Genomic DNA, 121,896 nt, shown 5'->3' with positions numbered 1-121,896 from the left:
TATCTGTGTTCCAGTGGTTAGAGATGGAGGGCAGAGATGGTCCAGTTGCTCATGGGGGTAGTTTTGGTTGTATAGATTTGACCAGATTGGTCCTGTACTTTCTGAACCCAAGGTAATACAGGAGAGAGACCTAGTGCAGAGTGAAGGAGATAGAAAATGGAGGTCAGGCTTATATCCTGTTTTAAGTTAACTCAGGGCCTTAAGTAAGGAGTCAGTGCTTTTCAACAAAATCTGCTTTTTAGTACCTGTTAAAGCTATATAATGACATTTCTAAACAAGATAAAATAGATAAAGAACAGAGTTACTCAATTCTACTGTTAAGGTTTTCATGTCTTGTCTCCCCAGTCCTTTTCTTCAGTGTTTTAACATATATACTGTTGAATCATTTTAAAATACAAATTTCCGTGCTGGTTAAGCCAACACCTTTCCCAATCTAGGGTCTGAGAGAATAAGGCTTCTAGGCTGTGCCAGGTAAAATGTAAAACTCAGTAGATACTTACTTACTAGTGCTTGGATTGATGTTCTGGACCTTTAAGATTTAACAGAAAGTAATGTTTTCTTATTTCATCATTTTAGTGTCTTCACATTGTAAAACATTTTTTTTAATACTTTACTGAGAAGAAACAACAGAGCAACAGATTATTATTATCTGTTGTGCCAGTCCTGGGGTTTTTCACTCAAGGCTGGTGCCCTACTACTTGAACTTTGGCTCAACTTCTGGCATTTTGGTGGTTAACTGGATTGATGAGAGCTTCACATTTCTGCCCAGGCTGGTTTCCTACTGTTATCCCAGCCTCCTGAGTAGCTAGGATTGCAGGTATGAGCCACCTGAATCCGACTAAGTAACTTCTGTACTCCAAGTTCCTCTTGAGGTCCATACATCTGAAGGTTAACCGCGAATGGGCAGCATCTGCGCACGCGCAACAGGACTGTCTGCAGCTGCCCCGCCCCCTAGGCGCAGCCCCGCCCCCAGCCTCTTTCCGCCCGGCCCACCGGAAGGGGACCTGTGTTCCTGTGACACTTGTCCGGCTGGTTTCCTTCCGCCCTTCAGTGCGTCTTTCCCTGCTATGGCGTCCTCCCTGGTGAGGTTACTCGGGCAGGGGCCTCGTTGCCTCGTGGCTCCGGCCGCCCCCACGTTCCTTCCGCTGGTCCGGGGAGTGAAGGACTTCCGCATCGCCTTCCGCTTCCAGAAGGAGTTGGAGCGGCGGCGCCTCCTGCGCAGCCCGCCGCCGCCGGTGCGCCGGTAGGAGCCCCGCCGTGGGGTCCGGGCGGTGCGGGGTCCGGGCTGCGCTGGGGCCTGGGGTCCGGGCGGTGCGGGCCCCGGGCTGCGCTGGGGCCTGGGGTCCGGGCGGTGCGGGGTCCGGGCTGCGCTGGGGCCTGGGGTCCGGGCGGTGCGGGCCCCGGGCTGCGCTGGGGCCTGGGGTCCGGGCGGTGCGGGCCCCGGGCTGCGCTGGGGCCTGGGGTCCGGGCGGTGCGGGCCCCGGGCTGCGCTGGGGCCTGGGGTCCGGGCGGTGCGGGCCCCGGGCTGCGCTGGGGCCTGGGGTCCGGGCGGTGCGGGCCCCGGGCTGCGCTGGGGCCTGGGGTCCGGGCGGTGCGGGCCCCGGGCTGCGCTGGGGCCTGGGGTCCGGGCGGTGCGGGCCCCGGGCTGCGCTGGGGCCTGGCCCGGGCGGTGCGGGCCCCGGGCTGCGCTGGGGCCTGGCCCGGGCGGTGCGGGCCCCGGGCTGCGCTGGGGCCTGGCCCGGGCGGCCGCGCGCCTCCGAGGGAGAGCGCCACGCGGGCCCCGCAGCCTGCCCACTCCGCAGAGTCTTTCTAGAGGCGAATGGAGAGCTGGTGCAGGCTAGAGGGTGGCCTTTCGTGGGCTGAGTGTTGTGGCCCCGTCGCGTAATGCCCGGGATTCCTTGGGTACTGACCAGAGGGCGCAGCATGGAAGAATAGGGGCCGAGTGCACTACTTGGGTACAACCGGCAAGCCCACTGGCCAAGTTAAGAAGAGGAACGCTTAGCTTTCGGCTTCTGCCCTCATTGATCTTGCTGTAGTCTGACCAGAAGAAACGAGTTAACTTAATAAGGCTTGCGTTCTTGCTGCTTTCACTTCAATGTATGTCATGGCATAGACAGTACACATACAGATGCGCTTTACTTCGTACTGGTTCTGGGGCTTGAATTTAGACCCTGGGCGCAGCCAAAGCTAACACTCGACCAACTTGAGCCACAGCTCCACTTCTGGCTTTTTAGTGGTTAGCTGAATATAAACTCATGGATTTTCCCTGGACTGTCTTCAAATTGCGATCCTCAGAACTCATCCTTCTGAGTATCCAGGATTACAAGTGTGAGCCTGGCATTACTTTTTTGTTTTTTTTTTCCTTAATGGTTTTATTTACAAACGTTTGAGTGTTACATTATTGCTTGCAACCAATGAAACAACGAGTATTCTTGAATTTGCCTCCTCGTTGGGAATTTGTTAGTAATGTGAAATTTTGATAACTGCTTTCATACTGACATTCCAGAAAAATATTGATCCAGTTTGGACCCCTGATGGTAGGAATTATCTTCTACCGCAGACTATGTCCTTTTCCTAATAGGCAAAAATTAGAATCATGTAACTCATGTTTTCTTGTTTATTAGAAAGCTTAATATTTTAAGCCTTTGAAATTGGAAGAACTATGGATTATACATTATGTCAATATATCTACATAGATTCAATGATTTTTCAACCCAGAATTTTGCTGCCTTTTTTTTTTCTACTTAAAGGGTTTTTATTGGGGGTTTATCAGCTTCAGTATATTCTTGTAATTAATTAGTTAATTTCTGTTGGGGATCCAACCTAGGGACTTCTATAAGTTAGGCAGATATTCTACCACTATATTCCCAGTCCATGTTAGGAGTTTTTTTTTTTTTTCCCCTCGTTCGGTCGTGGGGCTTGAACTCTGGGCCTGGGTGCTGTCCCTCAGCTCTTCAGCTCAAGGCGAGTTCTCTACTGTTTGAGCTACAGCACCATTTCCAGTTTTCTAGTGATTGATTGGAGATAAGAGTCTCACAGACTTTCCTGCCCAGGCTGGCTTTGAACCTCGATCCTCAGATCTCAGCCTCTTATGTAACTAGGATTACAGGCATGAGCCACCTGGCGCCTGGCTGTTAGGAGCTTTTTAACATATTCATAATACTTGTACTAGATTACTTAATTGCCAATTAAAGTAGATAATTCCAAAACTTAAGTCCTATGTAATATAAAATAAACATAGTGTGCTTACTGCTTAGTACTTATGGCCTGAATCTTTGAGATTATAATTGATCTCCACATCTAGGTGGAAATCATCATTCCATGGTAGGTCAGAAATAAGGAAGACATAATCGGTTAGTGGATGTTGAACCATCGCTGCAAGACAGAGGTTGGGTCAAAGGGAACTTAAATCCTACTGTGATATAGAATGTAAGAGGATTGTGGGCATTCATCCGAGTTAAGGTTTTATGTTTAGACTGTCAGTGCCTGGCACTGGGAAAAGTCCTTTTCTCATTTCCTATATGTAATTTAAGAAAATGACAAAACAGTCAGAAAGTTTTACATGATAATAAATAACATGTGCTCATTACCATCTCTTTTTTTTGTTTACATCTTCAGTTCAGAGAAACCCAACTGGGATTACCATGCTGAAATCCAAGCTTTTGGACACCGCTTACAGGAAACCTTTTCCATAGATCTCCTCAAAACTGCATTTGTGAACAGCTGCTATATCGAAAGTGAAGAGGCAAGACGGCAGAAACTTGGGCTTGAGAGAGAAGCTGTTCTCCTGAATCTTAAAGATAACCAAGAACTATGTGAACAAGGCCTATCATTTTCACAAACCTGCCTCACACAATTTCTTGAAAACGAATTCCCAGACTTGCCTGCTGAAGGCATCAAGAGTCTAGTTGACTTTCTTACTGGGGAGGAAGTTGTGTGTCATGTGGCAAGGAACCTGGCTGTGGAGCAGTTAACCCTGAGTGCAGATTTTCCAGTCCCTCCACTCGTATTGCAACGGACTTTCTTTGCAGTAATTGGAGCCCTGCTCCAGAGCAGTGGACCTGAGAGGACTGCACTTTTCCTCAGGGTGAGTGATTATTAATTGCATCTGCCTAGACATGGGTGGACAGAAAGAAACATTTCTGATTCATCTGGCATATCACCTTGATAATGAATTTTTTTTCTCAACAAAAATTTGAAGTTTTTTTTTTTTTTTGTGGTACAGCCTTAGTTATACCACTTGTCTTACTGAGTCCATGATCAGAAGTGAATAATAATTCTAGGATATGACTGCTAAAGGACTACAAGTCATGTCATCTTTAGCTGTGCATCCCTAGTATGAAGGATAATACCTGTGTTGTATTTAGTAGATGCTTGGTGAAAGTCAGAAATGAGGTCAACACTGCAAGGTTCTAGGCTCTAACAAGTGTTATTCCTGTAACTGGGTGGGTAGAGGGAGGTTAAGAGGGAAATATAAAATGTATATTAGAAGTATATATTCTTAGTACACTAAATAAAACAACGGCTTCAAGCTGGGCATGGTGGTGCACATCTATAGTCCTGGCACTTGAGGGACTGATATAGGAGGTAGATTTTCAGGCTAGTGATGTTTATATTTGTCTTAAATTTTCCACTATATTTTTTTCTGTGAAAAAATGTATTTTGAGCCTGGTACCAGTAACTCACACCTGTAAGAGCTCTCACGAGACTGAGATCTGAGAATCATGGATTGAAGCCATTCTGGGCAGGAAACCCCATGAGATTCTTATCTCAAATTAAGCACCAGAAAAACCAAAGTGGAGCTATGGCCCAAGTGGTGAGCCCTAACCTTGAGCAAAAAAAAAAAAATCTCAGGGACAGCACCTGGGCTCTGACTTCAAGGCCCAGGACCGGCACCAAAGAGAAAAAGTACTTTTGAATTCTGGCTTTAAGGTTCTTTGTACTTTTATACAAATTATTATTTTGTTTACAGGACTTCCTAATTACTCAGATGACTGGAAAGGAGCTCTTCGAAATGTGGAGGATAATAAATCCCATGGGACTGCTGGTGGAAGAGCTGAAGAAGAGAAAAATGTCTGCTCCAGAGTCTAGACTCACCCGGCAGTCAGGAAGCACCACAGCTTTGCCGTTGTATTTTGTTGGCTTGTTCTGGTAAGTAAAAAGTCAGTCTTCATTTCAGAACTTTGATTGGAAGCCTTAAAAATAGATTTCATGATTCTTGAAGAAGACCCTAATTAGTAATAGCAAAATATTTTTTTTTAATTTCCTTCTCCATGATGATCTGTTTTCTGCCTTTCCTCTCTGCCACTTGTAGGAGAGGGTAAGTTATTTGTTTTGCCATTAATAGTAATCTTCATTAACTCAGATTTTTTTGTGTGTAAGAATAAAAGTTCTACTCTTGGCAGGTTCACCTGAGCCTCATAGTAGAGAAGAATGGATTTAATTGTCTGTCAGAATGTGCAGATCTCATATGGAGAGCTTTTAAGTTTTGTTGGGAAGAACTTGAGCTGCTTCAAATTTAGGTGTGGGGCCACAGCTATAACTTGGTGAGTCCTGGGTTCCATTCACAGCACTGCAGAAAGAAGCACTGAAGCCAGGTGCCAGTGGCTCATGCCTGTAATCCTAGCTACTTAGGAGGCTGAGATCTGAGGATCATGGTTCAAACCAGCCCAGGCAGGAAAGTCCATGAGACTCTTAGCTCCATTTAACCACCAGAAAACTGGAAGTAGTGCTGTGGCTTAAGGGGTAGAGCACTAGCCTTGAGCTGAAGAGCTCGGGAAGTGGCCAGGCCCAGAGTTCAAGCCCCACAGCTGACACAGAGATGCTAAATGATAACTAGATTTGAGGTCTAGGTAAATACTTTTGTTTGTGTCACCAAGGACTTAGGGATATGAAAGCAATGGGAAACATGGTAATAGAGAAAGTAGAGAGTGCTGGCGAAGGGTCACCTTCAGTCTTGAGTGAAGTGCAAAGCAAAAACAGTGACTTGCTCGTTTTTTTTCAGTTGTACTGAGGTTTGAACTCAGGGCCTTGTGCTTGCTAGGTAGATACTTTACCACTTGAGCCATGCCTCCAACCATAGGTGTTCTATTTTGCTTAGCTGATTCTTTTTTTTTTTTTTTAGAAAATACTTTATTTGTTTCTGTAATCAAACCCACGTAGATAAGATCTTACATATTTAATACAGTGCGTTTACCCCTGTACAAATGGAAAAAAATTAAGTTTAACATTTCTAGACCAATATGGCTATTAATTTCTGTACAATGCCAACTCAACACGGGCTTAGCTGATTCTTAAGCCTTAAAGCAGCCTCATATACTACGAGTAGAAGAAAAAAATTAGAAATTTTGACAGAATACCAAGAATATTTAAACATTTTATATCCTTTGGTTTGATATTTTTACTTCTGATTATCTTAAGATTATAAACACAAATTTATGAATAAAAATATTCATTTTACCTCTTTGTCTTATTCCTAGAACAGTCCCTACCCTATTGGTAGGTAAATATTTTTGAACTAATAAAAAGTTACAAGTAAAGTTGGTGTCTAGAGGGGGAAAGGCTGCATGCACAAGGTAAAATTCACTAGTGCACTACAGGTTGCGACAGACCAGCTCGGCCGGAGCACTGGGACCTACGGGACAGGGATCTCGGGATAGGTGGGCAAAGGAGTCGGCGAAGTGACAAACAGACACAGACTCAAAAGAGTTGTATCTGAGTGTATCTTTATTGAGGAGAATTAACATTTTTATACAGTGTGTGATTGTGACATAGATTCTTTGTTTATTTAAACACGTAATCAATTTTTTTTTAAAGGCAAAGCATTGATGAATTACATGAAAATTAATGACTATCCCACCAACTGTTTAAGCTAAGTGGTGTGAAACAAGTCTAGCATATTGTTTAATAGAATACGTCATCTATTCAGCCTTTTTATGTTTAATAATTAACAAACCTAGGACAGGGCTGTACTTACATTATACTCTTTTTAATTTTATTTTTATCCAACTAATTTTATCTTTATAAGCTCCTGTATAAGGAAATGGTTCTTGGTTGGTTCAGAAAATATGTTACTATATATTTTGTGTGAAAACACCATCTATTCCCTATAACGTAAGTTGGACTAAACTTAATCATAACTGTTGGGAGAATCTTTCTTTTTCTTATATAATCAGAAGTCTCTTCTTTTTTAGAACTCTCTAAACTACTAGGATAACTTTTTCTAACTTAGTTTAATTTATTGATTTTTGTCTGTTGGACATATCTAGAAATTTTAAGTCTATATTTACTATGCGTGAGCTGCAAAACCGCTTGTGAAGTTGTAGGAGTTTCTGGAGGCAACGTCACATCAGATGATAGATTGATTGGGGCATTGCCCACATTTAATCTTTGGCCTTAGTCTTTATTACTTAGAGAAGCCATCTCTATTGGACTGGAAAAATACAGCATGCTCTCTTTGCGGATAAATAGAAAAATAGCCAAAATGAGAATAAAGGCAACGAATGTACAGCCAAGAAGAATATAGTAAGAATAAAGGTAGAGGCTATAAAGGTGCAGCCAAGTGTAAGGGAAGCCTTGAACCAACACCCCCTTCCTGGGGTCATGCTTCCTTGAAGCTCTTTGTCCAACACAATCTCTCACGCAGACTCCGCAGAAGGTGGCGTGGCACCCACTGGTCACAGAAAGATGTCCACTCAGCTGGAAATACCAGGAACCACTGGAAGTGCAGAAACTTAAGCGTTTGACCTTGTTTCTCTGGCCAGAGACTATTCATTGAACTTGCAGTCCCTTATTCTGTTGTCGATGTCAAATCAGAAGCCATCTATCCACCACAGGCAGCTTTATGGAAGTGCTCCACCCACCTGCACCGCCCTCTCTTTGCTGAACCCAGCTAAGGACTCCTTGCAGACACATCTTTATGGCTGCTTTGCCTGCTGTGATCTCTGCTCCTTTCCAAACGCTTGCTTTGGCAGCTTCCTCTCCATTGTGCCTCTCGGACTGGGTTCCCATGGTGGTTGGATACTGAGCTGCTTGTTAGAGGAGGAAACAAGAGTTGTTGTATACAATGGCAGGCCTGAACTGGCCTGGAGGCAGGACAGACGCTCTCCCAGGTGGGACTTGTCAGGGCACTGCCACTGGGCCCTGGGTCACTGTGGTGAGCTGCAGTCACACTGGAACTACTGTTTCTCAGAGAACAACGGGTTAAGTCTGACCAGATTGTCTTTTTTAGGGAATCCAGTTCTCCACCAACTCCTGGGGGATGCCTGGGGCTTGAGTCTATGCCAGGCTCCACTCCTGTCCAGAACCTTTCATTCCAAAAGTTTCAACCAAGTGTATGTGGCATGGCAACAGGTGACTTTTTTAAAGGAACGCAATGATATTCAGAAATTTGAAAGCATTTTTCACCTAAAAAAATAATAATAAGGCTGAGCACCAGTGGTGCACACTTGTAATCCTAATTACTCAAGAAGTGGACATAGGAAAGGCATGGCTTGAGGATAGCCTGGACAAAAAGTACGGGAGACTCCCATCTCATCTCAATCAGTAGCTGAATAGCTGGGCATGATGGTGACCACTGCTACTCCCAGAGAAGTGAGAGGCATAAGTTGGAGAATCATAGTCGAGTCCAGTATTAGCAGAAATATGAGACCTTCTTTGAAAATAAGGGAAGCAAAATGGGCTGGTGGTGAGGTTTGAATAGTAGTGTGACTGCTTAGCAAGTGTGAGGCCCCAAGTTCAAATCCCAGAACCATCAACAAAAAAAAAGAATGAAGTATTTTGGGCTGAGGACATGACTCCAGTGATAGAGCCCCTGCTTGGCAAGTGCAGAGTTCCACTTCCTGAGGACATGAGTCCAGTGATAGGGCCCCTGCGTGGCAAGTACAGAAGTCCATTCCCTGTTTTAATTAGAAATCCAGCAACAACAGCAATTCTCCGTATGCCATATTGTTAATACTGATGGCCATTTAATAGCTTTTTTCCCTAGATTTTTACATAATGATTGAAAAATGATCTGATACAATATCAGCAACATTGGACTAAAGTTGCTAAGTCTTCTGGACTTGAGATTCACTTGTAGGTGATTGCCTCCATTCTTGTATGTGTATAATTTTTGTAAAATTTAACATTTGGGGAACCAGATTTGTTTCATTGAATATAATCGTTAGTTGGATGCTGGTGGCTCTTGCCTGAAGTCCTAGCTACTCAGGAGGCTAAGATTAAAAGGGTCATGGTTTATCCAGTCTGGGCAGAAAAGTCCATATCTAGTTAACTATCAAAAGGCTGGGCTGGAGGTGTGGCTTTAGTGGTGGAACACCAGCCTAACCAACCAAGCTGAGTGACTTCAAGGATCTGAGTTGAAATCCCAGTTCTGGCAAAATATGCCCAAATGAACATACTTAACGTCACAGCATTCGTCACTGAGGAAATTCCTTGCGTGTGGAGTTCTTTTACCCATTTGGCTTCACTTTTTTTTTTTTTTTGAGATTTTTTTTTTTTTTAATTGTGAAAACACTGTACAGAGGGGTTACAATTAAATGGGCAAGATAATGAGTACATTTCTTATCAAGCATTGTAGCCTCCTCCTTTGTTTCCCCTTCCCTTCTTTTCGTTAGTGGTGCTGATCCTTTTAGTTTTCAGGAAACCTTATATTAAATCCGTGTGACAGATGGAGCTGCTGTGCATGAATGCTCTAGAGAGATGCTTCTTTGAGTTGCATGTGGGAAATTTTCAGTCAGGAAGTTTCCAAAACTAGTTAAATGTAATGAAGAAGTAGCAAAACAGGATTATAGCTACTTAATGTGCACATTTGCTTCCTTGGAGGGCCATGTTTGCATTTTTAAGATAGCTCATAAAAATAATAATAAAATATCAACACAATAGAGAAATTAGTTTTATTTTTATCTGTTTTTATTGTGACACTCAGAGCCAGTATGAGTGCTGGCTCACTGTTTCTCACTGCTTTTTGAGAATAAATTAGGATGCCATATAAGTCTAGAATATTTCATGAATCAGTTTTGAAGATACAAAGTTCTTAATTTAAAACACAAAACTGCTTTCTCCTTTATAGCAAAGGTTGGCGGCAGACTCCAGAGGCACCTTTTTTTTTCAGTAAAATCTTTCTACTGCACACTCAAACTGAAAAAAAATAATCCACTTAATATTCCAAGAATATTGTTGACAGTTTTAGTTTTTCAAAGAAGCTATACATTCCACTTCTGCATCAGCAGTTAACAAAAGCAAGCACTAATACTTATGTGTCTTTGATTTTTACTTAAAAATACTGGCCCAATAAGTTATTTACATTTCTGTAGAAATGTGAATGTTTGTCAACTTCTGTATAAGAACTGGTAACAAAATTAACTTCCAAAGATCTCTCTGGTACATTGTTCTTCTGATGGTTTGTCATGGAGGTCAGGTTAGGGCAGATGCTTTCTGTATTCCCTGTGTGCTGTCTCGTAAGATGCTGTGCCACTTAAGATCTGATTGCTGTCTTTCTAGTGACAAGAAGTTGCTTGCAGAAGGGCCTGGGGAGACAGTGCTGATTGCAGAAGAAGAAGCTGCTCGTGTGGCACTTAGAAAACTCTATGGGTTCACGGAGAATAGAAGGCCCTGGGACTACTCCATGCCCAAAGAGAACTGGAGAGCAGGGCAGAGCCACAGCCAGCCGGGCAGCTGGGTGTGGCGCCCTGGGACTACTCCATGCCCAAAGAGAACTGGAGAGCAGAGCGGAGCCACAGCCAGCCAGGCAGCTGGGTGTGGCGCCCTGGGCCACTATGTGAGTAGACAACATGTCAGCGGGCTCTGGTCAAACTGCAGCTCTTCACCGCGTTCTTAATGTTAAGTCTGTGTCCATATGGTCACGGGAGTGTGCTGTGTTTTGTTTTTAATTCTTTTTTCCCCAAGTTGATACTGTTTTTGTTTTTTTTGCAGTTCTCCCAAGAAGTTTCCTTCTAATCCTCAGTTTAACATTATGCAATTATACATGATTTGTACAGTTAGGGGTGTTTTCAGTTATAAATATATATCACATGTGAAATTTGCTGTAGTACCAATAAAAAAGTTATTCTTTCTCTTCATGTTACATTGCAGTTTATGTTCATGTGGTAGGAGAGTGGTAGACTTTTGCTGCTTTTTTTTTTTTTTTTTTTTGGTCAGTCGTGGGGCTTGAACTCTGGGCCTGGGCACTGTCTCTGCACTCTTTGGCTCAAGGTGAGTGCTCTACCGCTTGAGCCACAGCACCACTTCCAGTTTTCTGGTGGTTTATCGGAGATAGGAGTCTCGTGGACTTTCTTGCCCAGGCTGGCTTTGAACCGTGATCCTCAGAACGCAGCCTCCTGAGTAGCTAGGATTACAGGGCTGAGCCACCGGCGCCCAGTGAACTTTTGCTTCTTTAGTAGAACTTTTAACTGAGATAGTAATGATAGTAATATTTCTAGAAATGCAAGATACAGATAACTATTTTTATGTGATTTCTCTAGTCTGGGTTTAATTTTTTGTGTGTGTGTACTTTGAATACATTTCTTCTTTTTTGGGGGAAGAACAGGAGAAGGCATAGTTCAGGGGTTTGAGTTCAAGGGCTTACATTTGTTAGGCAGATACCCTACCACTTAAGCCACACTTCAGCTCTCCTTCCCTTTTTTAGCTTTCATTATTTTTCAGACCGAGTCTTGCTTTTGTCCCAGGCCAGTCTCAGACCACAGATCCTTCTGTGTAGCTGAGGCTACATGCTTGCGCTATTACACCTAGCTCTAATGTATTTCTGTAACAAATAGTAAATAAGTTTTATGCTGCAAAAAATTAAAAAATTCTAAGAAAATGAAACTTAGTAGTAGTTTAAAATGTTTTTGCGAATGGGAAAATGAGTATTTAAATAATCTAATTACAATAATAGCTGCTATCTATCAAGTACTATTCTAAGTGATTCTGGTAGAGGGCAGATTTTTAGAGTCTTTTGGTTCTTTTTTTTTTGGGGGGGGGGTCTGGTTGTGGGGCCTGAACTCTGGGCCTGAGCGCTGTCCCTCAGCTCTTCAGCTCAAGGCTAGCGTTCTACCACTTGAGCCACAGCACCACTTCCGGCTTTTTTCTTTTTGCTTATGTGGTTCTGAGGAATCGAACCCAGGGCCTCAGGCATGCAAGGCAAGCGCTCTACCACTGAGCCACCTTCCCAGCCCCAGTCTTTTGGTTCTTTTAGTATTTTGTGTTTGCTAATCTTTTAAACAACTGCAAATTTACTTTGATTTACTTATTTTTACCTTTTTGGCAACTAAGAACTATTTGCAGTTACTTTTTTTTTATTTGGGGTCCGGTCGTGGGGCCTGAACTCTGGCCTGGGCACTGTCCCTCAGCTCTTCAGCTCAAGGCTAGCGCTCTACCACTTGAGCCACGGCACCACTTCTGGCTTTTTTCTTTTTGCTTATGTAGTGCTGAGGAATCGAACCCAGGGCCTCGTGCATGCAAGGCAAGCGCTCTACCACTGAGCCACCTTCCCAGCCCAGTATTTGCAGTTATATAACCAGATATTGCTATAAGGATAATGTACAGAAGGGTTGCTATTTCAACAAAGAAGTTTTAAAAGTTCAGGCTGCCTGTATTCATACCTGTTGGGGTTGGGAGTGGAAGAGAGTGGGGAAAAATGTTAAAACTTAATGCACTTTTGCTATGAAATCTTTTTACACAGGAAGATGAAGGACCTGTAAAAACCCTTTCCTGCCACACTGGTTGATCCTTCCTTTTTCTTTCTAAACATGAAACAGCTTGGAGATCCAGGAAGAAGAACTTCTGGGAGAAGGTTAGGACTTTTCCTCCGCTGAGGCCACGCACTGGGAGGGAAGAAGAGAAGGCTCACATTGGATGAGCTTTTACATAGGACTTTCAGAACCCAGAGGTGCACAGTCTCATGCTCTAGAAATAGCACATTTGTGTCTTTGGCCTGAAAAGCAAGGCAGAGGCCACCTAGCAGAGTTCACTGCTTTGGGGTGGGCCAGGCACCCCCACAGTGACTGAGCAAGGACCAAGCTGGGGGACAAAGCCTTGATCTCATTCAGTTGCTCACCCAGCCAAAAATCACTATTAAATTCAAGAGTGGAGATGTAAGGCCATCCATGAACATTTCCAGCTGGGAAAGCCTAATGGAAGCAGCAGGAAGTGGGCCTGAAGCAACAAGTGATTACAAAAACCAAGGAGCTTATTGACCACACAACTTCCACACAAGATGTGGGGAAAGCTGATTCCTACCCCTGATTAATGGCTTATGTTCACCTCAAGTCTCCACAGCTCTGGCTTCTTGAAGATAAGCAAGAGCCTGCCTGCCTGCCTGGGACAAAATAGTTTATTTTGGGGACTATAAAGAACACATCATATGCAAGCTAAGATAGGGGAATAATGTACTTTATAGATTTATGCTAGTGTAAGGAACTTCCAGACAGTTGGGTTTAGCGAGTTCAGTGATCCTGCCCATCGTCCAGACATAGCCCAACCTGCTGGCAAACCAGAGCTACACTTGAGACCTGCTAGATTGGGACTTGAGACCTGTGTGACAGGATGTATAGCTGTCACTGGAAAAGATGGGGCTGCTTTTGGATGGGGAAAATTTGAGAAGTATAGTTGGTTGAATTAGGTTTAATAAAACTTAATTACCATTTGTGTGTGTGTGGTGTATTTTGGTGCCAGTCCTGGGGCTTGAACGCAAGGCCTGGGCATTGTCCCTGAGCTTTTTTACTCAATGCTAGTGCTTTACCACTTGAGCCACAGTTCCACTTCTGGCTTTTTGGTGGTAAATTGGAGATAAGAATCTCATAGACGTTTTCTGCCTGGGCTGTCTTTGAACAAAACCATGATCCTGAGATCTCAGCCTCCTGAGTAGCTAGGATTACAGGTATGAACCACCACCAGCCTGTGTGTGTTAAAACTCCTTCAATAACTGAACACAAGGGTGGAGGATAACACTCAGTAGTCAAAGCACAACTTGCCATTTGTCAGCCACAGTAAGTGTAATCTGATAAGTACCTCATTGACATAGTAGGAAGAGTCTGCAATGAAAAGCACAAGACGGCCTTCTAACTGCCACAACCACCTAGCATATTCAAAATGTCAGCTCTATCTAGAATACTATGCTAGTTTTCATATAAGTGGACTTAAAAAAAAAGTCTTCAGAGAATTCAGTTGCAAATTTAATAATCCCTCTTTCCCCCACAAGTACTGCAGAAAATATACCCCCCACATTTCTCATGCCTAGAGCAGTTTGCATGACTAGCCTACAAGGTGGGAGGGGGCCTGACTTATTTCCAAGAGCTCTGGGTGTACCCTCCAGGTGGCCTGGCTGAGTTTCTTATGCACGCATCCAATCAGGGGTGTCGTTGGGCAGCCAGAAGTCATCATGCAGATAGGCTGGCCCAAAGTGTTTCTACCCAGAATGGCTTTCAGAGCAAATGGCCCCATAACTTCATTATAATCTCATCTGCATGTGAAATGACAGTAGGCAACGGCCATAGTGACAAGTAGAAAGAACCATGAAAGGAAGGGACAGGAGTGGTCCTTGAACCTCTGGGCTATCTGCCCATTTCGAAGCAAGACATGGATATCTCTCCCCTTTTCTATATCCCTCCCCTCATAGTTGTTTGTTGGTCCTGGGCCTTGAACTCAGGGCCTGAGTGCTGTTCCTGAGCTTCTTTTGCTCAAGGCTAGTAGTGCTCTACCACTTAAGCCACAGCACCACTTCCAGTCTTTTTCTGTTTACTTGGCACTAAAGAATTGAACCCAGGGCTTCATGCATGCTAGGCAAGCACTCTACCACTAAGCCACATTCCCAGCACCCCCCCCTTCATTTCATTTATACATTTCTTTAACCAATCAAGTTCCAGGATTTAGGATGTTGATTTGCACTGGATGTGGTCATCTCAGCTTGTGTGGGAGGCTGTAGATGGGAAGATCGCAGTCCAAGTAAAGGTTGGACAAAAAAATAACCAAAGCAAGAGTTGTAGCCCAATCGAAGAGCACCTGCCAAACAAGCTTCAAGACAAGTTCAAACCCTAGTAGTGCCCCAAAGCAAGCAAGCAACTAACCAACCTGTTTGTGAGTTGGTCTTCCACTTCTATTTAAGAAGGAAGTTCTCCTTCACTGTTCAATTGATGATCAGTCTCTCCAAGCTGATTTAGTTTGTAGGAAAAAACTGCTAGCACTTTAAGTTTTAAAGCTTCTAAATCCTGAATGCTTCTAGGCTGACAAAGACATTTAGTGTGAAAAGCTACATTGCAGGTAAAGAGATCCATATCCCTTAAGAAAGAATATGATTTCTCCACATTTCCATCTTGGGTTGTGTATTTTAGAGCACTCACTAAAACGGGATGGCAGGAATGTAGGAAAATTAACATACTTTTTACAATTCCCTCTGAAGCAGTTGGAAACATGGAACAATGCCCATGACTTTAATGTCTCCTATGAGAATAAACTACTTAAATTTGGTATATGGGTGAAAGAATATGTGAGGGACAGAGGTGTTGCTAAGAGGGCTAGGTGACCATTTGGGGTTGTGTCTTTTTAACTGATGGCTATTTCATGTTGTGAGGACTGTCCCAAAACCACAGGAACTTGTTAACATACAAAAGCACTGGTACTTAAATTTGGCTAGGCACCAGAAAAGAACAGTAATTAATTGCCTGATCTGCAGTTCTGAACCCCTTTCTTCCTACTTTAGGCCCTCCTTCCTAAACCCTAAAACTAAACATCGCAAAAAGGTCCCTTGGGGGGAAAATCAGAATACTCATCTCAAAAAGATCCCTTGGGGGGAAAATCAGAATACTGAACATCTACAGACTCAGTCACATAAGCTATGTTCTTTTGTATTCACACTGTATTTTAGTATATGGATAGATGAAATGGAGAATATTATTAGTGTCTTATATGGCTAGAAGAGAGTGGACTAGACATAATTCTGAATAAGAATGGAACAAATTACTTTTTTGTTTTCAGTGCAGCACTGATTTTGACCACAAGATGGTGCCATAATCCCATGACACAATTTGGGGCGTGCCACACCTTGGTGGGAGAACACAGACAAGAGTGTGTGGCACAGGATTACAACAAATCAGGACACGTCCAGGCCTTGTGCAGTGCTGCTATTTTGTAAGTGCACATGAAGACATCCACCTTCCCTCACTCCTTTGAAGAGCCCTAAGATTTTGATATATGGAGCATTCATTTCTAATGCCAAGATATTCACAGGGAGGAAGAAAAACTGCAGGGATGCCAAAGATAAAACCTTTAATAAAACCAGATGTGTACAGATAGTCTTCCACTGGAAGGCCCTCACACCCTTCCTGCAGCAGCCCACTGCCTGAGACCTGCCTCCTCATGCTCGTTTTGTCTTTCTTCCCTTCGGCTGGTCCATATGACCTCTCTAGATCTCTCAACTGCTGTCCTCTAGGAGTCAGAACTGTATGTATCTCTTGACTTTAGGTATCAGAACACTTGAAATCCAAGCTATGCTCCATGGACTACCAAAGAGCAACTGCTTGATTTAATCCAATCTTGCAAAGCAGCGATGGTATTCTTCCAAGAGATCATGCAATCAAAATCCACAATCAGGGCTAGGAAGGTGGTAGAGGGCTTGCCTTGCATGCATGAGGTCCTGGGTTCAATTCCTCAGCACCACATAAGTAGGAAAGGCCAGAAGTGGTACTGTGGCTCAAGTGGTAGGGTGCTAACCTTGAGCTGAAGAGCTGAGGGACAGCGCCCAGGCCCAAAGTTCAAGTCCCACGACCAAAAAACCCAAGAAATAACAACAAAAAACCCACAATCACACTCCTAAAAAGAAATATATTAGCACTTTCTGTGCTACCTGCCTATGGTCACTTGTTATTTACCTGATAGTATTTGCTAACATTATAACACTAATGGGTTAAACTTTTTTCTGGGAAAATTAGCGAATTAGATACAATCTTAGTCTCTCTTGCATTGAAGAGGAATTGTATTACTTGATTATTCCTTTACAAGACATCTTTTTTTAGATCTGTTGTACATTCAAATTGCAGATGAACCAATGAGATTATCCTATCCTGGTCCTCCTGAGGAAGAGATGAGTCATGAGACAATTGAGAGCCAGAGAAGGATATTTCGAAGTCAGAGAAGTCTGCCAGTCTTTGCTGATGTTCCTTCTACGTAAGCTGACATTAGCATCTTCACACCAATAGTGGGTCAGTAAGGGCCAGAAAGCATCTAAGAATAAGTTAATGAGACAAAAATAGTGAAAGAAAGAGGGCTGGATCCCTGTGTCTCATATCTGAAGTTCTAGCTGCTGAGGAGGCTGAGATCTGTAGGATTGAAGCCAGCCTAGGCAGAAAAGTGCATCAGATTCCATCTCCAATGAACCAGGAAAAAGCTGGGCTGGAAGCATGGCTCAAGTGGTAGAGGACTAGCTTGGCAAGGAAGCCTAGAAACACAAGGCTCTGGGATTAAACCTAGAACTGTGAAAAATGAAAAAGTATAAAGCCAGATGTCCACGATCAGATTCAGCATCCTTGATAATAATGTTCATGGAGGCCCCGGCAGTCTGTCCCTAGGCCTCAGTTCCTGACCCTGAAAGTTTCCTATCTAGGAAGGACAGCACAAAACCTGGCTATACTTCTTTTACCTTAGTTTACATGGATTATAAACCTCAGATAGGGCCTTAGAAAACTAAGAGACTTAGGAAAGATCATTTCAGACAGCAAGCAGTTGTGAACTTGGTATGATAAACCGATTTTTTTTGTGTGTGTGTGCTGGTACTGGGGCTCACAGACTTCCTGTCTGAGCTGGCTTCAAACTGTGGTTCTCTGATCCCAGCCCCCTGAATAGCTAGAATTACAAACATAAGCCACCAGTGTCTGTCATTTAAAAAAAAATCTTTAAGTCGTTGTACAAAGGAGTTTCAATTCTACGTGTCAGGTTGTGAGTACAATGCATCTTGATCATTGCCCCTTTCATCATTCTTCTCCATCTCTTCAACATCACCCATGTCCTCAAATTGATGGGTTCCATTTTCACCTATGTACATTAAATATTATGATGGCATTTTCCCACCTGTCTTCTCTCCATTCATCTGCCCTTCCTCCCCTTGACCTCATCCCGCCAACTAGCCCACGTTCCAGCTTCCTGGTATTCATTTTGTTAGGTTATAAATTGGTTGTTCAAAGGTGTTACAGCCTTAGAATCCTCCCCTACATATACATACTTGAGTTAATATGTTTGTGTATATATGCAAACGACCCTGTGTATGTTTTCACATAGGTTTATGATTTAGATCTAACCTTTTTTTGTTTCTCATCTATATCTTTAATTTTATCATCAAGGTAATGTACAGGGGAGGAGGGTTATGTAAGTAAGGTAGTGATTACATTTCTTGTCAAACTTCTTACCCCCTAGATCTAACTTCTCCATGAGAGAAAACACGCACCTTTTTGTCTTTCTGAGCCTGAATTACATCACGTGATTGTTTTCCAGGCCCATCCATTTCTATACACAAAACATTCTTCCTGATGGATGAGTGAAATTCCATTGTATATAAACAATGGAATGGTGAACATTTTCTCTCCACTCACCTGCACTTTCACACCTTCTTAGCTTCACATCTACTCTGCAACAGTGAAATACTTTGTGCTGACTGATCCCCCCCCCCCCCCCCCGAGACTGCATTATTTATGGAACGTATATGCCCCCTCTAACTTACTAGCTGGTCTTTACCTATGATGATTAGTTTTAGTTGTCATCCTGGGAGGAATAGGGATGGCTGGCCCGTTGGCTGGTCAAGCCTGATTTGGGGGTAGGCTTGTGAGCGTGTTCTCAGAACATATTAGTGTTTGAGTCAATGGGCTGAGGATGACCCGCCTTTACTCAAGTGTGGGTGGACACCAACCAATCAGTGCAGGGTATGAAGAAGACACAAAAGGAGGGAAGTCAAGTTCCTTCTCCCTTCTGGAGTTTGGACACCTGTGTTCCGACACAGGCCATCATCTGTCCAGGTTCTTGGGCCTCCAGCGTCTGACTGGGAGTCACACGGTGCCTGGGGTTCTTAGACCTGAGGATGGGGCGTGGGCTGGGCCATCAGTTACGTCAACGGTGTAGTGAAGGACCCCTCCACCATCAGAATCCTGAGGCGGGTCCCTTCTATACCTGGGCAATTGCTTATGTTTCTTTGAAGAACCTTGAACAATATGATACTTAAACAATAAATTAACGGACTGCCCACATGAGTATGATTTGGGCAATACAAAACCGTCTTATTAAAAGAGGGAAGACTGGACAAGGAAGCATGAATACTGATGCACATGTTTGCTAGAATATATGTGACGACTGCAAGAAAGCAGTTGATTTTTTTTGGTGTTATTCCTAAATAAGAAAAATCGGTTCTTCCCTTTCTCCCTTCTCTCAGCCTTGCTGAAGTATGCATGCAGTAAAGCGGAGCCCACTTTACACATAAGAATTACGGTGACAATGGCAAACTGATGGGAGTGTAGGATATGATTTTTGTCATGTATAGTTAAAGAGTGACAAGTAGACCTCATGCACAAAGAAAACCCAATACAGGTCTTTATTAAATGTCAAAATCCAGGTAGTCAGGTGGGGCAGCTCAAGCTTGTAGTCTTACCTACTCAGGAGGCAGAGATCAGGGGATTATGACGAGAGGCCAGAAAGTCTTCCAGGCTCCACCTCAATCAATGCATGGATGCAGAGTGGCACACCTGTCATCTCAGCACAATAGCTGGGCATGGTAGTGCATGCCTATCATCCCAGTGAAAAAAGGGAAGAAAAAATAGGAGCACTGCAGTGCAGGCTAGCTCTGGCATACGGTGAGACCCTATCACAAAAATAAGCAACACATAAAAGGCCAGCAAAGTGGCACATATAGTAGCGTGCTTACATAGCAATTGTGAGGCCTTGCATTCAAACCCTAGTTCTGCCAAAAAGGAGTCCTCCAAAACCCCAGGCAAATGGCAGCATGAATATGATGTTTGAGGACAGAGGAGTAATATAGATGGGGTGAATCTGATCAACATGCAACCATGCATGCTGTAGCTATCATCATGAGCTCCTGTGCAATTAGTTATGCTAATAATTTCTTTAAAAAAATTGATGGGCACTGGTGGCTCACTCCTGTCATCCTAGCTTTTCAGGAAGCTGAGCTCTGAGAGCCATGCTTCAAATTCATCCCAGGAGGACAAATCTGAGAGACACTTATCTCCAATTAACAAGCAAAAGGCCCGAAGTAGAGATGTGGCTCAAGTAGTAGAACACCAGCCATGAGCCAAAGAGAAATCTGGAGGCCCAGAATTCAAGACACAGTAGTAAAATACTTGTAATGTTTGGTTCAACTTAGAGAATAATCCCCATGCCCCAGCATGAAACCAGTTGTCACTTTAAAACTCACACACGCCAGCTTGTCGCAGAAAAGAAGGCACTGTCGCCTCAGAGGTCCAGATCACATGAATGCGCAGGAAGCTCTTCCTGCACTCCTACAAACTTCCCGTCTTTGCTGAGGCTACTCAACCACTGCCGAAAGCCTGCAGCTCAGTTTACACCGGGATGACTGAGCCCTTCTGGAAAGATCTATACACTGACAAGCGTTGAAGCAAAGCATAGTGTTAGGTTGTCAGGTTCGGAGGAAAAGACAGAAAAAAATCCAGGAGCTTCAACTTTCCTGTTGTTTGCCCCAATGAAAAGGCTTCCTCGAAGAGGCTGCTTTTATTTATTTATTTATTTTTGCCAGTCCTGGGGCTTCAACTCAGGGCCTGGGCAATGTCCCTGAGCTTCTTTTGCTCAAGGATAGCACTCTACCACTTGGGCCACCGTGCCAATTCCAGCTTTTTTCTGTGTATGTGGTACTGAGGAATCGAACCCAGGGCTTCATGCATACTAGGCAGGCGCTCTACCACTAAGCCACCTTCCCAGCTTGAAGCTGTTTATTTTTATTTTTTGGTACCAGTACTGGGCTTGAACTCTAAGCTGCTCACTCTAACTTGGCTTTTTCACTCAAGACTAGTGTTTTACCATTAGAGACACAGCTCCATTTCTGGCTTTTTGTGGTAGGTAAATATATGTAACACTCTCATGGATTTTTTTTCATGGGCTGGATTTGAGCCATGATTCTTAGATCTCAGCCTCCTGAGTAGCTAGGATGACAGAGGTGAGCCACCAACGCTAGGCTTGGGGCTGGGTACTTTGTAAAAGACTTCTACTTTTGTTGTATTTTCAAATAGCATAGAAATAGATTTTGCTTTTTTTTTCGAAGTTTTATTTATTTTGCTACTTATAACACTTTATTTTTACTTTGTACAAAATACAAAAATGCCAATCCGAGGAGTACAGACCAGTTGTGACAGCCACACGGCACAAGATCAAACCTTGTCTAGCAAGACATTAGTTTTCAGATTTTTCTTGGCGTGAATACATGCATTAGATAAAACAAGAACGACTACAACAACAAAAACACACGGAGACTAGAGGTTTTGCTATTATTTCCACCTTCAAATTCCTAATGCTTGCTATCAAGACTTGGGATGGAGGTGGGAGGGGGAAAGAATGAAAAAGGCAAATATTTGTTCCATAAAACCATAAAAAATAACACCATCAAAATGGTTTCTTTTTGTTCTAGTGATTAAATTTCTCCTGAAAAGCCACACATATAAAACAAACAACAAAACAAAACAGAAAGTCTTGAACTGGACAGACAGCAGATTCTCGAGGGTTGTTTACCTACGCGACTGTTCAGTAGTTTTAAAGACTCTTTTACACATCTTTGAAGCCCTTCTATTCATTCTTCAGTACAGAGTTCCAGGCATCCTGCCCTATCTTCTCTCCAGAACCTTCTAGAACAGAAATACTTGTATTATCCAGTCTGTTGCTAAGGACTAGTTTTGGAGAAAAAAAAAAAGAAAGCAATGTACAAAAATATTTAACAAAACTATGAAAGATGTAGGAAGAGGAATCTTTTTCTTCATCGCAAAATCTGCTTTGCATGGTTTCTTCATAGTTCTTCAGGGTTTGTTTATCTGCCCCATGAATAAGATAGCACCTGTGGGAGGGAAAGAAACACCGCATGACTGGAAATGCACAAGCCTTTAAATAAGATGCAAAGCATTCCATGTAGGGGAAGGAAGGTACCATGCTGCTCCATGGCTTACTTAGGCTATTCAACAGATCTTCCTGCAAGGTCAGCAAGGTCCACATGCCCTCTGGCCAATATGGAGGCCACATATCACACGTAGCAAGCTGTTGCTGGACACGTGGCTATTGGGATGAAAAGTTGAACTTTGTGTGTGTGTGTGTGTGTGTGTGTGTGTGTGTATGTGTCTGTGTGTGCCAACACTTGGGTTTAAACTCAAGGCCTGTTGTTGAGCTTTTTCATTCAAGGCTGGTACTCTACCACTTGAACCACAGCTTCACTTCCTGCTTTTTGGTGTTTATTGGAGATGAGTCTCATAGACTTCCTGCCTGGTCAGGCTTCAAACCATAATCCTCAGATCTCTGCCTCCTGAGTAGCTGGGATAATAGGCATGAGCCACCAGTGCTTAAGAAGTTGACATTTTAAATGGACTCACTTTGACTTTGAAATTTCAAGCCAAGGTCACAGAGCCATACATGTATAGAAGGCCTAGGGTTGGACTGTTCAGCTTTGCAGCACACTTGTTAGGACACAAAAATGTAATGACATACAGGGAAAAGGAAATGCCTTCTATTCAAAATAATAGGGAAAGCTGTATATTAAGTCAACCTCGCCACAAAGATAATCTTTTTTCTTTTGGTTTCTTTTGCTAGTACTGGGGCTTGAACTCAGGACTCTATGTTCTCATTTGGCTTTTTTGCTCAAGGATAGTGTCCTACCACTTGAGTCACAGCTCCACGCTGGTTTTTTGGTGGTTAATTGGAGATAAGAATTTCACAGACTTTTCTTCCAGAGCTGCCTTAGAATTGTGATCATCAGATTTCAGTCTCTTGAGAAGTTTAGGATTATAGGTGTGAGCCACCAGTGCTCTGCTTAAAAGTAGGAACTACTTCTATCTTTATTTAGCAGCATAAGCTCAAGGTCAAAGCCTAGTCTTGAATCCAAGACTCATGGAGCTACAATCTCTGAAATTAACATTGTTCAGGGCATATTCAAAGTGTGTACTATTGCTGACTGGGTCAGGGGTGACGGGGTAAAGGGACAGGTGTCAGGTTGAGGGCAATTCTGCTGGCCAGACCTAAGAATGGCATCAACCTTTCTGAATTCTAACAATGAGTGGACAATGGAAGAGAACCACTTACCTGTAGGATTATGTCGGATGAAAAATAGAAACGGTCGGTCTACAATAAACCAGGGAGGCGAAGACCTTGCAATTAGAATGGCAGCTATGGGAAGAAAAAGGAAATGGTTACACATCCAGCACCAGGCCAGCAAGGGAGTTAGCTTGATGGACACATGGTTGGTTTCTGAAGACAAATCCCCGATCCATAAGCTGGCTGGGTTCAATTGCCTCACTGGTCATCATTTACTGAATATCTACCCTGGGCCAAGCCCTTCAATTACTATCTCATTTATTCTATAGAAGCACAATCTTCTCTACTAAATGTATTATACTTTATATAGATGTTTTACAAAGACCAATTGGTGTGCCAGGAGCTGGTGGCTCACGCCTGTAATCTGAGCTACTCAGGAAGCTGAGATCTGAGGATCGCAGTTCAAAGCCAGTTGGGGCAGGAGATTGGAGACTCTTATCTCCAATTATCCACTCAGAAAACTAGAAGTGGCACTGTGGCTCAAGTTGTAGAATGCTTGGTTTGAGCTAAATAGCTCAGGGACAGCGCCCAGGCCCAGAGTTTAAGCCCCATGACCAACAACAACAAACAACCAAAGATCAATTGGTATAAACATATTGCAGTTCATTTACTGGCACTGAATGAACACAAGATGCAAATTAGCTGTTACCACTAGATTTTTTTTTTTTTGGTGCTGGTCCTAGGACTTAAATTCAGGGCCTGGGTGCTGTCCCTGAGCTTTTGTGCTCAAGGGCTAACTCTACCACTTGAGCCACAGCTCTACTCCTTTCTTTTCTGGTGGTTTACTGGAGATGAGTTTCATGGCTTTGAACTGAGATCCTTAGATTTCAGCCTTCCTGAGTAGCTAGGATTACAGGTGTGAGCCATGGGCACTGGCTTCATTAGCAATTCTAATCATACCATCTTCTGTGCTGATGAAGTCTTCTGGTTCTCTTGAAGCTATGCAAGTACTTTCTGCTTATTAAAAACCCAGCTGAAAATTGCCATCTGCGCCTCTTCATTGGCATATCACTGAAGCTCTCTGCAACTGGAATCTAGGATCTGAGTGGTGACACAGGACTCTGTGGTTGGCTTAGTACCCTAGTCTGGTCTTTAGAGTCTCAATCCATTCTGAACAAGAGGTTCCATGTTTTCACGTTGCACAGGGCTGCACAGATTGCATAGCTGACCATGATAGTTATATCAGCTGGAAAAACTGGCTAATGATTTTGGCAAAACTTAAGATGTTACCTATAGTTACCTAGAAGAGATGAAGAGCACCTTTAAACTCCCAATTTCTTCTTCTTCTTCTTTTTTTTTGGCCATGGGGCTTGAACTCTGGGCCTGGGCTCTGTCCCTGAGCTCTTCAGCCCAAGGCAAGTGTTCTACCACTTCAGCCACAGTGCTACTTCCAGTTTTCTGATGGTTAATTGGAGATAAGAGTGTCATGGACTTTCCTGCCTGGGCTGGCTTTGAACCTCGATCCTCAGATCTCAGCCTCCAGAGTAGCTTAGGATTACAGGCATGAGCCTCCAGCACCCGGCCCCAATTTTTTATTCTAGGTCTTTGTTTCCTATCCATCGATCATATCCATCTGTCCATCCACTGACTCATCATCAATCTGCCAATCTATTGATCAATTGATCAATTCATCGATCCATCCATCGATCCATCCATCTTAGTGTTGGGCCTAGTCTTTGTTTTTGTGGTTTTTTTTTTTTTGGGTCCAGTCGTGGGGCCTGAACTCTGGGCCTGGGCACTGTCCCTCAGCTCTTCAGCTCAAGGCTAGCGCTCTACCACTTGAGCCACAGCGCCACTTCTGGCTTTTTTTTTCTTATGTGGTGCTGAGGAATCGAACCCAGGGCCTCATGCATGCAAGGCAAGCGCTCTACCACTGAGCCACCTTCCCAGCCCCTTTGTGGTTTTTCTTTTTTCTTTTTTTGTCATTTGTGGGACTTGAACTGGGTGCTGTCCCTGACCATCTTTGTGCTCAAGATTAGTGCTCTACCCTTGAGCCACAGCACCACTTCTGGTTTTTGAGTTGTTAATTGGAGATAAGAATCTCACAGGGAGGGGCTGGGAAGGTGGCTCAGTGGTAGAGCGATTGCCTTGCATGCCTGAGGCCCTGGGTTCGATTCCTCAGCACCACATAAGCAAAAAGAAAAAAGATGGAAGTGGTGCTGTGGCTCAAGTGGTAGAGTGCTAGCCTTGAGCTGAAGAGCTGAGGGACAGCGCCCAAGCCCAGAGTTCAGGCCCCATGACTGACCCCACCCCCCCCAAAGAATCTCACAGGGACTTTTCTGCTGGGCTGGCTTTGAACCATGACCCTCAGATCTCAGCCTCCTGCGTAGGATTACTGGCATGAGCCACCAGCACCTGGCTCATCCTTGGTTTTCTTTGAGACAGTTTGACTCTGTATCTTAAGTTAGTCTAGGACCTAGACTCAGGCCTATATAGCCGAGGCTAGCCTCAGAGCAATGATTCTCCTGCTTCAGCCTCCTGAGTGGGATTACAGGTGTGCCCCACTATTCCTAGCTTAAATGCTGCATGAAAGGAATTTAAAAAACCTAGTATGTTCTCCAGAGGAAAGAAGGTGTTTACTATGAGTCTAAATGATACCTTTTAATAAACAGACATATTCAACCCAGCTGCAAATGTAGCTAGATTATTCTTTTTTATGAGCTCACAGATTTTTAGCCTCATCTCATATGGCTGAGGGGAGAATGAGTTAGAGTTACTCTGTTTTCTCATGCATTGTTTAAGCCACTGGGGAGAAAGCAGATGTGGATGTTCTAATTATCAAGGAAGGCTGCTCAGCATTCTTGCTGCAATTCAACAGATGCTCGCTAATTCTTCACTTGGTCCAGGAGAGGCCTATGTGGCTATTTACCACCCCCCCCCTTTTTTTTGGTAAGCATATGCTATGTGCTATTATTTTAACTTTTGACCTGAAGATGGGTCTTTTTTTTTTCAAGAAGAAGCCGGAAGATGAATTATCTTCCCGCGGCGAGGGGGACATTTGTCTATAAGGCAAATCATGTTTTTATAAATAACGTTTCACGCAAACACAGCTGCACCCATTCACTTGTCTCGCCTATGACTGGCTTCACGCCGTAACGGCAGACTTGGGATAGAGACAATATGGCTCTCAAAGCCGAAATGCGGCCTCTCTGGCTTTTTACAAAGCTTTGCAGTATCTTGTCAGCAATTCTTCTAGGAAGGAACTTTTTTCCGTGAAACACTTGATCTGTCCATACTGCTGACTCCCAAGGGCCGATCGCTCAGCCCCCAGCTGGAATCAGCGCTCGGTAGAAGTCTGTGGAGTTGACAGATGAACTGGAGCATGAACTGGAATGTGTCCACTTCCTGACCAGAAGCACCTGGCCCCAGGAGACCCCGCACTTACTTGTTGCTGCTGAAGCTTTTGTCCCATCTTCACTGACTTCAATTTTTGCTTTTTGTAAGATGTGAGAAACATGAAGGTTTTCTGACCCTGTTCCCAGAAAAAATGACAAAAAAAAAAAAATCAAACCAAACCAGCATTTGTTTCTCATGTACACCATCCATTGGGTGGGGGAAGCAATCCCAAAGTCATGGAAGATTCCAGTTCTTCAAAAGTGTCAGAGAAGTAACCTCTGACACTCCTGCAGATTGAGAGCTGTAGGTGGCTGTCACTTGTGGTGATTTTCAATCTCTGCTAAGTGAACTGGAATGCTTATTTTCTTCAGACAGGTCCCAACCTCCAGTGTGTAGTGCCTCTTAGCCATTCAACTCTGACCTCTATGAATTTTATTTTAGAAATGAAAAGAGCAGAGCTTTGAAAAGTATGCCCACCTTCCCAGAAGATGCAAGACAAAATATTATTATTATTATTACTACTACTACCACCACTATTGCCGGTCATAGGGCAACTCAGGGCCTGCGAGCTGCCCCTGAGCTTTTTTGCTCAAGGCTGGCACCCTACCATTTTGAGCCACAGCCCCACTTCTGGTCTTCTGGTAATCAGTTTGAGATAAGAATCTCATGGACTCTCCTGCTGAGGCTGACTTTGAACCATGATCTTTATAACTTAGCTTCCCGAGTAGCTAGGATTATAGACGTGAGCCTACCAGCACCCAGAGAGGCCAAGGTGTTAAGGAATCTGCTCCCAAGCCACACAGCTAGCGGCAGAGTAGGTGCTGGCTTTTCTCAACACTAGTCACCCACCACCTCCTGGGCATGTGAGCAACAGAAAGGCACTCAGTGTGAGGAGCGTTAGACATCTGGGCATGACTGCATATAGACACCTGCTGCGCTTTGGAACCTTCTAGAGGACTCACTTGCCTTCTCCTCCACGCCCGAGCAGCCAGCGGTGCCCATGGGGGGGACATTCCAGGAGGATGCCGGTGACAGCCAGCATTAGACACAGGTCAGGAAGCAGAGGGGAACATGTGTTGTGTCATCTGATTGTGAACTGTCTGCACCAATGCTCGGTTTGACAAGGACCAGTTGTGACGGAGATGCATGTCTCCTGGGCCTAAGTCACTTGGAAGGTTAAAGAGAACAGCTCGGGGGAATGTGGAGCCTTCCTGTGAACACTTCCTACTTAGATGAGCCAGAAGGGGAAAGGGCAGGTGAAATTAGTGTCTCTCAAACCTGACTGGACTGTGTGACAATGAAGTAATCTTGTGTAGACACAAGGTTGTGCATTTCCAACAAGCTTCCAGCTTGAGGCTATTCCTGCTGGGCTGGGGCTATCAGAGGACCAGACTGTGAGTGACAAGCAGGTATCAGAATAGAGCTGCGATTCCGTCAGAAGGGTTGGATTCGTCTCTGAGGAGGTTCTCAGGGGCCATGGGAGTTGCTAATGAACCAATTTCCTACCAGTCAAGGAAGGAAACACAATGCCAACTGGGGTATGTATCATGCTCAAGCCACCACTTGTCTTTGGAAGAAGACTGCTCTGTTCTAAATTTCAAAGGAAAAGAACAAACTTCAGACAACTCCAGCAAAAGTAGCATAGGCTAACCAATAAAGGGACATGACCTCAGAGATATCTCAGTTGCTTTGGCAAACGGAAGTTCTGATCAGACCCACTCAAATTCATGTTATTTCAGATGAACTAGTATAAAATATCAAAATACACATTTTGGATACAATGCTTGCTTATAGGTGCTTGATGGAAGTAAACAAGTATCTGACAGCTCAGTAATCGTAGCCAGGCACAAGTGTCTCACAGCTATGATCCTAGCCACCAATGTGGGTGAGACCTGTGGCTCTCAGTTCAAAGCCAGCCTGGGCAGACAAACTTAAGAGACTCATATCTCCAATTAACCAGCAAAAAGCTGGAAGTGTAGGTGTGGCCCAAATATCAGAGTGCCAGCCTTGATCAAATAGCTAAGCAAGAGCATGACACCTTCATTTTAAGCTATAGTACTAGCACCAAAAAAAAAAAAACAAAACAAAAAACCCAAAAACAAAACTTGACTTTTCTTCAAACCCAACATCAAAGCTTACAATGGAAAGAGAAACTGGTATCTAAGGAAGAAGGTCAACAGTATAATTTGGTGATACATTAAATTAAAACTTGGACAGTTCTAGAGTTAACACACTGCTAATTCTGATCTTTTTTTCTCTTTGAACAAATTAGAAACTTGAACATTTTCTTCAAGTCGATGAGTAAGTTTTAAATTGGACGTACTTGTTATTTTTGAAAAATTTGCCTTTGATGACTCAAACATCTCAGTAATGCCAAGAACTCTCAGTGGCTCCTTCAGATCTGTTTGTGCCTCAGCTGTGAACCTACATGAAAGCAGAAAACGGAGGGGGGAACATCACAAGCCAGCAACGAGACAAAAATGATATCATCAGGGCATCTTTTCAAACAGGTTCTTTTCAAAGTAAGATCTGAACACCCATCTGAATTGTGCCCTGACTTGAAATCTTAAGATTTAAATACCAGGTAAGCAGAGAACAGCTCCTCTACTTACTTATGATAAGTATGGTGTTCTCGCCTTCACTGGCAAGAGATTCCCTATGTGAACACTTTTGGAGATCCACATGAGCTCTGACTCTTACTGTGATGTGAAAGTTCACAGGGTTAACAAATTTCTGGTGTTCTAGAATATTGGTAGCTATTTTCCATATCCAACTAAAGAGCCACCATCTTGGCTGATGTAGATGGTCATCATATTAGTCAAAAGAGAGGAGATACATTCCCAGTAGTTCATGTTAGTTTCTGATTGTATTTCACTCTTAAAACAGGTGACACAGTATTACACATGGGTACGTGTCTTGACTATTTGTGGTCAACCTCCCCGTGGAGCCATCCATCTGTACATGTCAATTGTTAAATCTACAGGAAAAGATGCATCAATCCATTTTATCTGACCCTATGGAAGAGCAGCAAGAAAGGTAAGCAGACTCTCACCCCAGGTGGCCTAAAATGGTTATTTGCTCATTCTTTGTCCACCAAGCTCTGATGTCACCATCCGATTCATTTAGATGCAGCACTGCTGACTTGAAGGCTTATTTTCCAAAAGAGAGAGCTTGGTTGAAGTTATAATACTTATTGTAAATGTATTCCTCTGACTACTTAACTCAGTGAGAAGATAATCAAAGGCTATTGGAATTCTCAACTACCATCTAAGCATGCACAGTGGAATGCTTTGGACAATAGATGAAAGGTCAAGTTCACAGTCAGTGAACAACATTCATTGTCTCCTCCATGGGGCAGGTCAAAGTGTTCTTGGACTTCATGGAAATTAGGATTCACACAGAGTTTGGGATTCCTTTTCCCTTGGTCTCAAGTCATAACAGCTTAAATTCCACCCAGAGTTTACTTTCAGACTATAGCAGAAAAACTGCCATAAATACTAATGTAAGAACTTTGAGCTGAAAACTGATGGCTCAAACATAAAATCCCAGATACTCGGGAGGCTGAGAGCTAGCGGGCTGTGGCTCCAGGCCAGCTTGGGCAGAAAAGTCCATGCAACATCCATCTCTCCAAAATACCCAGCAAGATACAGGGCTGGAGGTATGGCTTAAGTGGTAGAGCACCAGCAGAAAAGCTGAGACCCTGGTACTGGCCAAAAAATAAATGAGAATCTTGGTACTAGCCAAAAAAAAATGAGAATTCTACCTCGGTGGAATATTATAAAATATTTATGTACCTCCTACCTTTTGGGCCTTGGTCTTTAGCAACTTAAAGCAGAAACTTAAAACAACTCAAATGAAACTCCTGATGAAAACATACAGATTTCTCTTAAAACTTGGTTGTATTTTGGCCCATGCTACAGGATAGCACATATGTTTTTCAGTGTTTTTGAGCAGAACGAGGTGTGTTCAGAGTTTTCACAAGGTGATGAAGAACCAAAGTTTTTTTTTTTTTTTTTTTATCATTAACCCACCATTCCAGAAATCTAGGGATTGAGAGAAAGCTGTCAGAAAACAGTCTGGTATCCCCACAATGCCCTTTCTACAATATACAAGAGGCCTCGTGATGTGCCATATTCTCCACTCACATTTCTGGTACCCAACACACCAGCTCTTGATGGTCTTATCTGACAGAAGAGGCACTTACTTGGGCAGGATCACCTGCACCCTCTTGGGAACCATGGTGCTCATCCAGCTGTCGATGGTCTTGGTGCTGATGTGAGGGATGATGGCGGACAGCGGGGTGGAGCTGTCGGTGGGCAGCGCGATCAGCATGCTGATGCTCTCCCCGTGGTAGGGCAGTTCAATGAAGGTGTACCATAAGTCATTGGGGGTGCGTGTGGATCCTAGGGAAATCAGAGGCACATTCAGGCAAGCTTGGTGAGGTCTAGAAGGGGCACAAGCACTTGATGATTCTCAGGAAAGCTTTGGGGGAAGACAGCAAGTTCTAAGGAGGACAAAGACAAAGACAATGATCTCTTCCCCCCTTGGTTGCAGAATTCTTTCTCATCAAGACAGAATGCCTCTGGGCTGCATTAAACTCACTGTAATGTGACTGAGTATAATTTAACCTGATCATTAGGTACTCAGTGTACAGTGATGCAAGAAGTCGACCTTTATACAAGTAAAAGAGTGAACTTCAGTGCCTTAGACTTAAAACAATTACTATTCTTTAGAAATAAATTGGTTGGTCACCAGTGGCTCACACCTGTAATCACAGCTATTCAGGAGGCTGAGGTATGAAGAGTAGGGAGGAACAGAAGGAGAGAAGAAGTGAGAGGACAACACACAAGAGATTAAGCTTTGTTAAGGAATTAATACTTTTAGCCATGCCATATGGTGTGAAGCTCTCAGAATACCTGATAGTGGCCAGGTATGGTCGCTTGTAATCTTAGATATGTGGAAAGTTGTGGTAGGAGATTCACTGTCTCAGCCTGGGCAAAAGCAAGAGACCCTAACTGAAATAAAAGCCAAAGCCAAAAGGGCTGGGGTGATAGTTCAAGTGGTAGAGTGCTTCCCTAGCAAGTACAAGGCTGAATTCTATGAAAAATATCTACTACTGCAGGATGACATCAATTTTTTTTCCTCAAGAAGAGGGTTGGCAATTGATCATTGCTCTGCCACTAGTGCAGTTCAAGAACCCAGTGCAGCCACCTCAGCTTGGGAAGAGTGTGTGTGTGTGTGTGTGTGTGTGTGTGTGTGTGTGTGTAAACTCACACCAGCCTGGCTTCTATCCTGGGACTACTCAAGAAATCAGAAGTTAGAATTCTTCACCTTCACTTTTTCAGCCTACATAATAAAATAGTCTCAGTAGAAACTGAAAAATCAATGAGAAAGAAAGGAGGGGAAAAAACCTTCCAAATGAGCCCTTTAATCCTTGAAGAAAACATTAGGTCCCTACTCTGGCAGAGCTAATTTTTAGAAACTGCAAAATTTAGGAAGTAGTTAATAAATGATCACTCTAGGGCATACTATAAGGACCTGGAGGCACTCTGGAATGCCTCAGAAATGTACATAGCTCTGTAAATGCAGACTGAGGCTGTGAACAGAACAGAGCATGCACTGGATCTGTTGGAGGTGGGGAGATAACACAAACCTTCTTCACTTGGTTAACCCATTCCTGGGTGGAGATGCCATTAGTGAGCAGTAAAACCAAGAGCCATGAACCAGTCTACACTCATCACTCAGACCTTCATGGTGACGGATCCCTGGTTCTGCATCCGGGGTCAGCATCTGACCCCAGCAACTGATGACCACTGCTGTATCCACTCATACCCATGCTTAGCTGTGACCGGTGGCTTGAGGAGCTGGGAGATAAATCCACAACTCTCTTTCTCCCTAGTACCACACTACAACTCTTGCAGCATCCTTCCATGGAGGACAAGGATGAAAGTTAAGGACACCAGCTCTGAAGTTCTAGGAACTGGATTCAAACCCTGTTTCAACAGCATACTTACTAAATGACTTGGGCAATGTCCGTCCTTAGCTCTAATTCTTCTTTTTTAAATTTTTTAATCTTTTTTTTTTTTTTTTTTGTCAAGCATGAGGCTTGAACTCAGGGCCTGGGCACTGTCCCTGAGCTCTTCTGCTCACAGTTAGTGCTCTACCACTTTGAGCCACAGTATCACTTCCAGTGTTCTGGTGGTTAACTGGAGGTTAAGAATCTCACTGATTTTCTGCCTGGGCTGGCTCTGAACCACAGTCCTCAGATCTCAGCCTCCAGAGTAGCTAGAATTACAGGTGTGAGCCACCAGCACCTGGCTTTGTTTTTTGTTTCTTTCTTTTAGTATTTAAGTGTTATGGTAGTAGTACTTACTTTACATGGAAATTCAAGGAGATAATGATAATATCAACATAGACACTCAGAAAAATCTTACATCTTCTGATGTAAGCAGAGCTTTGTGAAATCCCTCAATTCTTTTTGAGACAGGGTCTTACTGTGTAGCTCAGGCTGACCTCAAACGGGAGCCTCCTGAGCACTGGGATTTCAGAGGTACGCACCATGCTTGGCTTCCTCGTGTCTCGAATGTTAGGTCATTTCCCACAGTCTAACCATAGAATCAACTCCCCAAAGGAAATCACCTCTGCTGCCCTGGGGCTAAACACTTCCTGATAAGGAAAGGGTATTTGGTAGCCGGGGCCAGGGCACAGGACCCACCTGTGTTGCCCTTGAGTTCTTCCCTTTCAAGTACCCTGACCTAGGCTGGGATGTAGACTCTGCTTTATCATGGGGACAAATTTGACAAGCAGGCTCATTTGCTCTGGAAAGAAACAGAAGTCTCTGACATGAATGGTGATCAACCCAACTGTTAAAGAAAATGAGTAGGTAAAGAGTCAAGGACTAAAACTGTGGAGATGATGTGAGAACTTTCTGGAAGAGGTACTTTTAGGGTGATCAAGTTTTCCTGGAATGCCCTCTATAAGACTATCATTCCTATTTCAAAGCTCCTACAGGGGAGGAGGTAATTAAACTTGCTGAAATGCTTTTTTGGGGGCTTGCAGATGACAGGCATGTGCTCCAACACTGAGCTACATCTCCAGCCTTTTAAACTCGCTGATACACTAAGTTATCATCTTTCTGCAAGTAGAAACTGAAATATGTATTTGAAAATAAAACAATATATAGGTTTCTGAAGATGGTTTTCTCCAGACGGGTCTAAAGAGAGTTTGGGGAGAGTGGACAGGAAGCGAGTGGCTGCTAAGTGATGGTGAGGGAGAGGCGGGCCCTAGGAAGAATGAGGCTCTGGCTTCACTTGCCAAAATGGAGGTAGGGGGAGGAAAAGAGGTAAGGAAGAAGAAGTCTGTTTAGTCTGGGGAACCAGATCTTAGCAGAAAAGCAAGGAGAGAAGTAATGCGAATAGATACCAGTATGATTTGCTAAGTCAGAGGAGAAAGGAAACTGGAAAGAAAACTTAGTTACTTTAAGGGGAAAAAGTCTCAACATCTAAATTCATAACCCTTTAGGTGTGTTTTTAAGCACACCAAAACGTTGTGATGACTCTGACTCCTATTCAAAAAAATTACCTTTTGGAGTATACCAATACAGGTTTTTAAAAGAATAAAAGACTAATAAAAGAATACTTACTGCCATTCATAGGATAGTATGGGAAGTGTACACTATGGAATATCATACAGCTGAAAACAGGATCTAGTAAATCCTAATGAAGTCAGAAAAAGTTTTCCATGATAGCATTTAATGAATAAAGAAAATTATGGAATAGAAAGTACAGTGTAATCTAATATATGCAAGAGCCCCAAACATTTTGTATACCTATAGCTAGGTCTAAGGTGATTTAATTTTAATAGGTGTTTTTGTCCTAGGCAGTGCAACTATAAAGGAACTATTTTTTCCTGTTTTGTATAATATTGTATTTTATTTTGCTGTGAGCATATTTTTCTATTTTTCTTTTCTTTTGTTTTTTGGTGCCAGTACTGGAGCTTGAACTCACTATCTCACATTTTCATTTGGCTTTGTCACTCAAGATTGATGTTCTGCCACTTGAGCCATACCTCCATTCACTTCTGGTTTTTTGTTGGTTAATTGGTGATAAGAGTTTCACAAACTTGTCTGACAGGGCTGACTTTAAATTGCATCTAGTATTATAGGTGTGTGGCATGAGTGCCCAGCTTCTTCTTCATTTATTTATATTTTGTCGGTTGTGGGGCTTGAACTCAAGGCCTGGGTACTGTCTCTGAGCTCTTTTGCTCAAGACTAGCTCTCTACCACTTTGAGCCACAGCACCACTTCTGTTTTTTGAGTAGTTAATTGGAAATAGGAGTCTCATAGTGGGGAAGGGGGGAACTATTTAAAACTGGCTTTGAACCACGGTCCTCAGATCTCAGCCTCCTGAGTAGCTAGGATTTACAGGCGTGTGCTACTGGTGCCTGGCTATTTTTTAAGTAGAAAAATTTCTATCTTTGAGGTACTTATGGGGTGTAATGGAGAGGGGTTTTCTCCTTCCTTTTCCTTTCCATCCTGTCACTTTGACGCTACCACGTGAATCTTTTCACCCTGTGATAACATCTCGGGAAAAGTAAAGGAGACAAACTGAACAAGCGAGACTTGGCTGAGGGCTAGGACAGGATACACGGCACTGCAGGCTGCGGGAGTCTGGGCACAGCTCCTCTGAGGCCTGCCTGGTGAGGCGGGTGGGGTGAGAGGCGGTGGACAGAAACGGCTGACAGGCTGCGTGGTCTGCAGCTAGGAAATCGGTGTCTGCCAGGGCCACCACAGCCTGCGGGGTCTGCACAGGACCCCAGCCTGAGTCAGATCTCAAAGCCATTTTATCAGCAGATCACTTTGCCACCAGGATGCCACCATACTCTGCCACAGGGCCCAGCTGGGTTCCAGTTCCGTGGCACTCCGTAAAAACCCGATGACAGGCACAGGAAGGAGGGCAGGAAGGATGGCAGCAAGCTGATGTCTGGGTTCTCTTATGAGGAACTCTAAGCAGAGCAAGGAGAGATGCTCACACCACATTGTATTTTGAATCCAGTACACACACCAGTCAAGGGGTCCAAGAAACAGACACGCCATCACACCCCTGAGCAGTTTATCAAAGGCATTAAGTTCTGAAGCACCAGAGAAATGGTTAGGTGGGGGGTGGGGGGGGGCAGGTCACAAACAGCAGGTGCCTGAGGGGATGATCCAGGGGGAAAGAGTTCCTGGCCATGGCTCCCTGGTGGAGGGAGGGGGGTCTCTTCCTTCTCACCCTGTATCACCTGCTGGCTCCCCAGTAGCCAACTCCACTGGAAGACAGTGGGCAATGGAGCCACTGAGGCAGCCTTCAGGCAGGACAGCAGTGGAAATCCAGACAGGGTGGGAGGGGCTGAAAATTTGACTCCTCCTCCCCCAAGTTTGGCTGATGCCTGAGATGCAAACTTACTTTATTATATCTCTCAGGAGCCATGTTTACATTTCAATGGTCAGGCAAGAATCAGGGAAGGCAGAGGCAGAGCCAGGATCCAGTACACACTCAGGTTCTGTCCAGTCTGTCTATTCTTTGGCTACGAGAGCACATTTACACACGCACACACACACACACACACACACACACACACACACACACACAGAGGTGCTTAGACAAATTATTTCTGAATAGAAAAGCTATGCGCTTGGAGTACGTCTCTCTGGGAACAGCCTACATACTCAAGCAAAGCATGTCATATTCCTATAAAAGCAAACATTTGAATCTTCCATAGGAATGTCTAAAGAATCCTTGCATTAAAAAAAATCCTCAACTACTGGTTTGTTATTGTTTTTCAACAGTAGAGAGAAACACACAACCAACAATGTCCTTCCACTTAAAAAAAATTTAATGGAGTGGAGATTATATACAAAACATTGACCTAAAATAAAAACCATTCTGCTCAGATAAGCGCTGGGAGGCGGGGCCAGCACCCTGTGATCTCCCTACACCAGCACAGGCTGGAGTGAGAGGCAGGGTGGTGATTGGAAAGTAGAAATGACTTTCTAGAATGAAGGAGACACTTTCTATGCTCAGCTACTCAGGCCAAACTTTCCACAGGGCTTCAAAGTGTAGATAATCTTTGAAGGAACATTTATCAACTGACGATTTGGGCAATTTTTTTTTTTTCTCTAGAAGCCTAGCTGCTGATTGCTACGCAAAGTGACTTGATTAGCTCCCTTTGGAGCAATGACTTAATTTCAGCAGGCAGGCCGCTATTTGGAGCTGAAGTGTGTTGAGGATGTGGGGCCCACGCATCCAGGTATAGCCTGGAGACATGAAGCCTACGTTACAGAGGAAACAAAGAAATTAATTTAAAGTGGATCGAGTGCTTCAGTGAAATGAGATTTAAACATCCAGCGCCAGACTCGTCTTGGTTGTGGAATGATGGCGGGGATTGGTGACATTCTCCCCTGACTATAAAACGGATGCATATTCATTAACCAGAATTTCAATCCCAAATAAGGAAAAACAATTTGGTGTTTGAAATCCTACCACTACGGATGTTTTATTGAACGTTCTGTAAGATACGTCCCTACGGATATATGAATAGAAATTATTTTATGCACGCAAGACTGCTTGGCATCTGCTGTTTGATTAAGCTGATTTCTGATATCAATAGTGCTCTGTATCATCTTTGCACCTAGGTAAATCTACTTTTGATTACCATTCTTGATCTGCATCCCTTGGGATCTACTGGGTCTGGTTCTGGGAGCAGAAAGAATCAGCTCACCCTCATCTTCAACGTCCTTAAAGGAAGTAAATCTGTAGAACACTCCCTGTACATTTCAAACAATGTTATTTTTAATATCTCATACAATAAAAATGCCATGTAAATAACTGCTACCTTGCATTGTGCAGGGAAAATGGCAAGAGAAAAAGATCTATATATATCAAATATGTATAGATTTCTTTTTTGTATTTTCCATCTGAGGATGGCTGAACCTGAAAACACAGAAGCCCTGGAACTGAGAGCTGCCTGTATGCTTGCACCTGGCGTCTGTTCATTTGCTAGTGAATGATTCACTTCAGAGAATAAATTCTCTGGAATGGACTGGGGGGGCAAGACATTGAGGAAGTCCTTCCAGTCAAGTCTCCTCACAACCTGCCATGGCTCCCGCACGCCAAGCCCCCGCCGGCTTTCATCAGTCATTGTAAGTTTTGCTTTTCTCTCCTATCCTTCTCTCTCTTCCCCTTTCTCTTCTTTCTTTCCTGTTTCCTTCCTTCCCTCCTTCCTGCCATCCTTCTTTCCCTCCCTCCCTCTCTTCTTTCTCTCTTTCTTTTCTTCCTTCCTTCCTTTCTTTCTTTCTTCCTTCTTTCCTTCCCTTCCTTCCTTTCTTCCTTCCTTCCTTCCTTCCTTCCTTCCTTCCTTCCTTCCTTCCTTCCTTCCTTCCTTCCTTCCTTTCTCTTTCCTTTCTTTGTCCTTCCTGCCCTCTCTTCCTTCCTTTTTTTCTCCTTCCTTTGTGCCTTCCTTCTTTCTCTCCCTTCCTCTCTCTCTTTCTCTTTTCTTTTTTTCTTTCCCCCCTCTATTTCCTTCCTTCCTTTTTTTTGTTGTACTGGGGGTTGAATCTAGGGTTTTGAATTTGCCAGGCACCCTCCCCCTACCATTTTACATCAGTCCTGGGCCTTGAACTCAGGGCTGGAGCACTGTCCCTGGGTGTTTTTTGTTGCTGTTGTTGATGCTGTTGTTCAAGGCTAGTACTCTACCACTTGAACCGCTTTGGCTCCTTATGATGGTTAGTTAGAGGTAGGAGACTCATGCACTTTCCTGTCTGGGCTGGCTTTAAATTACAACCCTTAGATCTCAGCCTTTGTCTGCTCAGGCTGGCTTTGAACCTTGATTTTTGGACCTCAATTTCTTGAGTAGGTGTGAGCCACTAGTTCCTTGTTTTGAGACAAGTTTGGCAGGGCTGGCTGATCTTACTACCTCTGCCTCCTGAGTAGCTGGGATTATAGCCTTGAGCCACAACATTTGGGTGAAACAGTGCTCTTGAGTTAAGTCAAAGTACTCACAAGGCCTTCTTCTATCAGTACATTCTAGAACCAGCCACCCTCAGCGTGGACTTACCACTCCGGAACACAGAGAGCTGGGCCAGCATCGGCACTTGATAGGACTTCCCATCAGCAGCCACAAACGTCCGCTTCTTCGTATTCTCAGGTTGAAACCTGGATTTCCACAGACCCTTAAAATACACAGCATTGACAAGGACCAGTCTGGTGAGCATGCCATCGAGAAGATCTGGGGACAGCAGGTTGTCGATCATGCCTGTGAAGCCCAAGAGCACAAAGACATTACCTCAGGACCGTGGGCACTAGTGAGGGCACACGGCAGCTGCCGTGATCAAGCAAAATAGAAAATAGAAAACACTGGATTTTTATAGGATTTGCCAAAAAACAAACCCTTTCAGGCTGGTGTGGGTCACACCTGTAGTCCTAGGTACTCAAGAAGCTGAGATTGGAAAAATCGAGATTCAGAGCCAGCCTGAGCAGACAAATCAGATAGACTCTCACCTTCAATTAACCAGCAAAAGAAAAGCTGGAGGCATGACTCAAGTAGTAGAGCATTAGCCTTGAGCAAGAAAGCAAAGCAAGAGCTCGAGGCCCTGAATTCACACCCCACTGCTGGCACAACAATACAAAACAAACGAAAGATCACCTTTAAAGCACTCTAATTTCTCAATCACATTTCAATTTTTCAAGTCTACTTGAAACTGGGTTAAAATCAGAGAATTAGAAAAGACTATAGAGATCCCCTCCCTTGGTTAGGGGTTCCCAAACGTAGGTTAAGAAATGACAACTTGGGGGCTGGGAAGGTGGCTCAATGGTAGAGCACTTGGTTTGCATGCATGAGGCCCTGGGTTTGGTTCCTCAGCACCACATAAGCAGAAAAAAAAAGCTGGAAGTGGTGCTGTGGCTCAAGTGGTAGAGCGCTAGCCTTGAGCTGAATTGCTGAGGGACAGCGCCCAGGCCCAGAGTTCAGGCCCCACGATCAGGCCCCCCTTCCCCCCCCAAAAGAAATGATAACTGGTTCTACAAAGTCCTGTGGCTTAGAAAACTTTTACTTGCCCAAATAAACTATACCTAATTAATAATTATTTTACATGGTTTTGCTGATGTGAGTGTTGGTTTGTTCTTTCTCCAAAAGATAAGCACATTTTCTTAGCTTTGTGTTTTACCACTAGGTTGAGTTAATCCCCGTCAAAAATAAGCACTATGGCATGAGCAATGTTATGAAGGGTAAGTGCTTCATTTCTTCTCAAATGGCAGAAATGTTGTGATTAGTTTAGAATCCCTGGTTATCACAAGCCTCATGAATACTTAAAAGACAAGCTGAAAATATACACTAGCATCTCCATTTCTGGCTCAGGCATTGAGTGAGCTCCCAATCTTACAGAGATAAGAAGATACAGTCAGCCTAGAAGAATGAACTCTGGAGGAAAATGCTTCCTTCCCAGCCTGTTGGGGAAGGCCTGACTCATTTATATCAGGGACAAATACAACTGCCTGTTTCAGGATGTCCTGAGATACTTCTCAAGAGTAAACCGTGGCTAAAGTTTATGGTTTTTTTTTTTTAATTTAGGTCCCTTTTGCATTGTCTTTGAATAAAATTTGACTGTGTATGTACATGCTATATGTGTATATGTGTGTGTATAGAGCTGTATAACATAAATGTGAATTATAAAACTTTAAATGTCCAGAGGACTATTAATAGCTTCTGAAAAAGCCAAAGTGTGCAATGAGAGAATGTTAAATCCCTTTAGATGACAATGAATGACACTAGAAGTTGCTGTTTCCCTGACCCTGTGAGAACAGTACCATTACTGCTTTTTATTTCCACAAGGGGGCACAAGTGCCACCTAGGTGAGGACCTGGGAAAAAAACGTAAGCCATACATATCCATCCATACTTAAACTCAGTACAAGGTTGCCTCTGCAGCCCATCCTGGTCTACATACCATGCTCCTCCAACAGTATGAAGCTGCTTCCCAATGGTGACTGCTGTTTCCTGCCTTTGTTGGGATTGTTAGCCAGTCCACTTCCTACATCCCTTGGACACAGCCTACACCTCCCTCTACCTATATGCCTCCTCCAACTCCCTTTCTGATCTCCTAGGAGTTCAAGGCTTCGCACCATCATGACGCTTTAGACCTTTACTCTAGGCAACTTTAATGTGTCTGTCTTCCCCAACTGAGCCGTGAACTGCAATTGAGCATTTATTTTTCCTCACTCCTAGCATTGTGTCCAACGTGCAGTCATTGCTCAAGATGAGTTTCAAGAAAAATGATCATCCTTTTTCTGAAATATATAGTAAGTAGACAGGAAGAAAAAAAGAAAGAAAAAGCAAAGAAGGAAAAGGCAAGAAATGCATAGTTTAGAGGTAAGGAGGCATGTAGAGGACTTACCATCATTAACTGCCATATATATGTATTTACTATCCATTCACTCATCTATCCATCCATCTACCTATCCACCTACCCATCTCTCCACCCATTCATCCATCCATCTACCCACTCATCCATCCATCTATCCATCCACTCATCTACCCCACCCATCTACCCACTAACCTATGTATGTACATGCATGCATGCATGAATCTATGCACCTATCCATGCATCTTTGGATACCTACAAACCTACCATACACTAGATATACTCTTCAGCAAAAACACAACAATGAGCCCTACCCTCTAATAAGTACGGATTAGAGAAAGGTGGAGGCTGACATAAATGACTTGGCAAAATATATAGCTATAATTAGCAAACACTTTGAAGTGAAAGTACTCAAGCCCATGGGGTAAACGTAAGAGGGATCCAGTCTGCTTGGTGAGGTCTGGGGTGGACGGATGGGGTCCTTGAGGAAACACTACGTGAGTTAAGAGCTACAAAAATCACTCATTTCGTGAACATTTTCTCAAGTGCCAGGCTCTCTCTCTCTCTCTCTGTCTGCTCAGTGTTTCATATGTACTATTCATATCCTCAAACCAGTCTTGCTACGTTATTATAACTATTATGCTGTCATTTGATAGGTGAGGAGCTATGTGAGGCACAGGAGGTCAAGTAACTTCACTAGGGCGACACAACACATCAGGAAGTGGTAAAACAAAGCTTCAAGCCGAGACCTGTGCCATTCACATGATGGTTCAGACATAAGCAGGTGCTCACACAGAGAAGCAGAAGGGGAATGTCTCAGACTGCTGGATGCATGGGTGGCTATGTGTGCCAGGAGACAAGGTGACTGAGAAGAGCCTCGGTGGCCACACACAGGGTCCATGGAGATGTGGCAGAAGCCGCAGAGAGGCTCCAGGTCAGAGCCATCACAAGAGGGCCACCTTCATGGTAGGGGTGAGTGGCAGAGACCCACAGGAAGTTGCTAGCCCCTCCCTTAGAATTTGGACATGCACCTGGGTAATCTTGGAACAAGAGCATCAGGGATTACATAATGAGAAATGTGCCCTGCAAGGCTGGGCTTCTCTCTGCTTTCTTTTCCCTGTAGAGATTCGCCTATGAGAAGGATCTCCCAAGTGCCTGGCTAGCCTTGGCATTCCTCTGTCTTCTAAACCCAGGTTTCCTCCTGACCACTCCCATAGAGACCCCCAGTTTACAAAACATCAAGCCTAAAACTCTGCCGCTGGGAGAGAGAAGACCTGGAAACAAGCAGTCATTATGCAAGGTGGGAAGTATTAGGATGGATGCGTAACCACATGCCAAACCTCACCAGCAGGAGACTGGAGGTGTCTCTAGAGAGAAACCACTGCCAAGGGTGAGTGAGCACAGTGTTTCAGACCAAGAGGGCAGAAGATGCAAATGAAGGTAGAAATGAGCAAGAAAACTTTTCAGACAATACCCTGTAGGAAGGGCTGTGAATACATAGGGCAGGCAAAAAAGATCAGAGAAGAGGCTGTATTCTGCTCTGTGAGCAGTAGTAGCATGAAAAGGAAAGGCAACCTGGGCTCTGGTGGCTCATGCCTGTAAGCCTAGTTACTTAGGAGGCTGAGATCTCTGTTGGAAGCCAGCATGGGCCAAAAGTCTGAGACCCTTGTCTCCAATTAACCAGCAAAAAGCCAGAAGTAGAGCTGTAGATCAAGTGAGAGCAAAGCCCTAAGTTCAAGCCCCATTTCCAGCTAACACAAACACACACACACACACACACACACACACACACACACACACACACATACACAAAAGGGAAAGAAGAAGGGGAAGAGAGAAAGAGGAAGAAAGGATGGAAGAAAGGAAGGGAGAGTTGGAGGGAGGGAGGAAGGAAGGAAGGAAGGAAAGATGGAAAGTAGGAAGGTAGGAAAGATGGAAGGTAGGAAGGTAGGAAAGATGGAAGGAAGGAAGGAAGGAAGGAAGGAAGGAAAAGGGAAGACAGATGAAGTGAATCTTGGAATCTGTGGAGAAAGACAGAAAGGTCAGCGTTCACCTGGGCTCATGTAATTCTCAGTGGAGGGACCACTAGCCTTGAACACACCCATGGGAATCTTGGAGCCTCATTCCTCCTTTCACAAACTAAGATACTGTGGCCACTCACCTCTGGTTTCATTTTTAACCCACAGGTTGATGGAGTCACAGGCGGAGACTGGGTCCCCAAAGTTCACATTCCGGACTTCACACTGAAACACATCTTTGTTCCTCGTCACAAATGGTGCTTCCATTTTGAAGCCATTCTTGACAAACACAGCGTTGGCCACAGTCACTATGTCTTTATTCTTCTTGGAGACGATGGCCTTGTTGATTTTCTTTAAGACTTTACCTACTCCTAATGGAGAAGCCAATAAATAGCAATACTTATGTAAGAATGAAAGTAAATTGGGTTTTAAAAACCCAATAGGCATGCGCCAGCAGTGCATGCCTATAATCCTAGCTATTCAGGAGGCCAAAATCGGTGGATCATGATTCAAATCCCACGCAGGAAGGTCTGTGAGACCTCAATTAAGGAATTATTCCCCAATTAACGACCAACCCCAACCCCGCTCCACCAACAGATTGAGAATGGAACAGGAAGTCAGATGTGTTATCAAGGGGTCGAACCAGAAAGAACTGATCTCTTTCTTCTGCAGACATGAGCAATATGCTAGTTATTTAAATAGCTTAATGTTTTAAAATGAGATAAATATTTTTAAGGTGAATGGAGGAAATTGTATCAGAATTGGAAGGAATTCTTTGTTGTAGAAAGCTGTGAAATAAATATCTATGGTTTGGTTACATTTAGACTATTTATACTTACTAATGGTAGTAATTAGAGATAGAAACTGTAAATTTATTATCTGCCCAATGTTTTCAAGTCTAATATAATTGGCAAGTGCATTAAAAAAAACCCACCAGGGGCTGGGAAGGTGGCTCAGTGGTAGAGCGCTTGCCTTGCATGCATGAGGCCCTGGGTTCGGTTCCCCAGCACCACATAAGCAAAAAAAAAAAAAAAAAAAACCCACCAAACAAACCAGAGTGCTAGCCTTGAGTGGAAAGAGCTAAGGGACAGCACTGAGTACAACCCAAATACCAGGGCAAAACAAACAACCCTCCCCCAGCTCCTTTCTGCTAGAAAATAAGAGCAGCATAAGTGGGGTAAATCTGGGTACCAAGAGCCTAACTGCATCTTCTGCTTTCTTAAGGAGAGGTGGGAGTAAAATAAACAATGAAATCTCTTAAAAACCAATTGTGCTAGTGGTGCACATCATTATGCTTAGCTATGAGGGAGATTGATGCAGGAGGATGTCAGTCTCAAGCCACTGTGAGATACACTAAAAGCAAAAAGGGCTAGGTGTGTGGCTCAAGTGGTAGAGTGTATACCTAGCAAGCACAAGGCTTTGAGTTCAAACCCACCCCTGCCCAATGACTTGTGCTTCTGTATCAAAACAGGCCTAGTTAGGCTGTTTCCAACACCTTCACAGTTGTAGACCTTACCCTGGAAGCCATCTGGACCTTGGGTCACTATGGATACTGGATGTTCCTCCATTGGGGGTGGGGGAAATAAATCAAACTTCCTCATTTATTCTCCTAACGATCTTCAGCATTATTTCCTTCCTGTCAATGACTTAACAACATGATTTCTCCTTTTTTTTTTCTATTTGGGGAGAAGAAATGAATAAAATAAGCATTAGAAAGACTATTAAAAATTGCCATGGGCCACCAAGCAGAGCAGTGTGATTTTTACTTGATAGTGAGCTCCAAGAGTAAAGAAATTAATTTATGGCAATATAGGCTTTATTCTACACGAGCCATTCACACATGCTCCATTTCATTTGGGAGCAGGAAAGAGAGAAAAATATGTGCTAAGGATGAGATGTGCTTCTATGGAGAACTGAATTACACATCCTTTCTCATCACTTGAGATCTTTGCTAAATTTCACTGTCCTGAAACGTCCTCCAAGGTCACCTTGGAGGTGTGCTGAGCAGCTGACTTGTCACTGAAAACATAGCTGTGCGTCTTCCCTAGATCCTTTAAGGAAGGTCAGGGCCTGGTGGGCTTCACAGCAGGAAAGGGCAATTCTTAGACCTCTCACACCCCCTTGGGCTGTCCCGTGGGGCAGAACTATTTTACAAGTAAGGGAGCAGCAGCCTTCAGAGGCTGAAAGATACTTCCAAGGCCAATTGCAGACACTGGGCACAGGGGAGATCTTTCTCCACCACCCCAACAGGCCTTTCTCCTTCCTTCCTGAGCATCAGTACTGCGGGTACTCAGAGGCTGAGCCCTGATAATCACTGCTGACATGAGTCCCTCCTATAGATGATGGATAGAAATTCTTGAGGGAGAAACACAAGGGTGGGGGTAGGTTTGGTGGGCTAACCACACAATATCCCCAGAACTGCAGAACTAATGCGTGAAAAACCAGGGTGGCTAGAAACAAAGGGCTAAACCAAGAGTAAGACCCTCGTTGCTCTTTTGGCCTGGTAGCTGGCGGACAGGTCTGACTGCCCCAGGAAAGACCACACATTTTGGTAGCACTTCACTGAGAAGTTCTAAATCATGAAGAGCTTCTCCCAAGTGCTGGGGGCTGGGAGTGGGGGGAAGAGAATGTTCCAGGAATTTAAGCCTTTCTTGTTTCCAACAGGTGGACAAGCTGATGTTCATACAAAGGGTGCCGCTATGTCCACACAACGGTGCAGCTTGGCAGATGCTGCCTTGAAGCATGTGGAGGCTGAGCTAAGACAATGAAGGGAGGGAGGCTGAGGCCCCAATTACTGTCATGTCCTTCCTCTCCAGTGTTAGCCTTCCAGAGACAGGGCCAGGGCAGTCAAGAGTCCTAGAAACGTTGGAAGACCAAGGGTAGGACAACTACCTCATCACTTCCCATTGGAAATATGAACTGGATCTTGTTTCTTGGAGGTCACCATGAATGTTGGTGCAAAGGAGAGGTCTTAGAAGCAATCCTCCCACCCACATGTACACTGGTAGGATGGCCTCAGCCAAGGGAAATGATGCCGAGAGGCATCAGGACTTACAGTGAATCGGGAATAATGAGCAGGTTTTTCTTTTCATAAAACTAACGTTCTTTTGTTATCCTTCATTAATTTAAAAAAAATTGTCTAAATTGTTATCGTCGGTAGTTGTTCAAGGGAGGGGTCATTCAACAGAGCAGTATATGAGCACAATGCGTCTTGTTCCGTGCTACCCCTTCAACATGGTCAACTCCCTTTAACCCACTCCTTCCCTTACATTTCTCAATTCTGTGGTACTTATAATAAATTCTGGACTGCATTCTTGCCCCTCTTCCCCCATTCATTGTTTACCTCTTTCCCCTTGTTCCCACTCCCCTCTTGTAAGTACCCATTTCTTGGTGCTTATTTTGTTGGGCTTTGACTTAGTCTTTCTAAAAAATTGTACTACTTAAAGCTTTCCAAAGCATCTATTCAGTTAATTCACTTGGAACTGCTTGCTTACCACCCATTGTGTTTACTTGTAGATTTATAGGCACATTCTATCTTGGGTCTGGCCTACTTCACTTAACAGTTCTTCCCAAGTCTTTCCATTTTCTTATGAATGGTATATTACCATTCTTTCTAACAGATGAGTAAAATTCCATTGTATATATACACTGCATTTTCTTAATCCATTTGTCCATTGAGGTACATATGGGCTGCTTCCAACTATTATCTTTAATTAGTTTTACAAAGGGATTTCAATGAAACATGCCAATTTCTGAGGACCATGCATCTTGATCAGTGCCATCCCTTTCATCATTCTCTCAAATCTCTCCCCAAACTTGAAATGTCCCATCAAGATTTGAACTCAGACCACTGGACTCAAAGTCCAGAGTGCTAACCATTACACCATGAGGCCAACGTATCTTTTTATTTACTGAGAAAAGGACTTGCTATGCAGCCCAGGCTCGCCTTAAACTTGTGATCTTTCTCTCTTAGCCTCCTGACTGTTGGGATTACAGGTGTGCACTACTACACCCAGAAGCTGCAACTCAGTTTGTAACTTTTGGTGTTTGATTTATATGAGGTTTCAAAGCAACAGACAGAAAGGTGTGACAATGTCCAACGAGTAATACATTCTTTCCTTGATTTATGTAACTGTATCCCCTTTACAATAGCAATAAGAGAAAAGTTAAAAGAAATGTTCCCTGTGCCCTTCCCAGAGCTGGTAATCACTGTATCAGGAAATTGCCATCAGGTCAAGTCCTCATTTTTCATACCTGCTGGTGTTCATGTGGGCACATTTGCAGATCTATGAAAATCTATCACCCATGTAGCTGCATGTGACCTCGGCCACAAGTGCCACCCAGGACAGCTCCCTCCCAGGGCTCCTGGCCACACTTCCTGCTGACATGTTATCCCAGGACATGCCCAATACATTGCAATTCTGCCAGGTCCACCCTGGAGGTGGGTGAGACTGGGTATTTTCTCTTTAGAGGGGAGAAATTAGCAGCACGAGAGAACTGAAGGCTGACATGGAGTCCAATAGCCAAGAACTAAGACCAGACAGAGTCTAGTTCCCTGAGTTCAGTCCAGACTGACTGGCCCACTGCATAGCCCCTCCTAGATGCTCTGCCTCCTGAAGCTTTAAGACAAGATTGAAATGCCCCTTCCAGCTCAGGGCGCCCCCTAGCAGTGGGTGCTGGGAACATACACACCGTTCACGCTGTATCTCATGGCTGTCGTGAGCTGCTTCTTTGTTCTGCCATCTGCTCCCAGCTGCAGCATTCCCAGGATGGATGCAATTCCGTGGGGGGAGACAACGACGTTGTCATGAGGTCGTGATTTGATGATCTGATTGAAAACCTGGATGCCTGTGTCAGAGCCAAGTTCCTCCAGGGACAGAGGGTTGAACTGGGAGCACACAGAAGGCAAAGTCACTGTGGTCAAGAGGACAAAGGCAAAGTGCCAATTCATGGTTCCTTCCAGCAAGGACTGCCTGAAAAATAGAGATAATTTTTTTTCTATTATTCATGGAGTATATATATATTTGTGCCATTGCTGTGTCTTGAACTCTGGATCTTCTATTCCCAGTTGGCTTTCTAACCAAGGCTGGTACTCTACCACTTGAGCCACAGCTCTACTTTCAGGTTTTTGCTGGATAAGTGGTGGTAAGAATCTCATGGATTTTGTCTGCCTGGGCTGGCTTGAACTAGGATGCCTATATCTCAAGCCTCCTGAATAGCTAGGATTACCACTGGTGCCTGGCTTATTCTTAAATGAACACAAAAGCAAGATACTTCATTAAGTATATTTACTGTATTCATGTAACTGAGTGCTATGCTCATGAACACAGTGAAGAGGAGAGAGAATCAACATTCATACCCAGTGCTTAGGCAGAAGGGATGGGAAAGAAACATATTTCACTTTATTGTCTTTTTTTTTGGTGTTGGTTCTGAGGCTTGAACTCAGAGCCTAGGCACTGTCCCTGAGCTTTTGTGCTCAAAGCTAACACTCTATCACTTTAGCCACAGTTCCAGGCTATTTGGTGGCTAATTGGAGATAATTCCTGCCCAGGCTGGCTTTGAGCCACAATCCTTGGATCTCAGCCTCCTGAGTAGCTAGGATTACAGGTTTGTAGGGTTTTTACTATGTCAAGCACTCTACTAAAATAACTAATTCTCATAACCCCTTCCATTCATTCATTTCAACCAACATTTATCCACAATGGTCTCTCATATGGTAAGTCCTTTATTCATTTTTAGTTGTTTCCTTTTTTCCTCAAACAGTCCCAATGTATGTAAAATAGACTGGTCTTGAACTTGTGATCCTCTTGCTTCAGTCTGCCAAGTGTTGGGATTAAAGCTGGGAACCACCATGCTCAGCTCTCTGAGGACCAAGGATCAACTAACTGTAAATGAGATGTGTAAGACACCCGTCCTTGTGGAGTTTCTATTCCAGAGGGAGAAATAGAAAAGCTACCAGCAAGAAATAACAGGTATAAAAACTGTGCCCGACGAGAGTGAACAGAGGGAAAAAGGACAGTGACACTAGAGAGAGTTGTTTGGGAGCCATTTCTGTGGCAGGATGCAGGTGACAGGATCTGGATGGTGACAGGGTCAGGAAGGGTATGCCAGATGGAGGGACAGTCTGGAAGAAGGCCTGGGGAGGAAGAGTGTGCTGCAGTAGAGGCCAGTGTGCACGGATGGAAAGGAGCTTCCTTTTAAGAGTCACCATTATTTTTGTGCCCATACTGGAGCTTGAACTCAGGGCCTGGGTGCTATCTTTTAGCTTTTTTTTTCTTTCCTTTTTTTTTTTTGGGTCCGGTCATGGGGCCTCAACTCTGGGCCTGGGGGCTGTCCCTCAGCTCTTCAGCTCAAGGCTAGCACTGTACCACTTGAGCCACAGCGCCACTTCCGGCTTTTTTCTTTTTGCTTATGTGATGCTGAGGAATCGAACCCAGGGCCTCGAGCATGCAAGGCAAGCGCTCTACCACTGAGCCACCTTCCCAGCCCTATCTTTTAGCTTTTCATTTAAGGCATAGTACTCTAACCTCTTGAGCCATAGCTCTACTTCCGGCACTTTTTGTTATTGTTTGGGCTATTTATTCATTTATTTGCGGTGGTTTATTGGAGAGAAGAGCCTCAAAGACTCTCACCCGAGTTGGCTTTGAATCTTGATCCTCAGATCCAGCCTGCTGAGTTGCTAGGGTTACAGGTGTGAACCAGTAGCACCAACACCAGGCACCACTGCTGATTAGTAAACAAGGAAAGAATCTTTGCGTTTATAGACACAATTCTTCTATCATAAGCATATTACCTTTGAAAGTACACAACTGTCAATTAAAATAAATTTCAGCAGCAACTTTGAAATCTACAATGGTGGGGCAGAAACAATTGGCAAATTCATAAACCATGAAGATGGTACAACGTGTACTCAGAATTTTCAATTATAGTGATTTGCTTTAAATAAGCTCCATTCCTTGATTACCACTTATAGGGTTCTCTTTGGCTCTGACAAATAAGAGGTAGGCAATTTACATGTATTTATGGAAAAACAAATACTTCCATTAAGTAAGAATTTAACAGTAGCAGCTGGCATAAACAAAGGCAGAGTTGTGCTGCTGCTAATTTGGTCTGTGCCTTAGAGGCCTGAGTCTTGCTAGGCACCCATCTCCCGTGGAGCCAATTTGTTCCCCATGACAGTGTCTGTATGTGTGGGAAGACAGGAGGATTTCCAGTGAGTGAAAACAGAGGGAAGTGTTTTAAGAGGCAGGTGATCCGGTAAGAGAAAAACAATGTAGGGCGGTGTTGGGAAAACTGTCTCCCTGTTTTCCTTTGCTCACTTCCTGCACTTCCCACGCTAGGTCATGACAGATGTTCAATAAACACTTGTGCGATTAAACCCTACTGCTTAGCTGCGTTCTGGTGGCTCATGCCATCAGGCAAGAAAGACCATGAGACCCTTATCTCTAATGAACCAGTAAAAAGCCAGAAATGGAGGTGTGGCTCAGTGGCAGGAGTGATAGCGTTGAGTGAAAAAGCTAATGTGCCCAGGTCCTGACTGGCATAAACAAGCAAAACAAAAAAACCCAAAACAACCCTTCCTAAACCCCACAGCTTAGGAGCACTGCTTTTACTTTTTTTCATTTCCATATTGACTCAAAATTCTGTTTGTTGATTGTGGCTAAGAGAACTGTTCTGTTTAGTTAGTTGTGAGCCTCTCTGTCAGCTCCAAACTTTCTCCAAGGAAATGGCCAGCACTGGGTTGGGCTAGGATGATGGCACACATAGAATTCTCTGTCTGGCTCCTCCAAGTGCAGTGAGCCGCTAAGGCCATAGCTCAAGAGCATGTAGCAATTTTTCTTATATATTGCAAAAGAAGCACTTTTGAAAAACAAACAAAAAGCCCCATCAGAACAGTCCAGTGTTTCTTCAGCACTTAGTTGTAAAACAATTGTGTAAACTCTAAATTCATGACGTGTAAGTGACCTACATACACTCCCACGTGGGCCTTTAGGATGGCCAGCGTGGCCCATTTTTTGACTCAGGCACCTCTAACTGGCATGTCATGACAATCCCCTGAGTTGCTTGGAGTCCCAGGGACCCTGGCGAGCTCCCAAATCCTGACGATGGCAGTTTTACTCAATTCATCTAAGAGCTGGATTCTTTCTTCCTCTCTCTCTCTTGCCTGCAGGCAATACATTTCCTCTTTAGAATTTAATATACCACAAAGTGATCACAAATTTGTGCACTCTTTATGACAAATGGCCAGTGACCAGTGCCAATTTTCTTGATCTCCATTACTGACTTCTGCATTTCAAGTTTATTCTGGCTGCTACCTGTAGCTGGCTAGGGCTCTCCAAAGAAATGTCCTGGGTTAGTGAACATTTAAATAGATAGTTGAATTTTCATATACATAAGGCATAAAGGACACGAAAATTGGTTCTGCAACTAGTAGCAGGAAGCTTACTAGCTGAAATACTATCTTATATATATATATAAAACATGAATCACATTATTATATATTATGTATTTATTATAGGTTATATATATTATATATATATATGTTTTATGAAACAGGAATAAAGGACCAGGGGAAGAAATCTAATGGCTCCAATTTCTTTGGGTTAGCAAGAAGTCTCCCAAATAAATAGCTATCTTGTTTAACAAAATTTTGTCTGGTTAGGAAAATCTGTTAGAAGAACAGTTTCATTATGACGGCAGGGAAAGATGCTGCTTGTTATTCTGGGATTCTTGGACTCAGGATGTTTTTGAGAAATATCTATGCAGTTTCCTAACAGTGCACTGGGGCTCGGTCGGGGCTGTGCATAATCTGGAACCAGAGCTAGTTTTGACTGATGTCCTGGGCATAACTTCTGTTTGGCCAAATGCTCACTGGTCTTAACTCACTTGCCTTGTACATGTGTCTAAGAATAAGCTTTTACTTCTCTCTACAGTATGGTGCCCAGGAGAGTAGACGTTGATCCAGAAATTACTTTCAGCTTATGTACATCCGAATAGTGAAACTGTCTCATGTCTAAAAAGACTATCTTTCATCAGAAACAACAGCAGTTTCCAGGTCCCCAAGCACTTCATCTTTGAACAGGAAAATTCCCACAATAGGAAGAACACAGTAACCCCTTGTTTCTTTTCATTTTTAAGAGAAATTACACGTCAAGCTTTCATATAAAAGAATGTGTTGCCCAAATGGGTTGGGCAGCATTGATATGGATGATCATAAATCCTCTTCTTGTATAATGTTTTCATAATAGTAAAAAAAAATGTGTATAAGCCGGGTAGCACTCATTCACTCCTGCAATCCTAGCTACTCAGGAAGCTGAGATCTGAGAACTGTGGCTCAAAGCCAGTGGCTAGGTAAAAAAAAAAAGTCCATGAGACTTCTCCCTCTAAGTAACCAGCAAAAAGCTGGAAGTGAGGTGTGGCTCTGATAGTAGAGTACCAACTTTGAGTGAAATAAGTCAAGTGAGAGCAAGAGGCCTGAGTACAAGCTCTATACCAGAACACACACACACACACACACACACACACACACACACACACACACGTATACAGTTGAGGACACCACTAAAGGAAATCATATCACAGTCTCCTAATAAAGCTAGTCTTTCAAATGCTGGAATTCTCTTTCCCACATAATTCCTGTTTCTCCTACTCCAAGCTTTTCCCCTGTCCAGCCTGAAGACTCTTTCTGAACTGGATACTGTTGTGAGTGTTAAGCAGGATTTAGTGTAGAAAGTAACAGGTGGTCCTTTTGCAAATGTCAGCTTCAGAATGTATGCCTATACTTACAGAAACACCACTTACTGACGGCAGCCATCGCAAGAACACACCCTCCACACCGACAGTGTCAAGTGGCACTTGTTCACAGGTGATGCTCCTGTCCTCTAATGCATTTTATTGCCCTACCTTTAACAGCATTCTATCTTCACCTGCTTGTTCAGAACACCCTCATGGCCTGAAAGGGTTATAGAGGGACAGTACTCTGCAAATTTGCTAACATCCCCCACAAAGGGGTCTGCTCTGCATGCATGGGCCTTGGCATTTTCTTTGCATCTCTCTCTCATCATCCGCCAGTGAATGCCAATGCTCCTGTAACTTCTTCCTCCAATGCTTCCTGCAACTTCTTCCACAGACAGGGTTCGGCTTTTCCTGATTGACCCAGATGGGTTATTCACCCCCCTTCTTTGAATTCTGAAAGCATCCTGCTGCACCTCTCATTTGAGTCATTCTCCAAGTACATTTTCTTTCCTCCCAACTAGACAAGGAGCTCATAGAAAGTAGCACCATGGGCTTTAGAACACTGATGCTGGAGGGTCTAATTTAGTGCTTTACTGCTGGTTGATGCTAAGTCAGAGGCAGAACCTCTGGGATTAACCCATTGCCTAGGGTTTGCTTTGGAATATTGAGTGTTCTAAAAATATTTTAGTCAACTAAAAGTCAAGAGATGTCCCTCTGTATTTAGAATTATTCTCAGGAAAAAAAATGAAAAAGATAGAAGTTCTGGTAGCACTAGCTTCTCTCTCTCCTCTCTCTCTCTCTCTCTCTCCTCTCTCTCTCTCACCTGCTGCTGTATAGTTACCATTCTAGGGGCCAGACATGTGCTTTCCAACTGCTGCTGCTTGCTCTGCCCCGCTGCCTCACTCCAGCAGCTGCTGCTCATCACCAGCCTGAGTGCATAAGCACTTATGACCAGACCTGAAGCACGGACAATCCAGCAGACAGTGAGGACCAGGAGATCCTCACAGAGATGGAGCTTACTTGCGACCTTACCTATATAATACAGGAGGTAAATAATACAGTGTCTTTCTGCTCTATTTAAGTTGCAGGTGAAGTTGTAGGGAAAAAATTACTACAAACTCTCTGACTCCAGTATTTAGCCAGGCAATTCTCACCTGGGCTGGAGGGGTGGGGGAAGGGCAGGAGTGCTAAAGTACTCTATCCCCAGGCCGATCACTCTAAAACATGTTTGAGGAGAAATATTTAAACTTTATATCACAGATTTTAAATCCATGCAAATATATAATAAACCTAAAGTGTTCACCATTTAGATAAAACAATAATCAACTCATGCCTCCTTTTATTTCTTGTAAAATCAAAAAATTATTTTTCAAGTAAATTTTAGACCTCATATAGGGAGGATTCAGAGTCTTTTTCCCCCTACATAAACATATAACCTAAACTTAGGGATTTACAATATACATTTGCAGGGGCTTGGAAGGTGGCTCAGTGGTAGAGCGCTTGCCTTGCATGCATGAGGCCCTGGGTTCGATTCCTCAGCACCACATAAGCAAAAAGAAAAAAGCTGGAAGTGGCTCTGTGGCTCAAGTGGTAGAGCACTAGCCTTGAGCTGAAGAGCTGAGGGACAGTGTCCAGGCCCAGAGTTCAGGCCCCCCGCCAAAAAAAACACACAAAAAATATACATTTGCAGTACCATTATCCCAATGCAAAATGAATAACTACTTAATATGCTAACCATCCAGTCAGTGTTCAAATTGTCCTGATTGTCTTTTGGTTTTTGCAGTGACAGGACCAAACCCAGGGCCTTGCACATGCTAGGCAAGCGTTCTACCATGAGCTACACTCACAGCTCCAGCTGATTTCTATCTTCTTTGAATCAGGATCTAAGTAAACTGCATGTATTACAAATGGTTGATATGCCTTTTAAGAGAAAGAATTTAAGTAGTCCCCTACTTGCTTTATTCTTAACGTGTCCCTAGGAACCTTTTCCTTGAAGAACTATGTGATTGGTCCTATAGTGATCTCATCACTGGAGTTTGCTGATTACACTCAGATGAACTATTTAACCAGTCCCTCTACCCCTGTATTTGGTATCAAGTAGTAGTTACAGACTCAGAACAGAGTGTGGGGATGGGGAAGTACGCAAACCATGGCCTGAGGGCTGGATCTGACCACACTTTTTTGCTTTGACTATTTCTTCATTAGCACCCTAGCCAGAGTTGACAGGGTGCCTAGCTGCAAAAGACAAAAGCAAAAGTGTTTACCATCTGGTCTGTACCAGGCAAAGTTTGCTGACCCATACTCCATTGGCTGATAAGATTCCAGTCAGCTTTCTTTGCTGGCAAAAACAGTTTATGGGGGTATGGTATACTGTGTTAGAATAAAGAGAAAGTGTTGCTTTTCAGCTTCAGTGCTCGCCTTCTCTCCCTCCCCTCTCCCCTCTCTCTCTCTCCATGCTCAACCATGTTTTCTCACATGGTTCCCAAATAGTAGGTGCTGTTATAATTCTAACTTCTTTTCTTCATTCATTTTATTTCTAAAGAAAGAAAATTTCCATGACCAATTTTCTGGCTGCTCCCAGGTTCTGTTTGTGTAAGCAAAGGCAGGATAAATGCTTGATTCATTTCATGTCACACAGTTTTTCATTCATAATGGGTTGGTTGTCCAAATTTTTACTTCACCACAGGGTTTTGCTCTTGTGACATTATGAACTGTGTCTGTTTTTCAATGCATTTTAAGAAGCTTGATCCACTGTAAAAATTAGTCCTTATTAAAGCTCAAAACAGGACATGAATCTGTGGCTCAAGTGGCACAGTACTAGCCTTGAGTACAAAAGCTCAGGGGAAGCTTCTAGGCCCTGAGTTCAAGCCCCAGGACCAGAAAAAGAAAAAAAAGAATTAAAGCTCAAAATAAGTCTCGGGTTGATTCTCACATCTTTCCCAATGATCCTACAGTCTTCCCAACGTCCTTAATTTCTGGTTTGGCAAGATGTTCCCATATTTTGCCTGCCATTTCCCATTCTCTGGGTAGAGTCTTTTCTTGTCTGGGGAGCTCTGGCTCCTTTAAGTGGGAAGCAGCAGTTAGATACCACAACTTGAGCACCTTCACCTAACAAAGCCTAAATCAACAGTGGACATTGAGTGGGTATCAGCGGTACCAAAAAAAAAAAAAAAATCAAACAAATTTCATTTGGCTGTGGACTATAGCCATATACTTAAATCAGATTTTAAAGACTGAGGGCATACTCATGATTGTATAGACCACAAAGGTCTACCAGGTGATATAAAGATGTGTGTGGAGGTGGGGAAGGCAGGTCAGCTGGCATTAATAGCGGGCTAAGATCATAGGACCATCAGAATATCACTAACGTGTGAAGCCAGCCATCCTCCTGCATATGCCCATCCTTCATGCCCACTGTTGTGGGATCATAGCGGTACAGGCACCTGGAATGAACAACGAAGACACAGTGTAACAAGGTGAGTAGCAAAGTTTCTCTGCTCTGATTCCTCTCGATGAAAACAGACATTTTTTTCGGGTACTGGCAAAGTGCTGATATCCCTCTGGTCCTCTTGTTTATATAATCCTAGTTATTGGAATCAAAGTTCCCTTATTACTATGCCTGTTGAGTATTTCTTCTAGAACAGCTGCAGTAGGTAGAAAAAAAAAACCCCTGTATATCAGATTGTGTTGGATGGATGCTGTCTCTTGACAGGGCCTCACAAAGATATAGATATACAAAAAGGTCTTAGGTTGTCAAATGGAGACTTCTAAATGGTCTGAAATAGGAACACACTACCCAACAGTTAGGTCAAATATTTCTCACCAAGATTGTGCCAATAGGCAAAGGACCAACTCTGAAGGGTACACTAGGTTAGAGGCAGTCTAGAGACACTTGAGGAGTTGAGCCATGAAGATGTGACAGAAATTACTGAAGTGACAGAAACTGTAAGTGCATAGGTAATTGGAGTTAAGTTTCATGTGTGGGTCTATGAGGATAAAAAGAGAACTCTGATCTGTACTATGCACTGAAATCCATATAAACGCTACTAAAATATGTCCTCCAAATTCCCTCTTCATTTTCTAAATGCTGCCACATTTTCTTAAGATAACCAAGTGGGTTGAACAAGTAAACTAAGTCTGTCTTGATAGCACTAGGAAGTGTACAATTTTGTCAATATCTTTATAACTTTAGGGAGGACAAACAGAAAATGCCAAAGGCATGACAGTTTGATGGCTTTAAAACATGCTATTTCAGGTGACTAGGGACACATTTAGAGTCCTCAGAACTTTTGAAAATTTTATCTGATTTTAAAATGGATGTGTATGCTCAATCTATAGCACTAATTAATTTTGCCAAAAGCAAGCCTAAAACTGCTTAGGGAAAATTTTTTGCCTATTAAAATGTATGGCAAAGATATCTAAAATGAAGCATATCTCATCAGAAAATACATTTGAACTGATATCCAAGTGCATTCCATCTATATATTGTTCCATCTGGCAGGAGAGAACACAATTGGGATTTTTAGTCATCCTTTTAAAATGGAAGCTTAGGAACATTTATCTTATTCTCCTCTGTGCTTCAGAGAAAACTTGCCCAAGGTTCAAGCCTCAGTTCTACCATCTGACCAAGGGATCTGATGCCTCTCACAAGCTTTATCAAACTTGCTTTCTCCTCAATCATTTTCCTTTTTTCTTCTGTGCTGGGGCTTGAACCTAGAGCTTTGTGTATGCTACCCAAGCACTCTACCATTTGAGTAATGCCCTCATCTCCTTCTCCATTATCATTTTTGAAGGCCTAACTTCAGGGTGGCCATGGGAATTAATTAAGCACAAACAAGACAGATTGTAACTACCGTGGTGTCTGAATGGTAACAGACCACTCGAAAAATGTTGGTTCTCTTTCTTTGTCGTCCTTAATCTCAAGGCTTAAACTAGTCTGATTTTTTTTATTTTTATTTTTTATTTTATTTTATTTATTGTGAAAATACTGTACAGAGAGGTTACAATTACATGGGCAAGGTAATGAGTACATTTCTTATCAAGCATTGTAGCCTCCTCCTTTGTTTCCCCTTCCCATCTGATTTTTATTTCAACAAAACATTAAGAAAGTCTCAAAGACTAGGCTAATAAAAGGTTCAAACCCATTACTACCTTGATGAAACCCTGTATCTTTATAGTTTCCTTAGACTACTTCTGACACAGATCAAAAATAAGATGATGCTAGTGTATTTCTGGCTCTAGGAGAGAATGGGTAGCTGATGATGGTGGAGTGGAGGTGTATGGTCCCCCCCAAAATGATTAACAGTTAGCTTGAAGATATGTTTTTCAGCCAGATGATGTATGTAATTAAATGTAATGCTTTAAACTGATGATTTCATAATTCAACAACCAAGAGATGCCTCAAAAATTAAAGATATTAACCAGTGGTTCTGAATCTTTAAAAAATAATTTTTTTTTTTGTTTCCTGGTAGTGGGGCCTGAACTGCTCTTCAGGTCAAGGCTAGTGCCACAGCACCACTTCCAGCTTTTTCTGCTTATGTGGTGCTGAGGAATTGAACCTAGGGCCTCATGCATACAAAGCAAGCACTCTACCACTGAGCCACCTTCCCAGCCCCAAAATAAAAAATACTTTACATAAAGATTATTCTCAATATTGCATGACTAATTTTAGTTTTAGTATTTTTGGAAAAATATAATGGTGTTTCATAAACACTGTAATGAAATGATTTTTTTGTTTTGTTTTTTTGGTCAGTTGTGGGGTTTGTACTCAGGGCTTGGGCAATGCCCCTGACCTCTTTTACTCAAAGTTAGTGCTTTACCACTTCCCGTTTTCTGATGGTTAATTGGAGATAAGAGTTGTACAGACTTTCCTGCCCAGGCCAGCTTTGAACCTCGATTCTCAGACTTCAGCCTCCTGAGTAGCCAGGATTATAAGCATGAGCCACCAGTGCCTGGCTGAAAATTCGTTTTTTAAAAAAAATTACAATTACATGGGCAAGATAATGAGTACATTTCTTTTCTTTTTTTTTTTGCTTATGTGGTGCTGGGGAATCGAACCCAAGGCCTCAGGCATGCAAGGCAAGTGCTCTACCACTGAGCCACCTTCCCAGCCCATGAGTACATTTCTTATCAAGCATTGTTGCCTCCTTTGTTTCCCCTTCCCATTTTCCCTTCCCATTCTCCCTCCCCCCTCCACCAAAGTTGTAAAGTTCATTTTTCGACATAACAACTTGTACATTTGTACATCTCATTGTTGCAATGGGTCCATCTATATCCCTATTTAAACAATTTGTTTTTTCCCTTCCCCTCCACAAATTATAACATCAAATACAGTGAGAGCAGGGGTTATACCGTGGGGGAGGGACATACAAAAACAACAAAGAAATCATCTTATAAATATGTTAGAAACAATCGCATGAAAGAAAAAAAACATTTGAATACTTATCTTGGGGTTCATTTCACCTAACATCAACTTATCTGGCCTTTTCTGCTTGTCTCAGACATATACTAGCTATTGCAAATAAGGGAAACCATGGGACCTATGTTTCTTTGGGCCTGGCTTACTTCACTTAATATAATTTTTTCCAAGTCTTTCCATTTCCTAATGAAAATTCTTTTTATCTATATTAGAACTTAGATACATTAAAAAAAATCCTATTTTGAAGTATTATCTGATTCAGTCTATTGTCAAGGCTGGATCATGAACATGACTTTGGTGGTCCTTTATGTGTCCCTAACACTGATGTTTTCTGTGGACCCTTGATTCAAACATGAGAAAACTATGCTTTCTAGATGGCTGCTAGTAAAAAAAGAATAGCAAGTGTTGGAAATGCAAACTGATAATGACTTCTCTGAGACAATCTTTGGTTAACACAGTTAACCAAAGTTAATTTAAAAAAAACACTAACACCTACTTATCAAACAGCAATACCCCTTCTATCCATTAATATAGGATTCAAAAAAATCTGGATTAAAAAAAAGACTTTTGGAGTAAAATCACTGCAATATTCTTTGCAAGTAGGTAATCTTACAGTGGCGATTTTAGTTGTAATCTCAATGTCCAATGGAGGGGACACTGTGGGCAGCCTCTTGCCAGCTCTGGTACTTAACCTCTAGCTCCTGCGTGCTTTGTTGCTAATGGTTTGTACCTGTCACTTCTGGACAACTCTCAGTGGGAAATGACACCTACTTTTCTTAATGGGCCCTAAGCATCACTCTGCTGGTGTTTACACACACCATTCCCTCCCAGGAGACCAAGAGCCATTGATTCCTAGTCTTGATGCAACTATTTAAGGTCTCCCATGCCCTTTCAGGTTTTGCCTGCATGTGTTTCCTAGCGATTCATTTGTATTACTTAATCTTGCTGCTTCTGGGAGAACATGGCTCCATGCCATTCAACAATAAGGAATAGTTAATGAGATCTACTTAACATAGTGTCACTAAGCTCTTATAGCTACCACTGAAACAAACGTACAAATGTAGTAAGATAACCTAGAGGGGTTTTTTGAGACAAGGTCTGGCCTTGAACTCTCTATCCTCTTGCCTTAGCATTCCTAGTGCTGGACATACATTAATTATTTAAAGAAAACTGTTTACAGTTGACTTTGTAACAATGATACATAGGAATAGAAAAAAGACTAAAAGAACAGATATCAAGATATTATCTTTATACCTGTTTCTTATTTGTATATGGTTCTGCATTTTTTCAAAGTTTCATAATGGAACACATTACTTCAAATAACACTCCTTTCTGTTCATAAAAAGACAAATAGAAGGGATCAACTGAGGGATACATGGTAGAGTAGAGAAGAGATAAAACAGGGGCTAAATTAGAGGATCGTGGAAAACTAACACAAATGGTATTTCCTGGAATGAGAGAGTTGATAAATACTATGAGGTACACTCCAATGGGTGTTATAATCCATTCCAACCCACAGACCATTTCATGTTTGGTATGTTGGGCAAAGGGTGGCTCTGTTTTGATGACTGACCTGATCGGTCTATGTGTCTTTCAATCTATGTGGTAAATATCTAATCACAGCAATTATAGTTTTTATAATTTCTTTAAAATTGTAATTCAAGGAAAATATCCCATTACTACTTCAAGCAGCATCAATGACTCTTACAAAAGCTTTTTCTTTCCCAATTCTAATTTACTTAAAACTTAGAAAATATACCCTTCAGTATTCCAGAAAAATAGCCATCACTGTATACCTTTAATATATACCTACTGGGATGGTCTAAATTATCAGTGTCTTCCCTAAGTCCATTGTCAAACCTAACCCCAGTGATATCATTATCATTAGAAGCTGGGTCTTTGCTGGTGTGTGTGTGTGTGTGTGTGTGTGTGTGTGTGTGTGTGTGTGTGTGTGACAGGATCACAAGGGAAGAGCTTCATGCATGAGGTTAGTTCCGTTAGAGACGTGTGTGTATGTGTGTGTGTGTGTGTGTGTGTGTGTGTGTGTGTGTGTGTGTGTGTGAGGATCACAAGGGAAGAGCTTCATGCATGAGGTTAGTTCCGTTAGAGACCTCAGAAGGGGAGTCTGTCTTTCTGCCATGTCAGGAAACAGCCAGGGTGCCATTTACACACCACAAAGCAAGACCTCGCCGGCCATGGTGCTGACTTCCCAGCTTCGGGTACTGTGAGGGATTTCAGTTGTTTATAAGCTACTTGGTCTACAGTATTTTGTTATAGCAGCCCAAATGGACTAAATGACTCTGTACCTGGAGCTTTATACTCATTATGTAGCTTAATTTTTTTTATTATTGTAAAGGTGATACACAGAAGGGTTACGGTTACCTAAGTCAGATAGAGTATATTTCTTTTAGATAATATCCTCCCTTCCCCCCTCCCACTTCCCTGGTTCTCTCCCAGTTTTTCCCCCCATCCCTCCTCATAAGTTGCATAGTTAGTTCATTTTCAACAGTGTCTAGTAAGTACTACTGCTGCATTGGTTACTCTCCCAAAGACAGATAAACGAACAAACAAAAGAAACTGAAAACAAAAACAGTACCAAAGGGGGAAAAAACCCTCTTGTTTCTACCTCCTGGAGTTCATTTAAATAAATATTATTTTTTGGTCAGTTTGTGGGGCTTGAACTCTGGGCCAAGATGCTGTCCCTGAGCTATTCTGCTCAAGGTAAGCACTCTATTGCTTGAGCCACAGCACCACTTCCAGTTTTCTGGTGGTTTATTGGAGATAAAAGTCTTACAGATTTTCCTGCTTGGGCTGGCTTTGAACTGTGATCCTCAGACCTCAGCCTCCTGAGTAGCTAGGATGACAGGCATAAGCCACTGGCACCCAGCAATAAATATTATTTTGTATGGTCAGGTGATGCACATAGCTATTGCACCTATGTGATCCTTTCCTAGGAATACCCTTCCTTTAGTCTCACCTGTGTCAATGCCTAGAGACCTATATAATTTATCATGTGCAGTTTAATTTTTAACTTAAGAAGTAGGCACTAGTATTTCTATGTTACAGATGATGGAAATGGATGAAACCACCCCACCCCCCCAAAAAATTAAACAACCTGCTCCGATGGGACAGATCTGGCGAAGTCAATGGAAGTGGAGAGCCAGGCTCTCGGCTGATGTGTTCTATCACTTCTGATGATGGAGTTTAAAGGAAAAGGTGAACAAACAGTGCCCTTTTCTACCTGGATTGAAGTCGCCAAACAAGTGATCATGGTGTTACAAAGGGATGGAAGGGATTTGTTAGTCTAGGTGCACAGGTCTTCATCAACGGATGGAGTCACATTGACCCGGGGGCATCAGGTAAATGGCTAGAGAGATCTTTGTTGTCACCCTGCAGTGGGAGGTGCTGGTAGCTTCTGGCATGTGGCAGCCAGGGATGCTACTACATGTGGGCATACCTGTCTCACAAGTAGTCCCCATACTCCACACAGAAAGAGCACCTCTTCCCGCCCTCCCCGAGTCACATGGTGACAACTCTGCTCGGCACGAAATCCTAGATTACTTCTGGATAAAGCAATGGCTGTATCGACGACAGCAGTTTCCATGGTGGTTTTCTGTGTGGGAGAGGAAGAAGTCAAGACCTGCTTCTGTCAATCCTTGAAGGGAGGGCTTGTGACCAGAAATCAAAGCTCAGATGTGAGGGTGTACCATAACAAGTAGATCATCCCAAATGTGCCTTCAGGTCGTGGGGAATGAGAGATGGGGAGGCGGGCATTGCACTGTGCTGAGCTTCCTTTGCCAGCAAGAAGCATCAGGAAGGTGTCAGCATGGGGCTGAATCGCTGGGCAGTTGTCCAACCCCCCATACCTGAAATCCTCCCCAGGAAGCAGCGGTAGGGAGCCAGGCCTACACACCAGCACCATCACCACCTCTCAGCAGCCTGCCCTCCTGCCCACCCACTGCCTGCCCTCTCTCCACAGGCTGTACAGTTTTGCTAAACCAAAGCAGCTATATCATTCAGGTTTGGGAAACAGAACTTCCAGGTAAAGAGAGGGAATAAAAAAAAACCCATTTATAAACCTTCACATATACTCTAAATGATTCGCTCAACCACTGTGCTTATGCCCTGGGAACTTTGCAAACCAGTTATATCCTTGCTTTGCTAAGCAAAAGAGAGCCTGAGCCCCAACTTTGCGGACATCTCTCATGCAGGGGAAACCTGTATGGTCAGCAGAAGATGAAAGGAGACTCACAGAGGAAGTGCTGAATTAGGAATTATTAGGAATTAGGGATTTAAGGTCACCCTGTGACAAATGACCCCAGGCCACCTTAGGGAGGTCCTACCATCTTCTGGGATACCCTCTTTCTGACAAGAGAGCCAATCAGTAGGGACGCTTTGGGCCCTGCAAAGAACAGCAATGCTTTTCCTGAGCTGTGCTGACTGGGGTTTGGCAGCTGTTACTGGGGATGTGGGCTTTAATCAAGCAGGAACGCAATAGTCCATGTTCCTATTTCAGTCAGCTGGGGTGCAGGGCAAGGAAACCCACATTCAGCAGTAAGAAGAGAGGCTCAGACTTCTGGGCCTTTTATTCCCAGTGAAAGCTACTTGGCTCCTTTGAAGTCAGGGTGGTTATTTCCAAGGTTGCCCAAGAAAGAGGAATTTGATATTCAGAACAGGCTCATCTATTCCCCAAATACCAGTGCAACACCCATGTGCTAGAACAAGAACAGGGATCCAATGACCAGGTTCTAGCTTAAAACAAACAACCAACCAAACATTAATAGCACATAATGAAGTACAGTTGCTATTTCAGCACATGTCTACCACAAGCACAGATCAAATCAAGGTAACCAGCCACTTCCCTATTCCTGACCCTAAGTCTGGATTTGTGCTTCTCAACCTGGGTGGTTCTATGCCTCGGATGCCCGTGGCCATACTTGAAAAGAGTTTTCACAACTTCAATAGGTTGGTTGCAGAGAGACGTGTTTCAGCATCTCATATGAGAAGCTAGAGACATCGCTCAAAATCCAACCAGGCCAAGACGTTCCCTTGTCCACCCAGAATTGTGTGGGCCAAAATATCAACAACACTGAATTCAAGAGAGTAGATTGTAGAGGGGGAAACAGACTTAAACCCCACCATTACTAAACCAATACCTGCATTCATATCTACCTTACTCAGACAGCTAGTAGACTGTCCAACAAGGGAACCTGGGAGGGAGGGACAGGTAGTGGTGAGGGAGGGCATTCTGATGGGCTCATGGGGAGCCCTTGGGGTGAGCTGTATGTCACTGAACAAAGAGGGCAGGTAAGTGTTCCAGGAAAGGGGTCTTGAGGACAGTGTCTGTTGTGAGAGAGCATCGTGGATGAGTCTAGGCATAGTTTGCTTTCCATGCTGCCATCCTCTTACAACTCTGGCAAGACTCAGTAGACCTCAGGGAGCCAGAAACCCAACAGTTCACTGCTTGCAGCTCACATCAGAGTGCAAACTAGAGAGAAGCCAGAGGGAGCTCTCCGACTTCAAAGTCCACCCGCTCCTTGGACTTCTTTCTCTCGCTTCAGCACAGCACACCATGAGAGGCAGGAACCAAAAGCCTAGTCTTTTTTAGAGTTAAAGCACGTACGCCATAAAAGCCAAAAACAAAAAAAAACAAAAAAAAAACGCCCAAAAACCCAAAACCCCAAAACAAAAAAACCCTGATAAACTGAAAAGCCATGAAATTGGACCTTATCAAGATGAACAACTTGTGCCCAGCGAAAGATCATATAAAGATGATGAAGAGATTAAGGGAAAATATTTGCCAACCACATGTGTGATTGAGAACGAGTATCTAGAAGACATAAAGGGCTCTTAAGCCCATTGTAAAAATAAGCAATCCAATTAGAGATGGGGAAAATAATTATAGGAAGAGACATTGAATTCAAGTGGTCACACAGATGGCAAACAAAACAAAACAAAACAAAACAGGCCAGGAAACAGTGTTCAACATTAGCCACTAGAGAAATGCAAATTAAAACTGATTAGAGAATGATTAAAATGAAAATGACCAATTTGAGGAAGAGGATGCAGAGAAATTGTTGTTTGTGAGAGTACAAAATGGCACAACTATTCTGGAAAACATTTCTCACAAAACACACAATGTGTGTACTTAAACCACACACACACCAGCTACCTTGAACATTTACCGCACAGAAATAAAAACTCATATTCACCCCAAAACCTGTACATCACCATTTATAATATCCTAAGCCCCAAACTGGAAACAATCCAGAAGTTCTTAGGTGAATATTTAAACCAACTATGGTATGTCTATGCCACAAACTACTACTCGGGCAATGGAAGAGGGTCTTGAGAGGGTGAAAAAGCTGATCTCCAAAGACTTACATATATATGATTCTCTTTACATAACATCCTTGAAATGCAAAGTTACGAAGATAGAGAGATCAGCAGTTGCCAGGGATAGAGAGAGTAAGAGAGAGAGTTAGGGTTGGACTCCAACACAGGGTAGCACAAAGGGGTCCTCAGATGAATAGTTTTCTACCTCTTAACTGTGGTGGTAGCCACAGAAATCCACACAAGTGATAAAACTGTAAACACATACGAATGAGTGCATGTGACACTGGTGAAATCTGAGTGGGATGGAGGGAATGCCTCACAGCCAATGTCCTGGTTTTTCTTGAGTAGGTGAAAGGCGTATGAATTTATTGTGCATCATTATTTCTTTTCCAATCGCATAGGACTCTGTAATTATCTGAAAATCAAAATCTACATGAAAATGTAAGCAAACAAATGCCATTGTACTTTGAGACCAATGTTTGCATTATTTATATCCTTGTCCAGTATCTCAAGCAGAGTAAAACAGTAGCTACCCTTTTAAAAGGCACCAAACAATTATGTTTTTGCACAGTTGTACAGCTTAAAGTCTTTAAGAAGGAAGGAAAACATCTAGGACACTACCCTTGGCTTCGGAAAGTCCCTGAGACAAACCATCCAAGCTCAAATTGCCACAAGCAGTGGTGGCACTTTTTTGACAAGTGTGACAACTTCATGACGCCTCAGTTCTTCCATCCATCAAATGGTTGTAATACTGGCTTCAGCCATTACTGGCCATTACTTTGGTGCTTATCATCACCATAAAGGGCTGAGATGCGCTGAAGTGTTGACCTTGGGAGGCTCAAAGCATTTACTTCACCTAGCCAGTCATTAGTGGCTCATGCCTGTAATCCTTGTTACTCAGGAGGCTCAGATCTGAGGATCACAGTGCCAAGACAGCCTGGCTAGATAAGCCCATGAGATTCTTTTTTTTTTTGGGGGGGGGTCCGGTTGTGGGGCCTGAACTCTGGGCCTGGGTGCTGTCCCTCAGCTCTTCAGCTCAAGGCTAGCGCTCTACCACTTGAGCCACAGCGCCACTTCTGGCTTTTTTCTTTTTGCTTATGTGGTGCTGGGGAATCGAACCCAGGGCCTCATGCATTGCAAGGCAAGCGCTCTACCACTGAGCCACCTTCCCAGCCCAAGCCCGTGAGATTCTTATCCTTAATTAACCACCAAAAAGTTGCAAATGGAGCTGAGGCTCAAGTGGTAAAGCACCAGCCTTATGCAAAACACCTAAGGAACAGTGTCCAGGCCCTGAGTTCAAGCCCCAGTATTAGCAGGTACACACACACACACACACACACACACACACACACACACACACATTTACTTCAACTACAAAATAGTAAACAATGTTGATAATTAAAACTCCAAAGGAAGTTAAAATTGCTTCCTTTACTTCTGGTCTTTTTCCAATTGCAGACCATTTCCTATATTTCTTTACTGCAAGAGGGACCTAAGAGTCCGGTTATGAGACTCAAGGGGCCTGGCCGGGTCAGGAAATGACCGATGACCCCTGGTTAGTTTGCGAAATGGGCATCAGACTGGCCATTTTCTTTGTGTTTTTTCCAAGGCTGCCAAGCTCATGAATAAGAAATGTTTTTTTTTTTTGTTGTTGTTGTTGTTGTTTTACTACCAGCCTGAAACTAAAATAGGGCAAGAGGAGAGGAGACTAAAGCAACCTTTAAATAAAAAGTCTTCGTGTGGCATAGCCAGATGCAGCCCTGTTTTGGTGGTTGAGAGATACCGCAGCCGAAGGCTGGATGTTAAGATGGCCCTTAGCATGGTTATGTCCACTCGAGGGATAGTCACCTGAGGCAGGAAAGACTAGATGACTGCCCAAAGAGACAGCAATCTAGAAGAAAAGGCCCACAATTTTGCAAGCAGATTCTAAAACACAGGATTTCTTTTTTTGAAAAGTGAGGTTGAAAGCTAGTTTGAAGTTTCCTTAGCAGTTTTCACGTTAACTCTAGACTGGAGCTGAACCCCTAAAATGTCTCAAAAAGTGGTATCGCCCACCATCCTCCCAGAATCGAAGCCAAGAATCTGGGAATGACCCTCTCTCTTCCTACACTGAAACCCTAACAAGCGTATTCGACTTCTCAGCTATAGTAACTCACTCGATTTCCTTCATCAACGCTCCAAGCTACCAATCTCCCTAAAAGAGAATGAGTCTCCTAGACCCAAATACCTGCCTACAGTGCTCCAGAGTGTGCTGAGAGAAAGCTTTCCACACAAGACAGGCTTCCAGACCTCCCATGGCTTCCCCAGGCTCTTCTCAGGAAGTGTAGCTCCCCTCCCACAACCCCCCGCCCCCATCACTGCCTGGCAGGGCCTGGCCTTAGCTTTCTTCTCCAGGTGCACTGAATCCTACAGACCCTTTTCAGCTTCAGACTGCCATGTGTAAGTTCCCCTACACGCAGCATTTGCTATCTGTACTTCTCTTTGTGTCTATGAACCTGGTGGGGACCCCCATCTATCCTGTTCACCACTGTACCCCCAGAATCCAGCATAGCACATGGCCACTTGCTGCAAGACTGGGGCATCGGTAAAGAAGTCAAGCCTTTTACATGATATACAACAGTCAATTACAGTACTGCTATCTTACCAGGAGATTAGGGGCTAAAGTATTTGGGGAAGTCCTTAAAAAAAAGAACACTTAAAGCAGGATATTTTTACATGCAAAGGAGGAGGAAGCTGTGCATTATACTACATATGTCGTAGGAAGCTGTGCATTATACAATCTGTGGCAGTATCTCTGTCTTTTATTCATGAGAAGCTTGTAACATCCTCTTCCCACTTATGATAATCAAGGATCTTGCAACAGAGACCAATGTCCTTGGTAAAGAGTGGAAATATCCCTTAGGCTAGAAGCCACTATGATGAAGGCTAAAAATTCCTATTCTGCCCATCCAGTCTCTCACTCGTGCTTTGTCTGCATCACAAAAGTATTACCAAACTGCCATTTGCACCATTTCATTCCAAATCCTTAGTCAAGTTCATGGACCTCTGTAAAGGGACAGGTTGACCCATGTTGAGAGCCTTATCTCGCTTTCTGCATCATGATTCCGGGTGAGGCTGGAAGGAAGAAGCGGGTAAGTAATGGGAAAGGGAGACAGGGAGTCAAGAGAACAGTCCAGGAGGGCCAGGGCTCTTACATCCAATCTGACCTTTCACCTGTGTATGGCACACACACACACACACACACACACACACACACACACACACACACGCACGCACACACACCATACACACACACACACACACACACACACACACCAGAAAGTAAATAACACCATAACACCCCTGTGTGAGTCCTTGTTGGAGGAACCATCTCAGAGCTACTCATTTTTTTAAATAAGTTTTTTTATTGTGAAAATACTGTACAAAGGGGTTCCAATCACATGAGCAAGGAAATGAGTACATTTCTTATCAAGCATTGATGCCTCCTCCTTTGTTTTTCCCCTACCATCCCTGCTCTCCCACCTCCACAACTACATCTCCACACACAACCCTCCACCCCTGCTTAAATTGTAAAGATCAATTTTCAACATAGCGTCTTGTACATCTCATTGTTGCAATGGGTCAAGCTGTATCCCTATGTAAACAATGTTTTTTTCCTTCCCCTCTCCAAATTATACCAACATCAAATACAGTGAAAACAGGGGTTATACTGTGAGGGAGGGACATACAAAGCAACAAAAAAAAAATCACGTGGTACCTTATAAATATGTTAGAAACAATAGCAAGAAAGAAAAAACCACTTGTGTCCCTATCTTGGGGTTCATTTCACTTAACAACATCTTATTTGACCCTTTCTGCTTGTCTCAGATATATACTAGTTATTGTAAATAAGGGAAGCCATGGGACCTATGTTTCTTTGGGCCTGGCTTATTTCACTTAATATAACTATTTCCAAGTCTTCCCATTTCCTAACAAATGGAGCAATGTCATTCTTTCTGATGGAGGCATAGAATTCCATTGTATATATATACCACATTTTCGAGATCCATTCATCTACTGAGGGGCATCTGGGTTAGTTCCATATCTTAGCAATGGTAAATAAGGCTGCAATAAACATCGTTGTGCTGGTAGCTTTAGTATGGTCTTGTTTGTGATCATTTGGGTAAATGCCCCAAAGTGGGATTGCTGGGTCATAGGGGAGCTCTATGTGGAGTCTTCTGAGGAACCTCCATACTACTTTCCAAAGTGGTTGAACAAGCTTACACTCCCACCAACAATGCAGTAAGGTTCCCTTCTGTCCACATCCCTTCCAGCATCTGTTGTTATTAGAGTTCTTGATTATAGCCATTCTAACTGGGGTGAGGTGGAATCTCAATGTTGTTTTGATTTGCATTTCTTTTATGGCTAGAGAGGTTGAGCATTTCTTCATGTGTCTCCATTCTTATTTCCTCTTCAGAGAAGTTTCTCTTTAAGTCTTTAGCCCACTTATTTATTGGGGAGTTGTTTCTTTGAGGATTTGTTCTTGGGGAATTTAATTTTTTGAGTTCCAATTATATTTTAGATATGAGCCCTTGTCCGTTGTTTGGCTAGTGAAGATCTTCTCCCAATCTGCAGGCTTTCTACTGATCTTGCTAGCTATGTCCTTTGCCATGCAGAAGCTCTGCAACTTCATGCAATCCCATTTGTCCAACCTTTCTTTGATTTGTTGTGTTTCCGGGTCTCTATTAAGAAAATTTCGGCCTGTGCCAAGGAGACAGAGGGTTTCTCCTATTCTGTCCTGTAATGTTTTCAGGGTGTCTGCTTTGACTCCGAGGTCTTTGATCCATTTGGAGTTGATTCTGGTGCAGGGTGATATATAAGGATCTAGCTTTAGTTTTCTACAGGTGATTAACCAATTTTTCCAGCACCACTTACTGAAGAGGCTGTCTTTCTTCCATTCTATTTTTTTTAGAGCTACTCATTTTACTCCTTTCTGTGTGGTGCAAAAGCCAGGCTGGAATGGAAGGGCTGTCTCTAGTGATCGAACTTCCTGTCCAACCCTCTAATAATACTCATTGTGCTTGTAGCACCTCTTCAGGAATGCAGAATCACTTCCTACTTTTTGACCTGCCATACTGCAACAATATTTTCAATTATTGGTTAAACTGCAAATGGCCCATGAGTCATTTAAATAAATCTCACACATATGAAATAGTCAATAGTGTTCTTTGAGCAATTCCCAGCTGTAAAAATACAGCCATGCTGAAGGCAATTTTTTTCTCCGCGGCTAATTGAAAATACTGCACATATAATGCATGATTTAAAGCACCCAAGAGGAATTTCAATTTGCATTCCCTATTTTAAAGGTACAATCAAACGCTGTCTTAAAGTGCTCTAACACACTTAATTCAATATTGCTCGCCTGAAGCCCCAACCATTCCTAAATTTTAACACTCTGAATTGGTGACTGGAGGTTTTTAATGCTCCAAGTGACTTTTAAACCAATGGCTTAAATGGAACTGCTTTTCTTGAGAAAGCAAATATTCCTAGACTTGATTGATTCAAATTTCTGAGGCCCAGAGAAAATGGCAGCACAGATGCCTAATCAGGAGGAAGGCACCACGTCCAAGACGATCCTTCCCTAAGGAGTGAAAGCTGAGATCTCTTTTCCTCTCTTTATTGTAGCAGTCTTGGGGCTTGAACTCAGGGCCAAGGTGCTGTCCCTGAGCTTTCTTTGCTCAAGGCTCGTGCTCTACCATTTGATCCATACCTCCAGTTCTGGCTGTTCTTGGTCGTTTACTGGAGACAAGAATTTGATGGACTTTCATGCCTGGGCTGGCTTCAAACCAGCCTCCTGAATAGCTAGGATTATAGGTGTGATCCAGCAGTAGCCAGCTCCATATTCTTTCTCAGTTTATTATTACAAATTTATCTTTAAGTACTTGTACAAAACAGGTTCAATTCAACATGTCGGTTTATGAGTACATCTTGATCAGTGTCATCCCTTTCATCATTCTCCCCCATCTCTCCCAACCCCACCCATCCCCTCAATTTCCTATTTCATTTTCACATTATATGCTTATTAAATGTTGTGATTGCATTCTCCTATCTTTCCTCTTTCCCTTTGTCTACTCCTTCATACCCCTAACATCTCAAATACAAGCTCCTTGGTAGTCATTTTGTTAAGACTGCAAGTTAGTTGTTCAAAGGAGTTACACCACTGGAATTCTCCCCTGCATATACCACTTTGGTTAATGTTTGTGTACCTACTCATATGACTCTACATATGTTTACAAATATATTTATAACTTGGATTTAACTTTCACATGAGGAAAAAAAACATGCATCCTTTGTCTCTCTTGGTCTAACTTCCTTGGCCCAGGGTATCAATCAAAAAATGGCAATGGAAAAAAAAAGAAATAACTAATGCTTTGGGGTTGGAGGCGTGGTTCAGTTGGCAGAACACTAGGCAATGAATGAAAGCATCCCAGTCTCAGACCTAAAACAAAAGGGTGATGGATGCTGAGTGCTGGTGAGCACACCTGTAATCAATCCTAGCTACTCAGGAGAATGAGGTCTGAGGATGTGATTCAAAGCCAGGCTGGGCAGAAACGTCCATAAAACACTTATCTCCAATTAACCAGCAAAAAGTTCGAGATGGATGTGTGGTTCCAGGGGAAGAGCAGCAGCCTTGAGTGAAAAAGCTAAGTAAGAACAAGAGGTACTGAGCTCAAACCCCAATATTGGCAGGCTGCTCTCCCCGCCCCCCCCCCCCCCCGTACCTGTGTGGGTAGAGACAGAACTGTCTAAGTGCCATTTTAAAGAAGAGTGCTCAGAAACCAATGATCTTGGTTACAAGATTTATGATCAAGTTCCATTTCTAACTGAACTCTAAAAGTTGTGCAAATAGCTCATGTGCTTTCTAGTTAACAAAACAGCTATTGAGATTCTAGGCCAAGGGGACAGCGTGATGGGAGAAATGGCAAACCTGAAGGGAACTGCAAGAGCTGACAGCCTGACAGAGACAGAAGGCCTTAAAGCACCAAGAAGGAAGACAGGAAGCAACATAAACTATTAAGAGCTGCACACAAATGTGGAGGTGGCTATTTGCCTTCCCATGCAATAACACGGATTATTAGTGTCCTGCCAGGAAGCAAGTCAGTCGGAGGCAGCAAGTACAGAGAAGGCAGCCAGCACTGCTCCTCACAGGCAAGATAGAGGACCTGCTGTGGTGACCATTGGTGGCAAAGGATGGGCAGAGAATGAAAGGAATATTAATTAAGGACCTAGTTATTGAGCAAACAAGCACTAGCAACAATGGATTGTTTTGTTCCTTAGACACAAAACCTTTAACCTGCAACAAGTAGAAATAGAAATGATAAAAATGAATGCAAAATTAGCTATTTCATTCACCAGTCTCCAGGGGGCTACTGTCTAATATTAGCTATAGTCGGTGCACAAGCTATTTTCAAAGTTTGGGAACAAAGGGTATGTGTAACTGTTGTTATGCTACACTTCTCCTATCAATTGACTAGAAAATTCTCTGTAGCTGAGGTAAGGAAACTTTATCTGACAAAAATCATTTGGATATTTTTAACAACATTCAAAGGCTATATAAAAATTATCAACAAGAGGCAGCCAGGCCATGTGAAACCAACAAGAAGCCTACGGCTTCTTGTACCAAATAATCAAACGTACCAAGTGACTTTGTGTGCCTTCTGTGGCCCATTTGCGGGACGGTCCCACTCCTGCTAGCCCTATGGAACTGCCCCAGGTCTTTTAATTCTATGCACTGGGACAGCAACTCACTTTGAGGTGGTACCAGGTGGCTGCTTTTCTCAGCCACATTCAAAGCAAAGGCAGGAGAACAGGATTGGCAGGATTACGAATCAACATTCACTTTCTCCCTTCCATCTAAGCTGGACTATAACATCTTGCAACCCCCACTCTTGAGAGGTGGGGTGGGGACTGAGCTTCTCTTTTGTCATGAGGTTACACTTTGTGGGGAGAGAACAACTTTTCCATTTCTTAATACGAAGATGATCATCACTAGCAGTGGGCGGTGAGCAGCGTCAATGGCGATTAGGAAAGCTCCCACTGTGTGCACAGCCACACAGACAGAGGTGCCTGGTAAGACAGCAGGCGTTTCTCAGGTAACCTTAATTTAACCTTCCTCTCTTCCCAGCGAGGAAGTCTTCACCACCCACAACAAGTTTGGGTCAACCAGACTAAACAAACTTTGTGACTAAGATGTGAAATCACATGTAGGGCGAACTAGAATAGCATTCTTCTGCTCATGCTCTCTTCTGCCCATGCTCACCTTCCAGGAAGCAATTCAGTTCAGATTTTCCCCTGGCATCTCTTCTAGTGCCTTCCATCACTTGCAGAGTTTCTAACCAATTTCCAGGAACAGTGTCTCCTTACTATTGTCCAAGCCGTGTGTGACACTGGCGCTGAAAAATCTACCCAGAGCTGTAGGAAGCTCTTGATGGTCCCTCCAAACAAATGCTCCCCCAAGTAAATCTCGACTCATGATTCCTATAGCAGACCCTTTGTAAAAAGGGACCTTTACTAGTTCATCTAAAATAATTTAATACTAATGTTTTTCATTTTTTACTCGATTCAAACTTAAAAATCTTTTCTATTCTCATGGTGTTTTGTACATGAATATAAATTCTTTAATCACCAGTGGTAGGGGCAGGGTGAGTGGAGAGTGTGAAGGAGGATAGTTATGGTCAAAATATGCATGTGTGAGCATGGAATGATGAGGCTTGTGGAGACTGGCTTGGGAAGGGTAGGGAAGGGATGAGGGAGAGTGATGGATAGGGAAATCTGCCCACGGCACACTCTATGCATATATGGCTATGTCAGAATGAAACCTTCTTATAAGTATTAACGTAAGAAAAACAGTATAGGAATGTGGTTTAAAGTTCATGCAGTAAGATATTTATCAACTGTCCTTTTTTGACCTTAATATCCTCATCTGTAAATTAAAATGATCAATGAAATACTATGTGTAGCGAGTCCAAGTTCTGTTCATTGCTAACTTATTAACTGAATGAATAAGTGCGGTATAGAACAAACAAAAAAGTGACCTTTAATAGTCTTTATCATCAGAGGAGTAGGAAGTCGCAGAGCCAATCTATTTCCTCATCACCCAGTCCTAGACTGAGCTGGACTACATTGCCCAGGCTCTGTTATGGCTGGGAGTGAGCTGAAGGCTGACTTAGGAAAACAGGAGAAGAAGTGATATATGTTATTCTCAGACCTGGCCCATCAAAATATCTCACATGTGACCCTGTGACCTTTCTGGTACCATCAGCTGGATACAGGCAGGACCATGAACTTGGTAAGTGCCTGTTAATAAATTAAAGGCACAAAATGTTAGGAGGCTGAGCTTCACACACACACACACACACACACACACACACACACACATATGCGTGACCATTTAGGCTTTATGTGTGTGACAAATACCTTCCCTTTGTGCTGAGTTACAGGACTGGTTTGGATTTCTTATTTTATTTTGTTTTTAAATTTCTATTGTAAAGGTGATGTACAGAGGGGTTATAGTTACATAAGTCAGGTAACAGCCTTAGCATTACCTACCTTCATTAACAGGATAGAAGGTATTTGGCCATTGTATGCTTATCACCTCAGGAAGAAATCTGAAATATGTAGTCAATATCTTTGCCTCTTTTCTAAAATTTAACGCACACACATTTCTTATTTTTCTTTATTTTTATCATGCAACCTCACTAAGCATTAATGTGCTGGCTACTGCCAGGGCTTTCAGGCTGATCGGCCTTCCCCATCTATTCTCGGCACTTGGTTTCATCTAGCTAGCCCTGTGTGTGAACTCTGGTGAGTGAACATAGTGGGACCTTGCAACAAGAAAGGTCTTATAAGGATCTAAGAAGATAATAGATCCCATTTTTGGTTGAATAATTTGGAGGATAGTTCTCACTTGATTTCAGGCACAGTCTTTAAACAGACGCACTATTTGGTAGAGACATTTCTACCTTTTAATGCCTTTTGATGACATATTCAGGCAATACTCAGGCAGGATTGGCTGATCAGGGACAGGCTCAATCCTGCATACTCAGGCAGGATTGGCTGGTCAGGGACAGGCTATTTATGCAGTCCCATATATTCTCCTGGGCCATGGAATCATGCATACTGAATCAAGGCAAAACTTCTGCGAGAGTAACATTTTACTGCCTTTCCAAGGTTATCTAGTAAAAAAAAAAATCTCATTTTCTTAAGGGAACTAATTTCTTCTCAGCAAAGGAGTTATCTGCTTCTGTTCAACCTTAAAGAGCCAAACAAATAGTTCTTAGCTGATATAAATCAACATATACCAATTCTGTGAAGCTGAGGATTTGGTGGAGAGCCAAGAAAAATTAAAAAGAAAAAAAAATGAAGATTGTATTACCCATGAGGGTGATCTAGAACTCACGCTCATCAGCTGCATGCCCACACTTCCTTTTGTGCATAGACTTAGCTTGTGTACCTTGTCAAGACATTTCCATTACTTCTCCATGCGAGGGCTTTAGATCTGCACCCCGATTCTCCCAGACAGCTCCCAGAGCCTGCACTGCTGACCTCATATGTCACCGAGGGAGGAGCAAATCCCATGGCTCTCCAGCATTCATTCCTCAACCTCCTGGTGCCTCCACAGTCCTCATCTGAGAACCATCCTGGACCATGTGCTTCTCGGAGCTGCACAGTTCCCATCAATCAAGACTTCCTTCTAGCGCCAGGGCATCATGACTGCTCTTATCCAGTTCACAGACATCTCCTGGAGGCATGGGAGGGGGGGGGGGTGGTGATGTGTGTGTGTGCTCCAGTCCTGGAGCTTGAACTCAGGGCCTGGGTGTTTCACTTGACCCATTGTGCTCAAGGATGGTGGTATTCTACTACTTGAACTATAGTTCCACTTCTGGCTTTTGGGGGTTTAATTGGAGATAAGAGTCTTAGCCAGGTGCAGGTGGCTCATGCCTATAACCCTAGCTACTCAGGAGGCTACAATTTGAGGATTGTGGTTTGAAGCCAGCCCAGGCAGAAAAGTCCCTGTGAGACTCTCCATCAACCACTCAAAATGCAGAAGTGGTCTGTTCTGGTTCAAAGTGGTAGAGCACTAACATTCAGCAAAAGATCTTGGGGACAGCTCCCAGGTCTTTGGTTCACATATGACTGACTTAAAAAAAAAAGCCTCACAAATTTTGCTGCCTATGCTGGCTTCAAACAGCAATCCTCAGGATCTTAGCCTCCAAAGTAGCTAGGATTACAGGCATGAGCTACTGGCATCTGGTTTGCTTGAGTCTTACAGTGTGAGGGAAAGGACTTCCGTGCAGCAACCCAACAACCCAGTCCACACTGACCACTGTCAGTGTGAGCTGCCAAACACCTTATTAGCATCACTCATTCTGACAGCTGATGGCTCCCGAGTGGAGGGCAAAGCAGCTAGGTGTGGGTAGTGGGATCAGTCTGCTCTCGTGGAAGAATATGTATTACCATGGTGCACAATGACAATACAAAGCAAACAACTCTAAGATAATTCATTTCAATCCACTACAGACACTGCGCTCCTTGGCTGCCATCCCCTGAGCCACGCATACCCCAGCTGTAAGCAGTCTTTAACTGTTAAAGCATCATAGAGAAGACTTTTCTACCTAAAGGGGGAAAGACACTCAAAGATTGACCTCTTCTGCTGATCCATCTGTGCCCCTCCACAGTAGATATTCAAAACAAGCCTCTTAAGTCAAGAGCAGAAGTCAGCTCTGCCATTGCACTTGACATGTCAAGTGACTTCAGTCTATTTCCCATTTCCTTGCCTGTGAAACAGGATGAAGATGACCCATCTCTGTGAAGAAAACATCTCATCATCTGCATTCTCCTGCTGGGGAAATGGAGCATGGAGAAGGCAATCTTTGGCTTGGGCCACACAGTAATGAATTGTGGAGCTGAGGTTTAAACCTAAGTTCATTTGATCCTCCAATTCATTCTCTGTTCAGTCAATATTCTACCTTGTCATCCGTGGGGGGGGGGGGGGTCTTACCTTGTTGCTCAGCCATACCGTTCAGCTTTAGTCATGGAAAAGTGTCTCAGAATCAAAAACTCTCGTCACGGGGATCACACAGATCTGACATCTACATTCATCACCAGCCTTCTCTACACAACTGACTCTCAGATTTCTTACTTTTATTAACGACACTAACTTTACTGCCTGAGGGTTGATAGGATTCCGCAGGGTCATTCAAATATGCCTCACTCCCTGACCTCTCTGCAGCATCTTTTTGGCTCCCTTGTGTCAGGTACTGTGAAAGCAGCCCAGAAGGAGGAAAGACCTGAGGGTTCTTCACCAGGCAGGTAAGACACAAAGTAAGACAAGGTGAACAGTAGGACAGAAGCCTAAACTTGCCACCACACATAAATAATAAATGTACTTATCATGTCGAAGTAAGTTCTAGGCTAGTGACATACACATGGGAATGGCTATCTTTCCTTATTTCAACTATGCTGAATTAACTCACATTAATATGATCAGCACTGGAAGATTCATAATTTGCCATGCTGAGGCACAAGAATAGTTAATTATGAATACCTTAGCATCTTTGCCCAATCCTGCAAATTGCCATTTTAACCACCTGTTATTAAGAAACGAATACAGAGTTGACAGATAGAATGAGTCTTTTTTGGCAAATTAATTCCAAAGAGAAAAGTTACATCTTTAAAAGAACATTCTTTAGAACAAGCCATTACATAATATCTTCCTGACATCTCCCATCCCACTGTTTAAACAACAATTCACAGATAGGCATACACTCTGAAGGCTGGATAAAGTCTCAAATGGATATCTGCCTATAAAATCCTCCAACGATTATATCAACTGCAGCAGCAAATACACTCTGTACTATTTGGAAATATTTGTTAATGTGAATCCAATATCCTCAGGACTCTTTTACATAATAAGGAGATTCAGTCATAGTTAGATAATCATGTGTTTTAGGTACATTGAGCACATGTATTTACTTTTTCTGGATAACTCAACATCATCTAATACAACAGAATGACATTTTCCCCCTGTATGAAAAACAGAAAAAAAAGAAGGCTCTAGAAGCTATACCTGCAAGGACCCAAATAATACACCCAATATGATTCTTTTTCCTACTGCACATTTTTTCATTCTTCACTGCTAACTCAAGGGGAAATAAAGCACCCAGGCTGGTAGAATTCTTGCTATCAGGGCTGGTTTTCTTTAACAAACGTAAGGATAGAGTCAGAAGGAGGGTCTTTCATGAATCAGCCATCCTATGCTAGCTAGACAATATACAAATAGCCTGAGCCTACAAGGAGTAGTTGATTACCAGGAAACATTACCCATTGAGTGTCATGTCACGTCATTCTAGAAACTGAGCAAGTCACTCACTCACCAGGTTAAAGACACAGCAGAAACAGGGTTTGGGGAGAAACCGGACGTTCATCTGTATTACTGTGACACATAGCACCCAGCACCACGCCTGTGGCCACCTCATGTTCTTTAAGTTACCACCACTCTTACCATTGTGTACAGCACCTAATAGATACTCTCCATTTCCTCCTCACAGTACTCACAGGGTGAGTACCTTTATGCCTAACTTGCAGACAAAGAATCTGGACCTTGAAGAAGTTTAGAGACATGGTTATGGCTCCCAGTAGAATCTAGATCAAAACCAAAGTACTCTGGCCACCACATTGTCCACACTCTTAATTATTATACTCTGGAGGAGCTATTTAGAAATGATACATTTAAAAATAAAGATAAATATAAACATGAGAAAAAGAAAAGCTAAATCCCGGAGTTCAATTAGGCACCTTAGTAAAAAACAAAAAAAAAATCATGCTTGTTCTTTGGATGGGTTTTATCCAGTTTAATCTAAGTTACTTCTTTGTACTCTACCTTCTAATTCCAAAGGTCAGCACTAATTTTAGAAGCCAGTCTCAGGAAAACAAAAACAAGTATCTAAGAAACAAACTAGGGAGGCCCAAAGACATACAAACATTATGGCAAGCAACCTGAAAATATTGACCTCTTTCCACTCATGTGTTTTGGGTGTGACTGGAGGAAATCATGCAGCACACAGACAGTATATTGAAAGGAAGTGTGTGGGGTTCGAAGCAACCTCTTATTGCTGAGATAAATCTTTGAAATTCTTGCTATCTGCTCATGGTTCATACATTTACAGCCCTGGCATGGACACACACTGGCTCTGGCATCCACACACAGAAACTGTGTTGCTTGTGGTGTGACACTTCAGTGTTTCTAGAATCTTTGGACCCAGCTGTAGGCCTGGGAAAGACATTAACAGTTATGCTCAAGGTTCAAGATGACAGAGTCTCTGTCAACTGAAAACTAATGCCAGTTGGGTAACTCACCTACCTAGCACCCCTCTTTCAATGAACTCTCTCAGCTCTTGGCTACACGGCTGAACATGTGACTCAGCTTCAGCCAATCACAGCACCCATTCTACTGATCACACCCATTGGTAATAGAGGAAGGCACATGACAGGAACAGAGCCAATCAGAATTCCTTCCTAGGATTTTTCCAACTAGAATTGGCAGGAAAGAACTGGCAGTTCCTCTTTATCAGGAACATAGAAAAGTATGCCTGCAGCTATGGTCAGTGAGGGAAAGAGAGAATCAGAGACAGGAGGCAAGAAGAAAGAGAAGACAGCCTCCAGACCTTCAGTTTCTAGATCTGGGCAACATCACAGCCAGTGTCCTCTGTCACGTAAGATAATAGCTCTCCTTTTTTTGTTATTGTTGGTACTGGGGCTTGAATTTAGGGCTTCTTTCCTCTCACTTGGCTTTCTCCATGGATGTCTGGCATTCATAGAGAGTGGAATCAGGCCTCCACTTCCAGCATTTTGCTAGCTAGGAGTCTCTTGGATTTGCTCCCCAGGAGGGCTCTGAACCTTGATTCTCAATCTCATTCTCCAGAGCAGTTAGGACCTTTGGCATGAGCATCACCAGCCACCAGCTGTAGCTCTCCCCTGGCATTTTTTTTCCCTGTAGTGCACTAGTTAATCATTTATATAATCTGAGCAAAGACCACATCTTTAATACATATTAAAAAAAACTTCTTAAGTAGATTTCTTATTTAACAAATAAAGAAAAAATGAATTTTAATAGAGGCAAACACTTCCATTAATCACATAGTACTTTCCTGAAAGAAAAGAAGCATTTATTTGCATTTGTCATCAATTTATTGTGAAAGGGAAGGGATAGACTGAACTCAGGAATTCAGGCACAGTAGTAAGTGCTACAGCACCGAGCCCAGTCCCAACTAAACCTTGTCATTAAAAAATATATACATGTATATGGAGTTACTACAAAGGTGAGTATACAGAGCGTGACAGTTTCATGTCAGACATGAGTATATTTCTTTTTGAACCATTTCACCCCAACCCTCGCTCTCTCCCAGGTTTCCCCTCCCATCCCACCCACAAATTGTATAGCTCATTTTCCACAGTGTTTAGTATCACTGCCACATTTGTTCACCCTTTGTCCCTCCATTTCTGTGCCCCTCTTACCTTCCCAAAGACAGACAAATGTACAAACAAGACAAAAAGAAAACAAAAACAACAAGAAAAAAAACACACCTCTTGTCATTTTTGATCAGGTTTTGTATTTTGTATTAAATTCTCTCACATAGCCAGCCTCCATTTCCAAGATTTAGTCCCTATAAGCTTAGGATTAAAGCAAGTGGTTCCCCCCCCCCCCCCCGCCCCTTTTTTCTTAATAGCTACATTTGTTAGCATCCCATGGAAGAGGAAAGCTGGGAGGGTGGAGACAGAAGGTATTGATACTATTTCTGGTATGCTCTCAAGAGAAATTCCCCAGGTTACCAAAGTCCCCACTTGGGGGGCAGGGATGCAGGTAGAAAAACAAAGTGCATTTACCAGGACTGCAGGTGCTACAAGAAAGCTTTTGAGCTTTTTCTTATGATGTTTACATTACAATCTCCACCACGTTATCTTTCTCCTAAGAATGAACTGATAAAAATAGAAAGGCACAGTGGATTCCAATTCTCACATTATCTTCTGAAAAAACAAGCTAGGTCTGAGCTCACTGCAGCAAGAGTCTGGGTGCTCTTGATCTGATGTTGCAGTAGGCTGTCCACCCCATTTCTCCCTTGGGATACAATGGGGGACATGTTTCTCAAATTGCAACCAATGTCCTTCTGCATAGTTAGAGATTAAGCTTAGCTTCAGTGGCCATCCTCAAACACTAATAGAATATTGTCAGAGAGGCTGACTTCTCAGGACTGAATTTTTATCCAGATGCAGCAACTTTACCCCAGAATAAAGGGGAGACTCACTGACTATGTCAATAAACCCCATATACTCGTTAGAAGGGGCACCTCTCAAAGGAGTAAGAAGATAGAACTCTCTTACTTGTCTTAGACAAGTTGGGAATGCCAAGACAGATAAGAAACAACCCAAAGTTTATTGCACTTGTTTCCATTCAAGACCTCAGGGTATGTATTTAAAACCCAAAATTACTTTCCAGATCAGACATACAATCTACTCTTGAAGAAGGATGGGTTGGGAAGAGAAGACAGGAATAGATTTACAGAGAAGGTCTAAGTATAGGACATCAAATTTATTTAATACTGTTATAAAAGCATCCAAGTGGGAATACAAACTACATGTTCATGTTGGAGCAGTACTAATACTGAAGGATTTCATAGGCTTACAAACAAGAGACAAGACAAAATCCTCATGTAAGCAGAGAAGAAGGCTCTTAAGAAAAAATTCATCTAGACTTAAGGGCAAGTTGTATCAAAAATGAAAACCAAGAAGTTATAGATTTAAATTAAAAAAAAAAAAACCTCTGGTACGCCTTTAGTAAGGAAGCCACCCTCTGAAAAGCAAGCAAAGCTAATTCTATATGGACTATACAGATTGTCAGCAGCCCAGCACGATCCTCCTGGGACTTTCCACTAAGTTTGTCTAAAGACAGCCAATGCACTGTCATGATAAAAGGCTAAACTAAGTTTTAGTTTGTTTGGCTGGTGTATTTGACTGGTCCTGGAGCTTGAACTTGGAGCCTGGGTGCTGTCCCTGGGCTCCTTTTGCTCAAGGCTAGCACTCTATTACTGGGCCACAGTGCCACTTCTGGCTTTTTCTGTGATGACTTAAAGGTAAGAGTCTTATGGACTTTTCTACCACGGTTAGCTTCAAACCGTGATCCTCAGATCTTAGCCTCCTGAGTAGCTAGGATAACAGGCATGAGCCACTGGCACCAGGATAAAACTGTTTTTTTTTTTTTTAGAAAAAAGCTTAAAAAGCCATTAAGAGGTTGCACCCCAAGGTCACCAAGCAGGGTAAATGCATTCACCTACCTCATACACAGAGTTAAAGGCCAAGTGCAGCCCAGTCAGTGGGAACTCCACCCCCCCTCACCCTCCCACCCCCTACCAGAGGACAAACCACCAAAAAAGCATCAGATCAGGATAATCCAAATTATTACAGACTTTTCTCTCAATAATATTCTACCTCAAAAGACCTGATTGACCCGAAGTTTTTAAAGGGTGGATGCTGAGATTGGTCTGAGAGGGGGAGGGGGAGTAGGGAGAGCTCCAGCTGGGGCAAGTCTGATCAAGGTACACTGTGTGCATACATGGACATGTCAACATGAGCCCACTTCGGGACTGCTAATGGATGCTAATAAAGATGCGTAGGAAAAAATAAAAATAATGGACCATTTTTTTAAAAGTGTGAAATATAATCTAAAAATTCTGAAGGAGCACCACCAGAAGTAGAGGTCTTAGGCTAGAAACTCCCTTAACTTTGAAATAGACCTGCTCTTCCATAAAGTATGCCCTGCACTTGGTTCGGTTCAGGCATTTGTTAAACACTTTCAGGTTGCACAACACGGCTGGTGCAAGAGGAGTTAAACACAGGCACACTTTCACAGAGCTTGGAATCTAGCAAGTAAAGGGTGTTGCTAAAACGCAACAGTTGTCATCACAGAGGTGTTCAGCACGGGGTATGCACACATGCGCATACTGTGTGCAGCCGAGGGTGGAGAGTAGTGATTGTTAAACTTGATCTACGTCTGGAAGAGGGAAGAATTAACCAGACACTGAATGTAGAAGGAGGAAGAGAATCCCTGGCAGAGGTAGAGCAGGAGTGAATGCAGGGAGGTGTAGGAAATTCCATGCTACAAGGAAACTATTGAAAAATCCAGAGGGCTAGAAATAAAGTTCCCCAAAGGGGACAAGACAGAGGAGGTGGGAAGAGGTAGAGGAAAGCTGAGACTCTGTCAGGTCATTACCAATGGCCTGGTGGGACCCTGGAGTGCTATGGAAAATTCCCTGGCCAGGGACTGTGAGGAACCTGGGCACTGGGCTAAGAGTGTCCAAGGCAGGAGAGTGACCTTGGGAATGTACGACAGTGACCCTGGGAATGTACCGCAGCCTGCAGCCCACATTGGTTCAAGGGCAGCCAGGGCAGAGGCAGCCTGTGCATTCACATTTAGTCTCTGTTTGAGATGCATGTCAGCCTGCTCCATATCCTCCTGGGAGTGGAGTAGTTTTGTTGTTGTTGTTGGTAGTGGTGGTGGTGGTGGTGGAGTGTGTGTGTGTGGTGGTGGAGTGTGTGTGTGTGTGTGTGTGTTTTGTGACTGGTCCTGGGGCTGGAACTCAGGGCCTGAGCACCGTCCTTTAGCTTTATTTTACACAAAGTTAGTATACTGCCACTTGAGCTACTGCTCCATGTCTGGCTTTTTGGTGATTACTGGGAGATAAGAGTCTCATGGACTTTGTTGCCCAGAGACCTTCAAACCATGTCAAATCTCGGCCTCCTGAGTATGGTACCAGTGAGACACTAGTGACAGGCTTGGGAGTGGGGTTTTTCAAGAAGGTGTGAAGGCGACTAGTTTGAGGAGATGACTTTAGACAGCAGAGGCTGTGGTCTGGGCAGAGGTAACACTAGAATCTATTGTAGTCACCTCACACCAGTGAAAGCCTTCTGGGAACTTCAGGTATCAGCTCACCCTGCAATCTGAGGGAATGTGGCATGGCACAGCCACTACAATGACATGGGATTTGTCCCTAAACCAAGAGAGAGATGTAGAATTTCTATGGGGAGGTCAACAGTTTCAGGTTTCAGGGTCTAGTATGCTAGCAATAATGTGGAAGTCAGGAAGCAAACTGGAAATGGGGTACCATGTGGTAAGTCTTAGAATCCCCAGATGCCAGTGGCTGTCTCAGAGCTCAGAAGCCACTGGAACCAGAAGGGTACTGTCAAAGAAGGCCCTCTGGGAGGTCCCCTCCAGTGCAGACAGGTCCTGGAAACTTACCAGTAGCCAAGGGCTGCCCCATGCAAATAGGAGCTTCATATTCTAGGTCTTCTAACTTTTAAGAAAAGCTATAAATTCAAGCAATGGTTCCTGATTCCTAAATATTAACTCAACTTCTGTATATAGTATTTGAGCTGACATATATAGCTACCAGTGTTAAGTGGCACAGTGCCTACTATGTGACCACAGCGGAGGCTTGTGGAACATCACAGCACAGAGAAACAATAGGACTGGGTGACTTTTCAGAGATGAGGTTCCAGAGTCGCACTTCAAAGCAGGCTTCTACCTGTACATGGAGGGAAGGATGGAGCCATGGCCAAAATAAAAAGCAACAAACACACTCAAGACAAATTCACGGTCATGATGAAATGGACAGGCGGTGGGCAGTAAAAGCAGAAATCAGTTGTGGACCTTTTGTGGGTTTTGTTTTTTTGCATAAAAGACATTATACAGGAAGTGGATTCTAACACCAGAGGCCTTGACTTGGATGTCAGTCTAGTAAAAGTTATAAGCTAAGGGTTTCATCAAAGAATCTTTGGTAGAAGAGGAGGTGGAGACAGGATCCTGGGTACCTCCAGCAAGGCCCACAGATGCCAGAGAGGCGGATGGAAAACCAGAAGCGTGAGAAAGGCTCCACAGTGTCAAGCTCAGCAGCCCTGGGAGGCAAGGTGGGCTTGGAGGACATGCAAAGGTCTTGGATGCAAAGTGCTCTCTTCTACACTGAGGACTTTGCGGCCAGCTTGGCGGAGCTGGGAAGAAAAGCAGAATTAGTTAAAGTAGCCTGTGGCAGCCACAGGCAAGATAGGGATGCAGGAAGAAGGGAAGTTAGGGCAGTTAAAAATAATGCTTAAAGAAAAAGGAAGAGTACAGTGAGGTGCTGGTGGCTCAAGCTTGTAATCTTAGCTACTTAGGAGACTGAGATCTGAGGATGGTGGTTCGAAGCTGGCCCATCGTCTATGAGACTCTTATGTCCAATGAATCACTCAAAAATTGGAAGTGGCTTCCTCAGCACCACATAATCAGGAAAAAAAAAGCCGGAAGTGGCACTGTGGCTAAAGTGGTTGAGTGCTAGCCTTAAGCACAAAGGGGCTCAGGGACAGCACCCAAGGACAGCCCTGAGTTCAAGACCTATAATTGACCAAATAATAATAATAATACTGGAAAAAAGAGTACACAAGGGGAGTCCAAAGATAAAATTAGATAGGGGAGGAAGATTCCTGAGAGGGAGGAGCCAGGATTCGGCTCTAGACATTAGTCACTGTCACAAGAAGTTCCCAATTCAGCTTCATTTTCCTTCTCTCCCTCTACCTGATTCATATTTTTTTGACTTGTGGGATTTGAACTCAAAGCCTGGATGCTATCCCTGAGCATTTTTTTCACCCAAAGCTGGTGCTCTATCACTTGAGCCACATCTTCACTCATTGCTTTTTGGTAGTTACTTGGGGATGAGTCTCATGAGCTTTCTTGCCCAGATTGGCTTTCAAATATCAATCCTGAGATCTCAGCCTCCCAAGTAGCTAAGATTACAGGCATGAGCCATTGGTTCCCTGCCTCTGTTCTTTTTTTAAAAATCTGATTGTCTGTAAGAATGATATGTCTCCAAAGAGCAATATTTATCACACATGAAAGCCTGGCAATAGCAGGTACCTAGGACTTAGAGGATGGCCAGGTCAATACAGAAAACTCTGCTCTGGGGAGGGGACACAGGACGATGTGGAGCAAGTCTGGTGACCTCTGTTTTCTCAGGGGAGTTAGCCATTATGTTACCTGCTGGACCTGAAGGGGAAAGGCACTGGGCATTCTTGTGTGGAAAAATACAATGGAGGCCCAGTTCAAAGCCGGGGCGGCAGGACCTCTGTATTAGAGATAAGATACTGGAGTTTCTGACTCCGTGTGGCAGGGATGTGGCTCAAAGGCTGTGTCATTAGGATGGTGAGGCCCCTAGATTAGGAATGATTAATGCTGCACGATCTCCATGGACTTTGAGATCAGAAAAAGGGGAAAAGCAAAGAGCTGGAGGAAAAGGACACAATGGACAACAACTCAGAGGTGTGACTGGGGACCTGATACCTCATTTCTAATTCTTCCACTTCAATCTCCCACTGGGGTTCCGTCATCCAAAGGTAGATCTGAAAGGCAAAATCCTCTGGAGACAAGTAATGGGTGTTCTTTCAAAACTGCACTAATGACAGGTACCAGTGGCTCACGCCTGTATTCCCAGCCACTCAGGATGCTGAGCTCTGAGAATCATGGTTCAAAGCCAGCCTAGGCAGGGAAGTTGGTGAAACTCTTCTCCCTAATGAACCACCAAAAAAGCCTGAAGTGGATGTGTGGGTCAAGTAGTAGAGTGGCAGCCTTGAATGAAACAGCTCAGCAGTAGGGCTCAGGCCTGAGTTCAGTCATTGGCACAGGACAGACAAAACGAGAAAAGGAAGACTAAAGGAAAGAAGCAAGAAAAGGAGAGAGGGAAGGAAGGAGGGAAAGAGAGAGGGAGGAAAGAGGGAGGGAAGAAGAGAGAGAAGGAAAGGCAACTGCACTGCATTAATAAGTGACATTCATAGGAACTAGGAATTCTCTGTATAGATTCAGTTTTTTTTAGAATGAAAGAGAGAACATCTTATGACCTTCAATAATTACCGTGTGCTCATAATTAGCTGTACAGTATTTCCAAACATTATTTTAATAAACATTCAAAACTTGAAACTGGGGGGGGGGGGAAATACATCTTTGCTTATTTAGGCTAGCACCACCAGCTGTAGAGCTTAGTAATTTTTTTTTTTGGTTAAAATTCTGCAAAAACAACAGAATTAGTAATTTAGAGACACCAATCCTGGTCCAAGTACCTTCCATTTCTAAGTGTCCTTTCCACAAACCAATTAGCAAGACTGACATTGGTTGAACTTCAGACCTAAAAATCTCCAAGATAAACCGTTCTAGAACGGTTCAGAGAAGTAAGCGGCTGCCTGTCTTAAAAAGAGGAAGACAAACCTTCACTTTTAATATCTATACATATATCTATATGTATATTTAATATTGGATGCTACCTAGAAGAATGTTCTCTACAAAAGTAGTCAGAGCAAGGTAACAGCGCATTTGGGATTTCTCCCGAGACACGGATTATATGCTGCTCATTCACATCCCCCCCCCCCCCCCAATAAAAACCTCCACTCGCATCTTCCATCGTACCTGAAGGTGGAGTGTCGCCTTATGTAACACAAGCCTTCTCTCCCGGCTCGGCGGGGGCCAGATGAAATACCTCATTCCGCCCGGAAATTCCGAGCACTTTGAGCTTACCAGTAGTCACTAACCAGTCTCCCAAGGTCCATCTCCACAGCCGAGGAGAGAGTCCAGACCGGCTCAATGGATGGATGGGGGGGGGGGGGGGAGGGACCCCGGGTGGCAGAAAGCCCAATGGAAAGCGGTCCCTGCGCCCCGCCTGTCCCCTGCGGGGCCGGTCCCCTCCCGGGCGCGCGGGCCGGGCTAACTAGTCCCGAGTCCCTGTGTCTTTCCCGGTCCAGGGCGCACGGGGAAAGTGCGGGGTGCGGGGAGCCCCGGCTCCGGATCCCGCTCACTCCTCCCGCCCCCCCCACCCCGACCCCCTCCGGATCGGCGGCAGGGACAGAAGGGCGTCTCCGGAGGGACGGGGGTCCCTCGGGGGTGCACCTGGTATCCCCAAGCTGCCAGCCGGGCGGCGGGACGCGGGAGCAGCCGGGCGCGCCCCCAGCCCCGGCCTCCGCTGCCCGAGGGAGGCGGAGAAAGTTCCCACCGCCCCGACGGGCACGCGCGGGCTCCGCTCTCCCCGCCGCGCCCCCGGGGCCGGCCGGGCGCAAGGTCGGTGGGTGCCCGGCGCCCCGCCCGCGTCCCGGGCCGCGCCCCGCCGCCGCGCGCGTACTCACCGGCCCCTCGGTCGGGTCCCCCAGGTGGCGGCAGCGCGGCCCGAGCCGGTGAGGGGAGGAAGGGGGGGAAAGGTGGGGAGGACGGAGGGCGGGCGGCGCAGGCGGCGGCCCGGGAAGGAAGAGAGGCGGCGGCGGCTGCAGACGCGGCGCAGCCGGTGCAGCCCTCAGCGCGAGCGGGGCGGCCACGGCGCGGGGGCTTTATCGCCTTCGCCGCGCCGGCCCCCGCCCCTTCCCGCCGCCCCCGCCCCGCCCGCCCGCCCGCCCCGCCCTCCCGCCGCCGCCGCCGCCGCCGCCAACGCCGCCTTTGTGTGCCAGCCCGCCGCCGCGTCCCGCGCCGGGACTCCAGGACGCCCCTACCCAGCCCGCGCGGCGCCCGGATTCCGCCCCAGGGCGCTCCCCGCCCGGGGAACGGCACCCCGAAAGCGCCGCTCCCCCACGCCTCCCTCGGCCCGAGCTGCACGTGGGGCGCCGGAGGGGTGTGGAGAGGGGGAACCCCAGCGCCCACCCGGGGGAGCCCCTCTGGGAAAGACCAGCGCGCCCCGGGACCCCCTCCCCCCCCCCCCCGCCCGCTCCTCCAGGTGATCGGGTGGAAGCCCGGACGGGCCGCCGGGGGCTTTTGCAGGGTGCCCGAGGGCCCTGCCGGATGGTGGACAGGGGGCTCCAGAAAACTGGAGGAGCGCGCGAGGTCCCGTAGTCCGGGGTCTGTCTGCAGCCCACCCCGGCCGGTGCCTCCTACAGCCGATGGGACCCACTGAGTCACGGAGGGCGAAGAAGGTCCCAAGCCAGCGGCCGATCGCGGTCCCCTTCCCCGCAGGCTCCGACGCCCCGGTCCCCTAGGCCACCGCTTCTCACGTTTCGGTGGTTGGGGACTTGAAGTGACACACTGAGTTACCTCTTTGTACCTGATGGGCCTGGGGCCCCAATACCTGTGAAGAAGACACCTCCCCCCCCCCGCCCCCCGCGCCCCATCTAGTCCGGCTGCTGCTTCCCCACCTGAGCAACTTGGAAGGTCAGCTCGCTCGTGGACTGGGCTGCGCGTGTGTCAGCGATGTTTACGGATTTGCAGGATCTGTTTACCTGCTGGCAAGAAGCCTGCCTAGTTTTCCAAACCCTTTGTCTCCTGAAATGCTCGCTCCCAGAATCTTCTGGTGACTGCCGCTCTGTGCTTTGGGTTGTAAGTCAAATGTTACCTCGGGCTGCAAGTCTTCCTGGAAGACCTGAGCGACTCACCTCCTTCCACCTGGCAGCCTTCAAAACACTCATGCTCTGACTTGATTTATCTTAGCGGCAACCGGGGTTTGAACTCAAAGAGTTCAGACGCTACCACTTGAGCCCATGCCTCCAACCTTTTTTTGCTTTGGTTATTTTTGAGATGGGGTTTTGCTTTCTACCCTGACTAGCCTGGACCGTGAGCCTGTTTACCATTCCCACTGTGGCTGGGATGGCAGGCACCAACTACCACACACAGATTTTTCTATTGAGATGGAGGCTCACAAACTTTATTTTGCCCAGATTGGCCTGGAACTGAGACTCTCGCTTGTCTCAGCTTCTTGTCTAGCTGGGACAGTAGTCATGACGTCGACGACGACGACTACTACTATTACTACTACTGCTACTATTGGTGGAGACCCGGTGTTCATGCACTTTTCTCTGGGCTGAATCAAATTCCAGTGTTCCTAATCTCTGCTTACCAAGTAGCTGGGGTTATATGCTTGAGCCACGGATGCCTGGCATAATGTTTTTTTTTTCCTTTTTGATATGTTTTGCTAGTTTTCTTCCACTCTCCCTCATTAGAATACGCTCCCAGGGAGCAGGGAAAAGAGGCCAATTCAACAGGAAATGCACTGGGAAGCTCATTGCTTTCACTGTGCAGTGACACCTACAGTAATTGCTCAATAAATGTATGTCAGCCAAAGGACTACAGATATGGACCAATGATAATTGTGCCTTTGTTAGGGAGGATGGGGCTAGAGCTGAGGAACATTTGGGGGGCTGAGGTGAGGGATGGGGGTGGGGAGGGGGAAGCTTGTTGGATTTTCTGCATCCATTTCTATCTCAATCACAGCACAAAAATTGAAATATTTAATTGAGATAGTTGTTGGGTTGCTAGGGGAAATAGTTAGGATAAATAATAAACAGGAGAGATCACTTGTATCTTCAGCCCAGATTTTGTCAGTGCTGACTTTTTTGCAAAGTTGTTATATAAAAATCATACTCAGGATGTTAGCATTGATGCAGTGATTCATATCTCACTTTGGTTAATTATTTGCAATTCTAGTGTGTGTGTGTGTGTGTGTGTGTGTGTGTGTGTGTGTATGTATGTGTGTGTGTGTGTGTGTGTGTGTGTGTGCCTGTCTTGGGGCTTGAATTTAGGGTCTGGGTGCTGTCCCTGAACTACTTTGCTCAAGGCTACCTCTCTACCACTTGAGCCACAGTTCTACTTCCAGATTTTTTTTTGTTAGTTAATGGATGGTAAGCGTCTTATGGACTTTCCTAGGCTAGCTTCAAACTGTGATCCTCAAATCTCAGCACCCTGAGTAGCTAGGATTACAAGCATGAGCCACCAGTACCTAACAATTCTAAATTTTTCTTTAAGGAAAGTTACTCTTAGTTAAAAAAAAGTTTTCAGAGGAATGTACACACATTATTTTAACGGATTTCAGTCTCTTATCTGGAAGCCAGTGTTTTCCAGGGAGGAAAAGAAGAACAAAAAAGAACAAGAAGAAACCAAAAATCAAAAACACAAACAACAAGAACACCAACCCTCTTCCAGTCCAAAAGACAAAACCTTGTTTTCCTATTTAGAAGTAAACAAGGTCTAAGCTCATTATAAAAGAATGTGCAGAAATGTGTAGGAGTTGCCGCTTGTTTATGTTGTCCTGACCAGTCACTTCCCTGTTCTCCTCCACACCATCAAAGGAACAGTTTGAGCAATACTGTACGTGACTTGTCAATTCTGAAATCAGACAGGATGCAGGGTTAACGAATACGCTAAAGTAAGCCCAGACACAAATGTCCCTTTCTCTCTTCTTGGCCATTGGGTGAGGATCTCCCAAAGGAAAGGACTGGAAACACAAAGCCTCCTTCTGCAGAGGAGACATGCTGGGAATACCAACGATGCTTGCTTCTTCCTGAGTGTGCGTGTGGCTGGTGCTGGTGGTTTTTCTGCTGCCCACAGAGGACAGCACCAGAAACCCAGACTACACATTCCTTCACATGGACACCAGGAGGCACTTTGGCCCAGAGAAGATGAGCACCTTACCATAGCTGTTGGCCATTAGCAGGAAGTGACTCTCTCATATAGTTGGCCCTTTTTACAATTTCTTTCTCCTATCTATTTCCAACCTGGCATTTCTTTTCTGTTTCTACTTTGGTTTTGTTGGTGAGTCTAAGTCATTTCACACACCTACCTGGCTCTTGGGTATTTAATTTTAGCTTTCAATTGTGGGGCTGGCCTTAATCTGTAGATACAAGTTGAAATTGTTTATTCCTTAAAAAAAAAAAATTAAAGTGGCCTGGCATCCAGCCAGCTCTAGCCAGACTCTGAGTTTGGCTTTGTGTTCATAAGCTGCAGTTGAGAGAAATGCAAGAAATGCCCAAACAGAAGAAAACAAGTGATCTATTTAGTCTCATTTCCTCTCTTGGAACATATCCAGTGTTGAGTGTCTTGGAATAAATGTAACCCCCTTGCACCCCAGCTCCCCTGCTCCCCCATGTGCTAAAACAGAGTGATCTTGTGTTTATATAAAAAGTGCCCTTAGCTCCCAATGGGGTGATGATGTTTTGTCTGTAAGGCAGACAGACATGATGATAACAGAGGACTTCGTTATCACTAGTTTCGCTCCTATCTTCCCACCAGTTAAAAGATAACTGCACCTAAACGACTTATAACACAACCTTAGAGATATGAATGCTGTTTTGTAGGTAGGATTACCTCAGCCTAGGACACTGAGTGGTGATAATAGTACCCTTGTACAGTTAACTTTCTGCAATTGTTGTGCTGTTGTTTTATTCTTGCTGTTTTGTTGGTTTATCTTTGTTTAGCTCATAGAAGACTTTGCTTTAAAGTTGCCTTTCAAATAAATCCAATTTCCTCTTTCTGTAATTTCTGAAACGGATTAAACCCCACAGCATCGATTTGTTCCTTCCTATTGTTGACTTTTCACCAAGAGCTTCAGAGAAAAGACATTAGTAAGTGCTAGGTTGCTTATTATTCTCTTTATAATTGACCAAATAGGATGGAATGCCTAGGTTCTGAGAACCATTGTGGTACTGAATCCTTCAAACAATCCAGAACTTCTTAACCACCGCACAATGGATACTGCCTGTCTGCTTCCATGAGTCTCTTTAGCCCGTCTTCTTGGCCTCACGGTTCAGCTCTCTTTCCTCTCTCCCATGTTCTGCCTCCAGCATTCTCTTTCAAAAGTTACCAGCAACTTCCAATGTCCTAGTAGTATTTCATCATTTGTTTGTATGTGCTAGTACTGAGGCTTGAACACAGGGTCTGGGCTGTTTTCTTTTTCTTTTTTTAATTTTAATTAAGTTTTTTATTGTGAGAATACTGTACAAAGAGGTTACAGTTACATGAGCAAGGTAATGAGTACATTTCTTATCTAGCATTGTTGCCTCCTCCTTTGCTTTTCCCCTACCACCCCTTCCCTCCCACCTCCTCAGCTACACTCCCCCTTCTCCTCTCCCCCCTGTAAAGTTCATTTTTCGACATAGAGTCTTGTACATCTCACTGTTGCAATGGGTCAGTCTGTATCCCTGTTTAAACAATTAGTTTTTTTCCCTTCCCCTCCCCAAATTATACCAACATCAAATACAGTGAAAACAGGGGTGATGTTTTCTCTTAGCTTTTTCTGTTTAATACAACCACCTGAACTACAGCTCCACCTCTGACTTTTTAGTGTTTAATTGCAGGCAAGAATCTCACAAATTTTCTTAACGGGGCTGCCTTTGGAGTATATTCCTCAGCTCTTTGGAGTGGCTAGGATTGCAGCCATGAGCCACTGGCTCCAGGGTTATTTCATCTTTTTTTTTTTTTTTTTATCATCACCTTTGACCCTTTGACAGTATTGAGCCCTTGAATTCTGCATTTGTTTTTCCTAATGATTGAACTCAAGGCTTCATGAGTGCTAAGCAAATGCCTTCCCACTGGAGCCACACCTCCATCCCTTCTTTAGCATTGATTCTTACTTGATGCCCAGCCAATTTGGGCTTTGAGTCTTCTCCTCCTGCTTCCCTGTGCGGCTGGGGATGGCAGCGCACACCACTGTACCAAGCTGTTGCCTTCCCCATGTGGCTGGGATAACGGGCCCATGCCACCACGTCCAGCCATTGAATCAGATGGAGTTTCATGAACTGCCTAGGCTGGTCTTGAACCATGATCCTCCAGTTTCTGCCAGCTATGTAATTAGGATTACAGGCTTGAGTTACTTGTGCCCAGCTCTGCCCATGTTTTAAACTCTTTGGCCAATCTCTCTCTTCAGCTCACCTTATCCTTTCTTCTTCTAATCTTCCCCCAGCTCCCTTTTCTGCACTTTCTCCCAGTGGAATTGATCAATTTGTGGCCAGCCAGCACTGAGTCTAGCAGAACCACGTCTCTTGTTCAGTGTACTGTCTATCTTATGGGGAGCCGAGGTCAGGATGTCCTTACTTCCTCCAGTTAAGCACATTGCCTTGAGGCCAAAGCCTGCACTACATGTCTACATCCAAGGTAAGGTGGGACTTTATAGTACAGAAAGATTAGACTATTTTATTATACAGAGAGATTGATAAGGACTGAGAGAAAAATCAACTCACATTAGAGAGTTGGGGTTCCAACATAGGAATTTTTGGAAGACACAATTGACTTCCTAATAAAAGTGGCAAGATCACATTTCACAGGCGTATCCAGGATGGGGAGAGAATGCTATGCTATGGTTATTTATGTTTTAACATCTGCCTCATTGTCTCCATCTTTATCTTTTGTAACTTTCCCCTTTCAGCCCAATCTGTCTGCATTATCAAGTATAAGCTGCTTATTTCTGTCACATCTGCCTTGGATATAAACATTTAGTGTAGATGTTAACCTCCAGGCAATGTGCTCTGTATGTCTTTTTGATTTTGCAAAGTGTCTTGCACAGAGAAGGGCCATAGTGTTTACTGGGTGAATGAAAAGTGCAACAGACTGACTATTCTGAAAGAGGACAGCCACTAAGACCACACTGAGTTTGCCCCTGAGAAGTTTGCAGGCTTGCTTCTTCTTTCATGTATTCTGTAAAATATTGAGTCATGGGAAAAAAAAAAGACCAGAAGACCAGACACAGGAAGCCAGAACACCAGGAGAGTCCGAAGACCTGGACTCTCATTCTCTTTCTATTGCTTCATTGTGATCATGGGGCAACCATTTGACTGCTCTGGGCTATAGTTTCCCTATGTATAAAAGAGGACAGATAGAATACCTTTGACAATGTTAGAGAGCGAGGTGAAGCACAGTGTAATCTCCAAAGGATTCTTACTATTGTTAATTCAGAAACACACAATTGATCTTCATGGATCCAGCTTGATTCCTTGCTGGTTCTACTCTATTCTGACTACTGTGGTTTGAATGTTTGTCACCTCTTAAAATTTACAAGCTGAATTCTAATCCTCAATGAATCTTTGAGGAGAAGGAGCTTTGGGGGGAATAGATTAAGTCATGAGGGCACCTCATAAATGGAATAGTGCTCTTATAAAAGAGGCCAGGAAGTACTCAAGTTCTAGGCCAGCCTGGACCACACTGTAAGGTCCTGTGAAAACAAAGCCTGAGTGAGATCCTTAACCCTTCTACCTCATGACGATACAGCCACGTTGGTCATCTAAGAGCCAGGAAATGGGCTCCGGCCAGACACTGAATCTGCTGGTTCCCTGATCTTGGATTTACAATCCTTCAGAATTATGAGAAATGAATTTCTAGTCATAGTAAGTCACCCCGACCAAGATATTTTGTTATAGCACCCCAAACCTATCCTCTGGTGTACCTCCTGTAGTGCCTGACATGTAGTAGAACAATAAATGATAGTATTTATTATAGTTTTCCTCCCAGGCCTTCTTGACAAGTACTGGGAATGAAAAGTGAAAACAACATGTCTGGAATTTCTAGTTCTTCATAGAAGGAAAGGATTTTTTCTCTCTTGTAGCCTCTTAACTTCATGCCAGCATAGGAAAGCTTTCTAGGAGTGTAAGGTGGTCTCCAAAGGGCAGATCCCCACATCACCAAAGCTTGTTTGGATTGTACAGTAAGGCAATGTAATTCCCAAGCTGCCTCTGAGTGAAGAAAAATAATCCTACTCTTAAGGTGACCCGTAGAACTCATGGGCCACTTTGGCAGCGCTAGCCGGTTCCCAGGTGGGGATCTCATGGGGGCTATGCCACTGTGGATCACTGGTTCTCACTTTTCCTGTCTCTATTGTGACAAAGGACCCTGGGTCTCACATCCTGTTGTCTCTTACCACCTCTACTAGTACACAATTTTGAATTTAATAAGGATAACAATGCCTTCATGTTTCTGATACCCTGAAGAATAATTTGTTTTTGATTAAAGAGTAGAAACCAATTATTCAGTTATAACCAAACATAGAGAGCCATGGCCACTTGCAAGGCAATTGCTCCATAAAGGGCCATTAGGGGCCTCTTTTAACTTCTACGGCCTATACTTTGAAGATTTCTGCCTTAAAGGGTCTAAAAATAAGCAATTAGGTGGCAAAGAGGCCTATTGACCAGCTGTGCCTATGAACACAATTATTACCCATGTCATCTTATCATTGGATATATAGCCAACAAGTTCTAGAATAAAAAAGGTATCTTACAGATCACCCAGCCCAGTGATTTTTTTTTTTTGCTCAAGGTAATGTACAGAGAAATTACAGTTGCATAAATAAGGTAATAAGTACATTTCGTGTCAAACTTATTACCCCTTCCCTCATTTTTCTCTTTTTTAAATAAGTTTTTTATAGTAAAAATATTGTACAGAGGGGTTACAGTTACACGAGCAAGGTAATGAGTACATTTCCTATCAAGCATTGTTTCCTCCTCCTTTGTTTTTCCCCTACCACCCCTTCCCTCCCATTTCCACAACTACACTCCCTCCCCACCTAAATTGTAAGATTTGTTTTTCAACATAGTGTCTTCTACATCCCATTGTTACAATGAGTCTACCTATATCCCTATTTAAACATTTGGTTTTTTTTTTCCCCTTCCCTCCCCAAATTATTCCAACATCAAATACAGTGAAAACAGGGGTTTTACCATGGGGGAGGAACATACAAAGAAACAAAAAAATCAAATGATATATTATAAATACATTAGAAACAATAGCAAGAAAGAAAAAACCACTTGGGGTTCATTTCACTTAACATCATCTTATCTGGTCATATGTACAAAGCTTTTGACCTTTTCTGCTTGTCCCAGCATAAACTAGTTATTGCAAATATGGGAAACCATGGGACCTTTGTTTCTTTGACCTGGCTTACTTCACTTAATATAATTTTTTCCAACTCTTTCCATTTCCTAACAAAGGGGAGATGTTATTTTTTTCTGATAGAGGCATAGAATTCCATTGTACATACACATATATATGAATATATATATATATATAATATAATATACATCACATTTTCTTGATCCATTCGTCTACGGACGGCATCTGGGCTGGTTCCATATCTTAGCTATGGTAAATAATGCTGCAATAAGCATAGTTGTGCTGGTAGCTTTAGTATGGTCTTGTTTGTGATCATTTGGGTAAATGCCCCAAAGTGGGATTGCTGGGTCATAGGGGAGCTCTATGTGGAGTCTTTTGAGGAGCCTCCATACTGCTTTCCATCCTTCATTTTTCTCCTACTTTCCCTTCCCCCACCCCCAAGTACAGATCATTTCCAACATACTGACCTTGAGTATATCGCTGTTGCATTGGTTTCCCCCTCATCCTTTGTCTCACCATTCTGTTGTTCCCCTTCCCCTCCCTAATTCAAATAAATGTGTATACAACACCAGGGTATCAAAATCAAATACAGGGACAACAGGGGATATACCGTGGGGGGAAGAACATACAAAAGAATCAAAAAAATCACATAGTACATTAAAAACAACAACAACAAAGGAAAACCTCTTGTGTCCATGTCTTGGAGTTTGTTTTGCTTAGTGTCATCTTATATGGTCATATGTACATAGCTATTGAGCTATTCTGCTCATCTGATAAGATTATCCTAGATGTATACTAATTATTGCAAATAAGGGAAACCATGGGACGTATGTTTCTTTCGATCTGGCTTACTTCACTCAATATGATTTTTTCCCCAGGCTTGCTCATTTAGCATCCCTCTGAATCTGATTTTTTTTTAAAAACAAGGCTACCCAGTGACACTCATGAATACTAATTTAAACACTGCCCCTGCTTATAAAGATGTACTCCTTGGACCATCCATATGGATATCACTTAGAAGCTTGTTGGTGATGCAGAATCTCAGGTCCTATCAGATCTCCTGCATCAGAAACTACTGTTTAACAAGATGCCCCATGACTCATACCAACACTAAGGTGTAAGAAGAACTGACTTTCTTACTATACACAGTATATAGTATACTTTATAGTATACTTTCTTACTAGACACAGTAGCTGGGGTCTAAGAATCAGTCTTTACTTGTTCCCCAAACACCTCAGCCAACCAGGAGAGAATATGAATAACAAGGTAAGAGTCTATGTTCCAAGCTAGATAGACTGGTACTCAATCAAAGCTCTGCCTTTTGCCTGCTGGAAATGTTAGGTCATTCTCGGGACTATCTCTAAGTTCACATTATTGTTGCTGAAAGAGCTGTAAGACTACCTCCTAGGCTCATTGAGAAGGGGAAATGAAAGTATGTAAAAAGCATCTGGAAAACTTTCCATCAGCAGCGGTTCTGACCATTATTCTAACTTAGATTTCTGGGCTCTGTGCTACCTCCTAAGTGCTTCACGCTGCATGCAAGAAATGGGAACTAGTGCTTTCGATAGAGCTGGTCTTTTGGAGGCTATTATATCTAGTTTCGATTGTGTGGTTTGAAAGAATGAGGACAAAGGAGGGGGCCTACAAGGGAAGCAAACAGACTGTGCTACAGCAGTGAGGTTTCCCATGAGTCCTGCCTTTCCCATCCTTGCTTGGCTTTTCCATGATGACCAGCAGAACCAATCAGTGATCAAGGGAGCATGTAGGTGGGTGAGGCTTCTGACTCCGGAAGGTTCCTCTGCTCCCTTTTCATGCTTCCCCGTCTCTGGCCCTCAGTATTCTCATGCAGGCTCCTGCAAAGCCCCATCCATCATTGCTGGGCCTTCATCCTAGCTATCCATAATCCCCCGTCCCAAGTCTGCCTCATCCCAGAAGACTGACCAGCTCAGGTGAGAAACTACTTTTAAAACTGGTTTCACTTCATTAAAGCAAGTGTGCATAGTAATGGAATCCTTTCTCATGCCTTAAGCTGTAAAGAATGAATAATGTATGGTTCCGTGGGCAGATGATTTTTTGGGCAATGGAGGGTATAGGCCCTGGGGTTTGAACTCCAGGTCTTGCACTCTTCATTGGTTTTTCTGTTCACGCTAGCACTGTGCCACTTGAGCTCTACTTCTGGCTTTTGCCAGTCAAGTGGAGATAAACATCTTTAGGATTTGTCTAACTTCAAACCACAATTCTCAGATCTCAGCCTCCCGAGTAGCTGGGACTACAGGAGTAAGCCACTAACAGCCAGCTGTAGATGATTTTGAATGGAGTGGCAATGGGATCCTTTTTAGCATTCTTCAAACCCTACCACTTTGGGCAAATAACCAGAGCCATTTTCCATTAAATACTTTCTGGACTCTTCTTCCTCATTCTTTTCCTTCTACTTTATCACCTTACAAACTTGTAGCCTTAGCAGCTTCAGAACCCAGACTGGGTTGGAATTAAGACTTGCTGCCATTCACTCTGTAACAATGACAGGTTGTTGAACTCCATACTGTCTAGCTTAGCTGACCTATAAAATGGGTTGAGCACCCTAGCTATTTTGTCAGGTTGTTTGTGAGGTTGGGATGCATTGATTTTCATTCCATGTTTGAAGACTACCTGGTACAGGATGAGCCACGTGTGAGTTCTTGTCACGGTGAGCCAGGCACCATGCTGAGTTCTGTGGGGCCCACAGATGATCAATCCCATTGCTATTCATGGAGATTTGAGAGGAATGGAAACAGAAAATAAGGACTGAGCAAGGTACGCAGGGATGTGCCTGAACTTGGTGATCCTAGCTATTCAGGAGGCTGAGATCTGAGGATCACAGTTTAAAGCCAGCCCTGGCAGGAAAGTCTGTGAGACTCTTACCTCCAACAAACTACTCAGAAAAAAGCTGAAAGTGTTTCTGTGGCTCAAATGGTGGAGCCATTTAAACACCTGGAGGTGGGTGGTATATTCAATTTTATGCTTCCTAGCCACTAGAGTATAAGATAAGTTGTTTAGGAGAAACATGATTATCTAAAAGGTAGCTCTTGTGGATCTTCAGGTAGGTGGCTCTGTTACATGCCAACAAATAGCAGATCCATGTTATAATGTTATAAGATGCCTTATGACAAGTTGATGGCACTGTACCAAAGCCCAGTCACAAAGTTCTGTAATAGAGTGAAGGTGGGCAGCAACTCCATGGATTACAGGTGCCAGCCAGTCCACTCTTCAGTATTGTTGCCTGCTCCAGGAGAAATTTTAGAGCACTGCTTCCCAACCTTCTTTTCTTGTCTTTTTTTTTTTTCAGCTAGAGTTGAAAAGGACAAACTTTGTATTTCGAAATAATGTTAGGTTTACAAAAAAGTTGCAAGGATATTATAGACAGTCCATCATATATCTATCACAAATTAGAAAAGACCTTTGGGAGCCTACCACTCACTGAACCTCAGACATTATTTGGACGTCTCCAGTTTTCCCTTTCATGTCTTCTTTCAGTTTTAGGGTCCCATCAAAGATATCTGTTGCATGTAGTCATTATGCCTTTCATCTTCTGTGGTCTGTTCTTCATGATCTCAACAGTGGGAAAGAGTCAATCATTTTGAAGCATACCTGTCATCACCATGTGTCACCTTGATGTTTTGTCATGATTTGATTGCGATTATGGGACTTGGGGAAGCAGACCTCTGAGATGAGGACCTTACCTCTTCTTATCACATCATTGCAAGTTGACTCAGTGGTAATCTGACACATCATTCCCCAGGGAAGCTGAACTGGATCATTTGGTAAAGGCAGTGGTTGCCATGTTTCTTCACTGTGAAGTTACTATTTCTCCCCTTCCTATCCTCAAGATTTTTTGTTTTTGTTTTTGTTTAATTTTTGTTTTTGGCCAATCCTGGGGCTTGAACTCAGGGCCTGGGTGCTGTCCCTGAGCCTCTTTGTGTTCAAGGCTAGCGCTCTACCACTTCAGCCATTTCCAGCTTTTTCTGAGTAGTTTATTGAAGATAAGAGTCTCACGGACTTTCCTGCCCAGGCTGGCTTTGAACAGCAATCCTCAGATCTCAGCCTCCTGAGTACCTAGGATTACAGGCGTGAGACACCAGTGCTAGGCTTATCCTCAAGTTTTGGATACGTATTTCTAAGCCTAACTCACAGGTAAGGAGGGTGAGCTTCCCCTTCTTGAGGTGGGAATATTTATTTACATTAAATGGACTTCTTATCTCTTTTCTATTTAATTCGGTTGTGTATTTTCTTAATTTAATTTTACTGTCAAGGTGATGTACAGAGGGATTACAGTTACATACATAAGGTAGTTAGTGAGTACATTTCTTGTTGAACATTGTTACCCCCCCTCTCCATTTTCTTCTACTTTCCCTTCCCCCAGTGTCCCTCCCCCAAGTTGTACAGTTCATTACAGTTCATTTCCAACATATTGTCTAGTGAGTATCGCTGTTGCATTGGTTCACCCTTTGTCCATTGCTCACCATTCTGTTGCTCCCCTTCCCTTCTCTAACTCAGAAAAATGTATATACAATACACAAGGTACCAAAATCAAATACAGTGACAACAAGGGATAAACCGTAGGGGTGGAAAAGAGAAGCAAAAACAAAAGCAAAAAGAAATAACTTCACATAGTACATTAAAAACAACAACAACAAAGAAAAAGCTCTTGTTTCCATCTGTTGGAATTCATTTTGCTTAGCATCATCTTTTATGGCTGCATTTACATAGTTTTTGAGCTATTGTGATCCTCCTCCAGGACTATCCTAGACAGATACTAATTATTTATTATACTAATTAGGCATATACTAATTATAAATACACAATGGAATTCTATGCTTCCATCAGGAAGAATGACATCGCCCTATTTGTAAGGAAATGAAAAGACTTGGAAAATTCATATAAAGTAAATAAAGTAAGTCAGACCCAAAGAAATGTAGACTCCATGGTTTCAGGTGTTTATTTATAGCAACAAGAAATCTTGTGCATTTATTTCATACTTTAGATCATAATAAATCAATGTAATGCTATTCATCTTGTTGTTCAGAAATTTCCAGCTTTGCCCATTATCTTTTTTGTTGTTGTCGTTGTTGTTGGTCATGGGACTTGAATGCTGGGCCTGGGCACTGTCCCTCAGCTCTTCAGTTCAGGAAGCACTCTACCACTTGAGCCACAGTGCCACTTCTGGTCTTACAGACTTTCTGCCTGGGCTGACTTTTGAACCGTGATCCTTAGATCTCAGTCTCCTGAGAAGCTAGGATTACAAGTGTGAACCACCAGCTCTGCCCATGTCTCTTTGACATGTTCTCACACTCTTGTCTTTGATGACTCTCTTGATTTCTGGAATTATGACATGTTCCAGAACATCTTATATTATCATGTATTAATGTCTTATATTATCTCTACTTCACCTTCAACCATGAAACCTTGGGTCCTTTTATTGGAGAAAGTGTTTCAAAACCACATTGTAGACCCAGTGTGTGCTTGCTTCTACTGAGGTATGGAACAATTTTGAACATTAAAGTTTTGATGGATGTATTATGTGGCTACATATGAAATGATGCACATCCTCTCCCTTTATCCCTTGTCTCTCCTAAAGATGTAATTTGATTTACTCACGGGGAAAGTGTTTGTGTATTCTATTAGAGAGGTGGTGATATTTTATGCTTACTGTTTTTTAAAATTGTTTTGTTTTGTCTTTTTGTGACAGGTTCTCTCCGTGTTGCTTACACTGGCTCCAAACTCACAATCCTAGAAAAGCGATCAAGGGAAGAAGTGGAGCATTGAATACTGAAGAGGCTTGACAGAGCCCAGATGACATTGGATAGATCTTGGAGACCAGAGTAAGGAATTTTCCCCCGTGCTGTCCAAAAAGGAAAAAAAAAGAAGGTATACAATAAACGGCTTCAGTCAGAAAAACAAGCTACTACAGCCTGCTTAGTTAATTCTGGGTATTTTTCAGCCTTGTTCTAATGTTGCAGTATTGTATTCAGATGCAAAACACAATCCATACATTGAAATTCCAAGATAGTTTTATCACCACGCATGCCTTGAGAGAAAATCATTGGCAGAGAGTATTTGAAGTCACTCACATTCTGTTCCCTCCTCTACATTTTCCTTCTTTTTGGGGGGGGGGGTGCGGTCCAGTCATGGGGCCTGAACTCTGTGCCGGGGCGCTGTCCCTCAGCTCTTCAGCTCAGGGCTAGCACTCTATCACTTGAGCCACAGCACCACTTCCAGCTTTTTTCTTTTTGCTTATGTGGTGCTGAGTGTTAGGTTTTTAAAAAGAGGTAGCCGAGTAAGAACAGCATCACTCACGTGGTATTCAGGTAAGGGGTAGGCTTATTCAGTAGACCTGCTGGGACCAGGCAAGGTTGGCACTCCACGTGGCTGGGAAAGGCCTGGAAATGAGAGAGAGAGCTGGGGAAGAGAGGAAAGAGAGAGAGGAAAGAGCTAGAGCAGAGAGAAAGTAGAGAGAGCTAGAAAAGAGCAGAGAGAGCGTCTGGACCTGGGCCTTATCTAGGGTATGGGCGGAGGAAGGTGTGGCCACATCAAATTCAGATGTGACCTCAGCCGATGCAGATGTGACCTGTTCCAGGTGTCCCAGTTGCCTAGGTAACGCAGGTACTGGGTGGAGACTTTTCTGCGAGGAGGGTGGAGTCTGCTGGCCATCCAGGAGCGGACCTTACACTGAGGAATCGAACTCAGGGCCTCAGGCATGCAAGGCAAGCGCTCTACCACTGAGCCAACTTCCCAGCCCCCTCCTCTACATTTTCCAGCTTTCTTTGAAGTTTGATCGAGGACATGGCAGGGTTTTGATGGTACTGAGGTAAGTCACTTTCCATCTGTTTCTGAAAACTTTCTGTATGATTCATTGAGCTTTGATGACCTTGGAGGTTATCTTTCTGAGTGTCTTATTGTAAGATAGAGATAATTTGTAACTGTGGACTTTGGGTGAGTGGAAAATAAAATCACTTCAATTTTTTAAACTGTAGTTTTATTTCTCATTAAGGATCCAAACCTAAAATGTTAATCTAGTAATGGCTATTTGCAATGTCATTTTTCCCAATCATGAGATCCAGTGGTTATTTCATGAATTTAGGTCAAAGTAAGAAATAAGCAGCCAAAACAAACAACCAAGTACCTTCCCTAAACAAAAAGCATCATTCAACCAATGAGACATGACTTTCTATTCATTCTGTTACCAACTGCAATGTAAGAAGCCTTAGGAAAATAAAGCCTAGATAGCCAGTGCTATTTGAAAACAGCTTCAGTATACTTTTCTGAGGTGCAACTTGCAGTGAAACTAGGCTGTTCACTCCCACAGCTCTACAACCCCCGTGACGGTGGCAAAGCAATGACAGAAATGTCGAATCTGTAGAGAAACATCAAATGGATGACTCCACTGAGATCTTCAAATACAGAATGCTTTAGAAACAGAGATGTAAGTCATATCTTGGGCTCCTCCTGAGTAGATGTTATATTTGGTGTGCTTGAACTAGTATTGTGTACATGTTAACGTGTGTTAGGGTCTTAGAGCTAGAAAAATGGCATCAAGGGAGGAGACCAACAGCCCAAAGTGCTCCAAACAGTGGGCAAGAAAATACCAAGGACTCCTGTTCTTTTTCTTAAATTATTTTTATTTGGGGGGGGGGATTAAATGATACACTTAAAAAAGAGTACCCATTAATCATCAAGCTACTTTTCTACCTTAGCCCCAGTTCTGTATATAGATTTTACTTTAAAAATGTGTGTGTGTGTGTGTGTGCGTGAGCGTGCTTGTGTGTGTGCATTGGGGCTTGAACTTGAGCCTCAGGATCTCTCTCTCACCACTAGAGCCATGTCTCTGCTTCCAGTGTTTTGCTGGTTATTTGGAGATAAGAATATCACAGTTTTATCAGGCTGCCTTTGATCTTCTTTGGTCCATATTAGTCTCATGAGTAGCTAGGATAAATAGGTGTGAGCCACTAATGTTCAGCTCAAAATGGTTATTATATGTATTTTATCTTTTCCAATTTATTGTTTTAAAGGATGCAAATTTATTGTATACTGAGTGATACCTTGATTCATGTACATAGTATGTAATGATCAAGTTAGGGCAGTTAGCATTTCCATCTCCTTTAATAATATTTTTGAAATTTTTGGTAACACACAAGTGCAATCATTGCACTTATTTGCGATATTTCAATGCATGTATACAATTGGTACTGATCAAATAGGTTCATTAGCATTTGCAACACCTTGTTAATACTTTGTATTTGGAACATTTGAGTGCATCCTTGGAGGGCAGAGAAGGAGGGAGGAAAGGAAGCAGCAGAAGCCAACTGCATCGGGGGAAGGAGATCAGAACTCTCTTGTTGAGAGACTATCCCAATTAAATTTGCATTTTCATTTGCATTCTAGCTGTAAGGTGTCTGACTGTGAGGTAGTCAAGGCCATGGGCTGGAGGCCACTGGAAGTTTGGGCTGATGTGATGCAGACAGCATGGACTACTTGACTAAGTGCAATGATGGTGAGCACAAAATCCAGGAGGCCATGCTCATAATTGCACTGAGGAAGGGCGGGTGAGGGAGGGAGTCTGACCCAAGCTACGGGTCTGATGTTTTGGGAAATGCACATTTAAAGATTCTCATGCAAGTTTGGGTGACTCATCATTGTGCATCCTCCAAACCCATCCTCAGCCCTGAGGTTCCCAGTCCTGGTTCTAGAGGAATCATCCTAGGGCTGTGGGTGTCCTGTGACTTCATAGCACTGTGGCCAGGTCGAGGCTATTCTTTGCAAGAATTGCTAGAAGGGATTCAGCATTGCCCCATATAAGTGACGCTATTCTCTTTAACAGTCAAGTGCCTGAGAACAGAGTCACTGCTGCATGGACAGGGCCTAAAGCGGGCAGCCACAAAGAAGCCTCTGCTTCCTGACTGCTGTGATTGGAGCTATTCTAACCTTTCCTCCATGATGGACTGAAACCCCTCCAAAAACCATTCAGCGTATGGGAGAAAGCATGCTGTATTGGTCTTTCTGAATCTAACTTAATTTGCTTAGCACAATGGCCTCTACTGGGTTGAGGGACAAGATTCAGCTCACTGGAGAAAGGGGTAGAAGGACTCTGAGCAGGTTTTTTTTTGGGTTCTGGCCCATCAGGGAATGGAGGAGTCATCAGGAATCAGGCACATGATTGTTGATGGTGAATGGAGCTGAGGCTCCTGGACAGAACACATAGGGAGCTAAGGAATTCTATGGTGTTTTTGTTTTGCTTTGTTTTGTTTTAATCTAGACTCATGACTGACTATGGAATATGGCCTTAGGGTTGGAGGCTGCTGCTGGATTCTTAGGCTTGCCTCTCATTGGCACAAAGCCTCCCTTGGTCTCATCAGGCAACAGCAGGTCTCTGTCTTTATAATGGGCAAAGGGGTTCCTGCTGAGATTTGAGACCAAAGCCCACAGGCTTTACTGGATTCCCCCCGGGCCACTGCCCCCTCTCCCACTTTCCCCTTCACACTGCAGGAGCTGTCCACTTTACTGAGGATTCTTCCTCCACTGCCAGCATTGGATATCATTGCCCATGTGAATACAGTATTTATTCCGGGCCCTGGAGCTAGACCACTTGGTCTGACTTCTGCTCTGAAGCTTCCTGTACGTGTAGTTCCTGAATACATTTCTTTACCCTCTAATATCTAATTTCTTCATCTGTAGCCAAGAAAAATAGCTCTAAAGTGAAGACAAGAAAATGAAATGAGATCATGCGTGTAAAGCATTTGATGTAAGGTATAGCACCTATAATTACTGGATGCAGTTGGGGGCTGGTCTTATACTGAGACTATTCCACAGACCGTGCCTGCCTCCTTATTATAATTTTGGCCTCTTCTCACCAATCTGGGGTGCAGAGAGACTAACATTTCTCCAGGCTAAAATGCCTTAAGGTACTCTAGGGAAACCCAGCCATTGGCCTTTGTGTAAAAAGACATCCACATACATGTATCTTTATAAAAAGAAGGGGATGAATGCCTAAGTTCAATTCAGCATGATCCTTCCTTTTTATCCTGTCCACCAAGAACAGAGAACAAGCAGACCATTGACTCTTCTAAGAACATGCTAAGATGACTTTTCTGAAAGAAAACCTTGTTACAAGATAGTATGGAGCACTGGTAGGAAAGGCTGTTTTAATCATTCTCCTGGATTCACAGAAGAATTGAGAACAGGTTTATGAACTGGAAACATAGGAAAGACAATTCTAGGAAGGATAGTGGCATGTTGTTCTCCATTACTAATAATTACAGGACTAAACTAAGTAAGTTACAAGAAAAGAGTCAGTGCAGGTGCCAACAAAAGAGTTCATAGATCATACAACTGGAAGTAGTTTGCAAGATACAAAAATTGAGATCGTTCTAGGTATGACTGACGATTCATTTAGGCAGTAGAACACAGTGATACTATTATAGTAAGCACCCATACTGAGCCTAGCTTTCTGGTTTCCTGGAGAAATAATCATTACTAAGTCATTTTCCCACGCTGCTTTCTTTTCTGTTTAGCTTTTATTTTAATCATGAAATTCATCCCCTATCTTTCAAATAAGTTCTTTTTTTGCTCCACTTGCAACAGTTGATTTCTGTTATAAGCAAAGAATCCTCAAAGACACTGAGACATTCTCCTTTAGAGCTTCTCAAAGACTACTACACAATTTCTACCTGTCTTTAAAAAATGATCTCTTTTTGCTTAAGACATGAATAAAATGGTGGTTGTTGGCATGGAGGTAGTTGTAACATTTGGAGAAGTCACCAGATGGTGACATTACATATCATTTTCGACTCCAATTTATCTCAAGGTGTGCATGTTTGTTAATGCTTGAACATATGCTTTATCCTCAGTATTATGATCTAGCCTAGCTTTTTAAAAAACAAGCTATAGAATATTTAGATGTGAGAAAGTAGTTTCTTTTAAAATGATTCATTGGTACATCCTAACTTCAAAATAATGTATGTACAAAATGTCTGAAGTCAAACGAATATTCTCGGAAGGTGAATATTTCCTAAGAGCATGAAGCCAATATGTAGATTTTATTACAGCTCTGTCAGGAACCAATGATATACACACCGCTGTTGCTTATCCATAAACCTTTCGTGGATTATGATTAATGCTTTTTTGATGCAGTAGGCAAGGCTGTCAGAAAGACCTCAGGCAGTGGACGCTAACCAGCAACCAAGGTAGGTGGTAGCAAAAACAAAACAAAACAACAACAAAACCCCTCAGCTTTGGATTGTAAGAAAGATTACAGGTTCAAATATTATGGTCAAATAGAAGTTAAAATGTTCCTGTATTTGTAATAAGAAGTCCTTGGACAGCCTTCATATTTTGACCAGATATTTTGGTAGAAAAGTCCAAAAGATAAAGAAAATGATAACAATGAATTCTGGTAATACTGTCAGAAATGTTCACTGACAAATGTCAGCCTCTATCAAAGGAAACAAATTCATTCCTAAGTGAACATTCCTCTCTGGATCCAGTTCTGATTCTCTGTCTGTCTCTCTGTCTCTCTGTCTCTCTCTGTCTCTGTCTCTCTCTGTCTGTGTCTCTGTCTCTGTCTCTGTCTCTCTCTTTCTCTGTATGAGTTAGCTTGTCCTGTGTAACAAACCACAGGAAAGATTAATTCACTCATCAGCCTGTGGTTGACAGGGTGCTTCTGCTGTCTTTGGCTAGGTTTGTGTGTCTGAAATGATTCGAGTGCCAGCCTATCAACGGAGCTGATCTGTTCTCTGTGGTGCTCTCACGTTGTTGGATATGTTGGTTGAAGGCTAGTATAGAAAGTTCTTAGCAGGGACAAGTAGGCCTCCTCTATTCATCTTCCAGTAGGTGGCATGAGCTTGTTCACCTTTTCATGTCTAGGTTCTGAGAAAGAGAATGAGGAAGCAGGTAGTGCCTCTTAAGAACAGAGCTCAGAACTGGAACTTTCAGTCTGTTCCAGGAACTATGAAGTCAAGTTGCAAAAATGTAAATATAGACGAGCATAAAAACCTTGGAATCCTTTATTAATAGCCCATACTTTGGAATGTTGCACTCTGCTAATCTTGTTTTGGGACGTAACGTCAAAGGTGAGGATGAAATGGAAAAGGATGCTGAACCATGGAGGTAAGCAGAAGAGAGAAAGCATTCTTATGGTTTGAATGTCAGAAAGAATTCTGGGGATTGGGAAAATAAGGCATTCCACTGCAACTTGAATATAAAGAAAAGGTATGGGAATGAGAGGAAATGGGGCTGGTGAGGAAAGAGGGTTTGTAGATGTGAACCTCTAGAGCAGGAATTTTGTCCCTTTTGATATTCTGGGAGAAAGGCAAGCAAGGAATGAAATTTCCTTTAAGTCACTTTTTAGCTTTTGGACTATACATTTTTAAACACCATTCTGCAAGGTGGAGCTATGTGAAGTCCCAGAACTTATTTGGATTAAACATTTAGATCTTTTTTCAAGTAAGTCAGTTTTTTTTTTTTTTTAAAAAAAGCTCTACTAAACTGGAAGAAAAGTAGAACATTGATTCTTTTATTCCCCCTCAGAAGAACAATCAGTCATATTTAGATGTTTTAATACTTCCTGAGTACCATCAAATCCATTTTGTCAAAATTCTGAGCAAGTGTGGTATTTTGGAAGACTCAGTGAATTTAGTTTTTTCAACTATCTGTGGAAATATAAAGAAATAATGTATTGACTAGCTCTTTCTTGTGTTATGCTGGCAGCTTTTTGAACATTTGATACACAGCTCTTCTAAGTCCACACTTCTGTTCACTCATTTCCATTTCAATGGTGTCAGTGCCTGGAATCTAGAATATCTACAGGATGACTGGAAGGTTCCTGGAAGGGTTTGAGAATCAACACAGTCAGTATCAAAACCCTGACAGAATTCTTGACCAAGTATGTGAACTTGGGCCCATTTTATTACCTGCTTAAACATTACTATTATTATTATTATTATTGTGTATGTGTGTTTGTGTATGTGTATGTGTCTGTGTGCTAGTTCTGGGGCTTGGACTCAGGGCTTTTTTGCTCAAGGCTAGTGCTCTACCATATAAGCTATACCTTCATTTCTAGCCTTTTGATGGTCAACTGAAGATGACAATCTCTTGGATTTTTCTGCCTGGGCTGGCTTTGGACCTCAGTCATCAGATTTCATCCTGCGGATTAGCTAGGATTACAGGTATAAGCTTCAGCATTCTTCCTTGAACTTATTTATTTATAAGCACACAAATAGTGAGCACTCTAAGCCACACCTCCAGCCCTGACAACTTACTTTTAATTCCTTAGCCTTAAAATTTCTCTAAGGATGGGCTGGAAGGTGGCTCATGCATGTATGAAGCCCTGGGTTCAATTCCTCAGCACCACATAAGCAGAAAAAGTGGGAAGTGGTGATGTGGCTCAAACTGTAGAGCACTAGCCTTGAGCTGAAGAGCTGACAGACAGTGCCTAGGCCCAGAGTTCAGGCCCCATGATGGACCAAAAAAAAAGATTTCTGTAAGGATTCAAGATAAAGTATCATTAGCACCAAATACGTACTTGTTTTAGACTTCTCAAAAGAAACAATAGGCTAGTAGTGATGGCATATATCTGTAATCCTAGCTACCCAGGAGTTTGAGATCTGAGTAACACTGTTTGAAGCCACCCAGGAGGTGAAAGTCCATGAGATTCTTACATTCTTCAGTTAACAACCAAAAAGCTGGAAGTGGAGCTGTAACTGAAGTGATAGAGTGCTAGCTCTGAGCAAAAAAGCTCAGGAACAGTGCCCAAGCCCTGAGTTCAAGCCCCAGGACCAGCACGTGTACGCGTGCGTGCGTGCACACACACACACACACACACACACACACACACACACACACACACACACACACATCTTTATTGAGTTGATGTGAAGGTACTTGAGAATTCCCAAATTTGTCCAAATAAGTACACTGTCAGGAAGACATGGAACAAATAGAAACTTCTCCTTTTTCTTATTATATATAGGAGAGAGCCAAATGCACAGCGCCAACATAGATGTAATACTAACTGTGCCACGGGACTTTTTAAAAAACAAGTCACCATTGGATATAGTTTATATTTTCCATAACTTTATTCCAGAACATAAGGTGCTTACAACTTAGTTGAGGAGAAAAGACAAAAGAAAACATTAAAATGCAGGAAGCATATTCTCAATCCATGCGGGGTTTTAGGGCCAGGTAAAATAGAGTCATGTCATAGTAAAAGTAGATCTCCAGGGCAGACATGTTATCGGGAAGTGGATGTAGACTAGAGAAGAAATAGAGGGGGTGGAGTGGGGCAGATGAGATAGAAAGAAGACAGGATGAGGGCCTTGAATGCCAAGTAGAGACTTGTAAGAGGGCAGAACTCTCCAATATAACCAACAACTTCTGAGCAAGTGAAAGAAATCATGAAGATGAATGCCTTGCATGATCTCCAGAGTCCTGATGTTGGGCCTGGACTCAGGTGTTGGTCAGTATGGAGTTAGACATATGGAGATGGAGGCTGACACACTAATGTGTGTGGTGATGGTGCAGGGGGCAAAAGTCTTCACTATTAGACCATTGGAGAGCCATAGAACTGGAGCGCCATACTCTCCAGATTGATCCAGCCCTATCCTGACTCAAACTGGCTGGAAGAGCAAAGATCATCTTTTTAGAAACCAGGGTCCTGCCTGTCAGATGTTAACAAACAAGGCCTCATTCTGCAAGCGTTTAAGGAATAGAAATGGGGACACCACGCCTCCTCTAAGCTGTACAATAACCACAGTCTCCTTGATCCATGAACTCTCTAATAAAGCAGAGGACAGTGGCTTTCCTCATCCTTTGGCCAAGGGCCAGATAAAAAAGTGGCATGTGCGATGGAATAGCATAGAGTTTCCCCTCCATCACTAATGTTCATTTTTGCCTTCCCTAGACTGTCAATTGTGGATAACCTGGCCTACAAAATGACACAGGGAAAAACTCAAGGTCAAACAAGTCTTCTGCTTCAAGCAGCACGTGCTTGCCACGCAATCCTTTTCTGTCACCTCACGGATGAGAGCTTTGCATGTTTTTGCTGTGGCTTCTAAATCAGCAATGTCTTATGCAGGCTCTCAGCATGAAGAAAAGAAGGGAAACAGTGAAGTCTAAGAGTTGAGGTAAATTCTCTTTTCATTTGAGATGTCTTCCTATTGAAGACTTGTGATGGGTGCAAGGGATGATTAGAAGGAGTCCAACAGCCTTCCTTTGACATGAGAGAGACACGCTAAGATCTCCAGGAGGCTTGAAATGATGGACAGGACCAAACTACCACTATCACCATCACCACCGAATAAATATGTATATACACTCACAGTGCGTTTTTTCCTATACATACATCTCCATTATACAATTTGTAAGTTAAAAACAGTAAGAAATGAATAATAGCTAATATTAACAGAACAATTATGACAATATCATTTAAAAAAGCTATGAAATGTGACTTTTTTCCTCAAAGGCATCACACTGGAAGAAGACCCTGGAGCTGGAGCTCCACTGCAAATCACTGCACATATTAATATTTTGGGATTGCAGTTGACTGTGGGTAACGGAAACTATGGAAAGTGCAGCCAAGATTATAAGGAGGAACAACTCTACTACTCTTGAAGGAGAGTGATACTAAAATTTAATAAAAAGGAAAGTGACCTGCAAAGTTTACATTCTTTTTAGGGATTAACAATTTAAAACAAAATTGCTCTAAACATCCACTGTGTCGGAATGTCAAAGTGCAAGAAGTCTGGGAAGGGAATGGACAGGGATCAAATTGGTGATGGTAGTATGTTCTCATACACCTGGAACAAATGACAGGGAAAGGAGAAACTGAACCATGTGGTGAACCCTTAGTCAAAGAGTGTTCTGTGAAAAAGGACCAGCATTTAGGTAAAATACTAGGACATTTTGTGCAGTTCAAATTTCATATGAAAATCATTTTACGTGCAAGTATGCTCTAAATATCCCATGGAACATACTTAGAAAATCATGAGTTTACTTAACCCTCAACTTGGACTATGTGCTTCCTTCTTATTTGAAGAATTTGGCGTCCCTTGCTGGGTCTTGGTGAAAGAATGTGCTTAGTATATTTAGTCTGAGGAGCCAGGAGATCCTTGGCTTTGGGCTACATCACTCCAAACTCCGCCTTAATGGTCAGCTTGTGCTTCTTCTGTCTCAAAACTCTCAGTGCCTTCCTTTACAAGGACACTTTAGATGTAGGGTTCACCTCAGGCGATCTTATCAAAGCCCTTCATTAGATCAGCAAAGCCCATTTATTTCTTCAAATAAGTTTCCATTTACAGGTACATGGGCTTGGGGGACGCACTTGTATTTTGAGGGGATGTGACAAAAACTCATATGGCTTCAAAACATGATATGGTGAGGGAACCTGGAGAAGAGGAAAGTTTGTGAGTAAAGCTAAAATAAAAAGCGGGTGTTGTGCAATACCAGCAATATGTGTGATATGTGCAAACACAGAAAATACCATTAGTGCCCTGTCTGTGGTCTCTCCTCACTCAGCATCCTCAACCACATCAATGGCTTTACTTGTCTGTGCCTCTCTCGTACAGACCGTGGGCTTCTCTGGCTGGTGAATTGTGCCCCAAGAGCAGATGAGGCAGACCAAAAATACCAAGCAGTCAATGTTCAAGGGAAAAATGTCAACAGGATGGGTAAATCGTGGGGATAAATACCCCCAACTTCTTAATCTAGAAGAACAAAAGCAAGTTTTACTGTCTTTCAGAGGTCACTAGTAGGATTGGTCACACTGGTAACTTTCTCGTTAACTACTTTGTTCTGACTTCCTCCCCTTCTTCATCTTATTTCCTCTCTCCCTTACAGTTACTTCTTGGGATAGCTTCCTCAGTAAACATAATAGTATATATCTAGACCCATGATAATCCTAAGGGTTCTAGAAACTGGTTAATATGTCCTTCTTGGGTGGCGGCTGCTGTATTTATCCATTTACATCAATATTGAGCAAGGAAGCACCAGTGGGTCACCCGGGTGTGCAAATATTCTTCCCTCCTCGCTATGTCACTTCTGGGTGCTGCCTCTGTGTGCTGTTACATACACTGGAGACCCAACACCATATAATGGTAATGGACTAAGAATAGATGATAATGTTGGGTTTGGACATCTCTGCAGGCTAACATCTCCAAGTTGAAGCCTTAATTCCACCCTAAAATCCTGTTCTATTCTATTTGCTGCAGTTTCTGGATGGCATAGTAAGCATTGGGACCTGTAGATTCCATGATTTTGTAGCCAGCGTCACATCCTTTTAAATTGTAAAGTGGATTCTTTCATTTAATGTGATGTTAAGTGAAACCAATTTGTCTGTAAGGCCTCAGACAGTGTTACCGAATGAGGCCCTGTGAGAAAGGAAGATCAAAGCGTGTACTTTAAAATCTATATGTTTATATGTCTGGATGTTTGACTGGTCCTCATTCAGGGCAGTTAACAGATTCTGGTGGTTTTAGTAGAAACTTATTTTAATGGTGATGAGAGAACTAAGGAACTTAAACAGATAAGATGCGATTCAGAAATGAGGGCACTGAGCTGGCAAATTAATCTACGTCCCTCTTTCAAGTAGCTTTATTTGGAAGAAGATGGATTATGGAGAATTTGGAAGGAGAATAACGTACAATACCCCAGTGAGTGCACTTTCAAAACAGGTGGCTGGGGTTATGAGGGAAATTTGGAAGAATTCTTTTTCTCGGTGTGAAACTAATTAGTCCCCAGGGGAACTGAATCTATAGCTCGTTTCATTAGTACCATCCCAGCTGAACCAACTGGCTAAAGAGCCAACCAGACTTTGGGCAAGTATTAGCAATCAAATCCTAGATCACTGTAGGGGTCAAAATATTTTCCAAGCTAGGCAGAAAGAAAGGGTTGTGTACAAAATGTTATATCCTAGTGTGCAAAATCTGACACTGGGGATTCTTAAGGAAGAGATGGCTGAGATTTTGAGAAGAAAATTCCTGTTTATGCCCAAAAAGTACAATAATATTAAATAGAGATGAACATCAAGGACCCTGGGGTGCTTTAAGGGACAGATTTGAAGAAAGACAAAGGGTACAGGTGTGATCAGGGCCTTCCATATAATCAAAGCAGTGAACTCATAGGAACTGTTTGTTTGTTTTTGTTTTTGATTTGTGGGCCATGGGGCCTGAACTCTGGGCCTGGGTGCTGCCCCCCAGCTCTTCAGCTCAAGGCTAGCGCTCTACCACTTGAGCCACAGCGCCACTTCTGGCTCTTTCTGCTTATGTGGTGCTGACGAATTGAACCCAGGGCCTCATGCATGCAAGGTCAGCACTCTACCACTGAGCCACCTTTCCAGCCGAGCAACTGTATTTTTTTGAGCATCTTTTCAGTTACAGTTCTGTTTAGTGTGCCAAATATGAAGAACTGAGTCATTAGTGAAAGAAGGAAGGTGAAATTCTCATCCATTCCTAAACTATTTGAATAATTTCCCAGTTCTTATGTCTTATTTTTTTTCCTGTTAGAATGATCTGTCTTCTTAATTCAAGAAGAGGACTAAATTCTTGGAGCTAGATAAGTAGCAGGTGCTAAGTTTCCTGGGAGGAAGATGAGCATTGTTGGACTATCCAATTCTGTAAGCAAATTAAATAAATCCATTTGGACAATGTCAATGTATATTCTATTGGTCCTGTTCCTCTAGAGAAGCCTAACCATATAGACATGGGTGCCTCTTTATAATACATATCTTTAGTTGTAATGATTTATTTGTTGCTCTGTCCCATCCATATGAATATAAACCCCATGAAAGCAGAGATAACTTGATTTCATAGTCAACTCTCTATGTCTGACACCTAGTAATTATTCATTAAATTTACAGTGATTGAATAACCAAACAGATTTGACTTTACCAAGACTCTAAAATCAACAAAGTGTTCCATTATAAAGTCAAGGCAGTGAGCCTTTAATCTGCTCTGTGATTGGACAAGTCTTCCAGTCCTTCTGAGTATCATCGGTAAAACTGTGTGACCAGAACTGATGGAACATATTGTGAAATCTTGTCAATGTGTTCGTCCGTACTGTAGCTTCATACTGAGAATTTCTCTTTCTGGCTTTATACTTTATTTTCCATAGAGCCGCTTGTTTTGACCTGAGGCATATCTATGCCCAAAACTTAGCCAGGTCTTATTGGAAAAAAATGTGTCTATGTAATTAAATTCTAGCAGCCATGATTTCTAAAACCACTTTCCAGAGAAAATATACTCAGTCAGTGTAAAAATCCCCAATACAAATTAAATTAGGCCTCATGGTCTATTCAAAATTGTTGCAAGTGATACAGAAAATCCAAAGCATTTGTACTCTATTAAAAATCTTTGAAATCCTTGAAGAAATGACAGAATTTACTATAGTATGAATTTGAAGTATTGAAAAATTGAGAAATTCCCTTGGCCACTGTCATTGGTGAAGACAGAAAATCAAATTTCCATTATATTTGTTTCTTTAAGCTGAGATCCTGAAGAATACAACACAAAACATGGCTCCTGACCCAGACATGAGTTCCCTGTGGAGCATGGAGCTCAGATCTCCTTGTGCAGGTCAACGTCACGTTCATCAAACAAGTAGAACGAAGTCATGTTTAAGGCTCGGTGGCATCAGCAAATATTTGCTGGTGTTAAGCTGTTTGGTGGTACCCTCCTATTAATTTCATCACCATTTCTTCCCCGGTGGTGACTTCTAGAAGACAAAAACAACAACAAGAACTAAATTAATGTATTTACATTCCAACACCTATATTTATTAGTGGCATTGCTTACATTTGCCTAAGTAAGTTAGAATAAAGCATTGAGTTACATAAACACAATTCACAGCACAGAAATGCCGCTGTAGAGAGGTAGAGGGAGGTAGATAACAGGCTGGAAAGGAATTTTATGCAAGGACATCCCTAGCTACTAGAGAAGTGGCGGGGGGGGGGGGGGGAGGAAGGAAAACCTCAAAAAGAGGCAAGGCTACTATGAAAAGCCTGTAGTCATGCGACAGACACCCCGCTCTCGTCCTCCATCAATGACAAAGTCTTCATCCACTGTTTGAACTCACGTCCAGTGGGAGAGTCAATGTGCCTTGTGTTCTAAGAGTGAAAGAAACCTATAGGTAGCACAGTGTGTCCTAGAGGGAGCAGAATTCTTTAGAAATCCAGACTCATCAAAATTGGTGGAAGAGTAGTTTCACTGGATCGTAGGGCAGTGCTATGTTTAGTTTTCTGAAGAATCTTGGGCAATTATCCAGAAGATTATAAGTCAGGATACAGTAAAGACATTTGCACGCCTGAGCTCATCGCTGCACTGTTCATCATAGCCAAGACATAGCCTAGACCTGTTCAATGGATGAATGGATCAAGAAAATGTAATACATATATATGTATATATACATACAAAATACATGATAAGCATGAAGTATGTGATATATAATGTTAAATGTGATATACATATATGATATATGGTACCATGTAGGTGTAGAGAGGCTAATGGCTGTACTGCTATCTGTTAGAAGTGCCTGCCAGCTTTGATTCCTCTAGAAAACTGCCCAGCCCCCTGATGTCCGTAGGACAAGCACCTTGTGGGGGGGCGGGGGATAGCTCACGATTGCAAACTGACCAATTAGTATGGCTTATTTATTGTGAACATAGTGATTGGTTCAGCCACAGGCACATGACTCAAAGAAGGTCCACCAAAGCCCTTTCATGAAAACCTCTTCTTGGAGGTGTAAGGACAAAGTGGGCTTTGGGATATGAGAATGAGGAGATATTTTATTGCTGCCTGATGGACAGAGACTGAATTGAACCCAGCAGAGGGGGGGAGAGGGGAAAAAAGAAAGAGGCAGAGACAGAAATAGAGAGATACAGAGAAAAAGACAGAGATGGGGGGAGGGAGGGAGGGAAGGGGGGAGGGAGGGAGGGAGGGAGGGAGGGAGAGAGAGAGAGAGAGAGAGAGAGAGAGAGAGAGAGAGGGAGAGAGAGAGACTGGACCTCAGATCTCACTCCACCAGACCAAGATGCAAATCTCAGAAATCTCAGCCAAAACTGCTATTTTGAATCAGGTTTTCATGTCTTGTAACCAATAGATCTGGATTAATACAACTTTCAAAAGATTTATTTTCATTTCCATTAAACCTTGCTAGAAAAATTATATCTAAATTCATCAGGCAGTAGGCTTTCCAAATGCCACTAAACATTGTTCATTTCACTGGAAGGCAGTTGGGTAGTATTCCTGGTGTCACTTTAAATACATAATACAAGATTTTCATTTCTCTAGTACTGAGTATCACCCAGAAGAAAATCCAAAGTTGCATGTGCAAACTGTTCTAAGAATGAGCTGCTTAATGGGAATTAATTTTCATTTTGAGTGTTGTTTATTACAACTTCTTTAATTATTTGGAAGTATTATTTTCAGACAACTCTGTTCTCATTCAGAGCAAAACAAACAAACAAACAACACCCCAAAACACCCACCCACCCACCCAACCAAACCAACAAAAACTATCTTTTAGGTTGAGAAATAAGCAGAAACATATTCTTTCTATTGTTTGCATTTCAAAATCAGACTCCTACACTGAGGAGGTTGGTAGCCTATATTTGTGACTTTTTAACAACAACAAAAAAAGAAACAGTTCCTACTTTCTCCCTGAATATCAAAAGATAATTCATCATTTAAAACAGTGGGATTGTTTCCAGGCCACTTAAACTAATCCTGAGGATGAGTCACTAGAATTAAACCCTAGGAAGCAAAGACTCACAAGGAGAGGAGATGGGGCTGTGACCTCCTTTCCCATCCTCCTTCACTGCAGTGGAGGAAAAACCCCACCACATGAACAAATTGGAAACCCCGGGGCTTCTAATTTCAGATCTACCTTTGTCAAGGTTAAAGAACTGAAAAAGCCCTTTTGATCTTCTGTTTCCTTAGTCAGATGAAACTGCCCAAGGTGTCTGCTGATAATTCCATGAAAAACCTTGGATAGATGAAGCAGTCACCAGCTGATCTCAACACTTAAAAGGCGTGAAATGCCACTTAAAGAAATGGCAGTGAGTCTCTGGGAAGATCATAACTATTGTGCTTTGGAATCTTAACTATGTTTGCAAAGCCAAGCTGACCTCAGAAGATGTGGAATTTTGTTTTATAAAAACTCTCTCTCCTAAACTTTTAGTCATTAGTGAACATACCTAACTACGACGTTCTAAATCTCAGGGACAAATCAGAAACCATTTGAGCTTGAGGAAGACTTAAGCTCTCTCCTTGACAGAGGAAGAAAATGAACTCAGCAGTCCCGAGATGTGATCAAGGTCTCCCGAAAGTCTGATCATTGTTTGGGGTGGCTCTGTTGGTCGCCAGAGTGATGCTCCTGTTTTAGTATTTATCACAGGTTTCACTTGTCAATTTGCATTGGCCTTTTTCAAAATATGTGCTAGCAATGTTAATAAATAGATGCTGTATGCAAAAACAGTTTGCAAAAGAGATGAGTTTGGAAAATAATATGTACTATATAGTTATGAAAAATATATGAAAGACCCAGATATCTCATAGGAAAAAAAGATATTATTTACCTATATTGACCAGAGAGTTTGCCCCAAATATTTGACCAAGGAAGTCATACTTGGTAGAATTATACCCATCTACCTGAGAAGACTCAGAAGACTCTAGAGGAGCCTGCAGTGCTTCTGGGACATCATTGTGACTAGCAGTCCAAATGTACCAGAGAAACTCAGAGCAGGTCATTTTTTATTGGACAATATAAATATTAATAGGGGTGTCTGCTATGCTTAGGTGAGTTCTATAGAATTTCTTGGCCACATCTAAGTAGGAAAGACTTAGAATATCTCCTCGATGTTTGCTTTATCATATAGACAAACTCACAGGTGCATCTTAAACTTTGTTCTGGGTTTATTGGACTGGCTTTGCTTTTATTTAAAATACTAAATTAAAAAAATCAAGTATTTTACTGAGGGAAAATTCCAGGCATATTGTTTCTGTTATTGTGTTACATTATAAAACCAAAATGTCATCATTTAGGAAATACTGAAGGGCTATAACAATGAAATTTAACATGTGGTTTTTGGAATCAAACAATCTGGCAATTAACTCTCTGAGTAAGTTTAAAGTATGAATCTATGAGTCAGGAAGACAAAGCTGGCCTTGAATGGGTATGTTTACCTGGAGTTATTAGTAACTCCTGAACTCAAGTGAGTTCAGGGATTACTATAACATAAATGGGAAAAATACAATGAAGAGCAGTAGGGACATTTTTAAATCAGAAAAAATGTGCTCCTAAAAATAAAAAAATACTATACTATCCAAACAAAGTTTACTTATGACCTCGATTAGTTGCACAGACTGGCAGTGGTTAACCCTGATCTTGGCCTTGGAAGTGGATAAAAGAGTTAAGAAGTAACAGTAGTTCAAATACTTCCAGAAAATAGTGATATTCTACTATCTATGGAGATCAAGGAACAGAGTAATTGGCTTATCAACATGATTTATGATTCATGATGACAAGTTACTTTATCTTACAAACAATATGCAGATTTGTCATTCCCATGAAATTAGGAGGAAAGGAAATATATTTATCATTCAAACAAGACTGATCATCATCAATTGTTCTGGCTCTGAAGACTCTAGAGGTATTCTGCTATGCTTCCAGCTATCATTTTGACCAGCATTCAGAATGTGCCAGAGAAATTCAAAGAGGATCATTTTTAATTTGACAGTATGAGCTTGCTATGGTTAGGTTACACCTGTTGTTGGCCAATCAAAATGCTGCAACTTAAAATGGTATTAGAGTCTGTTGTTGAAATTCAGCAATCACAAGGAAAATAAGAAGGCAATGGGCTTATTTCATTTTAAAGAATAGTCAGAAAGCTAATACAGAGAACGAGCTGTAAGAAGAGAAAAGGTTGTTATTGAAAGGTAATTTCTTTTTGGAGGAGGTGTTAAATTAGGATTAATGCCCATCATCAGTAATATTGAATGTGTGTACCTTCCTAAACAGAGAAACAGCACTGGTGCATTCAGATTCAAGGACATTCCTAAGCCTTCTCACTCTAAAATTTTCAAAGCACGTGAAAAATCCATTTGTAGATTGTTGAAGGGCAGTGATGTCTCTTTTCTGGCCTCAGGAAAACTCCCATAATGCCTATCACTCTGCTATACCGGGACTGGACCCTCAATCACACAAAGGTAAAGTATGTACCTGGAAAGACAGATAACACTCATTAGCATTGACAGAGCTCTTGCTGAGTATGAGCACAAAGAGGAGGTAGGTGCTCTAGTTACAGTGACATTAATTTTGTATAGCTCTTATTTTACAGATTAGGATACTGAGCCTCATAGAGTGGGAACTGGGTGACAGGTCATGGCTGTAAGTGACAGGGGCATGATCTAAAGCCCATATTCATTTCAACATCCTCTGTACCTAGATACGAGTTTGTGGAAATGGAGCTGTCTGAACAAGTATGACTGGGGAAGGAATGGCTGGAATCTATAGAGACTGTTAATGTTTAGAAAGCTGTAAGTTAAGAAGCGCTTTGGGGAGAGAATCAAACTGGATTTTTGAGAGAAGACTAGAAAGGACTTAATCCCACCCATCCCATTCTTGCTTTAAAATCAAACCATGACCAATATGCGTGGCTGGGAGACTGAAGTGTGCTGAGAGCT

The 121,896-nt window shown here is 43.1% G+C and overlaps 2 protein-coding genes across 5 annotated transcripts; one reads left to right on the top strand and one right to left on the bottom strand.

Annotated features, from left to right (window-relative positions):
• Window positions 1-1,027: 1,027 nt before the first annotated feature.
• Mrpl44 (mitochondrial ribosomal protein L44) lies at window positions 1,028-13,642 on the top strand. Of its 4 annotated transcripts, none has more exons than XM_042679270.1 (5): window positions 1,028-1,243; window positions 3,619-4,087; window positions 4,973-5,151; window positions 10,501-10,777; window positions 12,756-13,642. In XM_042679270.1, exons 1-5 carry the CDS (start codon window positions 1,068-1,070, stop codon window positions 12,810-12,812), a joined length of 1,158 nt encoding a protein of 385 aa, XP_042535204.1. In that variant the 5' UTR covers window positions 1,028-1,067; the 3' UTR covers window positions 12,813-13,642. The 4 variants fall into 4 exon arrangements, with proteins under 4 accessions (XP_042535204.1, XP_042535205.1, XP_042535206.1 ...); XM_042679271.1 differs by having other exon boundaries at window positions 12,680-13,642; XM_042679272.1 differs by lacking the exon at window positions 12,756-13,642 and adding an exon at window positions 10,933-11,078.
• Window positions 13,643-21,248: 7,606 nt separating this feature from the next.
• On the bottom strand, window positions 21,249-88,905 carry Serpine2 (serpin family E member 2). Its single transcript, XM_042679251.1, has 9 exons — window positions 88,753-88,905; window positions 47,730-48,010; window positions 43,181-43,408; window positions 38,719-38,916; window positions 30,830-31,028; window positions 28,949-29,049; window positions 26,675-26,761; window positions 23,278-23,361; window positions 21,249-22,045 (listed from the first exon to the last, which is right to left on the bottom strand). The coding sequence occupies exons 2-9, from the start codon at window positions 47,986-47,988 to the stop codon at window positions 22,008-22,010; spliced, it is 1,194 nt and encodes a 397-aa protein (XP_042535185.1). The 5' UTR covers window positions 47,989-48,010; window positions 88,753-88,905; the 3' UTR covers window positions 21,249-22,007.
• Window positions 88,906-121,896: the final 32,991 nt, after the last annotated feature.

This window comes from Dipodomys spectabilis, unplaced genomic scaffold (genome assembly GCF_019054845.1).
Source record: "Dipodomys spectabilis isolate Male_0828 unplaced genomic scaffold, ASM1905484v1 ptg000051l, whole genome shotgun sequence".
NCBI classification, from domain to species: Eukaryota; Metazoa; Chordata; class Mammalia; order Rodentia; family Heteromyidae; genus Dipodomys; species Dipodomys spectabilis.
The sequence above is the reverse complement of the archived record's forward strand: the minus strand, read 5'-3'. Positions and strand labels throughout refer to the sequence as shown.

What these genes read in the sequence shown, in the direction of transcription:
- Serpine2 (XM_042679251.1), bottom strand. Translation starts at nt 47,988, where the DNA reads ATGAATTGGCACTTTGCCTTTGTCCTCTTGACCACAGTGACTTTGCCT. An exon ending in CATGAGATACAGCGTGAACG is followed by an intron (nt 43,409 to 47,729) that starts GTGTGTATGTTC and finishes CTTCTCCATTAG; the next exon opens with GAGTAGGTAAAGTCTTAAAG. An exon ending in AAATTTTTCAAAAATAACAA is followed by an intron (nt 26,762 to 28,948) that starts GTACGTCCAATT and finishes TTCTGGGAACAG; the next exon opens with GGTCAGAAAACCTTCATGTT.
- Mrpl44 (XM_042679269.1), top strand. Translation starts at nt 1,068, where the DNA reads ATGGCGTCCTCCCTGGTGAGGTTACTCGGGCAGGGGCCTCGTTGCCTC. An exon ending in GGACTGCACTTTTCCTCAGG is followed by an intron (nt 4,088 to 4,972) that starts GTGAGTGATTAT and finishes TTTTGTTTACAG; the next exon opens with GACTTCCTAATTACTCAGAT. An exon ending in TATTTTGTTGGCTTGTTCTG is followed by an intron (nt 5,152 to 10,500) that starts GTAAGTAAAAAG and finishes CTGTCTTTCTAG; the next exon opens with TGACAAGAAGTTGCTTGCAG.